The 132,553-nt window shown below is 39.4% G+C and overlaps 3 protein-coding genes, 3 long non-coding RNA genes and 2 pseudogenes across 11 annotated transcripts; 6 read left to right on the top strand and 2 right to left on the bottom strand.

Annotated features, from left to right (window-relative positions):
* The first annotated feature begins 2,886 nt into the window (after positions 1-2,886).
* On the top strand, positions 2,887-4,567 carry LOC109205035 (trichohyalin-like). Its single transcript, XM_019367458.2, has one exon. The coding sequence runs from the start codon at positions 2,945-2,947 to the stop codon at positions 4,262-4,264; it is 1,320 nt and encodes a 439-aa protein (XP_019223003.1). The 5' UTR covers positions 2,887-2,944; the 3' UTR covers positions 4,265-4,567.
* Positions 4,568-7,849: 3,282 nt separating this feature from the next.
* On the bottom strand, positions 7,850-9,012 carry LOC109205042 (uncharacterized). The gene is made up of 3 exons (XR_002064507.2): positions 8,956-9,012; positions 7,967-8,056; positions 7,850-7,878 (listed from the first exon to the last, which is right to left on the bottom strand). It is a non-coding gene; the product is annotated as an uncharacterized LOC109205042 (long non-coding RNA).
* Positions 9,013-22,453: 13,441 nt separating this feature from the next.
* On the top strand, positions 22,454-38,439 carry LOC102078021 (interferon-induced very large GTPase 1). Its single transcript, XR_002064478.2, has 7 exons — positions 22,454-22,557; positions 23,935-24,059; positions 24,269-24,859; positions 28,288-28,325; positions 28,938-29,046; positions 32,653-32,711; positions 32,803-38,439. It is a non-coding gene; the product is annotated as an interferon-induced very large GTPase 1 (long non-coding RNA).
* Positions 38,440-41,693: 3,254 nt separating this feature from the next.
* Positions 41,694-44,959, top strand: LOC112841875 (interferon-induced very large GTPase 1-like; annotated as a pseudogene).
* A 2,392-nt stretch (positions 44,960-47,351) lies between these two features.
* LOC102079368 (interferon-induced very large GTPase 1) lies at positions 47,352-62,696 on the top strand. Of its 4 annotated transcripts, XM_025897155.1 has the most exons (8): positions 47,367-47,689; positions 48,223-48,306; positions 49,057-49,161; positions 49,368-49,961; positions 52,568-52,605; positions 53,218-53,326; positions 56,915-56,973; positions 57,065-62,696. In XM_025897155.1, the coding sequence occupies exons 3-8, from the start codon at positions 49,065-49,067 to the stop codon at positions 61,943-61,945; spliced, it is 5,778 nt and encodes a 1,925-aa protein (XP_025752940.1). In that variant the 5' UTR covers positions 47,367-47,689; positions 48,223-48,306; positions 49,057-49,064; the 3' UTR covers positions 61,946-62,696. The 4 variants fall into 4 exon arrangements, with proteins under 4 accessions (XP_019222947.1, XP_025752940.1, XP_019222937.1 ...); XM_019367402.2 differs by lacking the exon at positions 48,223-48,306 and having other exon boundaries at positions 47,352-47,430; XM_019367392.2 differs by having other exon boundaries at positions 47,367-48,306.
* Positions 62,697-64,644: 1,948 nt separating this feature from the next.
* Positions 64,645-65,568, top strand: LOC109203104 (interferon-induced very large GTPase 1-like; annotated as a pseudogene).
* Positions 65,569-68,163: 2,595 nt separating this feature from the next.
* LOC112841877 (uncharacterized) lies at positions 68,164-70,614 on the bottom strand. Of its 2 annotated transcripts, none has more exons than XR_003213301.1 (3): positions 70,556-70,614; positions 70,361-70,432; positions 68,164-68,524 (listed from the first exon to the last, which is right to left on the bottom strand). It is a non-coding gene; the product is annotated as an uncharacterized LOC112841877 (long non-coding RNA). The 2 variants fall into 2 exon arrangements; XR_003213302.1 differs by having other exon boundaries at positions 70,307-70,432; positions 70,556-70,598.
* A 13,893-nt stretch (positions 70,615-84,507) lies between these two features.
* Positions 84,508-129,778, top strand: LOC106099041 (interferon-induced very large GTPase 1). Of its 2 annotated transcripts, XM_019367385.2 has the most exons (20): positions 84,508-84,662; positions 96,269-96,361; positions 96,500-96,531; positions 96,923-97,028; positions 97,301-97,888; positions 110,421-110,455; positions 110,636-110,744; positions 112,067-112,101; positions 112,282-112,390; positions 113,719-113,753; positions 113,934-114,042; positions 115,342-115,376; positions 115,557-115,665; positions 116,984-117,018; positions 117,199-117,307; positions 118,581-118,615; positions 118,796-118,904; positions 124,528-124,559; positions 124,693-128,824; positions 129,041-129,776. In XM_019367385.2, the coding sequence occupies exons 2-20, from the start codon at positions 96,298-96,300 to the stop codon at positions 129,439-129,441; spliced, it is 6,219 nt and encodes a 2,072-aa protein (XP_019222930.1). In that variant the 5' UTR covers positions 84,508-84,662; positions 96,269-96,297; the 3' UTR covers positions 129,442-129,776. The 2 variants fall into 2 exon arrangements, with proteins under 2 accessions (XP_019222930.1, XP_019222923.1); XM_019367378.2 differs by having other exon boundaries at positions 124,693-129,778.
* The last annotated feature ends 2,775 nt before the right edge of the window (positions 129,779-132,553 follow it).

Genomic DNA, 132,553 nt, shown 5'->3' with positions numbered 1-132,553 from the left:
TCAACTAAATGAAAAAACAATTTGTGGTAACCTGAATATGATTAAAAATAATTAACAACAATTTTTGTAATGATGTTAAAATGAGCCCAACTTTTATTTTCAAACACAACAAAGTACAACAGCCAACATACTGGACACTGTTCTGCTGAACAACAAACAATTATATTGCCATCACTGTTATAATCTTACAATGAAACAAAGTCTCAGATGTAATTATTCTGAAAATAAGTTTAGGTCTACCACAGTTTGTTTTGTACTTACATTACTTATATAATCAAAATAAAATATTTATTGTTCTGTCACAAGTGCAGTCTCCAATTTAAACAACACATTTGTTTTCCATTCCAACACATGAGCTGGAATGTTGTATTATTTTAAGAATGGCTCGTTTCCAGTCCAGGCATTACTGCCTGAATGACTGTCATGGATCGAGGTGATCCAAATGTAGGTGCAGAAGAAAGTCTTTAACTTCCCTTAAGTACAGTGGCAGTGGATGTGGGTTGGAGATGCAATGAGCTTGAACCTGCAGGCGACCATCTTCACTGACGGAGGACTCATCTCTCCTGTTGTCCTGCAAGCAAACAATCATATTTTTTGGAACATGAACTTAATTGCTTTCTTAAAACATTTTTTTCTGCATTTGGTATAGAACAGACTCCAATTTAGACAATCTCAGGCTCCCTCCCCACCGGAGAGGTGACATTCAATGTCCCAAATTGTCAGTCTGGATAGCGTGACCACCACCCAACACACAATAATGTCATGAAAGCATCATGACTAAAGGGCTATGCAAACATGGCCAATAACTTTCATTCTAATGATGTGCAAAAGGATTTTGGGCACAAAACAGATTTTGCTGTTAGAAAACTTGCAGACTTCACTATATACAGTGTAGACCCTCTAAACTAAGTTTGGGGGATGTGATCTTTCAAGAAATGCAGACCAAACTGTTGTTGTTTGTTTACTTACACAGCATGTCTTGTAGAATTAACTGTGGTCACCAGCAACAGCATAGTGCAGTCATATCTCAAGTCTAATAACAGAAGACAGGAAAAGATCAGTAAAGAAACAACTTCCCCAAACCAAAGCACAAATAAAACAATAAGTAAAACAGGCTGATCTAAAGTATGATTAAAGTTCAGCCTGATTAATATAAATGTCACTGACAGTTGCTAATATATTGGAAAACCAAAACACTTACCACTGAGTTGATGTCTTTCTGTCCAACAGCAGGAGTGCTGGTCCCGAGCCTCAAAGACAGTAAGAAGCCAGCAGAGGGAGAAAAAACAGAACATTTTTCAGAAACTGATTTGATCCTTAATGGCTGTGCAATCATTGTAACATAGAGTTTGCTTATGTTGTTAAATAAAGGCTAGATTTGACATTAATAGATGCCACAGATGTTCTAAAGCTGCCACAAAGCATGAAAGAAAATAGACGTCTCCGAAAACGTCGGAGCATTTTTGCAAATATGTGATGTCTTGATAAATCGAGCAGATATTTGAGCATTACATAGCTGCATGTCGCCTGAAAATATCTTAAAAGTATATTTTGTGACCCAGAAAAAGTAATAAGTTTTTCAGCGGCGCTCCTCCGCCATTGCCGCGCTTACAAGTACGCACAGGCTCCGACAACCGCAGCGACAAATGCGATCCTCCTTTTCCCCAGACTACCCTTTCTGGGTCACAAAATAACCTTTTAAGATATTTTCAGGAGACAATGTAGCTATGTAATGCTCAAATATCTACTTAATTTATCAAAATATCACATATTTGCAAAAGTGCTTCCACATTTTCGGAGAGCTCTGTTATCCACCCCCACATCCCACACCTACCTACCCCACCCTAACGGCTGCACCTCCCGAAGAATTTTGTCTGGGCTCTTATCTCACTTATTTATTTCAAACAATCAACAGAAAATTTCACCACATAGTTTTATGTAAGGTTTTTAAGGCTGTGGTGTTAATTTTTAAGTATGAGCCCAGCGGCAGCAGCAATGCTAGGCTAACACTAACTAGCTAGCAAGATTTTAAACCTGGTGCTAAACTAAGAGAAGCCACAAAATCACTTTGAATAAGAGTAAACATTTACTCACCAAGTCAGTGTATCAGGTAAAAATCCAAGCAATGACAACAATAATATCTTGAGCTGACGCTTCTCCAGGTTTGCTCAACATATTCCATAAAAAATGCACCGTGAACATGCGGACTGATCCAGAGGGAGGAGGACGGTAGTGACGCGGCATTTTCAAAACACATCTTTCATCCTTCCGCACTGAGAAGCAAAACTTCCAGCTTACTTAGTTTTTCTAAGTTCTATCGATTTAATTTAACCTGATTCAGTCCACCCAATGCTTTTACTCACTGTATGCGCAAACTGTCTAGTTATGATACCCAGTAACACTTCAACGAGTTACCAATACAACTCAGACACAATGAATTTGTCTTGAAAGGTGCTATATAAATAAAACTGTACTTTTATTTACTTTCTTTACTCACTTTTTATGTTATTGCAATAATACTTTTTACACTTTTTTTTTTTAACACAAAAGAATTATCCTCATTCAAAAGTCATGCAAGAACCTCACTGGCTTAGGAATGTTGATGTTATTTAAAAAATTCATACAAAAACATGACCTCATTCAAAAATGTCATGTGACAACCTCATTGGCTTATGGAATTCTGATGTCACGGGCTTCTAAAGCTTTGATCCTTTGAAGCTTTGATCCTCATGAATCCTTAAATAGGGGTGAGGATGTACAACTTTTAGTCCGTTATTTGCAGCACTTATGTTAGCAGCGCTCAAACGTTCACCAGTAAAGCATTTCGAAACATTTGGATCCTTTCGTAGTCACGGTATACAGACTCCAACATGTCTCAGAAAAGCAAGAAAGACAAGAAGCTGACCCCAGCTCTATTCCATGGTATGAGTCCCTAGACCCTTATATGAGCTCTCTTCCTTGGGATGAACAGGTAGAATTAGAGGAAAAGCGATTGGAAGAAATGGAGAATGAAAATCTTATGAACAGAGAAAAGATTAAGATCCTGACAGAAGAAAATGAGAGAAAGAGCGCTGAATTAGAAAAATTATCCTACCAGCTTCAGGAAAGGAAAAGTATTATTGAGGAGAAACAATGGGCTCTCCAAGATAAGAAGAATCACAAGCTCCAAGAAAAGCTTGATGGAGCTCTGGAAAAAATTCAAGATCTGCTCCAAAAGGAGAAAAAAGAGAGCATTAAAGGGGATAAAATGCTCAAGAAGAATCAGGAGCTCCAAGAAAAGCTTGATGGAGCTCTGGAAAAAATTCAAGATCTGCTCCAAAAGGAGAAAAAAGAGAGCATAAAACAGGAAAACATGGTCAAGAAGAATCAGGAGCTCCAAGAGAAGCTTGACGAAGCTCTGGAAAAACTGGAAGAAATCCACCAAGAAGAGAAGCAACAGTCCACACAGCAGAGAGACCTGCAGAGCAAACTCCAAGCCATGGAGGAAAAATACAAAGCGCTGCAGGTGAAACGTGATAAAACTCTGCACAAAAGTCAACAGTTGCTTCAAGACAAGAAGCAAATGGAAATGAAACAGAAAGAAATGGACTCCAAGCTTGACGAGATGGAGGAAAAACACAGATTGCTCCAAATCAAGCTTGAGAAAACAGTGCACAAAAACAAAGAGTTCATTCAAGAGAGAGAGCAACAAGAAATGCTCGAGAAAGAAACAGACTCCAAGCTTGAAGTCTTGGAGGAAAAACTGAAAATGCTGCAAATAACTCATGAGGAAACACTGCTCAAAAATAAAGAGATGCTTCATGAGAAAGACCAACAGAAAATACAAAAGGAAGAAATGGATTGCAAGCTGAGGAACATCGAGAAGCAAAATGAAGGCTTGCAAGTAATGCTTGAAGAAGCTCTGGAGAGAAATAAGGAGATCCTCCAAGACAAGAAACAAGAGCCCGTAGAGCAGAGAGACCTGCAGAGCAAACTCCAAGCCATGGAGGAAAAATACAAAGCTCTGCAGGTGAAGCATGACAAAACTCTGCGCAAAAGTCAACAGTTGCTTCAAGACAAGAAGCAAATGGAAATGAAACAGAAGAAATGGACTCCAAGCTTGACGAGATGGAGGAAAAACACAGATTGCTTCAAGTCAGGCTCGATAAAAAAGTGCACAGAAATAAAGAGTTCGTTCAAGAGAGAGAGCAACAAGGAATGCTCGAGAAAGAAACGGACCGCAAGTTTGAAGTCTTGGAGGAAAAATGCAAAATGCTCCAAATAACTCTTGAGGAAACACTGCTCAAAAATAAAGAGTTGCTTCACGAGAAAGACCAACAGAAAATACAAAAGGAAGAAATGGATTGCAAGCTGAGGAACATCGAGAAACAAAATGAAGGCTTGCAAGTAATACTCGATGAAGCTCTGGAGAAAATAAAGAGATCCTCCAAGACAAGAAACAAGAGCCCGTAGAGCAGAGAGACCTGCAGAGCAAACTCCAAGCCATGGAGGAAAAATACAAAGCTCTGCAGGTGAAGCATGACAAAACTCTGCACAAAAGTCAACAGTTGCTTCAAGACAAGAAGCAAATGGAATGAAACAGAAGAAATGGACTCCAAGCTTGACGAGATGGAGGAAAAACACAGATTGCTTCAAGTCAGGCTTGATAAAAAAGTGCACAGAAATAAAGAGTTCGTTCAAGAGAGAGAGCAACAAGGAATGCTCGAGAAAGAAACGGACCGCAAGTTTGAAGTCTTGGAGGAAAAATGCAAAATGCTCCAAATAACTCTTGAGGAAACACTGCTCAAAAATAAAGAGTTGCTTCACGAGAAAGACCAACAGAAAATACAAAAGGAAGAAATGGATTGCAAGCTGAGGAACATCGAGAAGCAAAATGAAGGCTTGCAAGTAATGCTTGAAGAAGCTCTGGAGAGAAATAAGGAGATCCTCCAAGACAAGAAACAAGAGCCCGTAGAGCAGAGAGACCTGCAGAGCAAACTCCAAGCCATGGAGGAAAAATACAAAGCTCTGCAGGTGAAGCATGACAAAACTCTGCGCAAAAGTCAACAGTTGCTTCAAGACAAGAAGCAAATGGAGATGAAACAGAAAGAAATGGACTCCAAGCTTGACGAGATGGAGGAAAAACACAGATTGCTTCAAGTCAGGCTTGATAAAAAAGTGCACAGAAATAAAGAGTTCGTTCAAGAGAGAGAGCAACAAGGAATGCTCGAGAAAGAAACGGACCGCAAATTTGAAGTCTTGGAGGAAAAATGCAAAATGCTCCAAATAACTCTTGAGGAAACACTGCTCAAAAATAAAGAGTTGCTTCACGAGAAAGACCAACAGAAAATACAAAAGGAAGAAATGGATTGCAAGCTGAGGAACATCGAGAAACAAAATGAAGGCTTGCAAGTAATACTCGATGAAGCTCTGGAGAAAAATAAAGAGATCCTCCAAGACAAGAAACAAGAGCCCGTAGAGCAGAGAGACCTGCAGAGCAAACTCCAAGCCATGGAGGAAAAATACAAAGCTCTGCAGGTGAAGCATGACAAAACTCTGCACAAAAGTCAACAGTTGCTTCAAGACAAGAAGCAAATGGAAATGAAACAGAAGGAAATGGACTCCAAGCTTGACGAGATGGAGGAAAAACACAGATTGCTCCAAATCAGGCTTGATAAAAAAGTGCACGGAAATAAAGAGGTGCTTCAAGAAAAAGACCAACAGAAAATACAACAGGAAGAAGAAAAACTTAATCTCCAGAAGAAAAATCAAGCACTCCAAGAATTGTATAACGAAACGAAGTACAAAACAACTGTACTGGAAGGAGAAAAGAAACAACTGGAAAAACAATGCTCAGCGATGCAGAGTAGCATCAATGAGATGCTGAGAAAAAATAGCGAACTTGAGGAACTTTCTAAGATCTTGAAGTACAAAAACACTGAAATCCAGGTGCAAAAGCAAGAACAACAGAAAACACATAAAGACCTGCAGTGTAGACTTCAAGAAATCCAGAAGAGAAACCAGCAGCTGGAAGACATGCACACAGATGTGCACAAGGCAAAGGGAATAGAGGAGGCAACAGTTAAAGAACTGAAAGACAAGCTTAAAGAAAAACAAGAACAATTAGAAGACATGGTGAAAAGATGCAGCAAACTTGAGAAAGAAAACACAGAAACAATGGATGAGCTGAAAACCCTCATCATTGAGAAGAAAGTGCTCGTGGAAGAGTATCTGAAAAAGAAGAAAAAACGCTTCCACTGGTTCTGGAGGAGGAACACTGCTGCTTCTCACCTGATGTAACCTCGTCTTCCTCCACCTCTATTCCATCTTCATTTCCCCCCTTCCCCTTCCCTCCCTCCTTTTCACCCTCACCCCCGACCAGTCCCGGCAGTTGACTGCCCCTCCTGAGCCTGGTTCTGCCATAGGTTTCTCCTTCACTTTAAAAGGAGTTTTTCCTATCCACTGTCGCCTGGTGCTTGCTCAGAGGGATTGTTGGGGTTTTCTCTCCTCTCTCTCTTTCATTCTTTCTATCCCCCTTTTCCCCCTTCCCCTTCCCTCCCTCCTTTTCTTTTTTCACCCTCACCCCCCGACCAGTCCCGGCAGTTGACTGCCCCCTCCTGAGCCTGGTTCTGCCATAGGTTTCTCCTTCACTTTAAAAGGAGTTTTTCCTATCCACTGTCGCCTGGTGCTTGCTCAGAGGGATTGTTGGGGTTTTCTCTTCTCTCTCTCTTTCATTCTTTCTATCCCCCTTTTCCCCCCTTCTACCTTTTCCTTTACCCAATAAACACAATTGGTCACATTTTACATATGTTTGAAAAATGTCTTCATTCAACAATAATTCATCTTAGGTATAAAAACAAGAAATAGGTAATAGGTCATGTGTGTTGTGTGTGTGCATAATATACATACTTGTTTCCCAGAAAGAATTAATACTAGATGGATAGAGACAGGTTTTAAAGACTAGAAATGAAAACATGTGAGTCCTGTCTTTAAATAAAAATATATAATTCCCTATATTCCTATCTATTCCAAACAACGGTAGTAAGTAACAAAGTTTCAAATTTGTCTTTCACTTTGACTTTCACTAATGAAGAAATTATTTCTATGATCTTACTCCATGGCCAGGTTCATACATGTGAAAGTCTCCATCCTGTGTCCTTCACTTATCTTTATCCAAGGTGTGAACTGTTCACAAATGTAGGACTCTTAATTTACTAACCATGAACAAGAGGTCAGAGGTCAAATGTGGCACGATACCTTAAATCTTTCTATGATACTTTCTGTATGTGGACCGGAAATGGGCAACACCGCATAGTCTGATTTCAAGTAGATAAAGTAAAGAACATTGCAAAAAGGTCATTAGATTACTGTTACTTTCCCGTAAGCAGGCTACATTACTGCGTTACTAATCCTCGTCATTTCTTCGTGAGAGTGTCTCATGACAATGACGTACGAGCATGCGACGTCCGTGGCAGCAACAGACGTGTGTAGATCAACAAAGGATAATATGGAGTGCAGGAGAGAGTACGACCATGCAGGGTTTAAAGCTTACTTTGAGTTGATTCCGTAAAAAGAGACAAAAACATTGAAAACATACAGTAGTGAAGTTCTTAGCTCCCTGTTTTAGTTTTGTTGTCGTCCTCCCCGGTGTTCCTCTGACTCTCTTGGTATTTGATGCATGAATGCTTCCTCGGCTCAGCTCCCGTCCCCACACCCTGCCGACACTTTTTAAATACTTCCATCACACCAACAGGCACTTTAGAATCACCAATTGACAAGCATGTCTGTGGACAGGCTCAAACCGGAGAGGTGATCAATGGACCACAGCGCTGCACACCCCTGGCAACTTTGGGGGTAAAGCCACTGGTTGTGGTGGTTGCCAGGTGAAATCAGGGTCTGCTGCACCAAAACATAATTGTGATTGCTTTGGTTGCAGTCAGATTGCCATAGTCATCTGCAGTTTGCATGTTGGATGCCAATTACTCACAAAGCGGTGGGAAAAGTTGGGTTTGGTTTAGTTTCGCTCGCCCGGCTCGCTGTCCTGGTCGCTGGCTGACAGCTGCAGCGTGGTCAACTTCTGAAAAATTACATTTCTTATGTTGCAAGTCTCAAATCTTGATTGCCTGGATCCATTTAGTGTTTTATCATATGTGCTTTAAGCAGTAAATCTCAGGTAAAATGAACTGTTCTATCTGCCGGGAAGGACACAAACACAGACCCAAGATAAACAAAGACTGGATACAGTCTTTATATTATCTGCATGTCGTTTGAAATCTACAAGACATGCTGACTCCATGTCTGTGTAGGTTCCTAGTCAATCAGGTCATGGTTGTCTTAAGAGAGGCAGCTGGACTCCTTTAAAACATTTCACTTCTCATCCAAGAGGTTTGTACAGCTTGAAAAACAAAAAGGTGGAGAGTCCAGCTATTTAAACCCTAGTGAAGGTTGTTCTCTATGGAGGTGGTAGCTGACCTACCTACTATTAATCATGAGCTAAGGTTTGAAAAACCACATGTGTCATTACCAACAGGGGTTCCAAGTAAAACCACTGGCATCATGGGAGAGTGTCTGCGTCTAAATTTCACTCTTTCATGGATGCCAGCATATGCTTGTCAAATAAAGCCTGATTTTAGTTTAGTTTTCCTTCTATAAATAGAGATATTTCTAAACTGGAAATGTTCAAACTTCAAACTGGCGCAGAAAAACAATTCAAAGGGTATCCGGTCGTAAGTGATGAGGTGACGAATCCTACTTCCGGGCCTAAAGTAGTCTGCGTGTAATATGGCTTTTGTGTTGTTTACATGTTTAATGTTTTGGATTTTCTTCTATTTAATCTCAAAAAGCTCCTAAAACAGTCAGTGATCACTGTTGACCTCCCTCGGCTTTTATTACCGCTAATCATTTATTTAAGCTCAGTTTTAAAACCTTACGATATAACTACAGCACAGCCCATGCAGCAGTATATGAATGACTAACCGCGTATTGTGGATGGATTATCTCAGTTGTTCTCCTGGCTGAAGTTTGGTCCGTTTATAGCATCCTGCCATGCGATTACATTTGTTCCTGACCACTGAGAACCCTCATGTTAACTTGTATCGAGTGGAAAAAAGTTAGCTTGTTTATATTATGCTAACATAGCTGTGTTGCTAGCGGTCACGTAGCACATCATTATATACCAGCTAGCCAAACTTCAGTAACCCTACAAACGTCACTGCTGTTTAGTTTTCTGTCTTCATTTATGTTGGAAGTGATAGCAGAGCTGTACGTTTTAATTTGTTTCCGAAACCCCGCAGTCAGGACATGCTATACTGTATTTAGATGGAAGCTAGCGAGCTAACTTGCTGCTAACTTCTAACTCCGTTAAATCCCATAAATTCCGTTTTCATGGATGCCTGGATGTTAAACTCAATTGTTACACCTGGTAGAGCAGAACGCTGATCATTTATTAAAGATGAAAGACTTTAGACAGTTTTTCAACTCTCAGTAATGCAATAGTGATTGTTGGATATATGCACCTGCAGCGGAGTTTAGGCCCAGACACGGCTAGTGACGTCAGACTTAACGACCGGATTAAGTGTCTGATGGTTCAAATTACCTTGAAGGATGATCATTGCAGTATAGTGCAAAATGAAACACTGCATGTACATATTATACTAGAGAGTACCTGTGTGTAGTATGAATAACATAACCACCGCACCAGAGGTGTAAGCACCTTTTGCAAGGCACTCAAGGAAACCAATGAACAGCCTCAAAATAAATGAACAGGTGGAGATGCAGACTGTATTTGCCAGGGCCGTGCAGAGACGTTTATAGGGGCGGGTGCTCAAAGCTAAAAAGGGGCAAATTGAACCAGGCTGAATAACAACAACACACATTCATCAAGAATCTAATATGGGATCACATCATACTATATCACTGTTGTGAGGCAAAGCAAACATAGCCTATGTTTTACCTGATGGGTACAATGTTGCTGTTGAGGGGTTGCTGCTGCTCCTGCTGCTGATAGTGCTGGAGGGCAGCGCTGTGTTGATCTGAGACTGTAGACATTAAAAAGTCCATAGGAGAGATGGTAGCTGATTAAATAAGTGTCATTAGATAATAACAAAATGCAAAGATTGGTGACAGCGCTTGGAACCATAAGGCAACAAAAAACTGAGAAATAAACTAGACTCTGCCTGTGAATCACTCTTTGCCTCTCTTCCTCCTTCCATCCCCTCATCTCATCTATCACTCTCCACTTGCTGTCCATCTGAGAACAAGGCACAACTTGCTATTGCAATAAACTATTATTTAATTATCTACACTTAACAACTCTTACACTTAATCTATAATAAAATGATGACAGAAAAATGTTATAGAAGCAAAACATTTCAGTTGTGCTTATTATTATTTTTATACTGGAATACCTCTCCAACAACTGGTACATGTGTTAATGTTACCTGTGCTCTTTGTAATCCAGCTGCTGAGGGATCCACTGCCTTTAGTAGCCTCACACAGCTCCTACTGTTTCCTCCTCATGTCCTTACCAGCCATGTCTGGACAATGTTATATTATGAGTAATAATTTAAAAATCCATATACATAAAACACACACAGTGACATTTTAGACCTTCTTCAGAATACTGTATATACTGTGGGCACAAGTTTCCATCATGGTGCTGATCCAGAATCCTTCCCTTATTATTTATTACTAGAGCTACAATAATAAAGCAATGAGGGGAAAAAAGTAATAAATTTGAAATAATGTATTTACGATGATTCCCATTGTTTCACTATCCACTCTGTGCAGGCAGAAAGCTTATTACATTTTTAAACTGTAGAGATACAATACTTTTGCTGCTGTAAAATCAGCATTTTGTCTTATTTAAAATATAAATCTAATATAATCTGTTTCTTAATGTATGTTCTTTAAAATACAGTGTGTTTTTTAAATATTATAATTATAATAATCCATTATTATGTGGACATGCACATTAGATCGTTTTAAGTGAAATATAAGCCCTCCAGAAAGGCAGGAAAAGCCCTGTAACTTACTTTAAAACTAAATATGTTCCCTAAAACGGTGGACAGAGCTACAGACCCATGACAGCCTTACCCAGTGAGCCAGCAGCTATGACCAGCACTACTTGTGCAGTAAAGGACAGGTAATGTTTGTCGCGCTGTTGCACACACAGCACGCTCATTTGTTTCAGTTCGTCAGTTGCCACAAGACAGCTTACCAACGTGTACGTAATAAGCTAATACTCCTGTGTGCTTTAGACTACAGTGTGCGCTGTACACCTGCTTACTGGTTTTGTCGCATCAGTCTGTGTGTCTGAGGTAATTTGTGTTTCTCCTACAGCTCCGGACCGCAAAAAATGCACGTGTTCTTTGTGAGCTCGTTCCCGGCTCGTAACCAGTGCATTCTGCCGTCAAGGGCGATCATTGGTTAATGGTGATCATGTGACTGATGCAAGCCAGATCCTTTTATTTAGCAAAACTGTGATTAATAGTTAAATATTATTGTTGAGGGGCACAGACAGGACTCCGCACGCACACACACATTAAAAAAAAAATAATTAAAATTTTTAAAAAAATTGCCTCAACAAAAGGGCACTTGGGCACCCATCAGGAAAGGGGCGGGTGCTCAAGCCCCTTCCGCCCCCCCTCTGCACGTGCCTGAGTGTAGATGTTGGATATGAACTGACTTTTATACAGACACACTGTTGGGTATTTCCATATTTCAGTAAACTGGGTATAGAAACACACTCAGAGTGTGTGCTGGTCATGTGTCCTGTGTGGTATGGCTGCATCCATGGGCTCAGAATAAGATAGGAGATAGGCATGAACTCGTCCATCACCAATAGAGAAACTCAGTAACATTGTTTACTTTGTGTATAATTCCTATTAATCTTGATGAGCTTTTATAAACCTTTCTGTCTTTTTTGCCCTTCTGTCTCCATGTTTGTCCTTATCCTCTTGTTTCTTTGTAGGGTGATCAGTACAGACATCTGTTTTCTCTGTGACGGTCTAAATGTTTGTGAGGAGCTAGGCTTCTGTGCTTAGGTTCCTGAAAGAAGTGGAAGAAAATACATTCATGATGTGTTGTTTTGTTTTTATTTTAGAATTTAACATTCATTGACAGAGTTGATATGAATTGTAGAACACCCTGCATTGCTCATAATGCACTTCACATTGCATCACACTCTTCTTCTTCTACAGAGCAATGTTCATAATGCACAATACGAGGTGCCACATAGTTAAGCAGCATTTAAAGTCTGATTCATTATTTTAGAATGTGATTAATGGTTTAAAATGACACAGATGAATGAGAATAGGCAGAAGACCAACAGCTCACAGCTCCTCTCAGCAACCACTGACCCACTGTAACCAGGAGAGGGCAGCAGTGCCAAGGAAGAACAGGACAGTAATGACAAAAGACTGAGATGAGAGATGACAGTGATGAAGGAACAACAAGTTGTGTTGCAAAGAGAATATCTTCATTTCTAAGTGTGACAGAGTCATTTATTGGGACACTAATCTGTAGGAATTATACACACAGATGTCTGTCTACACCTCTGTAGCTTTCTTCTTCTTTTATTTTAAATTATTTCCATAAGTTCTGTTTTTGTAATTGTCTATGTTTAAGGTCAGTATATAGGAAATAATTGAAATTTGATTTGATAATCGATATTTGTTTATTCTCCCCCCCCCCCCACACACATATATATATAGATATAGATATATATACATATATATGTATATATATATATATACAGGGGCGATTCTAGGATCAGAGCTTTGGGGGTGCTGAGCACCCAGAGAGCTGCCCATCCAGGCAAGGTAAACTTTACTTGTCACGATGAGACTTCTTCCCTGTCTCTGTCAGTCCCTGCATCCTTAAATGTCTCCAGTTGTCCCGAGTTCCCTCTGACTGTCTCCTTGGTGCATTTAAACCCCTGTTCCTCCCTGTCCTCATCGTCTGTTGTTTTCATCTCCATTATCAGTCATCATAATTTTACCATCTCTGTGCAAGTCTGCAAATTTCTTTATTAAATCATAAGATTCTTAAATTCATCAAGTCTCTCTGTGCCTGGGTCCTCGTCACAAAACATGACATCACTGTTTTGTACATTTTAACACAATTTAATCCCCACATTTGTGAAAGAAAAGCAAAACACTTTTTTGAAAAGATTTTAACAAAACCATCAAATCTGATAAAGGTTATTTAAATGCTGCTAAAGTCGACTACTGCTAAAGAAGAATGGATTGGAATTTGAAAAAAAACAAACATATCCTAACCTTAATTACTGCGGAAGAATAATGAATGATGCTCATAGTCAGTAAAAAGTAAACTGAGTGCATTTTTTGGACAGAGATTCACTTTTAAAGTGTATGTATAATACAGATAAATAAAAAATACACTCCAAAAATAGAAGAGTCCTTGAAATGTACAAAATATTATTAAAAAATTTGAAAAATTGAGACACCTTGGCCTATGGTACAATGTATACAATGTATGAAAAGATCTTTAGCGCAGATACTACTACGGCCCTGCAGATTTTTTCTTTTCTTTTAACCTATGTGCCTCACCTTGAGGTTGGCAAATCTGTCTATCACATTTTGGTGGTCAAGTCTCTCAAGCATCTCTTTCTCAACTGACATCACAGCCAGGTGCTGGAGTCTGCTTTGACCCATGGTCCTTCTCAGCCAGGTATGGAGCTGATGAAAGACACTAAAAGACCTTTCACAGCTACAGCTGCTAACTGGGTTTGGTAGGGCAACCTGAATAACAGTTTTCAGTGTGGGGAAGATCTGATTATCCAGAAGATTGTACAATGTTAACATATCTGGAATGGCACCAGCCTCACTCTTGAACTTCAAAACGTTTTTGGCAACCGTGACTTCCTCTGACTGAAGTTCAATATGGTAATGCAGTGCCAGGGCTGACAACCCAGTTTGTTTTGCAGATTCTGTATAGCAGCTTTAATATAGGGAGAACACAACTTCCAGATTGTATGAGTAAAATTAGTTGGGGGTTTTTCTTTGCCAGTTTAACAGTTTCTGTTTTGCCTGTCACTGTTCCCTGTCTGTTTCCTTACCTGATTCTTCCTGACCTTGTACTTTCTCCTCATGTTCCCCTCTTTCCTCTCTCCCTCTTTGGACTGACAATCATACACAAATAGATTGGATTCAATTAGATTTAAAAAAATACTATTAAGATCACTAACAAAAGTCCTCTCTCAGTGTACTTTCAACCAAAAGGCAAATAACCAAACCACATGTACATCTAATAAAGGATATAAATACTGAAACACTGATCCAACATTATCCTTTATTGATGCATCATTTGATCTTACACTTTTACCTGAATGTGGCTCCTGTTTTTGAAAAAACTTCCTCATATCCATTATGAACCTGGCTGTCTCTCTGTACACAAACACACACACACACACACACACACACACACACAACAGGAGTTATAAGGTTAATGGGCATCCAGTCAGTTAGCTAGTTAGTACCTTGGGTTTAATATCGGCACATATGACAAAATAACCAGTTTCTCTCATTTACATTTCAAACAGGACAGTGGTAACAACAGCAGGCTACGGACAATGTTAAGTTTCAGATTTTAAATAGGCTGTATACATTTCAATGGGAGCAACAGGACGGTCAAATGTCGCTGATTTTACTACAGAGTAGGACGGATTGTAGGGTAGCAAACATAGTTGGGAAACACGTTTTCAACACTGCAGGTTACCTGGTGTAATGTTTTTCAGCTAAAAAGAATCATGGCCTGACTCCTACCTAACTATATAAAGAGTAACTGAAGGTTAAATGCAGCTAATATGTCCTGTTTTAAGGCAGGCGCTTCCACGTCCGCTCCGCTGCGTCTCAGCCACCATCGCTCTGGCAGCAACGGCGCTAGAGCCAGAGTGGGGGAAAGACGAACTGGAACAAACCATTTTCGGAGGGGGGAGGGGTTATCTATACTTTTGTTGTTAAAATGTTCCATCTTAATTACGTACTGTATGCTTTTTATATTTTTAGTAGTGTGTCCCACAAACAGCAAATATTGTCAAAAAAAGTAAGAAATCTTTGGGGGTGCTTTGATTCATTTTGGGGGTGCTGAAGCACCCCCAAAAATGGGCTAAAATCGCCCCTGTATATATATATATCTATATACGTATATATCTATATACATCTATATACATCTATATATCTATATATCTATATATCTCATATTGTGCTTTTATTGTGAAACGTTTGTGGAAAATAAACGGCGGAGCGCCATAATGGTTTTACTGTCGTTGTTGCACAAACCGACGCATAAAACAGTCTCTTGTCCATCCAGAGTGTGATTATTTAGATATAAGAAAAAGAGAGAACACTAAGAAGAAGAAATTAAGATAGCCATTACATTAAGTAAAACCATCCTGCTCCAGAGCGAGATGATTGCATCACCACGAGGCCATACAAAGTTGGATACCACAAGTCAGTTAAGTGTACAGAGCTGTGTGCATGAAGAATCTAAGAAGAAAAAAAAATAAGCTTCCATGGATAACGTTGGACTATGATATGCTGCCAAGCTACAAAATTGAACATGCTAAAATTGAACAATAACGACACTAAACTTCTCACAAATAAGACAACAAATAAGACAGAGTGTTTTGGTCTTAAGAAAGATGAGATGAACAACTTTAATAATTGACCAATGCGTTTTGGCTTGTGGCTTGATGAAGGGTCAATTATTAAAGTTGTTCATCTTCCCTTAAGTGTTGCTGGAGTTCCTACATTGTGAATTCTTTCATCCTCTCCATGCACCTTGGAAGTAGGTGAAGTTGTGCCAGAAATTTTTTGCTGCGATTTATCTTAAGAAAGATGACACTACGAAAGCCTCAGCTTTGTGTCACAGACCATTTGTTTCATGAACACTTGTTGGATAAGAAGTTGTGTAAAAGGAGAAAAGTTGGCAGATGAAGACCCGCAAGATCCCAGGTCCGGGGCACAGAGCTGCAGTAGCGTGACTGGCCACAAGAGGGCACAAAAGTATACCCAAAGAGGTTTGGAAGAACAGCTTAGCAGGCACATAAACACAAGAAGGTCCAAGCTGTCACAGTTAACTTCGAAAATGAATAAAATTAGCGGACCAATGAAAGAGAATGAAAGTCTTGAGAATAAAAGTCTACTGATGAACATTTACATAACTTTTCAAAGCTACATGAAGATTCTTACAAGCAAATGTTGATGTACTGTTACTGTTGCCAGAAAATGAAAGAGCCAAAGGTACACGGTGAACATGGTGGGCAGTCAAAGGAAAATTGGTCATGATGTAAAACAAGATGATAACATACACCAAACTGATGCCAGTGTTATTCCAATGAATCTATGTGAAGTCATGTTGAAACAAAATGACATCAGTGAGATGTTAGTCAAACAACATAGACTGTTACATTTGCCCCAAAGAGACATTCCCATCTTTAGTGGTGATCCACTTGAGTTCATTCCATTTATAAGAGCCTCTGACCACACAATTCATGACAAGACTGACAGTGACAGGTTATATTACCTTGAACAGTTCACCAGAGGTGAACTGAGAGATTTGGTAAGAAGTTGTCAGCACATGAATCCTCAACAAGGCTACAGTGAGGCAAGGAAGTTGCTGTTTTGTCATTATAGTAATGAACTGAGAATTGCAACTGTCTATATGAACAGAGCATTCAAGTGGCCACAAATCAAAACAGATGATGCAAAGGCTCTTCATAGCTATTCACTGTTTCTCACCAGTTGTAATAATGCAATGCAAGAAAACAAAATTCATGCTTCGCACAATGGGGCAGGAAAAGTTGGTGACAAGCTACCACCTATCAGGATTAGAAGTGTGTGGTGTGAATGAGAACACCTATAAAGATCTTCCTGACATTTACACTCATGTAGACATTCCAGTGTCTAGCGAGAACATCCCTAGACAGGATAACTTAAAAAGGTAGCCACATCTTCAGCAAATCAAGTTCCCACATTTAGATGCAGACATCAGACTTTTGATAGGGTGTGATGTGCACAAGGCTATGGAATCATGGGAGTTTATTCATAGTGAAGATAATGGTCCATATGCTATTCAAACAGTCCTGGGTTGGGTTATCAATGGCCTTCTCAAGAGAGATTCTTGCTCTACTCCTTCTGACAGAGAGCTGAGTGTTTCAGTAAATTGCATCTCTGTCACTAATGTCGAGAAGAAGAAGAATACAAAATGATGGTGCACTTGTTTGGGGCTACAACCTCCCCAAGCTGTGCAAACTCTGCACTGAAGAAAGCAGGAGAAGACGTTCAAGAAAAAAGGCCACTAGCAGCAGTTAACGCTGTTCTGAACAACTTTTATGTAGATAATTGTCTTCTCCCACTTTCAGATGGAACAGAGACATGTACTATGGTTATGGACCTGAGGGCATTGTGTGAGAGTGGAGGATTGCACTTAACAAAGTGAATGAGCAACAGCAGAGGTGTTCTTGCTTCCATTCCTGAAAAGGAAAGAGCAAAAGAGATTAAAGATCTGGATTTGAGACATGATGCACTACCTGATGAAAGAGTCGTAGGAGTGAACTGGTGCACAGAGACAGATGTATTTAAGATCAGGATAAATGAAAAACTTATGGCAAAGACAAAGCAAGGCATCCTCTCATTTGTAAGTCCAATATATGACCCATTGGGGTTTCTATCTCCCATCATTCTGCCAGCAAAAATCATCCTGCGAGAGCTTTGTGGCAGGAATATCTCTTGGGATAAGGAAATCCCCGCTGAACTTGCTCAAATGTCACAATTTGGCATTTAGAGCTTTCAAAACTTCATGGGTTTACCATCAACAGGTCTTTAAAACATGCTGAATTTGGAGCGGTCATATCTGCACAATTGCACCACTTCGCTGATGCCAGTGAGAGGGGCTATGGAGTCGTTACTTACCTCCGTATCACAAACCAGAAAAGAAAAACTCACTGCTCATTCATCATTGGCAAGTCCAGATTGTCTCCTCTGAAGCAAAAAACAATTCCACATCTCGATCTGACAGCAGTTGCAGTTGCTATAAAAATGGACAGGCTCATGAGAAAGGAGCTGCAAATGCCACAAGAAGATTCTGTGTTTTGGTCTGACAGTACAACTGTTTTAAAGTACATTTCCAGTGAGAACATCATGTTTAAGATATTTGTAGCAAATAGAGTGTCACCTATTAGAGACAACACAAAACCAAGTCAGTGGATGTATGTAAACTCTGAATTAAACCCTACTGACCACACTTCAAGAGGAATGAACACAAACACATTTATGATGTTTCCAAACTGGATTGCTGGGCCAGAGTTTTTGACAATAGACAAAAAAACTGGCCAATCCCACCGGACATTAAAGAAATACAAAAAAAGATTTTGAAGTCAAGGAGGTAATGCATGTGGATGTTACAGAAGTACATGAAAATCCACTAAACAAGCTGATCTCTCACTATTCAGTTTGACACCATCTAAAGAAGGCAGTTTAATGGATAGTCATGTTTAAGCTGCTGCTTCGCAGGCTAAGCGCACATTGGAAGCTTCTCATGTCACAAGTAAGTGGCTGTAAAAGCAGCAAAAGGAAAGCCGAAAAGGTTGCCGATCAAATGCAACAGTTCAAACCATGTATTAAGGGATCTTCACTCATTACTGCAGATGCTGCAATAGGAGAAACTGAGATTGCTACGTTTTGTCAACATCAAAGCTTCGCAGATGAACTTGCAAGTCTTCATAAAGGCGACAAGCTTAAAAAGGAGCAGTCACATTGCAAAGCTGGATCCTTTTGTCCAGGATGGAATTTTAAGGGTTGGCAATAGTTTGCATGAGTTAGCACTACCAGCTGATGTTAAGCATCCAGTGATCCTTCCTAAATCATCATGTTTCTACTTTGATTCTGAGACACATTCACCAAGAAACAGGTCATGGAGGAAGGAATTACACATTATCCAGGCTGAGAGAAAGGTTCTGGATTCCACAGGCAGATTCAGCAATAAGAAAGATCCTGTCAAAGTGTGTAACATGTAGAAGGACATCTGCAAAACCTGGTGAACAAAGAATGGCAAACTTGCCACAGGATCGCCTGATGCCTGACAAACCTCCATTCACAAATGTGGGCATAGACTATTTTGGACCTTTTGAAGTCAAATAAGGGTGTAACAGAGTTAAGCGATATGATGTATTGTTTATATGTCTTACTGTTAGAGCAATACACATAGAAGTTGCCCACTCACTTGAGACTGATTCCTGCATAAATGCATTCAGGAGGTTTATTGCAAGACGAGGTCAGGTGTCTGTCATGAGATCAGACAATGGCACTAACCTTGTGGGTGCACAAAAGGATGCGTGAAGCAATCAAGGGATGGAATCACTCCAAAATCTCAGAAATGCTCATGCAAAAAGGCATCATTTGGATATTTAACCCTCCAGCAGGATCACATTTTGGAGGAATCTGAGAGAGGCAAATACGCTCAGGAGAATTAACCAGATTCTAAAGCAGCAACCTTTGGATGATGAACGCTTGCTGACATTGCTATGTGAAGTTGAGGCAATTGTCAATGGCAGGCCAATAACAAGTGTCTAATGACCCCAGTGATTTAGAGGCACTTACACCCAATCATCTACTTCTTTTTAAAGGGCAGCCAGTACCACCACCTGGATTGTTCCAAAGAGAAGACTTGCATGCCAAAAAAGGTGCAGTACCCATCTGATATTTTTTGGAAACATTGGACTAAAGAGTATTTGCCACTTTTACAAGAAAGACAGAAGTGGTTAGTGACTAGGAGAAATCTGAGACCAGGAGAGGTTGTTCTCATACTTGATGACAGTGCACCAAGAAGTTCCTGGATAATGGGAAAGGTTGAGAGAACAGTTCCTGACTCACATGGACTAATTGTTATGCCTCAGCAGTAACAATTAGGGGCCGGAATGTAAGGGCCATTTATAGTTATTTCATGTGTTATTTTGAAAAGCCTCAAAAGGATATTGTGCCTTTATTGTGAAAAGTTTGTGGAAAATAAACAAGCAGATGGCAGAGTGACAATGGTTTTACCGTCGTTGTTGCACAAACTGACGCGCAAAACAGACTCGTCCATCCAGAGTGTGATTATTATTTTAGATCTAAGTAAAGGAGAGAATGTAACAGACCCAAAAAAAGATTTTAGGTCTGACCAACCGTCTCAGCCGTGGGCAAAAAGATGACAGTCAATAAAATTCTAAAAGATAATTTATTGACAAATAATCAAAAGATAAAACAGTCCAGTGTCCCATTTACGAATCAAGTAAAAACACACAGTCCCAAGGCCAGAGCCAACTATGCCACACTGCCAGTTGCACTCCACGTGTTGACTTCAACAGGGTTAGCAGTTGTCCTCTGAGACCCACCACCCTGCAAGTAGATAGCCAGTAGTCACTCCAGCCTCTGCAACCTTTAGGCTGTGGCATATAACAGGCCCTGGCCTGCACAGAGAGACAAAATGACACATTCACTATAGAATTCATAGCGCAAAACCCATCCATCCCAAACATATCCGATTTCATCACATTACATACCTGCACAGAGAGACAAAATGACACAGCAGTGTTTGTAGTGTGGGCTATAAGTAGACCAGTGTATCAGTGCAATCAATTACACCTGCCTCTAATTAGTCCAACCCCATTCCAGCCATTGGCTTACCAAAAATGTGACACACACACACAACCACTCCCAACCCAGTGCAACTTCACACAATAATATGGAGCCGAATTAACACAGGCACATTAGTCTACCATGTTACAGAGAACACTAAGAAGAAGAAATTAAGATAGCCATTACACCCCGAATTCCTTGTGTTATGTTTGGTGACCCTGGTTTCTATGTTTGCGTATTTCCTGTGTTACTTTGACAGTCCTGTGTTAGTGCATTCTGTTTTTCTTCCTCCCTGTGTCTTGTGTGCGATTAGTTCCAGCTGTGTTCCCTCCTGTTCCTCATTCCCTCATTACCCTCTTGTGTATTTAGCCTTGTCTGTGGTTGGTTTGTCTGAGTTTCCTACCTCTGTTTTATTAGGTTCCAAGTTTCATGCAGTGTTTTGTTTATTTGTTTTATTTTTGTTTTTCCAGTATAGATTTTGTTTGTTCTATTCTAGTTGTTCTTTGCTTTTTGTTTGGGCCTTTTTTTCAGCCAAATAAAAGGCTCGCTTTTTGTTAACATCCATCTCAGCTCCATGTCTGCTTTTGGGTCCGCGTTCACCTCACTCCCTGTCATCTGCCTCTGCAGACGTGACACTTATTGCACATATGTTCAACGTTAAAACAATGGCTGATCTCTCTGTGAAAGATTTGTCTCCAAAAGTGAGATTGACTAATTACTCAGGTAAAAGTAGAGCCCATACTGCACCTTTTTAACACTTAATTACAGTGAATACAATTGTGGCCAGAAGTACTGGCAGTGGCACCACTGTTAAAACAATTTTTAAGATGTATTTGCTGATAAAAGGTTTTGAAACTTATGAATTTCCCATGTTTGTTTGTCAGAACTTCATGAATAAGTTCCCGTAACTTAAGTGAGCTTTACTTTGTAAATGAGTTTGAATATTTTTTTAAGTTTTAGGAACTAATTAGATTTTACAGTGTAGAAAGGTGTAAAGAAAACAACAACTAAAAAATAAACTTTGTGTGACCAAAAACCTTTGTCCACAGCTGTACAGATTTGTTGGAAACAGCTGTTCAATCCATCCTAGGCTGTGTATGAATGAGTAAGGTGAAACTTAAGTCACATGGTTTCTGGGAAATCATGTGGTGTAGCCATTCTACTTTGACTTTCATTTTTATATCACTAATTTGAAACTAATGTTTGATCCTGATAAATTTTATATGACATCTCAGTTATTGGGAGCAGATGGGAGGAGTTTGGGAAGAGCAGAGCAACAAAACTTCTTTGTTGCAAAGTCTGTGTGTTTGTAGTGATGTGGAAGGAGTGTTCTCACACCGGCCTGATTGAAGTACCCAACTTTCACTCAGAAGCAGTTACTGTTTGTGTTGGAGCTAAAACACTTTAAGAATAATATTGGACTAAATTTAGTTTACACTGGATTTTTGACTGCAGGCAATCTGAATGTGATAGCATTTCATGTAGAAATAAGTTCAGGCTTTGAAATACTGCTATTAAATGGTGCAATAAGCAATATTTTTTAATGTAAACACAATGTAGATGAAAATTAGTTCCATGATTTTTGTCGACACATATTCCTCTCCAAACTCATTATTACTGGTTCAGCACTTCATCAGAAAACCAAGCAGAGTTCATGATCCATATAAAGGGGAAATATCTTTTAAATTAATTCTTTAGTGATCATGACAATTTTTTCCTATTAACTGACAACTGGGAGTGATGGAGGACATCACTCATTTGCAACTTGCTTATGCAGAGATCTAAAGCTCCTTATGGTATTATATGACATCCATTTCTTGAGAGCAGCTGGGAGGAGTTTATGAGGGGCAGACCTATCATTAAATATTACTGATCTCTATATAAAGATCAGTGTCTTGTAGGATTCATAAGAAGGCATCTGGATCTACACAAAACAGAGGTGAGTTGATCATTATTTAATATTTCTCTTGTAGAATAGCTCTTTATTGTCACTGTTATAAAAACAATGAAACACAGTTATGTCTGCGTCTGTGTGTAAAGACCTGGTCAAATCTGTGCAGGCATGAGTATTAAAGGAAAAACGTAACTTTTGACCCCTACAGTGAGGGTCTGGGTGCTTGGTTTGGCTCCATTTACACTTTTAGAGGGAACCATCATTTTAAACCAGTTGTAAGTTTTTTTTGTTTTTTTCTGATCGATCACCTCTTCAAGCTAAATTTAACATTTACCTTGAAGAGGTTAAAAATTATGTAAGAAATAAGCTATAGTCTTTACAGCCCTGAGAACTCAGTACATTTAAGCACCAATGAGAAATGCTGAATGAACATTTTAGACGTTGATCTCTAGCTTCAGTGTCAAGGAGCACTGAAGTTGTTATGCCAGCACATAGTGTTGCAGTATTTAGCTAGGACACATCCTGTTGGTTTTTCCTTATCCGTATGTTTGTTCTACCATTACACACCCATACCCATTAAATGTTTGTTTGCTTTTAGTTTAACCACTAAATGACAATGAGGAGTAATGAGGAATAGTTTACAGTAGATGAATTATGAAAATACCAACTATATTTACCACAATACAACACAAATATACTGGACAATTTAAATGCATTAAAAATTATATTTTTAAAGTTTCAAAATTAAAAGTACTCATTCAACAGAAACAAACACCATTTTTATTCTGGATTATCATGGGAGATGTTTAATGTTGAGCTCAGCTGAAATAGTTTTTGTTAATCCAACTCATTAAATGTCAGCCTCATAAAACAGCCACTACAAACATATGATTTTATAGAATATGATGAACAGGAAACATTTTTCTAATCTTCTGTTGTCCAGTTTTGGTGTCACCTGCAGCCTCAGTTTCCTGTTCTTAGCTGAAAGGAGTGGCACCTGGTGCGGTCTTCTGCTGCTGTAAGCCCATCTGCTTCACAGTTGGAAGTGTTGTGCATTCAGAGATGTTTTTCTGCATATCTTTGTAACGAATGGTTGAGTTAAATAGTTTGAGTTGAGCCTTCCTATCAGCTTGAAGCAGTCTACCCATTTTCCTCTGACATCAGCAATCAGAATATCCCAGTAGATCATGCCGCATTCGAAATCAAATAAATTACTTTTCTTATCAATTCTGATGCTCATTTTGAACTTCAGCCGGTCACCCTGACCATGTCAACATGTTTGGCTAAATGTTTTGAGTGGTGTCACATGATTGACTGACCAAATATTTGAATTAACGAGCAGCTGAACGTGTGCACCTGATAAAAAGTCCTATATTTTTGTACTTTCATCTTTGATAACCTGAATGCATATGTGATACACAGACCTGCAGTAAAATGAGAAGCTGATGAGATGGAGGATCACGATATTGCAGCAGCAGAGCAGAACAATGACAGCACAGGAGGAGAGTCTGAAAACACGTCTGAAACTCCTCCCATCAATGAGAGAAGTAATGTGATCATATTATACTGTTATAGTCAGGCCTGTTTAGAGTATGCATCTAATTTGAGTTTAAACACAGTGAAGCATTTACCTCTTTAATTAATTAAATTTAATTTCTTCTTATATTTAGTTACTGTTCAGTAAAATCACAAAGTAATTGTTCACATTGTGGTTTTAGTGATGTCTGTATTGTAACATGTTGTTCTTTTTCTTCAGTGGCTCCTGATCTCACACTTGTACTGATTGGTGACCCAGCTTCCACTGAGATCGGACCAAAGAACATTTTACTTGACCATGACGAGCAAACAAATGTGGAACAGTTTTCATCCAATCTGTATAATCTGTGTGGTCGACACATCTGTGTCATTAACATGCTGGGTCTACAAACAAAGGAAATCCCTTTAAATCAGGGAGTTCATGCCTTTGTCTTACTATTACCCAACACTCTGCATAGCAGCCAGTACAGCTCAGGAGTGGAGTGGTTAGAGAGAACTTTTGGCAGAGGAGCACTTTCTTATTTAATCACAGTGGTGACTCATGAAACAGGTGAAACATGTGAAAGTGCATTAAAAGAGCTGAAAACTAACACAGAGTTCAATCAAACAAGGTACCACACATGTAACAGAAGTATGATGGATGAAAACGAGGTATTAGATTTGTTAGAAAAAATAAACATCATGGTCTCTGAAAATGATCCACAAAGCTACACTGGACTGTGTGCCGAAAACAGAGAACAGGAAGGACACCTGGAGGACAAATCCCACGAAGAAGAAAGGAAAGACTCAGAGTTAAAGACAAATAAAACAGGTACCTCTCTGTCTGTGTTTTAGGAATTTTTCTAACACTGTTGCAATTCTTAAAACAAACTCTCACAGTCAGCATGTTATGACCCCTTTTGCTAGGGGACAGGGAGGAGTAACATACATAAGCCCTCACACAGGAAACTAAATGAAAAAAAGGGGTTTTATTGCAGAAATTCAAACAGAAAACTGACAGGGCCGCGTTTTGCAGGCCACTGGGAAAATATTCAGTACACCATTGATTAATTCAATTCAATTCTATTTTATTTATGTAGCGCCAAATCACAACAAAAGTCGCCTCAAGGCGCTTTATATTGTACAGTAGATAGCACAATAATAAATACAGAGAAAAACCCAACAATCATATGACCCCCTATGAGCAAGCACTTTGGTGACAGTGGGAAGGAAAAACTCCCTTTTAACAGGAAGAAACCTCCGGGAGAACCAGGCTCAGGGAGGGGCGGGGCCATCTGCTGCGACCGGTTGGGGTGAAAGAAGGAAAACAGGATAAAGACATGCTGTGGAAGAGAGACAGAGATTAATAACAGATATGATTCGATGCAGAGAGGTCTATTAACACATACTGAGTGAGAAAGGTGACTGGAAAGGAAAAACTCAATGCATCATGGGAATCCCCGGCAGCCTACGTCTATTGCAGCATAACTAAGGGAGGATTCAGGGTCACCTGATCCAGCCCTAACTATATGCTTTAGCAAAAAGGAAAGTTTTAAGCCTAATCTTGAAAGTGTCTGTCTCCCGAATCCAAACTGGAAGCTGGTTCCACAGAAGAGGGGCCTGAAAACTGAAGGCTCTCCCTCCCATTCTACTTTTAAATACTCTAGGGACAGCAAGTAGGCCTGCAGAGCGAGAGCGAAGTGCACTAATAGGGTGATATGGTACTACAAGGTCATTAAGATAAGATGGGGCCTGATTATTTAAGACCTTGTATGTGAGGAGCAGGATTTTGAATTCAATTCTGGATTTAACAGGAAGCCAATGAAGGGAAGCCAAAACAGGAGAAATATGCTCTCTCTTTCTAGTCCCTGTCAGTACTCTTGCTGCACCATTTTGGATTAGTACACAAGAGAGTGAAAAACTAAAGCTAGCCTCACGGGCAACAACACCAACAACCACCTACTCAAGCTAAGTTCAACCATAACCCGGGGTTAACAAAGTTCAACACCATGAACAGAGTTGGGCGAGCAAAGTTCAAAGACGGAGGCAAGAAGGGCAAACTGCATGTTCAGTCCTAAGCAGCAGCCACTGAGTGAAGGATATATAGCCTTTTGTAGCCACAGATGAGTACAATCAACCACTCATTGCTTCCTGGAGCACCACAGTATCCCAGGCAGCCAATTGTCTGTGAGGGTTGACATACTGCAATCTGCATTCAGGAGGGCACGAGTCTCCAGCTAGCCAATCGTCAGCGAGTCCTGGCACTCTTGGATTTGCTTGAAGAGAAAGGCGGTCTCACTCCCTCCGAGGCCCAGCGCCATAACACCCCTCCCCTTAAATTACAAAACTAGGTTTTGTATACACAATCTTCACAGTTCACAGCAAAAAATAAAACAAGTCATACTCATCACCTGGACAGGCCAATAAATTTTCAGTACCCTTTTTATGCTGAATCTCTAAGTTGTATTCTTGTAATAGGGCCCATCGCACAAGGCGTGGATTGTGGTTAAACATTTGAGCAAGGAATACAAGAGGGTTGCGATCAGTGTTAATGTGTCGTCTGTGTTAATGCATTACGTGCTAACTGGTTGCCCAGAGCTCTGTTGAACATGGCCCTGTTGGTTTTCTGTTTGAAGTTTGCAATAAAATCTTTATTTTATTTAGTGTCTCATGTGAGGTCTTGTGTATGTTACTCCCCCCTGTCCCCTAGCAGAGGGGGTCGTAACATAAGTACACATAAGTACACATAAGTACAATGGACGAAACTGTGAATCTTAATTTTATTAGATATAATTAATGTAGTGACAATATTTATTTATGAGCAGTAATGTTAGAATTAGCTCCTCTAATGTCTGATTATTGTTGAACTCTGTGCTTTGGCAAAATCTGATTTATTTAATGAATCTGGGTTTTTTTTCTGTCTAGATCAGTGGCTCTCAAATTTTTCACAATGAGTACCACCTCATAAAATATATGGCTCTTAAAGTACTACCCTTATGACCGACATTAAATTACAGTAGTATAGGCCTATTTAACACCATATACAGTTTGCACGAGACAATTTTATTTCTTATATGAATGTTAGTTATTTTAACTGTCATAAACAGGATGTGAAAAGTGATAATAATAATAACTGTACAGCATTAAAACATTCACAGAAGGTGGGATATCCAATCTTTAAGTGATGACGTATGAACCCTGCTTCCGGATCCAAACTACTCTGTGTTTATGAAGGCTGTTGTGTTTTTAACATGTTTTAATGCTTTGTATCTTGTTCTGTTTAATCTGAACAAGCCCCTAAAAAAGGCAGTGATCACTGTCGGCCTCTCTCAGTTTTTATTACCATTATTTATTTTAAAGCTCAGTTTTTAAAACCTTACAATGTAACTACAGCCCAGCCCATGCAGCAATAAATGAATGACTAACCTTGTATTGTGGATGGATTATCTCAGTTGTTCTCCTGACTGAAGTTTGGTCCAATTACAGCATCCTGCCATGTGATTGTATTTGTCCCTAACCACTGGAAACTCTTGCGTTAACTTTTTATTGTTAACTTTTTATTGTTTAGTTTTCTGTCTTCATTTATGTTGTACGTTTTCATTTTTCAGAAATCCCTCAATCAGAACACAGTATATTATTTAATCTTAATTTTTTGGGGGAGACTTCCCGCGTACCACTAGAGGGAGCCCACGTACCATCATTGGTACACGTACCACAGTTTGAAAACCACAGATCTAGATAATATTAAAAGCAGAGTTCTGTTGGTTTAAGTAGGATCAGTTGTTCCAGCTCCTATGCAGATTTGAATTATTTGTTTCTAAGGCTATCTGACCGCAGTTGCACTTTTACATTATTCAACTATAACTGAGCAAAAGTCATATGTTAGCTAAACATAAAGTCCTCTGTATGATGATCTTCAAACATACTTCTTTTGCTCCATGGATGTGTCTTCCCTTCCCTGTTTTTTTCTTTCTTGCCTGCTTTCTCTAACTTTGATACCATCTCTGTCCCTCAGTTATTCTGTGGTACAGCTCAGATGGAGGCCAGGATTCATTCAGAGGAGAGCCACAAAATACTCCATTATATAAACCTCAAATAAATTGTATTATAGCTGACCTTTATACTGTGCAGAAGAACACAGAATATCATTATGTTGACTCATTAGTGTGTTGAAGTTATCACACTAGGTTCATTTCTAGTTACCAAAACAGAAACTGGTTCCCTTGATCCTGCATTGTAAAACAGATATTTTCTTTGCAGAAGAAGAAGATGAGGAGGAGGATACAAATGAAATCAAGGTAAATGTAATTTTTTTGTTTTAAAAAATGTTCATCATTGCACACCAACATTTACTTTCTAAAATGAATATCAGATATATGAAAGAGACACTGGAATTGTGTATTAACTGGTCATAAGATGTGAGCCTGTGAGAAATGTGTGAAAAAAGACATTAACAGCTGGGTCATCTGTATTTGGACTACTACGATGAACATCACGGTCTTTCATTATCTCAGCCCAGACAGTCACAAGTTGACTGCTAGACTGTAAGAGATATTTAAAAGGTTGAGCTGAGCATTTTGGCCATTTCATGAGTGAGGGGAGACCCTGAGTCTAAGTAAGGACACTTTTATAAAACAAGGTAGCCACAAGCTAAAACATATCTTGCTTAATCATTTTTTTACTTTATGTGGGACAAAGACTTGAAATGAACCATAAACACAAACCAACAACATTTACTGTGAACATAAACTGAGTGAACGGCAGAGTCATTTCACCTTCTGATTGACATTTGGAGAAGGGAAGTGGAAAAATGTTTTAAGTCTTTGCTATCTTACAGTTTAGTCCGTTTCATCTTTAGTCTACATCAGTGGTTCTCAGCTAACAAACAAATGACAGTATTTGTTTCTCAGAATGAAGAAGGCACTGATGTCAAACAATCAGAGAGTACTGATGACAGCACAGCATTAAGAGAAGAACCCGAAATCAAGTCTCCAGCGTGGTCCCCAAACAAACAGAAAGGTAACGTGTTCATTTTGTGTTCATTTACACAGTAACTTATATAGTGACAGTTTCAGAATTCATAAATTAAAGTGTGATGTTTGTATGTTGTGACCCTGGAGCAGAAGAGACTGATGCTGATGAAGCGATCATTAGTAAAAGCAACAAATATATGTTTAGAAACTCTGAAGAGGGTGATACAGAAAATTACACTAGTGTGATATGTCAGACTGTTTCACCTAACACCACAGAGCATGAGCTATACTTCATACGCCTCTGTTTCTAATGCTTTTCTGCAAAATCTGGATCACTACAAATGTACACTCTTGTTGAAGTGTGCATGTTTAAATTACCACCAAACTTTGGCTATAACTGTAATATAATACATTTGCAGTTAAATAGCACCTTTCCAGTCTTACTGACATGCAGATGTATTTTTATATTCATAAACTGATGATCTTAAAGTGAGTGTTGCTAAAACAATCGAAAGGTACAATCCCATTCTACAAAAGCAGGCACACTGTGGGAAATGGAATTAAAAACAGAACGCAATGATTTTTAAATCTTAGACAATCATATTTTATTCACAATAAAACAAAGATGTTGTATCACATGTTTAAACTGAGAAAATGTACTTTTAAAATATAATTTTCAGATTACAAATAAGATCATCATTATTATTCAGAAAGTGGGGACAATGTGTTCCTTTAACAATAGTCTATAAAAGTCCAGGATCTGATCTGCTGGACTTTTGGGAAAGTAATGTCATCCAGTTCTTGTCCGGCATATGATTCTATCTGCTTTTCCACTTTGGCTTCATTTTAAATTAACTTTGGCTCAGCAAAGACTGTTTGTGCATTGTGTTCACATAGATTTAGAAAAAGCAGCTGGAGTGCCAGAAAAATACCATAAAACAGAAATTTACCATCATGTAAAAATGCAAAGCATCACGAATTGCAAAAAATACTTAAATATCAAATATATCAAATACACTGACAATATAAATGCAAAATACAATATTTAAGCACAATTTACTAACATGTACTGATAAGTACACAAGTGCCACCCGCGACCCTTTGCCGCATGTCTCCCCCTCCGCTTTATTATAAGTCTTCACAAAACTTGAAATTGTTTGCAGCTTCTATTACTTCTATAAAAATTGAACGTGCTCTATTCCAAATAGCTTTTAATGAGCCATACAAATAAAACAGAATAAAAATCAAAAACATCTAGCAATTAAACTAAACTTAGAGTTACACTGATTATGGCAAATCCCCCTGCTGCTGCAGACATCTAAAGATCTTTGGACACTTTAAACAGCAGAGTTATGCTTCCATCCAAGTCCAGATGACAGCAGGTACAGTTCATGTCTTTTGTGAAACACAATGAAACACTTGCCCACCCTCGGCTGTTTGAAATGTGCTAAATAAATAAATTTGACCTTGACCTTGACCCTCAAGGAAAAGTCACCAAGACCATTATGGTCTTCTTATCCCTGCTGATTGGAATTTTCCAGAGAATATCAGAAAAGGCATGTTTGCCAATGGCATCCATTGTCTTCAGATTAGAGCAAGTTCAGACAAATTTTGTTATAAGGGTAAGATTGACTGTCCGCCACCTGCTAGAAGTGTTGTTCTACCCTTTTTCATCTTTTGCTTGAATTTACTTAACAGGATCAACAGTCAATAGTAATTCTTAATTAAACACGGATTCCACTATAAAGCATCTTCCTCACATACTATCAATAAAAGTAGCAAAATAGTTGGAATTTGCAAAGAGCATGCTAATGGTGGGAGTCTGCATTTTATTCCTGCACCAATGTGTATGACCGAAGTGATTAGATTTGACTGATAACTCAAAATTTTTACATTTTTAATATCTAAAAATCATTAATCTATGTATTTGTGGCCTGCAGAGAGGTGGCTCATCTTAAACTCAAGACAAACACTGTAGTCTGGAATCCCCAATTCAAGTGCTGTTACAACCAGCTTTATTGACTATACAAAAAAAAGTAAATAATTATCAAATAAGCATCCTCCAGGAATTAAGTTAGAAAACAAGGGGACAGAGCACAATGTAAAGTACTATTAAATCACTATTCACCCTATCTCAGTGATCACACTCCAAAACCACAACACAGTGCTTCAGAAGCTCTGTGTCAAGGCTTGGTTTGTCTGGCTATGGTCATGTGATCAAAGTGAATTGTTTGCTGGATTTTTGGTGTATTTTGGTGTTTTACAAGTACAGGTAGGGTACACAATGACAAGGAAAGTTTATTCCTTAAAATTATTTATTAATAGAGTCCTGCTGAAATCTGTCAGCACGACTCTTTGGACTTGTAACTTGTTCTGTAATTTTACAGATTTATTTCTTACAATACAGGTAAAAAAGACTGTAGTTTTTTTTGCTTTTTTTTTTTTAACTGCACCTGTAAAAAATGAAATTTCTATAGTAGAAAGAGAGAAACTGAAACTTTTCGTTATGTGTGGCTTACTTTTTGTAGTATGAATAGCCATGAGGGAGATTTTTGTCAGTAGGCTAAAAGCTATAAAATTGAAAATACAGGTCCAAAATTTATGCTTGTGCTTGTTTGTGGTGAGCAGCAGATCAAAAAAAGTCAAGAATTATAAATGGCTTCATGCACACATTCAGGCCTGTGAGACTCATTTAGACACTCTAGATGCAGACATTTCTGCATCTCTGCCATCCAATGACATTTTGTATGTAGTTTATTTTATATGATTTTCAAGAGTGAACTATAAATTTAGTCTTTTACAAGGAAACAATTTTTTATTCAGCGTTTTCATAAAAGCTTGATTTCTATGCATTTACTACTACTAGGGAGAACACACATGAAGTTTAAAGCCTGGACAAGTTTGAAATCTTTTGTCCTCCACAGTGGAAAATGGCTTAAAAAAATTGAGCAGGTTGGAAATATTTATATGCGTTTGTATATTAGAGTTATAAGAACTTCTTGTGCTGTGTGGGTGGTTGAAGTTGTTATGTGTCAGGTTTCGGCATTGTGCAGGCAGGAGTTGGACCCAAAATGCAGGCTCTCAGACATGAGGGGTGAACTCAAAATTACAGCTTTATTTAAGAATAAACTAAACTCACAGGAACACAAGGAACTAGACTCAAGGGAGTAACTAAAGACCAACAATGAGAACATAATTCACAATACAAAGTGACAAAAAACACAGGAAACTAAAAAAAAAAAAAGTCAAGAACCCAGGTCCCTGACATTATGAGCCTGTCCTTTAACTACTGATCAAAAGCTTTGAAAATGAGCATAGCCAAGATTTTTCCACTCACAAAGGGGTTTTAAAAAAAAAGAGAAAGAAATAATAAAAAAAAGAAAACCTGGTTTATATATTAACAGGAATAAGTAAAAATTGGTTAACGAAAGCATTTTTCAAGTGTTCCTTTATTTAAAAATGGTCACCACAGCTGGGTTTTGGGTCTCCTAGTCTCAAACCACAGATCTTTTGTGTTTTTAGTGAATGTGTTAACCACTGCAATGTGGAGTCAAAACAAAAAGAAAAACAAAGTTTGACAGGTTGTGCAGCAAAAACTGTATTGCTTCTATCACACATTGATTTGGCCTTTTGGTTCTATTTTAAACTCCAGGAACCTCTGATGCGGACTTGAACGTAAATAAGAAAAACACCAGTGGAAACATGCACAAGGTAAGAAAAATATTATCAAATAATTAATTTACTTTACCACACTGTAAAACTATAAATTCGTTACATAAATTTAATTTCTTATTTGCTGCAGTCAAGGAATGACTCTGAAGTTAACAAGAAGGAGTCATGTGAAAAGGAAACTGAAAAACTGTTTGACAGACTTCACATTCAAGAAAATCTTCAAAGGAAGTTTGTACCAGGAGATTTTCTTCAGATACATCCACCTGTGAAACAGCACCATGTCACATCTGAGAGAGATCTAACATATACTTTTCTTCACAGGCTGATGATGTTAGATTACAGGGCCAGATATGTTCGTGTGAAATCAGAGAGTCCTGAGGGGACACATCCAAAGTCTGTTCAAGTGATTGATATCACTAAGAAAGATTTCATTAATTTGGATGCTTTATTAAGCATGAGTGCAGACACGCTTCAGTCAGAACAGACTCATTTGCATCCAATGGATATTCAGATGGCAGTATTTCACTGCTCAGACAGCTTCCTTAAACAGATGATGATTACAAAGCTCTCTCAGTGTCAGTATGCCTTACCTTTGCTTGTTCCTGACCCAGTCACTATGGAGATCGAGTGTCCTCTGTGGACTTTCAGACAAATAACAAAAACCTGGAAGGTAACTGAAATCAAAGATGGCTCAAACATCGTCACTATGAAGAGTGTTCCGGTGTACAAAGCTCAGACACCCCTGGTGTCATTTTTCCGCCTGGGTTCTCTGTCAGTGTCTAAATCTCAGCTGATGAACACTTTGATCAACGACCGTCACAGCACCTTCTTCCACAGAAACTGTCCAGGAAGCACCAAGTCTCGATATCTGATGGATGGTGTGGCAGAGATCGCCTGGTACTGTCCTGCTGGAAAACCCAATGATGCCTTCAATGACTGCATTGCCTTTTGTAATCTTCATGGTGATGCTCTGTCGACTGAAAGACAGCGCAACATACTGATTGAAAAATCTTTAGTCACAGTTGTTCTTGTTCCATCTTTGCAAAAAGATGAAAGCTTCTCAATTATAACAGCTCTTTTTGAGTCTCAAAACCATTTCATTTTTCTCACTGTTGATGACGACCGTGATCTTTTTAAGACAACAACTGGACAATACATCATGGGTCTCAAAGGCAAAAGCCAGTCAGATATATCTGAAGAACTGAAAGAAATCATTCGAGAGGTTTTGTCATCTGTAGATGGTTCAAACTTGAAATCATCTTTCCAGCTTGAAACCATGGCTGAGCTCTCTGAAATCAGAGTGGATGAAAGTGACCCAGCCTGTCAAAGAGGGAAATCTGCTGCTATGATCATAGTGGATATTCTTTCAAAGGATAACATGAATGTTTCAAAGCTTAAAGATGAATTCCTTCCTTATCGAGGTGATCTGTGGCATCAGTGGAGCAAAATACACAAAGAACTGTATCATCTCAGAGGAGACATCGAAAAGGAGAAATGTAAAAAGGAACAAGAACTGATGAACATACGTCAGAAACAATGTGCTGCTTCATTCAGTAAACTCATGGAGTTGTTCATTGTAAGTCTCTCATGTTTTTCACCAACAGACAAACAGTATTTCCTGAAATGGATTCAAATCTTAATGGATGATCTCTCCACAGATGATGTTTCCTCAGTTCTCCAAAGCTATGATGAAAAGTGGTCTGAGGTATTGGCTTTGAAGAACAAACACAACAAATCACATCTGTTAGTAAAGAAACAAACTGAGCTTGAAGACATTTCTAGGAAACTGCAGTCTGCAACTTTTGGTTTGGAGCACATCTTCAGAGAAATGGGACAGATCTATGAAGCTCATAGAGCAATAGAAGGAGAGAGCAGACACACTGACTGGTCTAAATACCCTGAGCTGGCTGCACAGCTGATGATATCAGGACACCCGATGGAGCTGATGGATGGTGATGCAGGTCACGTGCCTTTAACATGGATCTCCAGCCTTTTAGAGGAAGTCATCAAGAAACTGGGGGACCAGAGAGTTTTTGTGTTGTCAGTTTTGGGCATACAAAGCAGTGGAAAATCAACAATGCTGAACACCATGTTTGGGTTGCAGTTTGCAGTGAGTGCAGGCAGGTGCACCAAAGGTGCTTTCATGCAGCTGGTCAAAGTATCAGAGGAGATGAAGAAAGACTTGAAGTTTGACTATCTTCTAGTGGTGGACACTGAAGGACTGCGTGCTCTCGAGCTGGAAGGTAACACCACTTATCACCATGACAACGAACTGGCAACATTTGTTGTTGGTCTGGGAAACCTGACACTGATCAACATCTTTGGAGAGAATCCATCTGAGATGCAGGACATCCTGCAGATTGTTGTTCAGGCTTTCATGAGGATGAAGAAAGTTAAACTTTCTCCCAGTTGTGTGTTTGTTCATCAGAATGTTACAGATGTTGCAGCAGTAGAGAAAAATATGGAAGGAAAGAGACGCCTGCAAGAAAAACTGGACCAGATGGCCAAACTAGCAGCTGAAGAGGAGGTCTGCAGTGCAGAGTGCTTCAGTGATGTCATTAAGTTTGATGTCCGAAAAGATGTGAAATACTGTGCCCAGCTGTGGGAGGGCAGTCCACCCATGGCTCCTCCTAATCCAGGTTACAGTGAGAGCATCCAAGAAGTGAAGAACATCATCCTCTCTAAAGCTTCAAAGTCTGATGGGATCACTCTCTCACAGTTCAAAACCAAAATTCAGGACCTGTGGCGTGCCCTCCTCAATGAAAACTTTGTTTTCAGTTTTAAAAACACACTTGAAATTGCAGCATACAGAAAATTGGAGATCCAATATGGAAACTGGACCTGGGACCTCAGGAGCAACATGTTGACCATTGAAAATCAGCTTTATAACAGAATTGAAAATGGAAATCTTGACAAGGTGAAAGTGAGTAACCTTACAAAAAAAACAAGCAAGACATATGAAGAAATAAAAACAGCAATGAAAAAGTATTTTGAGGAAAACAGAGAAAAAGAATTTTTGGCTCAGTGGAGAGGCCGATTTGAAACCAAAATCAAAGAGTTTCATGATGAACAGGTGAGCACAGTGAAAAGAAAACTGGATGAAGTTATTCAACAAAAGAAGGCTCGTAAAAAGCTGGATGATAAGAAGAAAGAGTTTGAGGACAAGCTGCTACAGAAGAGCAAAGAGCTCGCTCAGCAGCTGAAGGATAAGGCCAAAGATGAAGAAGAGCTTAAAAACGAGTTCAACCGTGTTTGGAGTGACTGGGTCACTGAAATGACAGCAGATATAAAACCTGTTGAAGACATCGACCTGACAGAAGATCAGTTTAAAATCCTTCAAGAACTTGGTTCTGAACATATTCTTATAAATGAATCCAAAACAAGTGGCAGTTACAAGAAAATATCCAGTGTTGGTGATTATTCAGATTATGTCATCCTTCAAAAAAAAAATGACACAAGTGAAAGTGAACCAACTCAAGATATTGTGCCGGATGACAGTCACACAAGTAAACTCGGCACATATGTTACAAAACCTGTCTCAAACTTTTGGAAGTATACCAAAACAGTTTTTGGATACAAATCAAACACAAAACAAATACAAGATAAATCACAGAGTGCTTTACCATTTCATGAACAGCAGCAGATCAGACTGCTCATTGACAAAGCTGTAAAACTGTCCCTTAATTCAATCAGAAGCAAACCTGTGGCTACAAGAGGCTACACATCAGCTTACTTGCAGGAAGCGGCAAAAATAGTAAAAGAAAAAGTGGAGAAATTTCAGTCACAGAGTAAACGTACTTTGAAGAAGGACTTTACAGTCGATCTCTTACTGTATGTTTTCTATAAAGCAGAGGTTTTGCTTCTAGACTCCCATGAGAAATTCAAAATGAAGCATGATGCACTCACTTATTTACAAAGCAAGAAAACACAGTATTACAATGTTTTTAGAAGCTTTTGCAAAGGAAACTTATCTGCTGTTGTGCTCGCAGAACTGATCTGTGAAAAGCTGAAAGCTTCCACTGTTGAGGCTGTCTGTAACAAGACTGCCATTGGTCTGGCTGGAGAGATGAGGTGTAATTTCCCAGCATTCAATGGGAACAGGCTGAACTTGGAGAAACATGTGCTGAAGTCACTCGCTGAGAATGAAAACTTTGATGATTTCATCACCTATATCAGAAAGCCAAGGAAACAAACAAAAGCTTTTATAAAAGCAGAAGTACAGAAATACATTTTCACAGATTGCAGACATGAAACTGTGAATATACTCAAAAAAAATGTTCATGACATTAACATGATGGTGAGTCAAGCTTTATCTACAGCAACACAGAAAGTGCAAACTCAGAGAGGAGACATAAACATGTGGCTGAAGGAATTTTCTAGTTTGCTAAAAGATGAGTTAACTTTTGATACAATTTCTTCTCAAAACTTCAGTGACATCAATAATTTAGATTTCTTTATGGAAGCAATAAAGAAAGAATTTACATGCATAATTCATGAGATAAGCAGCCTCTCATTGGAAAAACTGAAGGAATCCAGGCTGAAGCCTGATGAAATCCTCATTGATCAGCTGTGTAATTGTTGCTGGGTGACATGTCCCTTCTGTGCAGCTGTTTGTACTAACACCATTGGGGATCACAGTGATGCTGACCACAGTGTCCCTTTTCATCGACCCTCTGGAATCAAAGGATGGCACTATAGAGGCACAGTTGAATTCAGCATCAATTTCTGCACAACAAACGTTGCAAGTGATAGCAGTTTTTACCCTCGTCATGATTCAGAGGAAACTGTTCCCTATAAACTGTACAGAACTGCTGGTCCAAAGTATGCTGACTGGAAAATCACCTATGATGAGTCTAAACTGGTGTACTGGAAATGGTTTGTGTGTCGATTTCAAAAGAAACTGGAAGAGCACTACAATTATAAATTCCAGGGCAGAGGAGAGATTCCCAGTGAGTGGAAAACAATCTCTAAATGCAAAGCCATTAGAAGTCTGGACGAAATGTGCGAATGAGTCAAAGAAACAACGTTCTTCGGTTTACATATCTTACATAATGACAGAAAGAAAGATTTAGAGATTCAAGTAAAATAGCAGAATCTTTTTAGAAATGACAGGATTATTGCAACATAGTTGCACATAATTCTAACAATTAAAGAGAATCACAGCATGTGAGATTAGACTCTTACTATGTAATAATGATTGAACAATTAAAAGTAACTCTTATTGAAATGTAGCTTTTGTAATAAAACCTTTTTGTGTGTATTTTGCGCTTACATTGAACAAATACATTCATTTTACTTTATCTTTTTTTTTGCTGAAAGTTGTCGTAGATAAAGTTAAATTAGAATTATTTAATCAACTGTGTCCAGTAATATAATCTGAATCATCTGAATTTGTCTCATGTGTTAATATTCTGTATATTTTGTAATTTTATTTTATTGTCTTCTGTTGAACAACTTCCAGTTTATCACCTTTGTATATTAATCAAGTTTTCTAATTACAGTTTAAAGGAAATGAGAGAGATGACACATGAATATCCACTGACAGATTTAGGTCTCATGAGATTTGTTTACTTGGTTACAATAAATTTAGAAAAATTTAGAAATTTAGATTTTTTGTTTTGAACATTGTCTAACTTTTGTTTTCATGATGATATCTTTTTAGACCATTTATTTAGTATCAAAATAAAAAAAAATATTTGAGATGAAGATTGCTGTTATCAGTGTGCAAATGTATTTTTATAAAATAAATATATGGTGACTACTATAACCTCAGTTCTTTGAAAAGCATAACTATTGGAAGTCCCCTTTGGCATAAAAGACAGATCAGTCACTCCAGTCTGCAGCTTTACTTCCTCAGCGCTCCTGCTCAGGCCAGGTACCAGTTACAGCTTTCCTTTCAAAAACCATTTCTAATAATAACTGTACCCAAGAGGACACCAACAATGAACACTTTGGGGTCTCTCCAGTGACAGAAAGCCAGCAGTTAAAGAATGTTGCAGCAGCAGAGAATGGAGAACACCATCTTTGTCCAAAAACCTTTTATGTTTTTATTTTTAGCAGTCTCTTTTTTCTCTGCAAAATGATTACCAAGTTAGCCTTTTCTGTTGATACAACATACCTCCTTTGGTTGGAATCGGTGCTTAAACAATAGCAAACACAAACTTTGTACTAAAACCTCTCATGTTTATCTGGAGGGTTTTTTGTAAAAAGAGAACAATGTTAGCCTTTTCTGCAGCTATAGGCATATATGGTATCATTCTATCAAATAAGAACACAGCCGCATGTGACTACGAGGGTGTTTGCTTGTTCACCTTATGTGCATTCATTTAATTACGTGGTTAGCCTACTCAACGTAAATTACACAGAAACAACATTAAGCTACTCGCCCAGAGAAGAACGGCTCCTGCTGCCATCATCATCCGTCATCATTTCTGCTACACTGGCAGGGCTAGGGGCCAGGACTCTACTCTTCGGGTTCTTGGGGGATGTTGCTAACTCCGGGTCTTGCAGCAAACTATCAAATACGGTGCATTTCTCGGCTTTTGAAAAGCAGAGAAGGTTTTTTTAAAAGCTTTCAGTGATACTGTGCAAAGGAGGTATCACCTTACAGTTTTTCTCAGTTGCTTTGGTGCATTTCTCACAACAGAATTGATCTCTGCACCACTACTAAGGCTTTTCTCAAAACAATTAGTGCAAACTGCAAAACATGGTGGATAACTTGCAAAAGTGAGTCACTTCATCAAAAAGAAAAGTCAGTTGTTCAAAAGCAAGTCAGTTGCCCAAAATAAGTAGTCAATGCTTCAAAAGCAAGTCCCTTAATCAAAACAGATAATATATTCATCAAAAGCAAGTACTTATATCAATCAAAGTGTCTGGGCTGTCACAATTACAAGTCAGTACACCAGCACCTTTGGTCACAAAATCAAATGGTTTGAACATGTTCTCATTGTGACGGATTTCTTTGTAGGTGCTTCCCAATGACATGTCAAGTCTGAAAACCATAAATTGTAAAGGAAACTCAAGACACTTCATATGCACTCTTGATAATATTCAATTGAAACTGTGCACAGCATTGTGCAACTGGGGAAATACAGTAAATCAAACATTTTACAGCAAACATAAACTCACTTAGACAGTAAACCTTACTGCAGTAGTTATGAAACAAAAGAAAACCCTGAAAAACAGACACTGCTGCATATCAATCATTGATATCTAGACGCTCCCGTCTGTCTGCCCACATATTTGCATCAACATCACAGCGAATGTCAGCTCTATCGTTGCATCCGGGAAAGTATCTTCTGGAGTGTCGAATCCACCCTCTGCAGGACTCTGCTGTGATGTCATCACAAGCTTTTGTAGATTCAGTATGCAACTCATCCCAATCCTGTCTGTTGGTTTACATTATATATATACTTGTACAGTAGGGGATACTGTAACGCGATTCACCTATGACTGGGTAGAAGAGGCTTTTCATTGGTTGCAAGTAAGAGTAACACACACCAATTTTCATTAGTGTGAGATAAGGTTCACCTGAGAAAAGTAATTTATGGAGATTTTCATGGAAACTCCTTAAAAATAGGGTTTTCAAAATGGGTGTACAAATTGTTTGACAAGATGTTCAACAATTTTGAGTGCACTGACACAAGCAATGAAATGAAGACTATTAGTTGTATGGACAATGACTATTCAGCCGGTACAAGTATAAATAATTGTGACATTCATGATGAAAGCAAGGAGATAGTGACCATTCTTTAGATATTTGTACTTACTCAACTGCTTCATGTCCAAAGGCATTTGACTTTGGACGAAATGAACATGAAACTGCCACAAGGTTGTGCCAAAACGACTACATGTTGTGGAGGTTGAACTAACTGTTGTGCAAAGTGTAATTCTGTTGTGAGAAATGCACCAAAGCAACTGAGAAAAACTGTAAAGCACCTGTTGCAGGCTGCTGAGTTTTCATCTTTTGCTGTGAAGTACAGCCAGACTTTTGACCGCTTCGCCTTGGGAATTTTTATCCCTGGAAAGGTAAAATGATTGGCTAGAATCCAAAGTGTATGACATCTCAAGAAAACATGCACCGAAATAAAGCACCGAAATGTGCGCTGCATTTTGGTCTGGTTACTACCGTTTATATCGGCACCCATCCCTACCTATGATTGTCTGTGCTGTGATCTATCAGCCACCCGAATACAATAAGTCTTTTATTTCTGAATGATGGCCAAACTAGCAGCTGAAGAGGAGGTTTGCAGTGCAGAGTGCTTCAGTAATGTCATTGAGTTTGATGTCCAAAAAGATGTGAAATACTGTGCCCAGCTGTGGGAGGGCAGTCCACCCATGGCTCCTCCTAATCCAGGTTACAGTGAGAGCATCCAAGAAGTGAAGAACACCATCCTCTCTAAAGCTTCAAAGTCTGCTGGGATCACTCTCACACAATTCAAATACAAAATTCAGGACCTGTGGAGTGCCCTCCTCAATGAAAACTTTGTTTTCAGTTTTAAAAACACACTTGAAATTGCAGCGTACAGAAAACTGGAGGCCCAATATGGAAACTGGACCTGGGCCCTGAGGAGCAACATGTTGACCATTGAAAATCAGCGTTATAACAGAATTGAAAATGGAAATCTTGACAAGGTGGAGCTGAGTTATCTTAATAAAGAATCAAACAAAACATATGAAACTATAGCAAAAGAAATGACAACATACTTTGAAGATAAAAGAGAGAAAGAAATCTTGGCTCAGTGGAGAGGCCGATTTGAAACCAAAATCAAAGAGTTTCACGATGATCAGGTGAGCACGGTGAAAAGAAAACTGGATAAAGTTATTCAACAAAAGGAGGTCCGTGAAAAGCTGGATGATAAGAAGAAGGAGTTTGAGGACAAGTTGCTACAGAAGAGCAAAGAGCTCGCTCAGCAGCTGAAGGATAAGGTCAAAGATGAAGAAGAGCTTCAAAGTGACTTGGTCACTGAATTGACAACCTGTTGAAGACATCAACCTGAAAGAAGATCAGTTTATTATTCTTAAAGAAATTGGTTTTGAAGAGACTCTCATAATTGAACGCAAACAAAATGGCAGATACAACGACATGTCAACGCTTGGTGATTATTCAGATTATGCCATCCTTTAAAGAAGTGGAGAAATTTCCGTCAGAGAGTAAATGTACTTTGAAGAAGGACTTTACAGTTGATCTCTTACTGCATTGTTTACTACAAAGCAGAGGTTTTGCTTCTAGACTCCCAGAAGACATTCAAAATGAAGCATCATCCACTAATTTATTTAAAAAGCAAGAGAACACAGTATTACAGTGTTTTTAGAAGCTTTTGTAAAGTAAGCTTACCTGTTGTTGTGCTCGCAGAACTGATCTGTGAAAAGCTGAAAGCTTCCACTGTTGAGGCTGTCTGTAACAAGACTGCCATTGGTCTGGCTGGAGAGATGAGGTGTAATTTCCCAGCATTCAATGGGAACAGGCTGAACTTGGAGAAACATGTGCTGAAGTCACTCGGTGAGAAAGAAGACTTTGATGATTTCATCACCTATATCAGAAATCCAAGGAGACAAAAGCTTTTATAAAAGCAGAAGTAGAGAAATACGTCTCCACAGATCACAAAGATGAAACTGTGAAGGAAGTCCAAAATCAGAGAGGAGACATAAACATGTGGCTGAAGGAATTTTCTAGTTTGCTAAAAGATGAGCTAACATTTGAGACTTTTTCTCGTCAAAATTTTAGTGACATAAATTATTTTGAGTTTCTGAAGGACGAGATGATAAAAAACTATCATTGATCAGATGAGCAGCCTCTCATTGGAAAAACCTAAGGAATCCAGTCTGAAGCCTGATGAAATCCTCATTGATCATCTGTGTAATTGTTGCTTGCTCCACTGCAAGTTGCATCCAGCCATTAGCTATGGCCGTTGAAAGTTTGCTGGTTGAGGAATTGTCCAGACATCTCCTTTGAAAGCTTCCCAGCATGGTCTGCCATTGGCGAGTGGGAGGAGGCCTCTCTGTATAAGCTGTGTGATTGGCTAGCAAGTGGTGTTTGAGACTGGACGTGCTAAAGTGGTAACTCAGTTCACTTCGACAGTAAATACAAATCATTTTGGTCTTGAGAGGGCATCTGGCAGAGATGTAAAATTCTTCTTCTACTTCTTCATTGTCCCATAATGCACGACGTTAGGTGCCACATAGAAAGAATGATTCATTATTTTAGAATGTAGTTAATGGTTGAAATATTCCTTTCTTTACCGTTTTTGACATTGTCAATTAATAAACAGTTCCAGGTTTAACTTAATATTTGCTCATTTCTTAATTTTAGACTAGTCTGTTGGTCTATTTTATTTTTTAGTCAACTAAGAATTTCATTCCATTCACAGCCCAGCACCAAAAAGCACTGGGTTGCTGATAGTGTCTTGTTTCGGTCTTGTTTTTAAGGGTGGACTCCATTCATTTTCTTTTGGTACATCTATTAGCTACAGGATTAGGAACCCACAATCTATGTGGGTTATATGTGTGAGCAACAAGGTTTTTTCAACAAAACATTACACCGTAAAGAGATGATCAGTGTTTTTCACTTTGCTTTTAGGTAGCTTAAATGTTGCGGTTGATCACTGTATGTTTAAATATGGAAGTTTGCTGTCTTTGGGACAATCTTTTCCATGCTCTGTTTGTATATCTAATATTTAATTTCAAAATAAAAAGGATAAAGATAAATCTTTAGTCAGAAGATCCCAAATCAAGAGGGTCTAGAGAAGCCAACAGCTCATAGCTCCTCTCAGAAACCACTGACCCACTGCAACCAGTAGAGGGCAGCAATATCAAGGAAGTACAGAACAGTAATGGCAAAAGACTCACAGATGATGATGATGATGATGAAGAATCAAAGAATTCTTTCCTGTTTTGTGTATTTAAGTGATTTTCTTTTGTTTTTAAGCATTTTGTTGCCAAGCATCTCAAAGATCACTCTTGCCATGGTTTGATCATTTGGTTGGTTTCGGTGATGGTCGCAGGGATTTTCTGTAATGCTGTGTTCAGATCTTATAGTAGACTTTCAGATGGCACTTCACATAATCTTGGTAATCAGCCACAGAGGGTCCAGGTTTATTGATGAATCAATATAAATCAATAGAAGAATTTCATAATAATGTTTCTGAATATAAAATTATAAAGGTTTTAGAGAAATCTGGAGAAATCTTTGTATGCATGGGACAAAGACAAAAATAAAATTTGGATGCATGTGATTTTCAGGCCCTTCAGGATGCACTTTATTAGAAACAAGCATATTTCTGTCATGAAAATCACTACATGGCCTCAGGCTCAGATTGGATGTACCACATACTTTGTACACAGCTTCGTTTGACATCAGAGTTCATCATACGCAGACGTCCCACCCCCAGAATACTAGTGTGCTGCGAACACCTATGCCTGCTGTCAGCTGTATGTAACTTTACAGAAGTAAAGATTTAACCTCAGTGTTGACTCTGTACGATGAATCCTTTCAAATGTTCTTGGTGGTTGATTAAAAACAGAGAGAGAGAAAATGCAGTTTTACTGATACTCAACACAATTGCCAGGAAAAAAGGGGAAAACAAGGCTTTTTTTTCTGATGGCAGCATTTTTTAAGACATATTGCTGCCATCATACTTAAAATGACCTTTTTTTCTTAAAATGTTACATTTCCCAGGTTAAAACATTTCATAGGTTTTCTATATTTTATTGTTAATAAGATATTTAGTTGAATTCTGTTTTTATTTACATCTTACACAGTGTGTCAACTTTTTTAAGAATTGGAGTTGATGATCTCCACTCTATAATGAATGAATAAAAACCCTTTCACCACTGTTTCATAGGGTTTTCAAACATGTTTTTAACCCCGTTAACCAGAGTATACAAACCTAAATATTAATACCTTTTTATATTCTGTCCAGAGTAAAGCCTCATATTCTATAAAATCACATGTTTGTAGTTGCTGTCTTGTGACACCAACACTAGATGAGCTCAGGAAAAAAGGACTACAACTAGCAAAGTAAGTTCGATAAGATAGTAGTAAAATTTAAAAAAAAATAGTTTGAAACTTAAATATTCCTCTTTGTTTTTCGACAGCAACACACTTTCTGGACCATTTGTCTTTATGCATTTACTCCACTGGGACTGACTTGCAACTGAGAAAGAAAGCAAATAATAAACAAGAGATGGCAGCAAACATACGCACAGACGTTTCATAAATAAAATGAGATGTGCATCTAACTACAAATGAGAAAAGTGGTTGAAAATAACTTTATTTATGTAAATAAGATTACTCAACACAAAGTTTAAAAAATAGTAGTGCAAAAATATAGTTTTTGATTCTCTTAGATCATTTTTTCAATTTTAGTTTTCTTTATTGACGACCTTGTTGTTTGACTATTTTGGATCAAAATGGTACTTAATCTATGTCTGATTGGACCTGATCTCAGAGCAGTGAAAGCAGAGCCAAGGCAGAGCTAATCTAGATCAGTGGTTGCCCATCTGTCTCTCATCAACAGAAACATATACTATATACACTTACCAGCCATTTTGTTAGGTACACCTTATTAGTACTGGGTTAAATTTTTCCTTCAGAATTGTTTTAGTTCTTCATGGCATAGATTCATTAAGGTGCTAGAAACAGTCCTCTGAGATTTTGGTCATACTGACATAACAGCATCACACAGTTGCTGAAGATTTGTCATCTGTGACGTGAATCTCTTGTTCCACCACATCCTTGAGATCTGAGATCTGTCGCTTCATACTGGAAAGGGCAAAATAATCCCAGGTGGGGGTTTTTCATCTTCCTCGGCAGCAGCAGTAAGCTTGTTGTCCTTGGGCCACATAGTATACATTAGGCTGGGTCTTTAGATTAAAAAAAAGAAGATAGAAAAGAAAAACAAATTAAGCAAAAAGAAATTTTAAAAAGGCCAAACATTGATATTAACCTAGAATTTAACAGTCGGTGCATCCCCAGTTTTATCACTGAAGTGTCCAAGTTATTTACAAAGTTCATGCAGTTCATGCATTGTCTAAAGTAGAACATTATTCTCATGAACAGTGTGAGATCTTTAAAATGCTGTATACAGAATTACCATCAAAGTAACGTCCATATGTGTTACTTATGTATTATTTTTTAATGTGTGGAAAAAAAGTGATGGTCTCCTCTGTTACTTTTTACATTTCAGGTGATGTTAAACAGTTACCACCGAGCCGTCCCATCTCATGTTTCCTCAGCAGTCCGAATGCAGCTGCCTATAGTAGATTTTGTTATGTTTTGTTATATGCAGAGAACTGATTCAAGTGTTGCCCTATGTCAAGCTCACAAAGGCTATAGAGCAGGGTCTCAAATTCAAATGAGCTGGGGGCCACTGCTGGCACTGCTGGCACATTGGAGCGCCACTATAGTATTTGAGTAAAAACAAACAAACAAACAAAACACAAACAAAAATATTTCCAAAAATGTAGTGTTTCTAAAACCACTCTGACATAGTGTTTGCCGACAGAGCAACGTTGCTGAATAAGCTTTTATTTTTTCAGGACATTTTTCACAACATGCAATCCTTCAGAAACAGTGGACTAGTCACCGATTATTTTTGCGATTAGTCGACTAATCAGATTATGCATCCATTGGATGTAAAACATACAGCTTATTGCACCAGCATGCATCTGCTCTTATATAACTAGAACGAGATTCCCGAATTTCAGTGCCCCTCCCGAAAATCTCCCGGAGCCACCATTCTCCCGAATTTTTCCCGATTTCGACCCGGACAACAAAATTGCTAAACAATCCCTAACTGGGCTGCCGCCATTTCCAGCTGGACAATAGTAACGGTGACATTTAACTTATTTTGTCCGATAAATAAACACTGTAAAATTCAAGTTTTTTGTATGTATATGTTTATATTCCTGCGTTTTTCAGGAGCTTACAAAGCTTTAAACAACACGCCGACTATTAAATTAGTCGTTGACGATTTTGATAGTCAACATAATCGTGACTAGTCGACTAATCATGGCAGCCCTACTCTGGATAACTGTTTATGTCATGTAATTGGATTGCACTCTGTCAGGCCTCTACCCTAAGACCTGACCAACTTGGGTGTCCCACCTGAAGGCTAAGCTTCTGCTGGTCTAGCTTTTATGGTCACGAAGGCACAAACCCCCGACCACACTAAGGTGGCAATCCCTCAGAGGGAAAACAGAAAAGCAAAAAAACAAAAAATAAAATAAAATATTGCTCATCAGATTCTAACAACTAAAAAAAAGACATTTACCTTAATTGGATAGCCTATATCAAATATATTTAAAACCAACAATAGCACTTCACACTTTGCCAGTATTAACAAAAATAAAAAGGGTAGGCCCAGTTATAAAAAAGAGAAAGAATTCACAAAGTCTTGAAAAATAAAAGTGAAAAATAGAAATAAAGACTAAAATAAAATATCCATCCAGATCTTTACAACCAACAACATAAAATCTATCTTGGATTGGACTGGATGGCCTAATTCAAATAAATTTGCAAAATGAAGTAAGAATAAAATAAGACCTCTCAATATAGCCAATACTTACAAAAGTAAAAAGGGTTGGCATAGTAATAAAAAAACACAAGACAAAAACACCTTTATTTATTATAAATAAATACCTGTTTATCGCGGTTTCATGGAAACTCAAATTAACAGACAGACTTAAACGCACCTCAATGCCTGCCGTAGCCAAACCGGAGGAAGTACGTTCTTCGCGGCTACACTTCATCTCAGAGGTAGGTTAATAAATTGGATTTAACTTAACCACAATACTTTGACATGGGTTCCTTATAGACTTGAGTCCAACTTGAAGGTGGTGGCAAGATGTGTCGTATGGATGTTCAGCTGGGGGGAGGGGGAGTTCTCTGCAGAGTGCTGTGTGGGCATGCGCACAAACAGTGGTAAAGCACGAACAAGAAGTGAAACTTATCATCTCGTTTGTGCCTTTTCGAGCGGATTTTTCAGCTACTGTAGTGAATCTTGTCCAACAAAAAGGTTTGCAAGCTGTAGTTCAGAATGGTGGTATTTGAAAGTACCCACAGGATGCAAGGCAGTTAAATTTTATTTTCCTGTTTATTGTCCTAAAATATTTGTAGTATGACATTTTAATGTATTTGATAAAGCTTGTTTGCTTTAGAAATTATAATATTACTGTAAAAATACTATTAAAAAAAGTATAGCTTCACTGGGTTTTTACAGTTTTGCCCTGTAGAAAATACAGTATTCTTCTGTTAAACAAAAATGACATTAAAAACTGTAAAATAAATTACAGTATGGTGGCGGTAAATTGTCAGTGTTCGGTCCATACTGGGCAGTGTCTTCACAGGAAAATGAAACTTTTTCTAAGTCACATGGTTTCTGAGAAATAATGTGGTGTAGCCGTTCAATTTTGGCTTGTCCTTTTGATATTACCCAACTGAAACTCATGTACACTCCTCTAATATGACATGCCATTTCTTGAGAGCAGCTGGGAGGAGTTTGTTAGGGCCAGACCTATCATTAAATAGTACTGATGTCTCTATATAAAGAACAGTATCTGGTAGGATTCATAAGAAGGCAGCAGCATCTACTCAAAGCAGACAGAAATATTGAAAAAAACACAACAAGCAAAGGTGAGTTGATTATTAATTTCTGAAGTGTGTGTGTGTGTGTGTGTGTGTGTGTGTGTGTGTGTCTGCAAATACCTGGTAAATTCTGTGCCTGTGTGAGTATGATGGGTAGCAAATTAAAGGAAAAACTTAACAGCTGATCCCTAAAGTGAAGGTCTGGGTCTGGGTTACCTTGTCAAGGGAAATTTAAAATTTACCATAAAGAGGATGAAAATGATGTTTCAGCACTAATGATAAATGTTGAATGAATATATTAGATGTTAATCTGCACCTTCAAGGACAAGGAGCACTGAAGTTGTTATACCAGCACATAGTGTTGCAGTACTTAGCTAGGACAGAAACCTGTTGGTTTTTTCTTGTCTGTAATTTTGCTGTACCGTTACACACCCATACTCGCTTCATTTGTTTTCAGCGAGGGTTCATCAGCACTTTCTCTGCAAGAAAGATATATTCCAGTTAATAATTATACTGTTGTTCACCCTGCAACAATATCACTTTCAGGTACTTGTTGCACCAGGTACAATATGCTATTTTATAACTTTATAAGTTGCAGATTTGTACTCTTAGGTTCCATTTCTGGAACAGAATCAAAACAGAGTCTTAGGAGTCCAATGTTTGTCAAGTTTGTTGAGCCTGTGTCACAAGCAGCCTCAGTTTCCTGTTCTTAGTGATTTTTATGCTGCACACAGAGGGGAAATAAATAGCTCTGTCTTTTTGTACTTTCATCTCTGAATACATATGTGAAATGAGAAGCTGATGAGATGGACGATCAAGATAACACAGCGGCAGAACAAAACAAGGACAGCACAGGAGGAGAATCTGAAAACACGTCTGAAACACCTCCCATCAATGAGAGAAGTAATGTGATCATATTTACTGTTATAATCAGACCTACTTAGAGTATGCATCTAATTTGAGTTTAAACATAGTGAAAAATTATTGGACTAGTTAAATGTAACTTTAATTTCTTTGTATATTTAGTTACTGTTCAGTAAAATCATACTCAGACTGTGATTTTAATGGTTTCTGTATTGTAACATGTTCATGTTGTTCTTTTTCTTCAGTGGCTCCTGATCTCACACTTGTACTAATTGGTGACCCAGCTTCCACTGACATCGGACTAAAGAACATTTTCCTTGACCATGAAGTGCAAACAAATGTGGAACAGTTTTCCTCCAATCTGTATAATCTGTGTGGTCGACACGTCTGTGTCATTAACATGCTGGGTCTACAAACAAAGGAAATCCCTTTAAATCAGGGAGTTCATGCCTTTGTCTTACTATTACCCAACACTCTGCATAGCAATCATTACAGCTCAGGAGTGCAGTGGTTAGAGAACATTTTTGGCAGAGGAGCACTTTCTTATTTACTCACAGTGGTGACTCATGAACCAGGTGAAACATGTGAAAGTGCATTAAAAGAGCTGAAAACTAACACAGATTTCAATGAAAAAAGGTTCCACACATGTAACAGAAGTATGATGGATGAAAAAGAGGTAGCAAATTTGTTAGAAAGAATAAACATCATGGTCTCTGAAAATGATCCACAAAGCTACACTGGACTGGTGTGTGCTGAAAACAGAGAACAAGAAGGACACCTGGAGGACAAATCCCACGAAGAAGAAAGGAAAGACTCAGAGTTAAAGACAAATAAAACAGGTACCTCTCTGTCTGTGTTTTAGGCATTTTTCCAACAATGTTGCAATTCTTAAAACAAACTCTCAGAGTCAGCATGTTACGACCCCTCTGCTAGGGGACAGGGAGGAGTAACATAGATAAGCCCTCACACAGGAAACTAAATGAAAAAAAGGGGTTTTATTGCAGAAATTCAAACAGAAAACTGACAGGGCTGCATTTTGCAGGCCACTGGGAAAATAATCAGTACACCATTGATTAGTACACAAGAGAGTGAAAAACTAAAGCTAGCCTCACAGGCAACAACACCAACAACCACCTACTGAAGCTAAGTTCAACCATAACCCGGGGTTAACAAAGTTCAACACCATGAACAGAGTTGGGCGAGCAAAGTTCAAAGACGGAGGCAAGAAGGGCAAACTGCATGTTCAGTCCTAAGCAGCAGCCACTGAGTGAAGGATATATAGCCTTTTGTAGCCACAGATGAGTACAATCAACCACTCATTGCTTCCTGGAGCACCACAGTATCCCAGGCAGCCAATTGTCTGTGAGGGTTGACATACTGCAATCTGCATTCAGGAGGGCACGAGTCTCCAGCTAGCCAATCGTCAGCGAGTCCTGGCACTCTTGGATTTGCTTGAAGAGAAAGGCGGTCTCACTCCCTCCGAGGCCCAGCGCCATAACACCCCTCCCCTTAAATTACAAAACTAGGTTTTGTGTACACAATCTTCACAGTTCACAGCAAAAAATAAAACAAGTCATACTCACCACCTGGACAGGCCAATAAATTTTCAGTACCCTTTTTATGCTGAATCTCTAAGTTGTATTCTTGTAATAGGGCCCATCGCACAAGGCGTGGATTGTGGTTAAACATTTGAGCAAGGAATACAAGAGGGTTGCGATCAGTGTTAATGTGTCGTCTGTGTTAATGCATTACGTGCTAACTGGTTGCTCAGAGCTCTGTTGAACATGGCCCTGTTGGTTTTCTGTTTGAAGTTTGCAATAAAATCTTTATTTTATTTAGTGTCTCATGTGAGGTCTTGTGTATGTTACTCCCCCCCGTCCCCTAGCAGAGGGGGTCGTAACAGAAGTACACATAAGTACAATGGACGAAACTGTGAATCTTAATTTTATTAGATATAATTAATGTAGTGACATTATTTATTTATGAGCAGTAATGTTAGAATTAGCTCCTCTAATGTCTGATTATTGTTGAACTCTGTGCTTTGGCAAAATCTGATTTATTTAATGAATCTGGGGGTTTTTTCTGTCTAGATCAGTGGCTCTCAAATTTTTCACAATGAGTACCACCTCATAAAATATATGGCTCTTAAAGTACTACCCTTATGACCGACATTAAATTACAGTAGTATAGGCCTATTTAACACCATATACAGTTTGCACGAGACAATTTTATTTCTTATATGAATGTTAGTTATTTTAACTGTCATAAACAGGATGTTACAAGTGATAATAATAATAACTGTACAGCATTAAAACATTCACAGCAGGTGGGATATCCAATCTTTAAGTGATGACGTATGAACCCTGCTTCCGGATCCAAACTACTCTGTGTTTATGAAGGCTGTTGTGTTTTTAACATGTTTTAATGCTTTGTATCTTGTTCTATTTAATCTGAACAAGCCCCTAAAAAAAGGCAGTGATCACTGTCGGCCTCTCTCAGTTTTTATTACCATTATTTATTTTAAAGCTCAGTTTTTAAAACCTTACAATGTAACTACAGCCCAGCCCATGCAGCAATAAACGAATGACTAACCTTGTATTGTGGATGGATTATCTCAGTTGTTCTCCTGACTGAAGTTTGGTCCAATTACAGCATCCTGCCATGTGATTGTATTTGTCCCTAACCACTGGAAACTCTTGCGTTAACTTTTTATTGTTAACTTTTTATTGTTTAGTTTTTATTGTTTAGTTTTCTGTCTTCATTTATGTTGTACGTTTTCATTTTTCAGAAATCCATCAATCAGAACACGGTATATTATTTAATCTTAATTTTTGGGGGGAAGACTTCCCGCGTACCACTAGGGGGAGCCCACGTACCATCATTGGTACACGTACCACAGTTTGAAAACCACAGGTCTAGATAATATTAAAAGCAGAGTTCTGTTGGTTTAAGTAGGATCAGTTGTTCCAGCTCCTATGCACATTTGAATTATTTGTTTCTAAGGCTATCTGACCGCAGTTGCACTTTTACATTATTCAACTATAACTGAGCAAAAGTCATATGTTAGCTAAACATAAAGTCCTCTGTATGATGATCTTCAAACATACTTCTTTTGCTCCATGGATGTGTCTTCCCTTCCCTGTTTTTTTTCTTTCTTGCCTGCTTTCTCTAACTTTGATACCATCTCTGTCCCTCAGTTATTCTGTGGTACAGCTCAGATGGAGGCCAGGATTCATTCAGAGGAGAGCCACAAAATACTCCATTATATAAACCTCAAATAAATTGTATTATAGCTGACCTTTATACTGTGCAGAAGAACACAGAACATCATTATGTTGATTCATTAGTGTGTTGAAGTTATCACACTAGGTTCATTTCTAGTTACCAAAACAGAAACTGGTTCCCTTGATCCTGCATTGTCAAACAGATATTTTCTTTGCTGCAGAAGAAGAAGATGAGGAGGAGGATACAAATGAAATCAAGGTAAATGTAATTTTTTTGTTTTAAAAAATGTTCATCATTGCACACCAACATTTACTTTCTAAAATGAATATCAGATATATGAAAGAGACACTGGAATTGTGTATTAACTGGTCATAAGATGTGAGCCTGTGAGAAATGTGTGAAAAAAGACATTAACAGCTGGGTCATCTGTATTTCGACTACTACGATGAACATCACGGTCTTTCATTATCTCAGCCCAGGCAGTCACAAGTTGGCTGCTAGACTGTAAGAGATATTTAAAAGGTTGAGCTGAGCATTTTGGCCATTTCATGAGTGAGGGGAGACCCTGAGTCTAAGTAAGGACACTTTTGTAAAACAAGGTAGCCACAAGCTAAAACATATCTTGCTTAATCATTTTTTTACTTTATGTGGGACAAAGACTTGAAATGAACCATAAACACAAACCAACAACATTTACTGTGAACATAAACTGAGTGAACGGCAGAGTCATTTCACCTTCTGATTGACATTTGGAGAAGGGAAGTGGAAAAATGTTTTAAGTCTTTGCTATCTTACAGTTTAGCCCGTTTCATCTTTAGTCTACATCAGTGGTTCTCAGCTAACAAACAAATGACAGTATTTGTTTCTCAGAATGAAGAAGGCACTGATGTCAAACAATCAGAGAGTAGTGATGACAGCACAGCATTAAGAGAAGAACCTGAAATCAAGTCTCCAGCGTGGTCCCCAAACAAACAGAAAGGTAACGTGTTCATTTACACAGTAATTTATATAGTGACAGTTTCAGAATTCATAAATTAAAGTGTGATGTTTGTATGTTGTGACCCTGGAGCAGAAGAGACTGATGTTGATGAAGCGATCATTAGTAAAAGCAACAAATATATGTTTAGAAACTCTGAAGAGGGTGATACAGAAAATTACACTAGTGTGATATGTCAGACTGTTTCACCTAACACCATAGAGCATGAGCTATACTTCATACGCCTCTGTTTCTAATGCTTTTCTGCAAAATCTGGATCACTACAAATGTACACTCTTGTTGAAGTGTGCATGTTTAAATTACCACCAAACTTTGGCTATAACTGTAATATAATACATTTGCAGTTAAATAGCACCTTTCCAGTCTTACTGACATGCAGATGTATTTTTATATTCATAAACTGATGATCTTAAAGTGAGTGTTGCTAAAACAATCGAAAGGTACAATCCCATTCTACAAAAGCAGGGACACTGTGGGAAATGGAATTAAAAACAGAACGCAATGATTTTTAAATCTTAGACAATCATATTTTATTCACAATAAAACAAAGATGATGTATCACATGTTTAAACTGAGAAAATGTACTTTTAAAATATAATTTTCAGATTACAAATAAGATCATCATTATTATTCAAAAAGTGGGGACAATGTGTTCCTTTAACAATAGTCTATAAAAGTCCAGGATCTGATCTGCTGGACTTTTGGGAAAGTAATATCATCCAATTCTTGTCCGGCTTATGATTCTATCTGCTTTTCCACTTTGGCTTCATTTTAAATTAACTTTGGCTCAGCAAAGACTGTTTGTGCATTGTGTTCACATAGATTTAGAAAAAGCAGCTGGAGTGCCAGAAAAATACCATAAAACAGAAATTTACCATCATGTAAAAATGCAAAGCATCACGAATTGCAAAAAATACTTAAATATCAAATATATCAAATATACTGACAATATAAATGCAAAATACAATATTTAAGCACAATTTACTAACATGTACTGATAAGTACACAAATGCCACCCGCGACCCTTTGCCGCATGTCTCCCCCTCCGCTTTATTATCAGTCTTCACAAAACTTGAAATTGTTTGCAACTTCTATTACTTCTATAAAAATTGAACGTGCTCTATTCCAAATAGCTTTTAATGAGCCATACAAATGAAACAGAATAAAAATCAAAAACATCTAGCAATTAAACTAAACTTAGAGTTACACTGATTATGGCAAATCCCCCTGCTGCTGCAGACATCTAAAGATCTTTGGACACTTTAAACAGCAGAGTTATGCTTCCATCCAAGTCCAGATGACAGCAGGTACAGTTCATGTCTTTTGTGAAACGCAATGAAACACTTGCCCACCCTCGGCTGTTTGAAATGTGCTAAATAAATAAATTTGACCTTGACCTTGACCCTCAAGGAAAAGTCACCAAGACCATTATGGTCTTCTTATCCCTGCTGATTGGAATTTTCCAGAGAATATCAGAAATGGCATGTTTGCCAATGGCATCCATTGTCTTCAGATTAGAGCAAGTTCAGACAAATTTTGTTATAAGGGTAAGATTGACTGTCCGCCACCTGCTAGAAGTGTTGTTCTACCCTTTTTCATCTTTTGCTTGAATTTACTTAACAGGATCAACAGTCAATAGTCATTCTTAATTAAACACGGATTCCACTATAATGCGCCTTCTTCACATACTATCAATAAAAGTAGCAAAATAGTTGGAATTTGCAAAGAGCATGCTAATGGTGGGAGTCTGCATTTTATTCCTGCACCAATGTGTATGACCGAAGTGATTAGATTTGACTGATAACTCAAAATTTTTACATTTTTAATATCTAAAAATCATTAATCTATGTATTTGTGGCCTGCAGAGAGGTGGCTCATCTTAAAATCAAGACAAACACTGTAGTCTGGAATCCCCAATTCAAGTGCTGTTATAACTAGCTTTATTGACTATACAAAAAAAAGTAAATAATTATCAAATAAGCATCCTCCAGGAATTAAGTTAGAAAACAAGGGGACAGAGCACAATGTAAAGTACTATTAAATCACTATTCACCCTATCTCAGTGATCACACTCCAAAACCACAACACAGTGCTTCAGAAGCTCTGTGTCAAGGCTTGGTTTGTCTGGCTATGGTCATGTGATCAAAGTGAATTGTTTGCTGGATTTTTGGTGTATTTTGGTGTTTTACAAGTAAAGGTAGGGTATACAATGACAAGGAAAGTTTATTCCTTAAAATTATTTATTAATAGAGTCCTGCTGAAATCTGTCAGCACGACTCTTTGGATTTGTAACTTGTTCTGTAATTTTACAGATTTATTTCTTACAATACAGGTAAAAAAGACTGTAGTTTTTTTGCTTTTGTTTTTTAACTGCACCTGTAAAAAATGAAATTTCTATAGTAGAAAGAGAGAAACTGAAACTTTTGTTATGTGTGGCTTACTTTTTGTAGTATGAATAGCCATGAGGGAGATTTTTGTCAGTAGGAAAAGCTATAAAATTGAAAATACAGGTCCAAAATTTATGCTTGTGCTTGTTTGTGGTGAGCAGCAGATCAAAAAAAGTCAAGAATTATAAATGGCTTCATGCACACATTCAGGCCTGTGAGACTCATTTAGACACTCTAGATGCAGACATTTCTGCATCTCTGCCATCCAATGACATTTTGTATGTAGTTTATTTTATATGATTTTCAAGTGTGAACTGTAAATTTAGTCTTTTACAAGGAAACAATTTTTTATTCAGCGTTTTCATAAAAACTTGATTTCTATGCATTTACTACTACTAGGGAGAACACACATGAAGTTTAAGGCCTGGACAAGTTTGAAATCTTTTGTCCTCCACAGTGGAAAATGGCTTAAAAATATTGAGCAGGTTGGAAATATTTATATGCGTTTGTATATTAGAGTTATAAGAACTTCTTGTGCTGTGTGGGTGGTTGAAGTTGTTATGTGTCAGGTTTCGGCATTGTGCAGGCAGGAGTTGGACCCAAAATGCAGGCTCTCAGACATGAGGGGTGAACTCAAAATTACAGCTTTATTTAAGAATAAACTAAACTTACAGGAACACAAGGAACTAGACTCAAGGGAGTAACTAAAGACCAACAATGAGAACATAATTCACAATACAAAGTGACAAAAAACACAGGAAACTAAAAAAAAAAAAAAAGTCAAGAACCCAGGTCCTGACATTATGAGCCTGTCCTTTAACTACTGATCAAAAGCTTTGAAAATGAGCATAGCCAAGATTTTTCCACTCACAAAGGGGTTTAAAAAAAAAAAGAAAGAAAGAAAAAAAAAGAAAACCTGGTTTATATATTAACAGGAATAAGTAAAAATTGGTTAATGAAAGCATTTTTCAAGTGTTCCTTTATTTAAAAATGGTCACCACAGCTGGGTTTTGGGTCTCCTAGTCTCAAACCACAGATCTTTTGTGTTTTTAGTGAATGTGTTAACCACTGCAGTGTGGAGTCAAAACAAAAAGAAAAAAAAAGTTTGACAGGTTGTGCAGCAAAAACTGTATTGCTTCTATCACACATTGATTTGGCCTTTTGGTTCTATTTTAAACTCCAGGAACCTCTGATGCGGACTTGAACGTAAATAAGAAAAACATCAGTGGAAACATGCACAAGGTAAGAAAAATATTATCAAATAATTAATTTACTTTACCACACTGTAAAACTATAAATTCGTTACATAAATTTAATTTCTTATTTGCTGCAGTCAAGGAATGACTCTGAAGTTAACAAGATGGAGTCATGTGAAAAGGAAACTGAAAAACTGTTTGACAGACTTCACATTCAAGAAAATCTTCAAAGGAAGTTTGTACCAGGAGATTTTCTTCAGATACGTCCACCTGTGAAACAGCACCATGTCACATCTGAGAAAGATCTAGCTCATATTTTTCTTCACAGGTTGATGATGTTAGATTACAGGGCCAGATATGTTCGTGTGAAATCGGACAGTCCTGAGGGGACACATCCAAAGTCTGTTCGAGTGATTGATATCACTAAGAAAGATTTCATTAATTTGGATGCTTTATTAAGCATGAGTGCAGACACGCATCAGTCAGAACAGACTCATTTGCATCCAATGGATATTCAGATGGCAGTATTTCACTGCTCAGACAGCTTCCTTAAACAGATGATGATTACAAAGCTCTCTCAGTGTCAGTATGCCTTACCTTTGCTTGTTCCTGACCCAGTCACAATGGAGATCGAGTGTCCTCTGTGGACTTTCAGACAAATAACAAAAACCTGGAAGGTAACTGAAATCAAAGATGGCTTAAACATCGTCACTATGAACAGTGTTCCGGTGTATAAAGCTCAGACACCCTTGGTGTCATTTTTCCGCCTGGGTTCTCTGTCAGTGTCTAAATCTCAGCTGATCAACAGTTTGATCAACGACCGTCACAGCACCTTCTTCCACAGAAACTGTCCAGGAAGCACCAAGTCTCGTTTCCTTATGAATGGTGTGGCAGAGATCGCCTGGTACTGTCCTGCTGGAAAACCCAATGATGCCTTCAATGACTGCATTGCCTTTTGTAATCTTCATGGTGATGCTCTGTCGACTGAAAGACAGCGCGACATACTAATTGAAAAATCTTTAGTCACAGTTGTTCTTGTTCCATCTTTGCAAAAAGATGAAAGCTTCTCAATTATAACAGCTCTTTTTGAGTCTCAAAACCATTTCATTTTTCTCACTGTTGATGACGACCGTGATCTTTTTAAGACAACAACTGGACAATACATCATGGGTCTCAAAGGCAAAAGCCAGTCAGATATATCTGAAGAACTGAAAGCAATCATTCGAGAGGTTTTGTCATCTCTAGATGGTTCAAACTTGAAATCATCTTTCCAGCTTGAAACCATGGCTGAGCTCTCTGAAATCAGAGTGGATGAAAGTGACCCAGCCTGTCAAAGAGGGAAATCTGCTGCTATGATCATAGTGGATATTCTTTCAAAGGATAACATGAATGTTTCAAAGCTTAAAGATGAATTCCTTCCTTATCAAGGTGATCTGTGGCATCGGTGGAGCAAAATACATAAAGAACTGTATAATCTCAGAGGAGACATCGAAAAGGAGAAATGTAAAAAGGAACAAGAACTGATGAGCATACGTCAGAAACAATGTGCTGCTTCATTCAGTAAACTCATGGAGTTGTTCATTGTAAGTCTCTCATGTTTTTCACCAACAGACAAACAGTATTTCCTGAAATGGATTCAAATCTTAATGGATGATCTCTCCACAGATGATGTTTCCTCAGTTCTCCAAAGCTATGATGAAAAGTGGTCTGAGGTATTGGCTTTGAAGAACAAACACAACAAATCACATCTGTTAGTAAAGAAACAAACTGAGCTTGAAGAAATTTCCAGAAAACTGCAGTCTGCAACTTTTGGTTTGGAGCACATCTTCAGAGAAATGGGACAGATCTATGAAGCTCATAGAGCAATAGAAGGAGAGAACAGACACACTGACTGGTCTAAATACCCTGAGCTGGCTGCACAGCTGATGATATCAGGACACCCGATGGAGCTGATGGATGGTGATGCAGGTCACGTGCCTTTAACATGGGTCTCCAGTCTTTTAGAGGAAGTCATCAAGAAACTGGGGGACCCGAGAGTTTTTGTGTTGTCAGTTTTGGGCATACAAAGCAGTGGAAAATCAACAATGCTGAACACCATGTTTGGGTTGCAGTTTGCAGTGAGTGCAGGCAGGTGCACCAAAGGTGCCTTCATGCAGCTGGTCAAAGTATCAGAGGAGATGAAGAAAGACTTGAAGTTTGACTATCTTCTAGTGGTGGACACTGAAGGACTGCGTGCTCTTGAGCTGGAAGGTAACACCACTCATCACCATGACAACGAACTGGCAACATTTGTTGTTGGTCTGGGAAACCTGACACTGATTAACATCTTTGGAGAGAATCCATCTGAGATGCAGGACATCCTGCAGATTGTTGTTCAGGCTTTCATGAGGATGAAGAAAGTTAAACTTTCTCCCAGTTGTGTGTTTGTTCATCAGAATGTTACAGATGTTGCAGCAGTAGAGAAAAACATGGATGGAAAGAGACGCCTGCAGGAAAAACTGGACCAGATGGCCAAACTAGCAGCTGAAGAGGAGGTTTGCAGTGCAGAGTGCTTCAGTGATGTCATTGAGTTTGATGTCCGAAAAGATGTGAAATACTGTGCTCAGCTATGGGAGGGCAGTCCACCCATGGCTCCTCCTAATCCAGGTTACAGTGAGAGCATCCAAGAAGTGAAGAACATCATCCTCTCTAAAGCTTCAACGTCTCCTGGGGTCACTCTCTCACAGTTCAAAACCAAAATTCAGGACCTGTGGAGTGCCCTCCTCAATGAAAACTTTGTTTTCAGTTTTAAAAACACACTTGAAATTGCAGCATACAGAAAATTGGAGATCCAATATGGAAACTGGACCTGGGACCTCAGGAGCAACATGTTGACCATTGAAAATCAGCTTTATAACAGAATTGAAAATGGAAATCTTAACACAGTGGCGCTGACCTATCTCAAAGAAAATACAAGCAAGACTTATGAAAAAATAAAAACAGCAATGAAAAAGTATTTTGAGGAAAACAGAGAAAAAGAATTTTTGGCTCAGTGGAGAGGCCGATTTGAAACCAAAATCAGAGAGTTTCACGATGAACAGGTGAGCACGGTGAAAAGAAAACTGGATGAAGTTATTCAACAAAAGAACGCTCGTAAAAAGCTTGATGATAAGAAGAAAGAGTTTGAGGACAAGCTGCTACAGAAGAGCAAAGAGCTCGCTCAGCAGCTGAAGGATAAGGCAAAAGATGAAGAAGAGCTTAAAAACGAGTTCAACTGTGTTTGGAGTGACTTGGTCACTGAAATAACAGCAGATATAAAACCTGTTGAAGACATCGACCTGACAGAAGATCAGTTTAAAATCCTTCAAGAACTTGGTTCTGAACATATTCTTATAAATGAATCCAAAACAAGTGGCAGTTACAAGAAAATATCCAGTGTTGGTGATTATTCAGATTATGTCATCCTTCAAAAAAAAAAGGACACAAGTGAAAGTGAACCAACTCAAGATATTGTGCCGGATGACAGTCACACAAGTAAACTCGGCACATATGTTAAAAAACCTGTCTCAAACTTTTGGAAGTATACCAAAACATTTTTTGGATACAATTCAAACACAAAACAAATACAAGATAAATCACAGAGTGCTTTACCATTTCATGAACAGCAGCAGATCAGACTGCTCATTGACAAAGCTGTAAAACTGTCCCTTAATTCAATCAGAAGCAAACCTGTGGCTACAAGAGGCTACACATCAGCTTACTTGCAGGAAGCGGCAAAAATAGTAAAAGAAAAAGTGGAGAAATTTCAGTCAGAGAGTAAATATACTTTGAAGAAGGACTTTACAGTCGATCTCTTACTGTATGTTTTCTATAAAGCAGAGGATTTGCTTCTAGACTCCCATGAGAAATTCAAAATGAAGCATGATGCACTCACTTATTTACAAAGCAAGAAAACACAGTATTACAATGTTTTTAGAAGCTTTTGCAAAGGAAACTTATCTGCTGTTGTGCTCACAGAACTGATCTGTGAAAAGCTGAAAGCTTCCACTGTTGAGGCTGTCTGTAACAAGACTGCCATTGGTCTGGCTGGAGAGATGAGGTGTAATTTCCCAGCATTCAATGGGAACAGGCTGAACTTGGAGAAACATGTGCTGAAGGCACTCGCTGAGAAAGAAGACTTTGATGATTTCATCACCTACATCAGAAATCCAAGGAAACAAACAAAAGCTTTTATAAAAGCAGAAGTAGAGAAATACATTTTCACAGATTGCACACATGAAACTGTGAATATACTCAAAAAAAATGTTCATGACATTAACATGATGGTGAGTCAAGCTTTATCTACTGCAACACAGAAAGTCCAAACTCAGAGAGGAGACATAAACATGTGGCTGAAGGAATTTTCTAGTTTGCTAAAAGATGAGTTAACTTTTGATACAATTTCTTCTCAAAACTTCAGTGACATCAATAATTTAGATTTCTTTATGGAAGCAATAAAGAAAGAATTTACATGCATAATTCATGAGATAAGCAGCCTCTCATTGGAAAAACTGAAGGAATCCAGGCTGAAGCCTGATGAAATCCTCATTGATCAGCTGTGTAATTGTTGCTGGGTGACATGTCCCTTCTGTGCAGCTGTTTGTACTAACACCATTGGGGATCACAGTGATGCTGACCACAGCGTCCCTTTTCATCGACCTGAAGGAATCAAAGGATGGCACTATAGTGGCACAGTTGAATTCAGCATCAATTTCTGCACAACAAACGTTGCAAGTGATAGCAGTTTTTACCCTCGTCATGATTCAGAGGAAACTGTTCCCTATAAACTGTACAGAACTGCTGGTCCAGAGTATGCTGACTGGAGAATCACCTATGATGAGTCTAAACTGGTGTACTGGAAATGGTTTGTGTGTCGATTTCAAAAGAAACTGGAAGAGCACTACAATTATAAATTCCAGGGCAGTGGAGAGATTCCCAGTGAGTGGAAAACAATCTCTAAATGCAAAGCCATTAGAAGTCTGGACGAGATGTGCGAATGAGTCAAAGAAACAACGTTCTTCGGTTTATATATCTTACATAATGACAGAAAGAAAGATTTAGAGATTCAAGTAAAATAGCAGAATGTTTTTAGAAATGACAGGATTATTGCAACATAGTTATACATAATTCTAACAATTAAAGAGAATCACAGCATGTGAGATTAGACTCTTACTATGTAATAATGATTGAACATTTAAAAGTAACTCTTATTGAAATGTAGCTTTTGTAATAAAACCTTTTTGTGTGTATTTTGCGCTTACATTGAACAAATACATTCATTTTACTTTATCTTTCTTTTGCTGAAAGTTGTTGTAGATAAAGTTAAATTAGAATTATTTAATCAACTGTGTCCAGTAATATAATCTGAATCATCTGAATTTGTCTCATGTGTTAATATTCGGTATATTTTGTAATTTTATTTTATTGTCTTCTGTTGAACAACTTCCAGTTTATCACCTTTGTATATTAATCAAGTTTTCTAATTACAGTTTAGAGGAAATGAGAGAGATGACACATGAATATCCACTGACAGATTTAGGGCTCATGAGATTTGTTTACTTGGTTACAATAAATTTAGAAAAATTTGGAAATTTAGAATTTTTGTTTTGAACATTGTCTAACTTTTGTTTTCATGATGATATCTTTTTAGACCATTTATTTAGTATCAAAATAAAAAAAATATTTGAGATGAAGATTGCTGTTATCAGTGTGCAAATGTATTTTTATAAAATAAATATATGGTGACTACTATAACCTCAGTTCTTTGAAAAGCATAACTATTGGAAGTCCCCTTTGGCGTAAAAGACAGATCAGTCACTCCAGTCTGCAGCTTTACTTCCTCAGCGCTCCTGCTCAGGCCAGGGCCAGGTATCAGTTACAGCTTTCCTTTCAAAAACCATTTCTAATAATAACTGTACCCAAGAGGACACCAACAATGAACACTTTGGGGTCTCTCCAGTGACAGAAAGCCAGCAGTTAAAGAATGTTGCAGCAGCAGAGAATGGAGAACACCATCTTTGTCCAAAAACCTTTTATGTTTTTATTTTTAGCAGTCTCTTTTTTTTCTGCAAAATGATAACCAAGTTAGCCTTTTCTGTTGATACAACATACCTCCTTTGGTTGGAATCGGTGCTCAAACAATGGAAAACACAAACTTTGTCCTAAAACCTCTCATGTTTATCTGGGTTTTTTTTTTGTAAAAGGATAACAATGTTAGCCTTTTCTGCAGCTATAGGCATATATGGTATCATTCTATCAAATAAGAACACAGCCGCATGTGACTACGAGGGTGTTTGCTTGTTCACCTTATGTGCATTAATTTAATTACGTGGTTAGCCTACTCAACGTAAATTACACAGAAACAACATTAAGCTACTCGCCCAGAGAAGAACGGCTCCTCCATCCGTCATCATTTCTGCTACACTGGCAGGGCTAGGGGCCAGGACTCTACTCTTCGGGTTCTTGGGGGATGTTGCTAAATCCGGGTCTTGCAGCAAACTATCAAATACGGTGCATTTCTCGGCTTTTAAAAAGCAGAGAAGGCTTTTTTAAAAGCCTTCAGTGATACTGTGCAAAGGAGGTGTTACCTCCTTTGCACAGTATCACCTTAAAGCACCTGTTGCAGGCTGCTGAGTTTTCATCTTTTGCTGTGAAGTACAGCCAGACTTTTGACCGCTTCGCCTTGGGAATTTTTATCCCTGGAAAGGTAAAATTGGCTAGAATCCAAAGTGTATGACATCTCAAGAAAACATGCACCGAAATAAAGCACCGAAATGTGCGCTGCATTTCAGTCTGGTTACTACCGTTTATGTCAGAACCGGTGCTATTATGGCACCGGATATCGGCACCCATCCCTACCTATGATTGTCTGTGCTGTGATCTATCGGCCACCCGAATACAATAAGTCTTTTATTTCTGAATGATGGCCAAACTAGCAGCTGAAGAGGAGTTTTGCGATGCAGAGTGCTTCAGTGATGTCATTGAGTTTGATGTCCAAAAAGATGTGAAATACTGTGCCCAGCTATGGGAGGGCAGTCCACCCATGGCTCCTCCTAATCCAGGTTACAGTGAGAGCATCCAAGAAGTGAAGAACATCATCCTCTCTAAAGCTTCAAAGTCTGCTGGGATCACTCTCACACAATTCAAATACAAAATTCAGGACCTGTGGAGTGCCCTCCTCAATGAAAACTTTGTTTTCAGTTTTAAAAACACACTTGAAATTGCAGTGTACAGAAAACTGGAGGCCCAATACGAAAACTGGACCTGGGACCTCAGGAGCAACATGTTGACCATTGAAAATCAGCTTTATAACAGAATTGAAAATGGAAATCTTGACAAGGTGGAGCTGAGTTATCTTAATAAAAAAAAATCAAACAAAACATATGAAACTATAGCAAAAGAAATGACAACATACTTTGAAGATAAAAGAGAGAAAGAAATCTTGGCTCAGTGGAGAGGCCGATTTGAAACCAAAATCAAAGAGTTTCATGATGAACAGGTGAGCACGGTGAAAAGAAAACTGGATGAAGTTATTCAACAAAAGGAGGTCCGTAAAAAGCTGGATGATAAGAAGAAGGAGTTTGAGGACAAGCTGCTACAGAAGAGCAAAGAGCTCGCTCAGCAGCTGAAGGATAAGGCCAAAGATGAAGAAGAGCTTCAAAAACAGTTCAACTGTGTTTGGAGTGACTTGACAACCTGTTGAAGACATCAACCTGAAAGAAGATCAGTTTATTATTCTTAAAGAAATTGGTTTTGAAGAGACTCTCATAATTGAACGCAAACAAAATGGCAGATACAACGACATGTCAATGCTTGGTGATTATTCAGATTATGCCATCCTTTAAAGAAGTGGAGAAATTTCCGTCAGAGAGTAAATGTACTTTGAAGAAGGACTTTACAGTCGATCTCTTACTGCATTGTTTACTACAAAGCATAGGTTTTGCTTCTAGACTCCCAGAAGACATTCAAAATGAAGCATGATCCACTAATTTATTTAAAAAGCAAGAAAACACAGTATTACAGTGTTTTTAGAAGCTTTTGTAAAGTAAACTTACCTGTTGTTGTGCTCGCAGAACTGATCTGTGAAAAGCTGAAAGCTTCCACTGTTGAGGCTGTCTGTAACAAGACTGCCATTGGTCTGGCTGGAGAGATGAGGTGTAATTTCCCAGCATTCAATGGGAACAGGCTGAACTTGGAGAAACATGTGCTGAAGTCACTCGGTGAGAAAGAAGACTTTGATGATTTCATCACCTATATCAGAAATCCAAGGAGACAAAAGCTTTAGAGGTAGAAAAATACGTCTCCACAGATCACAAAGATGAAACTGTGAAGGAAGTCCAAAATCAGAGAGGAGACATAAACATGTGGCTGAAGGAATTTTCTAGTTTGCTAAAAGATGAGCTAACATTTTAGATTATTTCTTCTCAAAATTTCAGTGACATAAATGATTTTGAGTTTCTGAAGGACGAGATGATAAAAATCTATCATTGATCAGATGAGCAGCATCTCATTGGAAAAACTTAAGGAATCCAGTCTGAAGCCTGATGAAATCCTCATTGATCATCTGTGTAATTGTTGCTTGCTCCACTGCAAGTTGCATCCAGCCATTAGCTATGGCCGTTGAAAGTTTGCTGGTTGAGGAATTATCCAGACATCTCCTTTGAAAGCTTCCCAGCATGGTCTGCCATTGGCGAGTCGGAGGAGGCCTCTCTGTATAAGCTGTGTGATTGGCTACCAAGTGGTGTTTGAGACTGGACGTGCTAAAGTGGTACTCAGTTCACTTCGACAGTAAATACAAATCATTTTGGTCTTGTCAAGAGGGCATCTGGCAGAGATGTAAAATTCTTCTTCTACTTCTTCATTGTCCCATAATGCACAACATTAGGTGTCACATAGTTAACAGCACTGAAAGAATGATTCATTATTTTAGAATGTAGTTAATGGTTTAAATATTCCTTTCTTTACCGTTTTTGACAATGTCAATTAATAAACAGTTCCAGGTTTAACTTAACATTTGCTCATTTCTTAATTTTAGACTAGTCTGTTGGTCTATTTTATTTTTTAGTCAACTAAGAATTTCATTCCATTCACAGCCCAGCACCAAAAAGCACTGGGTTGCTGATAGTGTCTTGTTTCGGTCTTGTTTTTAAGGGTGGACTCCATTCATTTTCTTTTGGTACATCTATTAGCTACAGGATTAGGAACCCACAATCTATGTGGGTTATATGTGTGAGCAACAAGGTTTTTTCAACAAAACATTACACTGTAAAGAGATGATCAGTGTTTTTCACTTGGCTTTTAGGTAGCTTAAATGTTGTGGTTGATCACTGTATGTTTAAATATGGAAGTTTGCTGTCTTTGGGACAATCTTTTCCATGTTCTGTTTGTATATCTAATATTTAATTTCAAAATAAAAAAAATAAAGATAAATCTTTAGTCAGAAGATCCCAAATCAGGAGAATCTAGAGAAGCCAACAGCTCATAGCTCCTCTCAGAAACCACTGACCCACTGCAACCAGTAGAGGGCAGCAATATCAAGGAAGTACAGAACAGTAATGGCAAAAGACTCACAGATGATGATGATGATAAAGAATCAAAGAATTCTTTCCTGTTTTGTGTATTTAAGTGATTTTCTTTTGTTTTTAAGCATTTTGTTGCCAAGCATCTCAAAGATCACTCTTGCCATGGTTTGATCATTTGGTTGGTTTCGGTGATGGTCGCAGGGATTTTCTGTAATGCTGTGTTCAGATCTTATAGTAGACTTCCAGATGGCACTTCACATAATCTTGGTAATCAGCCACAGAGGGTCCAAGTTTATTGATAAATCAATATAAATCAATAGAAGAATTTCGTAATAATGTTTCTGAATATAAAATTATAAAGGTTTTAGAGAAATCTGGAGAAATCTTTGTATGCATGGGACAAAGACAAAAATAAATATTGGATGCATGTGATTTTCAGGCCCTTCAGGATGCACTTTATTAGAAACAAGCATAATTCTGTCATGAAAATCACTACATGACCTCAGGCTCAGATTGGATGTACCAGATACTTTGTACACAGCTTTGTTTGACATCAGAGTTCATCATACGCAGACGTGCCACCCCCAGAATACTAGTGTGCTGCGAACACCTATGCCTGCTGTCAGCTGTATGTAACTTTACAGAAGTAAAGATTTAACCTCAGTGTTGACTCTGTACGATGCATCCTTTCAAATGTTCTTGGTGGTTGATTAAAAACAGAGAGAGAGAAAATGCAGTTTTACTGATACTCAACACAATTGCCAGGAAAAAAGGGGAAAACAAGGCTTTTTTTCTGATGGCAGCATTTTTTAAGACATATTGCTGCCATCATACTTAAAATGACCTTTTTTTCTTAAAATGTTACATTTCCCAGGTTAAACATTTCATAGGTTTTCTATATTTTATTGTTAATAAGATATTTAGTTGAATTCTGTTTTTATTTACATCTTACACAGTGTGTCAACTTTTTCAAGAATTGGAGTTGATGATCTCCACTCTATAATGAATGAATAAAAACCCTTTCACCACTGTTTCATAGGGTTTTCAAACATGTTTTTAACCCCGTTAACCAGAGTATACAAACCTAAATATTAATACGTTTTTATATTCTGTCCAGAGTAAAGCCTCATATTCTATAAAATCACATGTTTGTAGTTGCTGTCTTGTGACACCAACATTAGATGAGCTCAGGAAAAAAGGACTACAACTAGCAAAGTAAGTTCGATAAGATAGTAGTAAAATAAAAAAAATAGTTTGAAACTTAAATATTCCTCTTTGTTTTTCGACAGCAACAAACTTTCTGGACCATTTGTCTTTATGCATTTACTCCACTGGGACTGACTTGCAACTGAGAAAGAAAGCAAATAATAAACAAGAGATGGCAGCAAACATACGCACAGACGTTTCATAAATAAAATGAGATGTGCATCTAACTACAAATGAGAAAAGTGGTTGAAAATAACTTTATTTATGTAAATAAGATTACTCAACACAAAGTTTAAAAAATAGTAGTGCAAAAATATAGTTTTTGATTGTCTTAGATCATTTTTTCAATTTTAGTTTTCTTTGATGACGACCTTGTTGTTTGACTATTTTGGATCAAAATGGTACTTAATCTATGTCTGATTGGACCTGATCTCAGAGCAGTGAAAGCAGAGCCAAGGCAGAGCTAATCTAGATCAGTGGTTGCCCATCTGTCTCTCATCAACAGAAACATATACTATATACACTTACCAGCCATTTTGTTAGGTACACCTTATTAGTACTGGGTTAAATTTTTCCTTCAGAATTGTTTTAGTTCTTCATGGCATAGATTCATTAAGGTGCTAGAAACAGTCCTCTGAGATTTTGGTCATACTGACATAACAGCATCACACAGTTGCTGAAGATTTGTCATCTGTGACGTGAATCTCTTGTTCCACCACATCCCTGAGATCTGAGATCTGTCGCTTCATACTGGAAAGGGCAAAATAATCCCAGGTGGGGGTTTTTTCATCTTCCTCGGCAGCAGCAGTAAGCTTGTTGTCCTTGGGCCACATAGTATACATTAGGCTGGGTCTTTAGATTAAAAAAGAAGAAGATAGAAAAGAAAAACAAATTAAGCAAAAAGAAATTTTAAAAAGGCCAAACATTGATATTAACCTAGAATTTAACAGTCGGTGCATCCCCAGTTTTATCACTGAAGTGTCCAAGTTGTTTACAAAGTTCATGCAGTTCATGCATTGTCTAAAGTAGAACATTATTCTCATGAACAGTGTGAGATCTTTAAAATGCTGTATACAGAATTACCATCAAAGTAACGTCCATATGTGTTACTTATGTATTATTTTTTAATCTGTGGGAAAAAAGAGATGGTCTCCTCTGTTACTTTTTACATTTCAGTTGATGTTAAACAGTTACCACCGAGCCGTCCCATCTCATGTTTCCTCAGCAGTCCGAATGCAGCTGCCTATAGTAGATTTTGTTATGTTTTGTTATATGCAGAGAACTGATTCAAGTGTTGCCCTATGTCAAGCTCACAGAGGCTATAGAGCAGGGTCTCAAATTCAAATGAGCTGGGGGCCACTGCTGGCACTGTCATCTCATTGGAGCTCCACTATAGTATTTGAGTAAAAACAAACAAACAAACAAAACACAAACAAAAATATTTCCAAAAATGTAGTGTTTCTAAAACCACTCTGACATAGTGTTTGCCGACAGAGCAACGTTGTTGAATAAGCTTTTATTTTTTCAGGACATTTTTCACAACATGCAATCCTTCAGAAACAGTGGACTAGTCACCGATTATTTTTGCGATTAGTCGACTAATCAGATTATGCATCCATTGGATGTAAAACATACAGCTTATTGCACCAGCATGCATCTGCTCTTATATAACTAGAACGAGATTCCCGAATTTCAGTGCCCCTCCCCATAATCTCCCGGAGCCACCATTCTCCCGAATTTCTCCCGATTTCGACCCGGACAACAAAATTGCTAAACAATCCTTAACTGGGCTGCCGCCATTTCCAGCTGGACAATAGTAACGGTGACATTTAACTTATTTTGTCCGATAAATAAACACTGTAAAATTCAAGTTTTTTGTATGTATATGTTTATATTCCTGCGTTTTTCAGGAGCTTACAAAGCTTTAAACAACACGCCGACTATTAGTCGTTGACGATTTTGATAGTCAACATAATCGTGACTAGTCGACTAATCGTGGCAGCACTACTCTGGATAACTGTTTATGTCATGTAATTGGATTGCACTCTGTCAAGCCTCTACCCTAAGACCTGACCAACTTGGGTGTCCCACCTGAAGGCTAAGCTTCTGCTGGTCTAGCTTTTATGGTCACGAAGGCACAAACCCCCGACCACACTAAGGTGGCAATCCCTCACAGGGAAAACAGAAAAGCAAAAAAACAAAAAATAAAATAAAATATTGCTCATCAGATTCTAACAACTAAAAAAAAAGACATTTACCTTAATTGGATAGCCTATATCGAATATATTTAAAACCAACAATAGCACTTCACACTTTGCCAGTATTAACAAAAATAAAAAGGGTAGGCCCAGTTACAAAAAAGAGAAAGAATTCACAAAGTCTTGAAAAATAAAAGTGAAAAATAGAAATAAAGACTAAAATAAAATATCCATCCAGATCTTTACAACCAACAACATAAAATCTATCTTGGATTGGACTGGATGGCCTAATTCAAATAAATTTGCAAAATGAAGTAAGAATAAAATAAGACCTCTCAATATAGCCAATACTTACAAAACTAAAAAGGGTTGGCATAGTAATAAAAAAACACAAGACAAAAACACCTTTATTTATTATAAATAAATAAATAAATACCTGTTTATCGCAGTTTCATGGAAACTCAAATTAACAGACAGACATTAAACGCACCTCAATGCCTGCCGTAGCCAAACCGGAGAAACAGGGCCGTGCAGAGACATTTATAGGGGCGGGTGCTCAAAGCTAAAAAGGGGCACATTGAACCAGGCTGAATAACAACAACACACATTCATCAAGAATCTAATATGGGATCACATCATACTATATCACTGTTGTGAGGCAAAGCAAACATAGCCTATGTTTTACCTGATGGGTACAATGTTGCTGTTGAGGGGTTGCTGCTGCTCCTGCTGCTGATAGTGCTGGAGGGCAGCGCTGTGTTGATCTGAGACTGTAGACATTAAAAAGTCCATAGGAGAGATGGTAGCTGATTAAACAAGTGTCATGAGATAATAACAAAATGCAAAGATTGGTGACAGCGCTTGGAACCATAAGACAACAAAAAACTGAGAAATAAACTAGACTCTGCCTGTGAATCACTCTTTGCCTCTCTTCCTCCTTCCATCCCCTCATCTCATCTATCACTCTCCACTTGCTGTCCATCTGAGAACAAGGCACAACTTGCTATTGCAATAAACTATTATTTAATTATCCACACTTAACAACTCTTACACTTAATCTATAATAAAATGATGACAGAAAAATGTTATAGAAGCAAAACATTTCAGTTGTGCTTATTATTATTTTTATACTGGAATACCTCTCCAACAACTGGTACATGTGTTAATATTACCTGTGCTCTTTGTAATCCAGCTGCTGAGGGATCCACTGCCTTTAGTAGCCTCACACAGCTCCTACTATTTCCTCCTCATGTCCTTACCAGCCATGTCTGGACAATGTTATATTATGAGTAATAATTTAAAAATCCATATACATAAAACACACACATGGATGCACACACAGTGACATTTTAGACCTTCTTCAGAATACTGTATATAGAATAGAATAGAATAGAATAGAATAGAATAGAATAGAATAGAATGCCTTTATTGTCACTATACAGTTGTATAATGAGATACAGAGCATCTCCTACTCAGTGTAAACATGCTGGGGGGGGGGTTCAGTTCTGCAGTGCTATGTACATATGGACAGTATTAACATAGGGGGAAAAGATATATATATATATAAAATGTACAATATACAAGCCGTATTTTTAAGAAAGGAAAAAAAAAGTAATATGTAATAAATAGTGTTATGTATATACAGTTGAGTTATTGCACATAGAATTGGTATAAATAGTGTTATGTATATACAGTTGAGTTATTGCACATAGAATTGGTATAAATAGTGTTATGTATATACAGTTGAGTTATTGCACATAGAATTGGTATTGCACAGTGGTGGTCCATAGAGGAAGTGGGAAGTGGGGGGCTGTGTTATCGGTGCATGTGTGAGTTCAGGGTGGTTATCGCTTTGGGGAAGAAACTGTTCTTGAGTCTGTGGGTTTTTGTGCTGATGCACCTGTAGCGCTTCCCTGAGGGAAGCAGGCTGAACATGTTGAAGCCAGGGTGGGAGCTGTCCTTGATAATGTTTGCTGCTCTGCTGAGGCAGCGGGAGGAATAAATGTCCATCAGGGAGGGGAGAGGGCAGCCGATGATCTTTTGTGCTGTCTTGACCACACTCTGAAGCCTCACTCTATCCACCTTGGTGCAGCTGCCGTACCATACCGTGATGCAGTAGGTTAGCAGGCTCTCAATGGACGAGCAGTAGAAGGTCAGCAGCAGGTTGGAGTTCAGCTTGTACTCCCTGAGGACTCTCAGGAAGTGCAGCCGCTGTTGGGCCTTCTTGACGACCGCTGAGATGTTTTCTGTCCAGGAGATGTCAGCAGAGATGAGGACACCAAGGAACCGGAAGGTGTGGACCCTCTCCACACACTCCCCGTTGATGTAGAGGGGGGCCAAGTCAGTGCTGTGTCTCCTGAAGTCAACAATGAGCTCTTTGGTTTTCTTAGTGTTCAGTGCCAGGTTGTTTTCTGAACACCAGGCTGCCAGCTTCAGGACTTCCTCTCTCTACTCTGCCTCGTCTCCCTTTGAGATGAGTCCGACTACCGTGGTGTCATCAGCAAACTTGATGATGAGAGTGTTGTTGTGGGTCGAACTGCAGTCGTGGGTGTAGAGAGAATACAGGAGGGGGCTCAGCACACAGCCCTGTGGGGAGCCGGTGCTCAGTGTGCGAGTGGAGGAGAGATGAGGGCCGAGTCTTACAGTCTGGGGCCGGTTTGTGAGAAAGTCTTTTATCCAGGCACATGTGAGAGGAGGGAGGCCAAGAGTGACCAGTTTGGTGATGAGGATGTCCGGGATGATTGTATTAAAGGCTGAGCTGTAGTCCACGAAGAGCATTCGGACGTAGCTCTGCCGCTGTTCTAGGTGACTCAGCACAGCATGGAGGGCTGTGGCGATGGCGTCTTCTGTGGATCTGTTTGCGCGGTATGCAAACTGGTGGGGGTCGAATTCTGGGGGGAGGTAATCCTTGATGTGCTGAAGGACTAGTCTCTCAAAGCATTTCATGATTACCGGTGTGAGGGCCACAGGGCAGTAATCATTCAGGCTGGAGATGGGAGACTTCTTCGGCACTGGGATGATTGTGGCTGATTTTAGACAGGATGGGATGGCTGCCTGATCCAGTGAGAGGTTAAAGAGTCTGGTGAAGATGAGGGTGAGCTGGTGTGCGCATGCTCTTAGTACCTTGCCAGGTACTCCGTCTGGACCGGCCGCCTTCCTGGGGTTCACTGCTAGGAGCGCACGTCTGACATCGTGCTCCGTTACAGTGAGTGGAGCGGTGCAGGAACCAGGTGAGGATGAGGATGGGAGCAGGGCTGAGGCAGATGAGTGCTGCTGTTGTGGTGTTTCAAAGCGGGCGAAGAAGCTGTTTATTTCCTCTGCCAGCTGCACACTCGGGTTTTCTGTTCTTGCAGTGCTGCCTCTGTGGTTGATGATGTCTTGCATTCCCTGCCACACCTCCCGTGTGTTGTTGCTGGACAGGTGGGACTCGATGTTCCTTTTGTGGTCTGACTTGGCATTTTTAATCCCCCTTTTCAGGTCAGCTCGAGCAGCCCTGTACAGAGCTCTGTCACCTGACCTGAAGGCGGCATCACGGGCTTTGAAGAGTGAGCGGACCTCGCTGGTCATCCAGGGTTTTTGGTTTGGGAAAACCCGAATGCTTTTGTCTACTGTCACATTTGCAGTACAGAACTTGATGTAGTCCAGTACTGATCCTGTGAAAGTTTCTAGGTCCTGGTGTTCAAATATGTCCCAGTCTGTCTCTGTGAAGCAGTCCTGTAGTTTGGAGACAGCATTTTCAGGCCAGGTTGTAACAGTCTATACTCTGGGCACAAGAGTATAGACTCTGGGCACAAGTTTTCATCATGGTGCTGATCCAGAATCCTTCCCTTATTATTTATTACTAGAGTTACAATAATAAAGCAATGAGGGAAAAAAAGTAATAAATTTGAAATAATGTATTTATGATGATTCCCATTGTTTCACTATCCACTCTGTGCAGGCAGAAAGCTTATTACATTTTTAAACTGCAGAGATACAATAATTTTGCTGCTGTAAAATCAGCATTTTCTCTTATTTAAAATATAAATCTAATATAATCTGTCTTAATGTATATTCTTTAAAATACAGTGTGTTTTTTAAATATTATAATTATAATAATCCATTATTATGTGGACATGCATATTAGATCGTTTTAAGTGAAATATAAGCCCTCCAGAAAGACAGGAAAAGCCCTGTAACTTACTTTAAAACTAAATATGTTCCCTAAAATGGTGGACAGAGCTACAGACCCATGACAGCCTTACCCAGTGAGCCAGCAGCTATGACCAGCACTACTTGTGCAGTAAAGGACAGGTAATGTTTGTCGCGCTGTTGCACACACAGCACGCTCATTTGTTTCAGTTCGTCAGTTGCCACAAGACAGCTTACCAACGTGTACGTAACAAGCTAATACTCCTGTGTGCTGTAGACTACAGTGTGCGCTGTACACCTGCTTACTGGTTTTGTCGCATCAGTCTGTGTGTCTGAGGTAATTTGTGTTTCTCCTACAGCTCCGGACTGCAAAAAATGCGCGTGCTCTTTGTGAGCTCGTTCCCGGCTCGTAACCAGCGCGTTCTGCCGTCAAGGGCGATCATTGGTTAATGGTGATCATGTGACTGATGCAAGCCAGATCCTTTTATTTAGCAAAAATGTGATTAATAGTTAAATATTATTGTTGAGGGGCACAGACAGGACTCCACATGCACACACACATTTAAAAAAAAAAATTAAAAAAAAAAAATTGCCTCAACAAAAGGGCACTTTGGGCACCCATCAGGAAAGGGGCGGGTGCTCAAGCCCCTTCCGCCCCCCCCCTCTGCACGTGCCTGATATTTGCAGATTACAGCTCCACCACAAATCAAACTTCCATATTACAACGAGACTGCTCAGCAAGGAAAAATAGTCAATCTCAGTAAGACTGAATGAAGACAGACTAAAAATTAATTGCATCTGCTCACACATTACTCAGCTGTAAGGTTTTCTAAGTACTCAGATGTAACACTGTGGAGGAAAACCCAAAGAAATGGCAAACAGAAGTTCATTCTAATAAATTGGAAATGTGGGTCAAGTCTGTCAAATGGAGAAAGAAACTTGTCACAGTGAAGACAAAAAAAGAATGTATAAAAGTCAAAACATTTTAATTAAATCATTAATAAAACAGATAAAAATATTAAGAAGACTCCGTGTAATAAACATCTTCAGGTATGCTGGGTTGTCCTTCTTGCTACCTCACGTGAGCAGACAATGCAAACCAGCTTTCTCGAGCTCTCTCCTTGTCCATCTATTGACAATGGAGAAAGTTTTTTTCAAATCCAAGCAATGACATGTAAATAATGCACAGTGTGTGTGTGTGTGTGTGTGTGTGTGTTTTTAAAGAACTGGTAAAATCTGTCTTCAGTATTAAAGGAAAAATGTAACTTTTGATGCCTAAAGTGAGGGTCTGGGTGCTTGACTTTATCATTTTAGAGGGAACCATCATTTTAAAGTAGTGTACGTTTTTTTTCTGATCAATCACCACTTCAAGGTGAATTTAACATTTACAACGAAGAGGGTGAAAATAATGTAAGACGACAGTGCCACTGCTGGCACTGACATCTCATGTGAGGCCCACTTTAGTGTTTAAGTAGTACAAGAAACAAACAAACAAGAAAACATCCACAAATATTTCTGAAAATGTATTTTTTTTTTTTAAATTTCAAATATTGTATAGCAAGAAAAAACTGCAAATGTGAACACATTTTTTTCTCACTCTTAACTAACTGAAGCCTGTCATTGACTACCAAAAAAATCAAATTGGTACTCTCTTTATGGCCAGACACGTGCCAGCACTTTTCATTTTGCTTCTATTTAACAAAATAAAAATGCAGACATAAGCGTACACATTAGTTTTTGACTGCTAGTGAAAATTGTTTTCTTTACAAATAACTCTCTCACTGAGCTAACACAGCCAATCCCTCGACACGTTTGTGCTCTCTGCTCATATTGCCTTTGTATTAAATAATTTTTCTGCTTTTTAAAGAACTTATTTTAACATTGCACTGAACAATAAAAAAAATCCTCCCTAACAAAGAAAAGTAACTTCAAGGGCCAAAGTGCATTATATTTCTTCACGTCAATATACGGGCTGCAAATAGGGGTGATGTGGGCCGGAAGCGGCCCCCAGACCGTGAGTTTGAGACCCCTGTATTAGACAGTGATCTTGAGCTTCACTAACAAGGAGCACTAAAGTTGTTATGCCAGCACATAGTTTTGCAGCACTTTACTAGGACACATCCTGTTGGCTTTTCCTTGTCTGTATTTTACAGTTACACATACTCAGGAGATCCAGTGAGATTAATTCTAGGTAATAATTATACTGTAGTTCACCCTGCAGCAATATCACTTTCAGTTACCTGGTACACCAGGTACAATAAAATATGCTATTTTATAACTAAATCACAGATTTGTACTCTTATGTGGCCTTCCCAAGTTTTACAGCTTCATTAGCAATGTCTCACTATCATGACAATCCTTTAACCACTAAATGACAATGAAGAGTGATGAGGAATTGTTTACGTGTTTTATGAAAGTACCTACAATACTATATTATACTACAAATAAACTGCACAATTTTTAAAATGTATTAAAAAAATCCAATTTAAATTTTCAAAATTAAAAGTATTCATTCAAGTGAAAAATCCCCCGCCAATGTTATTCTGCATTATCATGGGCTCAGCTGAAATACTTACTATGTTTTTGTAAATCCAGCTCATTAAATGTGGGCCTCACAGACAGCAACTAAAAACATATTATTTTATAGAATATGAAGAACAGGCAACAATTTTCCAATCTTCTGTTGTTGAATTTTGGTGAGCCTGTGTCACCTGCAGCCTCAGTTTCCAGTCCTTAGCTGAAACGAGTAGGACCTGGTGCGGTCTTCTCCTGCCTTAGCCCATCTGCTACACAGTTGGAAGTGTTGTGCATTCAGAGATGTTCTTCTGCATAACTTCATTGTAACGAATGGTTGTTGAGTTAAACTGTTTGAGTTGAGCCTTCCTATCAGCTTGAGGCAGTCTGCCTGTTCTCCTCTGACTTTTGACATCAGTAATTATCACCCACCCACAAAGCTGGACTGCCCCGTGGGTCGATGGTGATTTTTCGTTTTTATGGGCCAATGTTTTTTTCTCTCTCTCTCTCTCTGTTTTTTTTTTGTAACGGTATAAACAATTAAAGGTGGTGGATTGGCCAATTGGTCATGATCGACTCTGGGCTGGACCAATTATAGCCAAGGAGGAGGTCGGATGCACCCTCCCCCTTGCTTGGGTAACGGCTCTGAAAGCAATCTTATTACAGAGAAACGGAAGAAAATAGCATTGAGGTAAAAAAAGGAACACGATTTGTCGCGCTAGAATGAAAAAAGACACAAAGTTATTCTGTCTTTACGCTGTTATCTGGCTCTTCTTCTCTCCCCCTCCCTCTCTTGTTGCTACTTCAACCATGAAACTAAACAATGATCAGCTGATCGGCTTTGTGTCGCAAGTCCCATCTCTCTTGTTTGTTTATCACCCACTTTGCACCAGAAAGAGGAAATCAGCGGATGCTGCGCTAAACAACAGCAGCAGGTTTAAGCTTGATAAGCTTGTTTTATAATTTCTTTAATGTTACTTTCTAGTAATATTAAAGCTGATGTTTGTTGGAGCCACAGCTGTAAAAGCTGCTGGTCATGATATCGTTTGGATAGGAGAGGAGATAATTTATCCAAAACCTCAGTGATATAAAAATGAAACGGGATCTCAGGGGCGATTCTAGGATCAGAGCTTTGGGGGTGCTGAGGACCCAGAGAGCTGCCCAGCCAGGCAAAATAAACTTTACACATCACGATGAGACTTCTTCCCCGTCTCTGTCAGTCCCTGCCTCCTTAAATGTCTCCAGCTGTCCCGAGTTCTCTATGACTGTCTCCTTGGTGCATTTAAACCCCTGTTCCTCCCTGTCCTCGTCGTCTGTTGTCTTCGTCTCCATTATCAATCATCATAATTTTACCATCTCTGTACAAGTCTGCAAATTTCTTTATTAAATCATAAGATTCTTAAATTCATCAAGTCTCTCTGTGCCTGTTCCTCGTCACAAAACATGACATCACTGTTTTGTACATTTTAACACAATTTAATCCCCACATTTGTGAAAGAAAAACAAAACACTTTTTTGAAAAGTCTGTAACAAAATCATCAAATCTGATAAAGGTTATTTAAATGCTGCAAAAGAAGAATGGATTGGAATATAAACAAATACATATCCTAACCTTAATTACTGGGGGAGAATAATGAATGATGCTCATAGTGAGTAAAAAGTAAACTGAGTGCATTTTTTGGACAGAGATTCACTTTTAATGTGTATGTAAAATATAATACAGATACATAAAAAATACTCCCAAAACAGAATAAGTTATTACGAATAAATTATTACAAAATATTAATAAAAAAAATATTAAAATGGAGGCAACTTTGCCTGTGGTAGAATGTATACAATGTATGAAAAAATCTTTACTGCAGATACTAATTTTACTAATTTAATAATACTAATTTTGTGTTGTAAGATTTATGAGTTTCATGCTTTCATAGTGGTACTTGGGAGAGCTTGACATTTTATCAGGTGGTACACACTGTAAAAAGTTTGACAAACACTGATAAGTGTATGTGTGCTTTTGGAAAACATTTAAAGCTGCTGTACAGAATCTTTGAAACAAGCCAGCTTAAAACACTTTTAGAATATAAACAGAGCACTCTGCTTCTCTTTACAGCTCCTCACTCCACCAGGGCACCGTTTGGCACTTTCTGATTCAGTGCGCAAATGTGGTGCACGTACTGCAGTCATACAGACAACGGGACGGTCCAAAAGTTGGCCTACCTATTACTGGCTGAGGTTTTAGTAGAGTTGTGGCTGAACCACATAAAAATATATCATTAATTTTAATCTCCCCAAGCAATGATAATGTTATGTTGGAATGTTGTTAAAGAGGGTCAAAAATGTTTCAACCCAGTTTGTTTTGCAGATTCTGTATAGCAGCTTTAATATAGGGAGAACGTAACTTCCTGATTGTGTGAGTAAAATCAGGTTTTTTCTCTTTGTCAGTTTAACAGTTTCTGTTTTGCCTGTCACTGTTCCCTGTCTGTTTTCTTACCTGGTTCTTCCTGACCTTGTACTTTCTCCTCACGTTCCCCTCTTTCCTCTCTCCTTCTTTGGACTGACAATCATACACAAATAGATTGTATTCAATTAGATGAAAAAATTACATTAATATGAAAAAAATACTATTAAGATCACTAATGAAAAGTCCTCTCTCAGTGTACTTTCAACCAAAAGGCAAATAACCAAACCACATGAACATCTAATAAAAGATATAAATATTGAAACACTGATCCAACATTATCCTTTATTGACGGATCATTTGATCTTACACTTTTACCTGAATGTTGCATCTTTTTTTGAAAAAAAAAACTTCCTTATATCCATTATGAACCTGGCTGTCTCTCTCTACACAAACACACACACACACACACACACACCACACAACAGGAGTTATAAGGTTAATGGGCATTCAGTCAGTTAGCTAGTTAGTATCCATTTACAAAAACAGGACAGTGGTAACAACAGCAGGCTACAGACAATTTTAAGTTTTAGATTTTAAATAGGCTATATACATTTCAATGGGAGCAACAGGACGGTCAAATGTCGCTGATTTTACTACAGAGTAGGACGGATTGTAGGGTAGCAAACATCGTCGGAAAACAAGTTTTCAACACTGCAGGTTACCTGGGTGTAAGGTTTTTCAGCTAAAAAGAAACATGGTCTGACTCCTACCTAACTATATAAAGAGTAACTGAAGGTTAAATGCAGCTAATATGTCCTGTTTTCAGCCAGTCACTTACACCTCCGCTCCGCTGCGTCTCAGAGTAGGGGAGAGGCGAGCTGGAACAAACCATTTTGGGAGGGGGGGTGGTTATCTATACTTTTGTTGTTGAAATGTTACGTCTCAACCAAGTACTGTATGCTTTTTATATTTTTAGCAGTGTGTCACAAAAACAGCAAATATTGTCAAGAAAGTAAGAAATCTTTGGGGGTGCTTTGATTCATTTTGGGGGTGCTGAAGTCTTCTCTCTCTTAATTTCAGGTTTTCACCATGTGTTGTAGATAGTTCAGGAGGTTAACTCGACCAAGCAGTCTACTTTCGGGTACTGTTTAGAATACCAGAATAGGGAGGATGGTGTAGGTTTAAGTTTATTAGACTGATACATATATACCAACAAGACAGTGTACATCACTGTGACAACAGCGTTTGTTTTCATTCAAGCTCATTTTGCACGTGACTGTAAGACACAGAGACACACACCACACAATGACTCTATTACTACATGTTGGAGGTGTGGAAAAGAGGGACATTTTGTACATGACAGTAAGAAACAAAGAAGCAGTTCAGACTAGGAAGAACATAATAATCCCTCATCAAGTAACAAAAAAAAAAAAAAAAAAAAAAAAAATCAAGAGGCCCTGACTCTCTGAACACAATATTCTCTTTATAACTCAGCAGTATGAAATGTCATGAAATAGTCTAACTCATTCACAGTAAATCAGCAGTATAGGATAATGCCAACCTATCTAATAAATCTAATGATTTTCACATTCTTTTGACTCGGAAGCATGATGCAAACTAAAACTACATACTGATTACACAAGAAGTATGATGTGGCCTACAGCGGTGTCATGATTCACTCATTTTGATTATAGATATAATGTAATATATAACAGCATAATAATCTCAAAACTGCTACAAGCATATTTGCCTTTCTGAACACACTATACATGCGCCTATATCTCTCATTGGTGTTAAAACAGGAAAAACTTAACAGAGTTTTGTTATCAAATGCTGAATTTATCCACTGCTGACATTTAACTCTCCAGCAGGACAATAGGTGAAACCTTTGTGAAAACAGAGAAGAAAAAATAAATACAGAGAGAGTCTGGTATGACCAAGCAGTAATCAGACAATAAATTTAGTTGGTAATATAATAAATTATGAGATGCTTTCTGTCTGATTGATGCAACACAAGTAATTTATCATGTGAAGGAAATTCTCTTTGTGATAATATTTTGAACGTGTATTTCTGTTGACCTATCAACTTAGCGCATTATGAGCAGATATGCAAATTAGTTGATTGATACTAGATTTGAAAAAATGACTGGATTATAAAATAAGTGAATAAGATGTAACAGAGGGTTGAAATTAGTTTCTTATTTCTAGTGTGTGGAGAAAGGTTTTATCATGGCACACATCTGTTTACATGGGAGGAAACTCTTTATGTGATACAACATTTAGCAATATGCAAATGTGCTACACATCAGAAAGATAAATCAGAAATAACTAAAGGCAATAACTTTGCAAATCAAGCAGCTAAGTTAGCCACACAACAGACCGTAGACACATTAATGTCTACATCCTCTATGCAAATACCACTTGACGTACTTAAAGATGAACAAAGAGCAGCGCCAACCACAGAACAGAAGAAATGGTTAAAGTGTGGAGCACAACTAGAAAATGATCTGACTTGTGAAGGAAAACTAATACTTCCTAAATCCCTAGACAGAACAGCAGCATTAGTGACCCATGTGTCATCGGGAGGGATGATACAGTGATTTTATACATACTTTTATACTCTAAATTTTGAAACTTCAGCATAGGAATTTGTGAGGACATGCATGATCTGTCAGAAACACAATTCACATGGCAATCTGAGGACAAAAAGAGGACATTTCCCCACACCACCTCATCCGTTTCACACCATTCACATGGACTTTATTGAATTAAGTGAAAGTCAAGGCTCAAAATACGCTCTAGTGATTATAGACATATTCTCAAAATGGCCAGAGATTTATCCAGTGAAAAAAGCAGATGCAATCTCAGTTGCAAAAAGAGAACCTTTAGACAAATGTGTCAGAGAAACAACTCTGGCAGAATGGATGGCAAAACTACTAGAAAATAAGGATATTGTTTTGAACAATAAACTGCCGTATGACTCTTCTCCAGTCTCTTGCAGGTTGAAACCAGGCGATTGGGTCTTAATACGTGTGCTCCAGAGGAGAAATTGGAGTTCGCCTCGCTGGGAGGGCCCATACCAAGTGTTATTGACCACACCCACAGCCTGTAAAATTGCAGAGAGACCCTCCTGGATACATCAGAACCACTGCAAAAAGGTTGAGGTCCCGGGAAGCCCCGACACCAAGGAGGAAGCACATTAGGGAGGCCTCACCTACACTTGGTTGCTTCGGGGGTGAGGGGGGGCAGTGCTGATTGGGCCCCCGTCGGGTAAGCCCGCACTCTAATCTCCATCCGATCAACTTTAGGGCAGCCAGGTGCAGGTGTGCAATCATGGGAAAGGGAACCCTCCTGGTTACCTTGACTACAAAGCTCACCCTTACAGGATCACAGCTGATGCCAACAACAGCTGAGCCACCAGGCAGACAGAGAAGATAGACGTATGACAACCTCCACCTAATGGACATGACACAAAACTACATCCATCCTTGGATGAAAAATGCCTGATACAGATAGGTGTTTAACAAAACCACAGAGAAAGACTGTTAAGTCTGCTCTTAACACACCCAACCATATATAGGGAAATGCACTGGAACATGTGCTCCTATATTCCTGTCAGACCACACTTTCAGGATGACCGCAGTAAACACCACTTCTACAGCACAGAAGATCTACGTTCCCTAAACTTCAACCACATGACCCGATATGGAGAAGCAACGTACCGGAGGAATTCAAACTGTGGACTACCGGACAGAAAGTACTCTACACATTGTTCCCCTGGGTGGGAATCGGAAAAAACATGCTGAGGATCGAAACTCTGGACTACCGCTTTGGACTCTTCTTGAACGCTTCGTGCAAGATCAACGAACAGCAGAATCAGGAAATCAATACATCATGGATCGCAGTGATGCAACATCGAGTAGCTTTGGACATGATACTAGCAGAGAAAGGGGGACTTTGCGTCCTCTTCAACAACACCTGCTGCACTTACATACCAGACAATGTACACTCATCAAACATGACTGATGCCCTGAACGCTTTGAGACAGATCCAGCAGGCCCAAAATCAGGACTATGTGAGTAATGCAAGTGACTGGTTTTCTTGGTTTTACACTGGCTCCTGGCTACAGGTGCTAAAAAGACTGCTCATCGGAGTTGGAGTATTTTTACTTTTATTTTGTGTTTTTATAACATGTATCTTGCCATGTCTAGAACTCATGATTAACTGCATAATCGTTTCCACTGTAGCTGCATGCATAGCCGTGACAAATGATGATGATGATGATGATGACCCCGACCTGTTGGAATGTGAAGACTTTGTGTGATTAATGATGATGTGACAGAAAATGTACCACAAGATGTTACATACTGATATCTCACTTAAAGGTTATACTGACAACAGGAGGGAATGTCAATAGAAAATTGTATTTTTTAGTCAGTATAAGCTTTTAATGATATAAGTTCATTTGTGATAGAATGCTGCATGATGATCTTTTTCCTTGCTTAGAACTGATTGTTCTTTTTGTTTTATCAGAACTGATTGTTCTTTATTTAACGTGTCTTGATATTGTTAAGGGTCCGAAATTGAGGACGAGAGTAAAACAATGATGGTCCAGAAGAGGTCGGTCAAACAATTGATTTTAATGAATACACGCAGCGTGGGGAGACGTACACTGGAACACATCAGTTGTAAATCCCCAACCAAAAATACACTACAGATTGTTTTTATAACATCAGGGTATTATGACGCCCCCTCTTGCGTTTACAAGCACATAATTTGCATCTTAAGAACATTATTTGCCTCTTCTACAGATAATGATCAATTTTAAGAGACAAATGCAGACACAGGAGTTCCCCTTTCTGGCATCCTTTTCCAAATATGGTGATGAGGTCCCCATGGACTTGTCCTCCTTCTGTCACCTGTTACTAGGCAAACTCAAATGCAACAAGAAGCTGAATACATTCAGGCCTTTGCTCAGCTACTATTTTACTGTAACAATATACTCAGCATATAAGCTTTTAAGATTATAGATTTAACTCAACGATTTAAAGTGGTTATAACTGCACCTGTAATAAACATGTTAATATGTGATTATGATAGCCCCTGTAATACAAATTATAACATAATGCCAACAACTTCAATAAATACTTGGATAAAATGATAATTAATGCAATGATAAAGATGATGGTTATGTAAAATAATCCCTGTAATTCTACAATATTTGTATCTGAATCTTTCCACAGTGATAGTAAGAAGTTGAACAAGCAGTTCTGACCTCGCACAGACACACACACACATACACAATCACATACGCACATGCTCATGTTACTGAACAAATGTTTTTGTTTCTCTTGTATAAATAAAGAACGCAGACGGTGACAGGGTGCGAGTCCATGAGTGTCTCCTGCGAGTACGAGCGCTCTGTGACCGTCCTCGCGAGTAAAAATAACTGCAGTGTTTGTGTTTTCTAACTCAGGTGTCTCGGCTGAATAGCTGCAGGGTGATTTAGGGGCCTCATGGAAAATTCCACCCACACACGCAGACCAGTTATACTTTCACTTTTCCTTTTGACATCACTGGCTTGAAAGTCATGCAATGATTCAAAGCTTCTTTTGCCTCTCACCAAAGCAGACAAGTTTATTAGGAGCAGACTCAGCATAAAGTTTCTCTCTATAAAAAACAACATCTGTTAGGGTTCATAAAAAGGAAGCTGTGTTGACAAAAACCAGATCGAAAAAAAGCAAAGGTGAGTTGATTAGTTTTGCTTATAAAGATTACTAACGAAAAAAATGTTCTGGTAATATATAGCACCATACGGAGAATGAGGGCCACATTAAGAAAAAAAATTATTGTTGATCATTTTGAGAATACAGTCGAAATTTTGGGATTAAAGTAAAAATTCTATTTTAACAAAAAAAGTCAAATTGTGGAGATTACAATTGTTGTTGTGAGTTAGAGAAACAAATTGATCAGCCGTTTTATCGTGTTTTATCTTGTGAAACAGCATGTCCGAGGGTGTAACCACTGATATCTTTACATCTATCCACTGATAGCATTTTCATTTTGTACAATTATGGCTAATTCTTCCAAGTTTATTTTGTTGTTCCTTCTGACCATCTTTTTAGCGTCTTTCACCTCACTGTGTTTATGTGCTAAAAGAGAAATAATTTCCGATGATTTTACTTACTCATCTACGCAGGGCATTTTGTAGAGAGTATAACCAGCTTGGCAGTTTGTCTTGAAACAACGATTGTTGTCATTTGGACTTTTTTCGCAAAATAATATTTCAATTTTGTGGCGGGAGTTGACGCACCTGAGCGGCATCCGCAATTAGCAAGTTCGGCCGAATGGCTCCCCGGCCTCAGTCGGACGATGGGTGGCGGGGTGTTGTCTGCGGTGCTGCTACAAGGAAGGCGGACGCACTTGAGCGGCATCCGCAATCACGCCTCGCCGGCTTAAAGTCTGTGCTTTGACTGTTGTGGTTGTTGTTGTTGGAGTGTTTGGCAGAGCTGAAAAGCTGCAGCCGTGCGAGTAGCTGCAGCAACCATGAGTGTCAATAAAGATTATGCTGAAAAGCATGGAAATATGGTCGGGTCTGCCGTGGTTCTGTTACAAACTTTAATCTCAAAATTTCTACTTTATTCTCAAAAAGATCAATAATATTTTTTCTTAAAACTCTTTTTCTTAATACGACATAGATTTCTAACATGTGATGCAAAATCTTACAGTTAATGCAGCGTTGTAGGAGACAAATGCCCAATCCATTCTAGGCAGTTTCTGAGTGATGTTACTAGTAAGCTCAAACTCATCTCTTTCTTCTAAGTCACATGATGTGTTGGAAATCGTGAGATGCAACCGTTTTGCTTTCACTTTTGCTTTTGACATCACTGCCTTGAAACTCATGCAAAGATCGAAAGCTTCATTTGCCTCTTAGCAGAGGAGTTTGTTAGGAGCAGACTTGGCATAAATTGTCACTCTTAACAAAAAAAAAAAAAGAAAAGTTAAAATTCTATTTTGAGAAAAAGTCAAAATGTAGAGATTAAAATTGTTGTGAGTTAGAGGAACAAATCAGCCATTTCATCTTGTCTTGTGAAACAACATACATGAGGGTGTAACCATTGATATCTTTGCATCTATCCACTGACAGCATTTTGATTTGGTACAAATCTGGCCAACTCTTGCAAGGTTGTTTTGTCTTTCCTTCTGACCAGATGCAACTTTCTTTCTTTCTTTTTAGCATCCTTATATGTATCACTACACTGTGATTATGTGTTAAAAGAGAAATAATTTCTGATGATTTCACTTACTCATCTACGCAGGGCATTTGAGGGTAAAGCTGCCGTGACAGTTTTTCTTCATCTAGCTTCAATTTTACAAATTGAAAATTTGTAAAATTTCTGCAATGTGTGTTTGTGTGTGAGAGTTGTAAATGTGGCAGCACGAGGTGGAAATAAAGTAATTACTCTTCACAGTTTTAAAAAGACAACGCCACCCTGGGAATTTCACCCAGAGAATACTGGAGGTAACACTAATCACTACAAAGGCAGTTAGGTTTGTTATACTCAAGACAGAGACGAGGTTCAATGATAAAATAAATTGACAATTTATTAATTATTATTTAAAACACCATATAAAAGCACAATCATAAATATTCATGTACAAATATGCTTAAAAAGGTATTCAGAGCTGAGGCTTACCAGTGGAGGGGCAGGGATGCCACACACAAACTAAAAAAAAAAGAAAACACACCAAGACACAAGTGCAGCACACTATCACACACTCACACTAATAAACTAAACAAGGCAGGTGTGTACACGCAAAGGATCCCACCACCAAGGCACCCTAGTCTCCTCCACGTCGGCGCTCCGCATCTGAATAAAAGAAACAAAGAAAATTTTAATATATCACAACAAACTAATGTGTAGCGCTGGGGGATAACCCAACTGCAGGACCACACTGGTGATCTACAGCTAGAAAAAGGGCCTCCCACCAGTGGCGTAACAAAAATCCAAACTACAAATCAAACAACAGGAAAACAACATACAATCTGGATAAAACTCTAAAATCTGGAGCAAACGGAATCGCGGTATTGCTCCAACTTGCCGTCTGCACGGCTACAAGTTAATTATCCAGTCAGTCAATCAGTATGCGCGCCAGCCGACCCGCGTGGCATGCATATGGCCGTTGTTCACGCCGACGTCCACTTTAAAGGCTGGCAGCAGCAAAGAAACTTCGCAGCCGGAACAGACAGTAAAAATAAAGTAAAACAAAGCAAAGCATCACAGCAAAGCAAAGCAAAGCAGCAGCACTTCAGTTCACGTAGCTTGGCGCAAAACTCAGGCCCACACTTCCTGCAAAGCATAATAAATAATTACTATAAAAGAACAACAGAAAGCAGAGAGCGTAACAGAAGTTGATTACATACCAAGTAAGCCGTGTCATAAAACGTAAGCAGAATGGCTCAGAGGCGGCTTCTACAGCTACGACCTACAAACAATAGCTGTTTACCATCAAGCAAAGTAATATATACACTACAATGAGTAAACACCTACCAGCTGCGATGGAGGCTTCAGAAAAGTAACCCGCAACTAAGCTCAGCAACACCAACAGGAAGTCAGGTGACCAAAAAGGAGGTCACAGGTAAGCGATCCAGGGACACTCAAATGGCCACTATTTATACTAGCGCCCCCTAATGCGCCAGGCTGAAAGTGGGTTGGACCGAGGGATAACATTCATCCTGCCACAATCTACCCCTCCTTTTTGCATCGTCGCCCCGACGATGGATTACAAAGACACCCAGGTTAATCCCAAGGCCTAAAAAAAATGCAGAGACAGTATGTATTCTAAGCTCAGAAATAGAGTTTGCAGCCCCTTGTGCCACCTCCCCTGTTGGTCTTGGGAGATGATGGATGTTTGAATGCTGGCTGGCCGTGGACCGTGCGGTTCTTCGCACAACAATATTTCTTGTATCAGAGCTCGTAGTGGGAACAGGAAGAGAGCTAGATGGAACTGGTGCTGCACTCGGAGTAACTGTACAAGTGGCTGGAACATCGGAAGTTCGATCTTCTGGCGGGAGCAACAACTCAGAGCTACTTGGAATCACTGCCACTGGGCTGTAAGATGGTGAAACATTTACTTGAGGAGCTCCTATGCTCAGGAATAGCAGGTCACTGTCACTTGATAAGTCATGTTCTGGCTCTGCGGATGATATTTCTGGTCCATGTGGGCTACCGCACGGAGCAGGCCCTTCTGATGGTGGAGGTGCCATTACCACAGCCTTCAGCAAGGTACGATGAACATGCTTCACACTGCTAGGATCATCTGCAGGTGCAATGGTATATACTGCCCCACCTCCTTTAGGTGCCTTCAGGATTCTATATACCGCTGGTTTCCATCGATCTTGGATTTTACATCTCCCTCTTCCACTCAAATCGCGCAGGAACACCAACTGCCCGTCGTTCAATGGCGCCTCTTTCACATTTTTATCATGGTGCCTCTTTCTGCGGTCGGCAGCCAATTGCAGTCGTTCCTTGGCTCCTTCATGTACAACCTGTAGCCGGGCTTGATGCTCCTGAATCCACTCGTGCACATCTCCATTGATGGGGTCCGGTACTCTGCCCAACAGAAAGTCCACTGGCAACCTGGGTTCTTGCCCAAACATCAATAAGAATGGAGTTTCCCCAGTAGCCTGATGGGGAGTGGTGTTATAACAGTAGAGTAACTGGGGCAAACATACATTCCAGTCTCTTTTTCTGGATACTGGCAGGGTCCGCAACAAATTGTGCAAAGTCCTATTAAAACGTTCGCACTGACCATTTCCAGCCGGATGATAAGGAGTAGTATGGGACTTCTCAATACCATAAAACTTGCAGAGCTGCTGGATCAGGGAGCTTTCAAAGTTACGACCCTGATCGGAATGAATACGGGCAGGCACACCAAACTTCGAAAACCACTCAGTTACAAGAACCTGGGCCACTGTAGCAGCACATTGGTCACGAGTGGGGACAGCCAATGTATACTTGCTGAAAACATCAGTCATTACCAAGACGTTCTCCAGCCCATTCCGGGAGGGTTCGAGCAGAGTGTAATCAATGGCCAAGATTTCATTTGGTCGAGAGGCCAACAAATGTCCCATGAAACTTTGAGCTGCTGGTCGGGTGTCTTTTGCAACTTGGCAACGTTCACATCTCTGACACCAGCGAGCTACCTCAGCAGACATACCTGGCCAGTAGCACCGTGAGCGGAGAAGCGCTAGGGTCCTTTCCACACCTTGATGGCCGTGGTCCTGATGAACATGAGTCAACACCTGCTCAATTAGTGCACTAGGCAGCAAAAGCTGAAGTACCACCTCGGCACCATCAGGGCGATGAACCTGACGGTACAGAAGTCCATCCCTTTCAATCAGACGATCCCATTGTCGTAGCAGCACCAAAGCAGGTGGGGCAAGCTGCTGCCGCTCCTCAAAGCTGGGTCGCTGCTTCCGTCTCCAGAACACCAGGATCTCCTTTATCACTGGGTCGACCTGTTGGAGGGTATGAAGATCAGGAGTAGTGAGATGGGGCAAAACTGTAATGGCAGCTTGGGATACCTCAGCTGGTCCCAGCCGCAAGGCTTGTTGAAGAGGTTCAGGCAAGGCTGTACCAGGAACCATGGCTTTAATTTCCTCAGGATCGGATGGATGCTGGCGAGATAAAGCGTCTGCATTCTTATTACTTCTTCCTGACCTGTACTTTAAGTCGAAGTCAAACGAAGCGAGCTGAGCTGCCCAGCGCTGTTCAGTAGCCCCAAGTTTAGCAGAAGACAAGTGACTAAGAGGATTGTTGTCGGTGTAAACAATACACTTGTGGCCCAACAAGTACTCTCTAAACTTCTCAGTCATGGCCCACTTAAGTGCCAAAAACTCCAGCTTCATTGAGCTATAATTTAGCATATTGCGCTCAGTAGGCCTCAAACCCCGACTGGCATAGGCTATTGGCCTCACCTTACCTCCCTGCTCCTGGGAGAGCACTGCCCCTAGGCCGCCATGGCTGGCATCCACTTCTAAAATAAAAGGCAAAGAGAAATCTGCATAAGCAAGCACTGGTGCTGTTGTCAGTTTAGTCTTTAATGCCTCAAAACTTTGAGCACACTCTGAAGTCCAGTTCTCCGCTACACCATGCTCTGACCTCTTCTTTGATTTTCTGCCTCCCCACTCTGCCACCAGTCTATGCAGAGGTGCCGCCAACTTAGCAAAACCCTCTACGAAACGGCGATAATAGCTGGCAAACCCAAGAAAGGAGCGTAGTTCCGAAACAGTCTTAGGAGGCTGCCAGTTAGCCACCACTTCCACCTTGCTAGGGTCGGTGGAGACGCCCTGATCGGAGATGACGTGGCCCAAGTAGCGAACCTCCCGCTGGAAAAAGGCACATTTGGCAAGCTTTGCTTTCAAGCCCTCCTGCTGAAGCCGACCTAGCACCACATCCAGCCGCTCAAGATGTTGCTGTACTGTTGATGAGAAGATTACAATGTCATCAAGATAGAGAAGCAGAGACTGGCACTGTTGATCACCGAAAAGGCGTTGCATTAGTCTCTGGAAGGTGCTAGGGGCATTACAGAGCCCAAATGGCATTCGGTTCCACTCAAATAAGCCGAAAGGAGTACAGAAGGCAGTCTTGGGCTTATCCTCTTCCGTAACTGGGACCTGATTGTAGCCACTTGCTAAATCCATGGTGGAAAACCAACGGGCACCAGTCAGCGCATCTAGGGATTCTTCAATGCGCGGCAGGGGGAATGCATCTTTCCTTGTCTTGTTGTTCAATTGCCGATAATCAACACACATGCGGGGGCTGCCATCCTTTTTCTTAACGAGCACGATGGGAGAAGCATAGGGGCTGCTACTCTCTCTAATCACCTTGGCCCCTAGTAACTGATTAATATGCTCTTTCACAACCTCATACTCTGAAGGGGGGATGCGCCTATAACGCTGCCGCACGGGGATATCATCTAAGAGCGGAATGTCATGGGAGATCAAGTTAGTGCAACCCAAATCAGTGTCATGAGCAGAAAAGACAGAGCTGTATTTGTTAAGGAGAGACCTCACCTGTCCCTGTTCCTCTGCTGACAGTTTAGACAAATCAATTCCTTCCATCTGATCCTGCACAGTAGGAGTGGCAGTGTGAGATGCCATTGTGGCTATGTTAGGGGGTATTTCTGTCACACCAGCAGGCAAACTGACCACATGAACATCTTCCAGGGTCCCTATAACGGTCCTGGGATGAAGCAAGACTGCCGTGGTCCCTACATTAACAACTGGTATGTATGCAGTACCTCTAACCACTCGAACCAATGCAGGGGACGCTAAAAGTCCAGCAGGCAAGTTAACATCATTAGGTTCAAATAACACAGTGGCACCTGAATATTGCTCAGAACAGGTGGCGGCCACTATTTTCATTACACCACCCGGAATGCAACATGCTCGCTTACCTCTCACTCTCACATGGCCAGACAAATCCAGTGGGGCTCTTATACTAACATCATGGCACTTTTGCAGCGCATGCACAAGGGGTTTAGGGGCCTCTGTGACAGAGCCCAAACTAAACAATGCTTCACCATGTTGCCCAAAAAGCTCGTGGTAACACTTCTGAATGACATTCATCCCCAATACACCCGGAACCGTGGAAGGTCCTGCACCTGGAGGATCTTTAACGATCAACACGCCACACTGTGGAAGAAACTTATCACAGAGCTCTACACTTAGCTCGATATAGCCAAGGTAGGGAATGGACAAACCATTAGCCGCTTTAAGCTGCAACCAATGACAAGCTTGGAGACGCTCTTGACCCCAGGACTCAAAATGCTGGCGGAAAAAGCTTTCAGTAATGGTAGAGACCATGGACCCCGTATCAACCAAACAAGGTACCTTTATACCGCCCATGTCCACATCTATATGCGGACAGGATGAAATTAATTTGGAGACTGCCTCTGGACCATTAGAAACAACCCTTGAGCCAATAGACACCCCACCCGAACTGTGGCTCGGCAATACGGAGGGTGCTAGTTTTCCGAAGCCGTATTTAAAGGAGAGTGCCTGCGATTATGCAGAGGAGCCTGCGAAGGAGGCCGGGAACGAGGAACACGTTCCCCATCACACTCCCGAGCAAAATGTCCAGGTTGCTGACAACGTCGGCATATAATGGAATCGCTCCGTCCTGAGCGAGACATTCGATGGGGGCCCTGCAATTGAGCAATGCTCTGAATGAGCTGATTAAGTTGCTCCTGCTGGCGCTTTAACAATTCCTTCATCTCAGACAAATGGGTGGGCTGGGCTATTCCTGAAGGACCGCTATGGACCCCATACTGAATCCCATAGACAGAAGGAACAGAACTGCTTCTATGTCTAACGCCACTAGGCAACCCTTCACGTTCCCACCTAATAGCTTCCCCTCTAATCTCCAGCAATGTCAGTGTTGGCTGCCTCCTTACTAGCTGCTTTAACTCCCGCCGCAAGGTACTGTCTAAGACCTGTTCAACAAATTGATCTCTTAATAAAACATCAGCATTGGGCATGCCATTGGGGGCACTCAATTTAACTTTCTCCATAAGACCCAGGAGAGCGAGGGAAAACTCTTGCAGTGTCTCACTTTCCTGCTGTTTTCTAGAGAAGAAAGCTTCCTGCAATGCTACATAGGAGTCTGAACAGCCATAAAGTTCTTGCAATATAGTGATTATCTTAGCGGGATCCGACCTCTCTGCACTAGGGCGATATTTGATCTCCTCACGTGCTTCCCCTTCCAGGTGGTCAAACAGGAAAAATGCTTTATCAGCCAAAGACAAATGACGTGCTCTAGCACAAGCTTCTATTTCCTCCAACCATTCATTCAACCCTATACCTGATTTTCCTCTAAACATAGGGCATTTTCTGTCACGGGGCACAAAAACTAGTCTCTCTGCTACAGAGACACCAGCAGTTGGGGGGTTAACAGATGATGCAGTCAAAGTAGAAGGTGTAGCACTAGTACCTGACCCAACAGCCCTCTCCTGACGCAGCCTCTCATTGTCTGCTTTCAGCTGCGCGATCAAGTCCCTGAGTTCCTGTAACTCTTCCTCCATCTCTGTAACACAGCTGTGGAATCCCACACCAAAGTAGCTGCTGCTTTGCTTTTATCCTGTACAAAATAAAATGTAAAAAACAGTTTACGTTACACCAGATAATAAAAAAAAAAATTAAAAAGGAACACACGTCTCTGTTTTTAAAGAGTATATCCTGTCGACAAACGCCAAGTTTGTGGCAGCACGAGGTGGAAATAAAGTAATTACTCTTCACAGTTTTAAAAAGACAACGCCACCCTGGGAATTTCACCCAGAGAATACTGGAGGTAACACTAATCACTACAAAGGCAGTTAGGTTTGTTATACTCAAGACAGAGACGAGGTTCAATGATAAAATAAATTGACAATTTATTAATTATTATTTAAAACACCATATAAAAGCACAATCATAAATATTCATGTACAAATATGCTTAAAAAGGTATTCAGAGCTGAGGCTTACCAGTGGAGGGGCAGGGATGCCACACACAAACTAAAAAAAAAGAAAACACACCAAGACACAAGTGCAGCACACTATCACACACTCACACTAATAAACTAAACAAGGCAGGTGTGTACACGCAAAGGATCCCACCACCAAGGCACCCTAGTCTCCTCCACGTCGGCGCTCCGCATCTGAATAAAAGAAAATTTTAATATATCACAACAAACTAATGTGTAGCGCTGGGGGATAACCCAACTGCAGGACCACACTGGTGATCTACAGCTAGAAAAAGGGCCTCCCACCAGTGGCGTAACAAAAATCCAAACTACAAATCAAACAACAGGAAAACAACATACAATCTGGATAAAACTCTAAAATCTGGAGCAAACGGAATCGCGGTATTGCTCCAACTTGCCGTCTGCACGGCTACAAGTTAATTATCCAGTCAGTCAATCAGTATGCGCGCCAGCCGACCCGCGTGGCATGCATATGGCCGTTGTTCACGCCGACGTCCACTTTAAAGGCTGGCAGCAGCAAAGAAACTTCGCAGCCGGAACAGACAGTAAAAATAAAGTAAAACAAAGCAAAGCATCACAGCAAAGCAAAGCAAAGCAGCAGCACTTCAGTTCACGTAGCTTGGCGCAAAACTCAGGCCCACACTTCCTGCAAAGCATAATAAATAATTACTATAAAAGAACAACAGAAAGCAGAGAGCGTAACAGAAGTTGATTACATACCAAGTAAGCCGTGTCATAAAACGTAAGCAGAATGGCTCAGAGGAGGCTTCTACAGCTACGACCTACAAACAATAGCTGTTTACCATCAAGCAAAGTAATATATACACTACAATGAGTAAACACCTACCAGCTGCGATGGAGGCTTCAGAAAAGTAACCCGCAACTAAGCTCAGCAACACCAACAGGAAGTCAGGTGACCAAAAAGGAGGTCACAGGTAAGCGATCCAGGGACACTCAAATGGCCACTATTTATACTAGCGCCCCCTAATGCGCCAGGCTGAAAGTGGGTTGGACCGAGGGATAACATTCATCCTGCCACATAAAGAAGGATTACAAATTAAAAGAAAACCGGAACTTTTGACTTCTAAAGTGAGGGGGTCTGGTGGTGCTATGGATGTTGTCAAGTAGTCTCTGAGTGCTTGGCTTGGGTCCATTTGTTCTCTTACAGGGAGGGGTCATTTTTAAAGTATAGTATAAAGTTTTTCAGAATGATCATCTTTTTACCCTCAACAACATTTAACATTTAGCATGAAGATGATTGTCATTTATGCTTAGAAACATATAATCAGTAATGCTTAGAGATGTATAATTGATTGCATATTGATAGAATGTCTCATCCTTAGTAGTCTGCAAAGACTCTGTGTGCGTTCCAGAGTGCTCTGGCATACACGCATATCTTAAGGTCATGCGAGAGGTCGTACCTTCTTTCTGATTTATAGTATAGGAGGACACCTACTCTGTATCTGTTTAAGTATAAGTGCCTTTTGTTTAGGTGGTCCGCTGGGCTCCTAGCACCAGCTTTGGGGAGTCGTTTGCAGGGTCAGATTTTTACCCACATACACACACACACATCCATGTACACACGTACACACACACACACACACACACTCACACATACCCATAGAGTGACTGGGGTTCGAGCGGCAGGAACAGCTCTCGTCTCGGTCACCTCCCTCGTGCACAAGATCACACAAAGAGCTCTGGTGACTTGCGTCTTGCTTTTGCTAGTTGCAGTAAATTGCCTCGGCTGTTCCAGCAATAGGTTTGTGCCTAGACAGACCTATCAATCTCCAGCTTTACTGCCAAGGAGCACTGAAACTGCACTGCCTCGACATTCTGTTGCAGCACTTTACTGAGACACATCATGGTGGTTCCTTTAACTTGACACATGTTTGTATGTTTGCTGTACTGTTATACACCCAGATGTAATAAATTTTCAGTGAAATGAAATCTATTCTGGTTGTTAATTATACCATGGTTCACTGTGCAGTCAACTGTCTATCAGTTTTCTCACCTTGGTACAGCTGCTGTGGAAAATAAAATATGCCATTTTATTACTAGTGTCTTGTTATATCAGTGGCTGGAGCTTGTCACAAGCTACTTTTTCTGGTTGTTTGTGTGATGTCTGTGTAATGTCGTCTCAAGTTCGGGTTGGGATCGGATCAGTTTTGTAGCAACAGCCCCTTTTATTCAGCATCTGCATTTATGACAAAGGGCAACAAAGTAGAATGATTAATTCTTGTGGACAACAAGCATGAGCCCTTTACTTGAATCCTCCATTACTCTGAGAATTACCCACAATTCTTTTCTCTTACTGTATACATTTACATTCTTTTGAATACATTGGCAGTGTGATTGTATTGTGGTTAAAGTTTATGCCAACAAAGAAAAGAACCTTAACAGAACTAATCTGCATCTCAAATTTTCAGTATGAATCTTATTTTTTTAAGAAAATGGAAAAATAATTTACATTTCAAAATGATACAAAAAGGCATTTTAAAGGAAAAAGAATTGGGTGAACAACTTAAAGCTGTTCTGCACCAATGGAGGTTGATCAAACCTACAAAGTTGGTGCTACAAATTCCTACAGGCGTCCAAACATTTCTTGATTACTTACCACCACTCCCTCCACAAACAGAGGTGGTTTTAAAAGTCACACTGTGATGAGCATTTTTAAAAAAGGCATTTAACATTGCAAGAGAGACAGGCCATCACAATTAAGTGTAGGTCCATCCTGCAGAGAAATTGTAAAGAAAGTCAATGTGTCAGTGGGTAGTTTCCTTCATTCCACAAGGGAAAAATAAATACTATCTCTGATACACAGACCTACAGTGAAGATGAGAAGCTGATGACATGGAGGATCATGATAATGCAGCAGGAGCAGGAGGAAGAGAAGAAATCAAATCATTGAAAAAAGGTCAGCTGAAACCAAAAACGTAAATATTTATGATTTAAATATGGTTAGCACACCAAGCATTGTTTGTATACTGATCTGGTACATTTGTTTGTTTTTTTGTGTGTATTTGTTGTTTTTTTCTTTTCTTTTCTTTTTTAGATGAGCTGGCGGTAGATGAAACTACAGCAATGGTAAATACAATTGTGAAATGTATTTGGTTTCTACCAGTTCTTTATTTATTTATTTTTTAAAGAAAACAATGTGAGCATCTCTGTAAGAGAAACCTTTCTTAAAACTAAGAATTTTTTGATGTTCACTGTCTATACAAAGAGCACTTTATTTGTTTGACTTCCTGTTTGATAGAGAATTAAATAAAACTTGACAAAGCTTGAGAAAATATATGCAAAATCCTATAGCACAACTCTATATGTTGCTGATTTTTTACTTATTTTTTTAGATGCATGTTTGTTCCTTTGTTTGAGGGTGAGGGCTGGGGGCCAACAATTCTCAGTAAAGATTGCTGATTTCAGTGAGTCTAAACTGGAGAGCTGTATGTTATATAAAAATCACTTGTTTTCTTAGTCTGGTCCAGTAAATAAATCTGGCGAAACTCAACCTTCAGAGAATATCAATGAAAGAGGAGGAGAGTCTGAAAACGCATCTGAACCATCTGACACCATTGACAGAGGTAATAAGAAAATGGAAAAACTTAACATTTTAGAATGTGTGTGTTTTAAGTTTAACCTGTGTGAAAAATCATTAAATTACTAGAAAACACCAGTTTGCAGAAGATGGTGAGAAGCTGAAAATCTTTAAGAATTTCTACAGGCATAAACTAAAAACATAAAAATTACTTTAATTTCTTCTTACATCTAATTACTGTCAAGAAAAACAATTATTCAGACTGTGGTTTCAATGATGTCTGTATTGTAACATGCTAATATTGTTCTTTTTCTTCAGTGGCTCCTGATGTCACACTTGTACTAATTGGTGATCCAGCTTCCATTGAGATCGGACCAAAGAACATTTTACTTGACCATGACGAGCAAACAAATGTGGAACAGTTTTCACCAAACCTCTATAATCTGTGTGGTCGACACGTTTGTGTCATTAACATGCTCGGTCTACAAACAAAGGAAATCCCTTTAAATCAGGGAGTTCATGCCTTTGTCTTACTATTACCCAACACTCTGCATAGCAGCCAGTACAGCTCAGGAGTGCAGTGGTTGGAGAAAGCTTTTGGCAGAGGAGCACTTTCTTATTTAATCACAGTGGTGACTCATGAAACAGGTGAAACATGTGAAAGTGCATTAAAAGAGCTGAAAACTAACACAGATTTCAATGAAAAAAGGTTCCACACATGTAACAGAAGTATGATGGATGAAATAGAAGTAGCAAATTTGTTAGAAAAAATAAACGTCATGGTCTCTGAAAATGATCCACAAAGCTGCAGTGGACTGGTGTGTGCTGAAAATAGAGAGGAGGAAGGACACCTGGAGCACAAATCCCATGAAGAAGAAAGGAAAGACTTAAAGACAAATGAAAGAGGTATTTGTCTGTCTATCTGTCTGTCTGTCTGTCAGGAATTTTTCAAACACTGCTGCAGTTCTTAAAATGAATTCACATGGCCAGCACAAAAATGAACTAAACTGAATCTGAATTTTATTATTTATAATAAATTGTGATGTTTTACCATACCAGCTTTATTTATAAAGCACTTTAAAACAATCCAGAGTTTATCTCCAAAAGTTGAATCTGTTCATCTGGATGTAACGTTTGGTGGGAGAAACGTTTCGTCACTCATCCAAGTGACTTCTTCAGTCTCAGCTGACTGCAGGTTTCCCCAAACCTTATAAACAGTACATTTGCATAATGACTGAAACCAGCCCACTGAAGGAACAATGGGCTGTGAGGTCAGTTCCTTAATCATAATTATGCAAATTCCCATGACCATTGATCAACAATCACTGACCAAAACCCACTGATCAAAGACCACTGATCAATGGCCATGAGTACCATTCACAGAGAGTTGGGGAATGGCTGCAATCACAGCATTGTAAGATGGCGAAAGATGTACCCTTAGGCCCCCTCCTCGATTCAGAGATGGTCTTTCCCTTTTCACGTAAATGGCCTCCTTGACTCCGCGCTCAAACCAGCGTTCTTCCCTGTCCAGGATGTGTACATCCTCATCGTTGAAAGAGTGTCCACTGGCCTGTAGGTGTAAATAGACTGCAGAGTCCTGGCCTGACGAGGTAGCTCTTCTGTGTTGTGCCATCCGCTTCGCTAGAGGTTGTTTGGTTTCCCCGATGTATAAATCCTGGCAATCCTCCTGACACTTAACAGCGTACACTATGTTACTCTGTTTGTGTCGGGGGACCTGATCCTTGGGGTGGACCAGTTTTTGGCGCAGCGTGTTTTGGGGTTTAAAAGCCACAGAGACGCGGTGTTTAGAAAAAATGCGTCTCAACTGTTCCGATACTCCTGACACATATGGGATCACTACAGGTTTTCGCTTGGGCAGCGATTGTCCTTCTCTCCTGGATCGGTTGGAGCTTTCTTTAGGTGTCTTTCCAGCTTTGACAAAAGTCCAGCTGGGATAACCACATTTACTCAGGGCCTTCTTGGGCTGGTTTCAGTCATTATGCAAATGTACTGTTTATAAGGTTTGGGGAAACCTGCAGTCAGCTGAGACTGAAGAAGTCACTTGGATGAGTGACGAAACGTTTCTCCCACCAAACGCTACGTCCAGATGAACAGATTCAACTTTTGGAGATTTACTTTCCTGGATGATTGAGAATGCATCAAGACGTTTTAAATCCAGAGTTTACAGTGCTGTACATATACAAATAGCATAAACAGAAAATAAACTCAGGCATTATTATTGTTGAAGCCATGAAAAATTTAACTGTCTTTGTCGGCAAAATCTGATTCATGTGATGGATCTGTGCTACAGTGCTATTTTTATTCTTGTCCAAACAATATTAAAAGCAGAGGTGTAGATTCAAATTGATTTTAATTTCAATAATGCAATATTAGGTCCTGAATCTATTTTTAAATATAAATGTATTTTGCCAGAATCTCATGTTAAAGGTCACAAAATTTCAGCAACCGCCAAACAGCTAAAACAGGAAATGAAAGCAGGTAAACGGATTAGGCAAAAAGATGTAAACACAAAGCACGGACCACTGTACTCATACATGCCATTGGGGCTGAAAGCCGACATCTCACAGATTCTAAAGCTGCAGGTCACTTTCTGACCAAAATTCACTGAACCAGCAGCAAAAGAAGATAAAAAAAAAAAAAAAGCATTGATCTGAACTCCCTCTCATTTTTGCATTTATTTCCTGCACAGCTCTCTCTTAATACTTACAGACCATTTCCCATAAAACATCTCTATTTTCTGCATTATTTGCTTGCTTATTATGTAATTATATGTGACTCCCAGATAATTACAATCACCCTATATTTGTAATACAGAATTTCCCAATTTGAAACACAATAACACAATATCTTTCTATCATCTAAAGCCTCCTGAAGCGCTGTTTCTAATTCTGACAATACTCAAGTATCATCTCCACACAGAAGGACAAAGTCTTAGACAGATCTTAACATCATAACTCATTTCCATTCTAAGTTTCTCAGCCAGAAATGAGAGCCCATTATAATGTCTGTTTATTGTAAAATTAAAATAATTTTAGAAGATTGCAAAGAGCAGGGGTCAAATTTTCACCCTGTTGAACCCCTATATTACAATCAAACAATTTAGAATAGTGATTTTGGGCCACCACTCGTGACTTAGCATTTTGATATAAATTATAAACAACTATATAAATTCTCCCATTTGTATCTGGAGCAATTGACATTTGCCATAATATACTTCTTTCAGTGAAAGCAAAAGCTTTTTTGCAATATGTAAAAGCACAATAAAATCATAAGCACCTCCTTTATTATTCTTTAAATGTTTTATCTGAACTTGGACCTCTTCTTCAGTGAAAAAGTCATTATTAAAATTCATTACTGAACATATATGGCCCATAAAATATATTCCAAAAAAAATAATATAAATTTTCATCACTGTTATGCTGATGACACCCAGCTCTACATTTCTTCTAAACCCAATTCACCCATCATTCAATCATGCAAAAGATGATTAAAAGATGTTGTTTAAAGTTGAAAGAATAGGTAACAGGTTTGGAGTTTATGTTATTCGCCGTTTATATTCCCTGTGAAGGATCAGTCGATATGATAAATGTGTTTTTGAAGAAATGATAGCCTGAATATTTATACAGCCTATGTTTAATGTACCCCTTTGTCTTATTGATGACTTATTGGATTATTTCTTTGAAATTTATACTGTAATTCATAGGTTAGGATTTCCCTTACCTGAATGAAGTTCAAGTAATTCTAAATCTGAATATGTCATATCATCAATTTGTATATATCATCAATTGTATCTAATTAATTTAATGCATCCCTAATTAACTTCTGATCTAGACAATCAAAAGAAATTTGGAAAATCTTTTGTCTAGTCTGGCCCTCATTATTCTTTACATTTATTGTTTTCCTTACTGGTACTACATTCTTAAGCTCAACACAGATGCGACAATGCTTATCAGATAAGATTTTATCCAAAATATCACCTTCAAAATCTACCACATTAGACAAAATGAGCATGACATAACTGCATAATCAATAATACTGCTATCATTAGATTTTTATTTAAGATAAGAGGCCAGCAGCTTTTTCTGTTTGTGCATGTGCATTGTGCGATCAGTTATGATCAGCGCTTTGTATGAGCTAACATTAGCAAGTAAACGGGTTTCATTGATTTGTCAACATAACAGATGAGATTCTTCTTGCTAACCAACCTGGACAACATGTAGAAATTAGAGAAGATGGGTGGGAAAATTAATTAGTAACTCCTTTAGTACACGAGGATGTAAGGGGCTAGGCAATGAAGAGAAAATAGTTCTGGGACCAAAGTAGGCTTTGGGGCAAAACTGAGGAGCTGGACCTGGAAGCAAGAGTGAAGCTGTTGAGGGTGCTGGCTCAGTGGCCATCACTGAAAAAGGACCAACTCTGAGGGCTGGCTGGTTTTCTTTGCCGTCTTGTCCCAGGAAGCCAACAATGGAAATAGGCCAACGATGATGGAGAACATTCATTGGAGTCTTGCATCGATGGAGACGATGAGCTACCTCGAGTGGTATAGTTGGAAGTTGACATCCGCAACAGAGACCCTCAGTCTCTGACTCAGGCTCAGTGGACAATGGTGGCAATGGACCCATAGTCTCTGGCGAAGACCACAGGCTCTGGACCCTTGGGCTCTGGCAGAGGTGGAGAGAAACCCTCAAGCTTGGGTTCAGGCAGTGTGGGGCTGTCAGGCACAGAAATTATTGTTGGCAAAAAGTAAAGCTCACCTGGGAGGAGGAACTGGTGCAGGGACAGGCTAGGGGCTGGCCGCCACAGGGATGGGTGGCCTTAGGTGGAGCAAAACTTTAAGCAGTTTAAAATCGAGTAAGCTGATAAACACAAGCACTATCCAAAAAAGGATAGTCTCTGAGCTTGAAGTACTATTGGCAGTTCTTGAGTGAGACACACCATTAACATGTACAGTATAAACTCGGCCACCAACAACATTTCAAAGCACCTCGCCATTCTAGCTCCCTTTGTGGGAAACAAACTGCATGACATCAAAAACTTCACTGACTTCATCAACAAGATCTAAAAACTTACACTGGATATTGATATGCTTTTATATCTTTTTTTATACCATTTTTAGTGTTTCGTTTGATATGCTTTTATTCCCATGTAAAGCACTTTGAAATAACTTCCTGTTTTAAAAAGCGCTATATAAATAAATTTTACTTACTTGCTTAGACCTCTGCCTTAACACCACATATTTTAAACACAACGAAGGTTTGTACAGACAAAAATATATTGTCACCCATTTTGGCCAACCTTTACATGGAGAAGGTCCAAAGTACAGCCCTTGGCTCTTTTAAAGGGACAGCACCTAGCCACTTGTAAAGATATGTGGATGACACCTAGCTCAAAATCAAAACCCAAGAAGTAGAAACCTTCACTGTTCACATCAACTCAGTGGATAGAAACAAAGTTCACCAGGGAAGATACAAAGGCTAATAGTTTGCTATTTGTGGACCATGCTGTGCACATTGAGAAGAATGGAAACCTCAACATTGGAGTTTACCAGAAGCCCCCCACACTCTTTCACTCCCTCCAACCTCTGGATTACAAACTTGGAGTAATATGGATCCTGCCACACTACGCAGAAAACATGACCTTTACGGCATAAGGGAAAGAAACGGAACACATTTGTAAAGAAAACTCTTAAAACGTGGCTGTCATAATTGGGCTTTCATCAAATTGGCATAGATGCACAATAAACAAGGTCAGACACCAACTAGGGAGAAATGGAATGACATCCCTTATGTAGCAGTTTTACCAGAGAAACTTAGGAAAGTCTTCTCCAAGCACGACATCCCAGTGTACTTCAGACCCAGCCACAAACTCACACAAAAACTGGTTTATCCTTAGTAAAAAATCCCAGACACAAGAAACGTTTTGTCACTCATCCACCAAGTGACTTCTTCAGTCTCATCTGACTGCAGGTTTCTCCAACCTTATAAACAGTACATTTGCAAAATGACTGAAACTAGCACCACTGGCGAATAATGGGCTGTGGGGTCAGTTCCTTGATCATTAATGTGCAAATTGTCATGATCATTGATCAATGACCATTGATCAATGGCCATGAGTATCATTCCCAGAGAGTTGGGGAGTGGTTGCAATCATGTCGTTGTAAGATGGTAAAAGATTGTAAGATGGTGAAGGGGCCTTCATCAAATCAAGAAGGCCCTGAGTAAATGTGGTTATCCCAGCTGGACATTTGTCAAAGCTGGAAAGGCACCTAAAGAAAGCTCCAGCCGATGCAGGAAAGAAGGACAACTGCTCCCTAAGCAAAAGTCCTTAGTGATCCCTTATGTGTCAGGAGTATCGGAACAGTTGAGACACATTTTTTCTAAACACCACGTCTCTATGGCTTTCAAAACTCATAACCCTTGTTGGGTTGCAAATTTTGAAGCCAATATGATAACCTTATCCTACCAACACTGTGGAGGACCAGCTGTTTTGCAGTGTTAGTCAGTGACTGTGACTGGCTGCTCCCGTATGGGATTAGAACGACGCCACCTTATCCCATAGTCCAGCCAATGATGCGATTCACATTCGTATATACGCTGCTAATCAACGTCGTTGACAGGCTATGACAGCGTCCTTATGTGCCGACACCGGTGCTTTAGCTAGCAAAGCGGCGTGGCTGATGTGGAGAGATGCTACCTTAATGACAACGTGTACAACCATTGGAGATGTGAGCAGGACAGACGGAACAATTGACGGAAGAAGTGTGGACTTTATACCAGTTTTTAAATTGTGTTGATAGGCCACGTAAAACCAGAGTTATGATAAAAATATATGCAATGTTTGGTTTTCTTCCTGAATACTATCGTTGTTTATATTTACTGCGGGAAGAAACGGTAAAAACTGCGTTTTATAGGAAAACGTTCGAAAGCGCTCTCCGCCTGTGAGCAAAGACAAAGCCAAAAAAACTCCACCCTTTCCTATTGGTAGAAAAAATGTAGCATGTCGACCAATCAAAAAAATGATATGGCAACATTTAGTTGTTTAGGAAGGGGGAAGTTTTAGGAGTGACGGCGGTGTTTTGAGATGTGAGAGATTTGAGACGTTTAGCGCAAATCTTGTGTAGTTAGTGTGTAGTGTAGTCAATAGTTTTGTTGTGTGTGTCAGAACAATGAGGCGACTACTGAATGTTACAGGTGTTACAGGAGTGATACATCTCCTGTTGTCAGGCCTGCAGGTATCAGGCTGTTGTTCTCCTTTATCTCATAGTGGACAGAAATTATTTTTTGGAGTGGCACAAATAATTTGTGTTGCATCAAATTTGATGCAGAATAGCTGATTGTTCTGTAAATAGTTTTAAATTTATTTTTTTTAATGCCTTGGCTGCATTTTTAGGTAGACAGCTGCAAAACCTTTGTTGTTTGCAAAACTCAGTTACTTTTTTGAAGAAGTAACTATATAATTAATTGCCCAACATTGGTCATTATATACTGTATTTTGCAGACAGAGTTACAGGACTCTCTCCCAGACCACAGACTCATACTCATAATACAAGTTAGAGCTTTATAAAAAAAAAAAAAAAAAAAAAAAAGGAAAAAAAGTTGTGTTTTTACAATTGGAGTTCAAGTTATTTTTACTTCCAATAGTGTTAACAAACTACACAGGTCATGAACAATTTTTTTTTTTTTTAATTTTCATTGTAAGTGGGCTAAAGCAATTAATTAGAAGTAGTCTAACATAAATGTAAATGCTGTAATGTGATTATTTGAATAAACCATGTAACTTGGATGGATTAGATACTGACGTGACCACAGTGCACACGTCTACTGTTGCTCACAGTGGTCCAAGGGATCGCTCAGGGAGTTTGTGTGTTCGCTCAGACACATAAAAAATTAGAGGGAACATTGCTCTTAATGATTCTCTGGAAAAGAGTAGAATTCTTAGAACAGAGTTTATTAATCATTGTCATATGAACAGCAGAACAGTATATTGCAGCAGAAATAACACATAGCAAGCAAAACAGACGAAAAGCGAAGCAACCCTGGGGTGTAAAGCCTTAAAGCAGCGGTCCACAGCCCCAGGGCAGTCGTTTGGTACCGTGCTGTGATAGTTGAGGCTCGGGTGTGAAAATTATGGTTCTCAGGGTATTTATCGGTTTTAGCGTTATTTTTTAATCGTTTTTATCGTTAACTCGGTTTCCCTGGGTCTTTTCCCTTGTGTTATGAATAAATCTTCTTTCTTTGGTACTGGTACTGGTTTTACTTTGTTGTATTTATCCTTGACACCTTAAAGGCCGGTTTGTGAAAATATTTTTGGACATAAGCCGGTTCCTGGCGCAAAAAAGGTTGGGGACCACTGCCTTAAAGCACAAACAGAAGACACATACAAAAGTCAGAGAGGAAAGAAGCAGCAGAAAAAAACTACCCAATGCATATTGGACTCATGTTATATAGGGACAGTGATCCCCTCCTCCTGTCGCCCTCTCATCCATCATTGCATTTGGGTCCCTTTGACAGTTTCACGGCCAAAGTGAGTCTGAAAGACCACAGAAAGGCAGTTAATCAGTTAATCCATTCAACAATTTTGTTGGGTGGGCATGCCAGACATAAACTGCTATCTATGCTGAGTAAGGGTTTACTTCTTTACCTTCTGGTGTTTGAGGCGAGAACCAGAATCCCAGGTACATGCCCTGCAAAGGCCAGGTTTATTTGCTTATAGAGATATTGAAAGAGCTGTACACTTCAGCTTTACAGTCATTTAAAGAGCTGTGTGCTTAAACATTACAGCCGTTTAAGGGGCCTTATGTGCAGCCGCAGAACGGGCCGCATGCCTTTGCTTTACAGCTATCCAAACAGCTACATGCTTCTGCTGCACAGTTAAATGCAGCTGCATGCCGAGAAGGGGTCTTATGCGCATACTTTAGCAGTGCCAAGTTTAATTAACCCTTTGTTGGACTAGTCACAGTTGGCCAACACTATCAAAGGTTTCTTACTAATCCTCATTGTTACATTTTTAAACAGTATTTAATCAACATGTGGCACTTGTTGGATGAACACAAATCTTTCATTAATACAATGGTAGATATATTTAACCTAAATATATCATGTGATTTGAACATGCAAATTAAATGCTTAGCACAGTGACTCCACTATATAAACACTCCATTTTGAGTGTGAGTAGTATATATGAGTATATATGATTACACACAATTTATGAGAGTAACTATGATTACATGTCTGGTGTTAACAGGTATATATGTCATAATAAAATCCACAACACACGCTGCACCAAAAATTCGTCCACCCCAAAGATTGGGTGCCCTGACACAAATAGAGTAATGTACTGTATGCTGTTAAGGGCCAGGAGGATTGCCATGATTCATACCTCGGGGAAACTAAACAACTTCTGTCGAAGCGGATGGCACAAGACAAAAGCGCTAACTCATCAGGCCAGGACTCTGCAGTCTGTTTACACCTACAGGCCAGTGGACACCCTTTCAATAATGAGGATGTACACATCCTGGACAGGGAGGAACGATGATTTGAGCGGGGAGCCTAGGAGGCCATTTACGTGAAAAGGGAAAGACCATCTCTGAATCGAGCAGGCGGCCTAAGGGTACATCTTTCGCCATGTTACAATGCTGTGATTGCAGCCATTTCCCAATAGTCAGTGGCCATGAATGGTGATAATGGGCTTTGATCAATGGGCTTTGATCAATGGTCATGACAGTTTGAATATTAATGATCAAGGAACTGACCCCACATTGTTCCTTCAGTGGGCTGGTTTCAGTCATCGTGCAAATGTACTGTTTATAAGGTTGGAGAAACCTGCAGTCAGCTGCAACTGAAGAAGTCACTTGGATGAGCGATGAAACATTTCTCCCACTGAAAACGCTACGTCCAGATGAACAGAATCAACCTTTTGGGATTTTCCTATCTGAATGATTGAGCATGCATCAAAACATGGCACAACATAGAAGAGCCTTCTCGACAGAAAAAGACTTCCTGCTCAAACCAGCATTCCTCAAACCATTTCTTCAAACCATACTTTATTTGCTTTTGCTATTACATTTCTTCAAAATTCTGGTCCCTAAAAATGTGTATTCTCTTTTGTCAGTAGAGACTGATGCATGCATGTTTGAACTACAACCAAATTTTGGCTAGTGCTTTAAGATAATGTGCTTGCATTTTTCTAGTCTGATTATTCCATACCTTGAAGCACTTTCTGTACCGTACATATACAGCCAAAAAAGTGCAGCTCACAGTCAGGCTTATAGCCAACTTTTACCCAGTTGCAAGCCACTGGCAGTCACCCCTCTTTCTGCTGGAGTGTATCTAGTTTCTGCTATAAACACACCCCTTTCACTCAAATTCAGAATGTCACCAAGAGATGGCACTTTCACAAAAAAAACCAAACAAAAAAAAACAAACAAAAAAAGCAAAAAAGAAAAGAAAAAAAAACAAAACAAAAAGAGATGGCACTTTCTTCACAAAAATTTCGACAGTAAATATTTACTCATTCATCCATTTTAATCTGAACTAATAAAAATGCAATTTTTAACAAAAAATTAATAACGATGAAATGTATTCTTACATGCAAACCTCCTTAAAAATCCAAACCCAGATATGGATGCTATGTCTGGTACAACTTAATTTTTCATTTAGCCTATTGTCTGTTTGATTAATTATGAGCATGGCCTACATTTTTTTAGGTTACATTTTTTTTCCCCTTATTTAAAGATCTTTAACTTTTAAATTGTTTGAAAGCCTTGAGTTACCTATCATTTTCTATATAATTTGTATTAGAGAGGCCAGACTTTCACCTATTGTTTTTTAATAAGTTTTTTTTTGTTTTGTTTTGTTTTTTAAAGTTAATGTCCAGGCTTTATGAAGGTGTTTTAGAGTTGTTCTTTAGATACTTAATGCTTTATACATTATTCTCATTCTCCCTCTCCAGGATTTGTGTATCCTCAATATTGAAAGAGTGTCCTCTGGCCTGTAGGTGTAAATAGACTGCGGAGTCCTGGCCTGACAAGTTAGCTCTTCATATATGCCATATGCTTAGCCAGAAGTTGCTTGGTTTCCCTGATGTATAAATCATGGTATCCCTCCTGGCACTTAACAGAAACATGAGAAATTCTTAATTTTGTGTGCATTTGCTTTTTCAGTAGCAAGGTCAATCTTATTGAAGCATGTATGTTTTAATTCCCAGCAACCTTTGGTTAGTGCTTTAATGCAATATACTTCCACACTTCTACTGTCACTGACTGCTTAAAGTGTTTTGCAACTCCAAGTTACATGTTAACCGTACATTCATACTGTGAGGGCTAACATAGTGGACAGTGGTTGGATTTAGGTGCAGGACTCGGAAGATCAGTTTAGTGCCTTTATTTACAGTGAAACAGTTGGGAAGATTATTGAAAATGTCACCGTGAGCTCTGCGGCTGGCAGTGGCTGGACCCAAGTGCAGGACTCCGAGACAAAACATTAACTTAAACGGCAGCTTTATTTGCTGGCAAGACAAACTTGGCAATACATAAAACAAAAACTCTAACTAGACTGGAGATGCATGGCATGACCTAACCTGATGATAGAAGACGAGGAATACACACACAACAAACATGGAATAGGCAACAACTGGCAGGGGAAAAAACACAGGGCTTAAATACATACTGAGGTGATTAGGGAATGTGAAACAGGAGGAGAGCACAGCTGGGAGTCATCTGACATGACAAGACAAAGGGGAGGTAAAACTCAACACATTGGCATAGTACACAGACTTTCAAAGTAAAACAGGAAACATAACAGACGCGGACTTGACTAGGGGATACAGTTGAAAGAGAAAAAAGGGAAATACTGGCAGAAACGACTGTACATTAAACAGAAGTAAAACAGAACCATAACCAAAGAACTAGAACACAAGAAATGCTAAGGAACTGAGGAGCCAGCAGTACTGGAGACAGAAATCAAAACCAAGAGAATCAAAACACATCATGAAATCAAGGATAACTAATACAAACAGAAAAACACTGAGTCCAAAGACTCAGGACCGTGACAGAAAATAAGAAACCTTTTTCTTTGTTGTTTTGTACACTAATCACATCATAAGAAAATAAACTGCTGATAACACCATTACTTGTCTTGTTGCTGAAATTTCTTGGGAGTGGTTTACTGGGGAGTTGCACTGGAATTTTGGGTCCTGGTTACACCTAATACTGGCTAATTACAGTAATGTCTGGTGTTTGTGTTAGACTGTAATCCTACAGCAGGATACCTCAATGCCAGTACCTCAGAATCTTTTGATGATATTATGCACTGTAGGTGCATAGTATCGCATTCAAAGGTTTTGAAAAGTTATTATGAGAAATATGTTTCTGAAATTGTTCCGGGTCTGAAATTGTTCCGGGTTGTAACAATCTACAAAACACAATGCAGCAAGGGAAATAGTGCTCCAGGGAGGAAGGTCATTCACATATCCACAGCAGAGCAAAACACTGAGAAGTAAGGCGGCCTTCTTCCACTCGTCCCCCTCCCTATTCCTCAGCAGGTGATAGGCATTGCCAAGATTCATTTTGCTGAAAATAGGTGGTACCTGTATGAGAGTAGAAGGTTTAGACAAACTACATAATCTGCTGGAGGAGGGGGGGCACTGGGAAGGTTAAAGGCACAATCGTATGGTCTGTGAGGGGGGAGAGAGAGCTAGGTCCTCATGGAAAGCCTCAGCTAGATCATGATAGACAGGAGAAACAGAAGAAAGATCAGGTGGATCTGGAGATATGGGAAGATCAGAGGTGAGAGGTGGGGTTGCTGATCTGAAACGGTGTTGGTGACAATGTGGACTCCAACACCAAATGCGGTATTCCCCCTCCAATTAATGCAGGGATTATGAGATCCTAACCAGGATGACCTAGGACCAGAGGAGTCAGTGGAGCTTCACAGAGAGAGATGAGAGGAGAGAGAGAGGGAGAAACAAGGGAGCGTGACAGAAAGAAAACACATCTGCAGCAGACAGGGAGCCAGGGAGAACTGAGGGACTGTGACACTTTCTTCTGTATACATCCTGTAAATGGGCAGTTTAGAAACAGTTTAACTAACATTCATGTCTTTGCCTGTGGGAGACTGTTCATTTTACATAAGAAAATCAATGTAAACGTCAGTTTCACTTCCTGTGGTACAAATGTGTTTGAGCCTGAATCTGTTTTAAAAGTTCATTTTAAAACTAAAAGTGACATTAATAACACTGTCTTGGAAGTAAACTCATACAAATTCAGCCATTCTCTGTCCTGTGTGAGGCTTCTGTGATGTTTGCTTTGTCCACTTTTAGTTACTGAAACAGTATCAAAGCCTTTAACACTGAAAATGCACAGATGAATATTGGATGGTTTCCTTTATCCTGCATTGTAAAATAATTATTTTCTTTGCAGAAGAAGATAAGGAGGAGGCTTCAAGTGAAACAAAGGTAATTGTGATGTATTTCTTGTAAAGATGTTTATCCTTCATTGCACATTAACAGCTTGGATAAGGGAAGTGGAAAACAGTTCTGTTTATGAATTTGCCTAGTTACAGTTTTGTCCTTTTCATCTTGATTTTACATCAGTGGTCTTAGCACACAAACAAATTCAAGTATTTGTTTTCTCAGGATGATACAGGCACTGATGTTCAACAGCCAGAGAATATGGATGGCAGCACAACATCAGGAGGAAAATCTGAAGCCAAGCCCCCAGGGTCATCCCCAAATCAAGAAAGAGGTAAAGTGTTAATGACGCTTCATTTTCCCAGTAAATTATATACTGACAGAAAAATATCCAAGATTCAATTCTATTTATGGTTTTACACCATGTGATAAAATGAAGAAAAAAAAGAGTCTAATTAAAGTAACGTCTGGTGTTTGTGTCAGACTGTAATCCTACAGCAGGATACCTCAATGCCAATACCTCAGAATCTTTTGATGATATTATGCACTGTAGGTGCATAGTATCGCATTCAAAGGTTTTGAAAAGTTATTATGAGAAATATGTTTCTGAAATTGTTCCGGGTCTGAAATTGTTCCGGGTTGTAACAATCTACAAAACACAATGCAACAAGGGAAATAGTGCTCCAGGGAAGAAGGTCATTCACATATCCACAGCAGAGCAAAACACCGAGAAGTAAGGCGGCCTTCTTCCACTCGTCCCCCTCCCTATTCCTCAGCAGGTGATAGGCATTGCCAAGATTCATTTTGCTGAAAATAGGTGGTACCTGTATGAGAGTAGAAGGTTTAGACAAACTACATAATCTGCTGGAGGAGGGGGGGCACTGGGAAGGTTAAAGGCACAATCGTATGGTCTGTGAGGGGGGAGAGAGAGCTAGGTCCTCATGGAAAGCCTCAGCTAGATCATGATAGACAGGAGAAACAGAAGAAAGACCAGGTGGATCTGGAGATATGGGAAGATCAGAGGTGAGAGGTGGGGTTGCTGATCTGAAACGGTGTTGGTGACAATGTGGACTCCAACACCAAATGCGGTATTCCCCCTCCAATTAATGCAGGGATTATGAGATCCTAACCAGGATGACCTAGGACCAGAGGAGTCAGTGGAGCTTCACAGAGAGAGATGAGAGGAGAGAGAGAGAGAGAAACAAGGGAGCGTGACAGAAAGAAAACACATCTGCAGCAGACAGGGAGCCAGGGAGGACTGAGGGACTGTGACACTTTCTTCTGTATACATCCTGTAAATGGGCAGTTTAGAAACAGTTTAACTAACATTCATGTCTTTGCCTGTGGGAGACTGTTCATTTTACATAAGAAAATCAATGTAAACGTCAGTTTCACTTCCTGTGGTACAAATGTGTTTGAGCCTGAATCTGTTTTAAAAGTTCATTTTAAAACTAAAAGTGACATTAATAACACTGTCTTGGAAGTAAACTCATACAAATTCAGCCATTCTCTGTCCTGTGTGAGGCTTCTGTGATGTTTGCTTTGTCCACTTTTAGTTACTGAAACAGTATCAAAGCCTTTAACACTGAAAATGCACAGATGAATATTGGATGGTTTCCTTTATCCTGCATTGTAAAATAATTATTTTCTTTGCAGAAGAAGATAAGGAGGAGGCTTCAAGTGAAACAAAGGTAATTGTGATGTATTTCTTGTAAAGATGTTTATCCTTCATTGCACATTAACAGCTTGGATAAGGGAAGTGGAAAACAGTTCTGTTTATGAATTTGCTTTGTTACAGTTTTGTCCTTTTCATCTTGATTTTACATCAGTGGTCTTAGCACACAAACAAATTCAAGTATTTGTTTTCTCAGGATGATACAGGCACTGATGTTCAACAGCCAGAGAATATGGATGGCAGCACAACATCAGGAGGAAAATCTGAAGCCAAGCCCCCAGGGTCATCCCCAAATCAAGAAAGAGGTAAAGTGTTAATGACGCTTCATTTTCCCAGTAAATTATATACTGACAGAAAAATATCCAAGATTCAATTCTATTTATGGTTTTACACCATGTGATAAAATGAAGAAAAAAAAGAGTCTAATTAAAGTAACGTCTGGTGTTTGTGTCAGACTGTAATCCTACAGCAGGATACCTCAATGCCAATACCTCAGAATCTTTTGATGATATTATGCACTGTAGGTGCATAGTATCGCATTCAAAGGTTTTGAAAAGTTATTATGAGAAATATGTTTCTGAAATTGTTCCGGGTCTGAAATTGTTCCGGGTTGTAACAATCTACAAAACACAATGCAACAAGGGAAATAGTGCTCCAGGGAAGAAGGTCATTCACATATCCACAGCAGAGCAAAACACCGAGAAGTAAGGCGGCCTTCTTCCACTCGTCCCCCTCCCTATTCCTCAGCAGGTGATAGGCATTGCCAAGATTCATTTTGCTGAAAATAGGTGGTACCTGTATGAGAGTAGAAGGTTTAGACAAACTACATAATCTGCTGGAGGAGGGGGGGGGGCACTGGGAAGGTTAAAGGCACAATCGTATGGTCTGTGAGGGGGGAGAGAGAGCTAGGTCCTCATGGAAAGCCTCAGCTAGATCATGATAGACAGGAGAAACAGAAGAAAGACCAGGTGGATCTGGAGATATGGGAAGATCAGAGGTGAGAGGTGGGGTTGCTGATCTGAAACGGTGTTGGTGACAATGTGGACTCCAACATCAAATGCGGTATTCCCCCTCCAATTAATGCAGGGATTATGAGATCCTAACCAGGATGACCTAGGACCAGAGGAGTCAGTGGAGCTTCACAGAGAGAGATGAGAGGAGAGAGAGAGAGAGAAACAAGGGAGCGTGACAGAAAGAAAACACATCTGCAGCAGACAGGGAGCCAGGGAGGACTGAGGGACTGTGACGCTTTCTTCTGTATACATCCTGTAAATGGGCAGTTTAGAAACAGTTTAACTAACATTCATGTCTTTGCCTGTGGGAGACTGTTCATTTTACAATAAGAAAATCAATGTAAACGTCAGTTTCACTTCCTGTGGTACAAATGTGTTTGAGCCTGAATCTGTTTTAAAAGTTCATTTTAAAACTAAAAGTGACAATAATAAGGCACTGTCTTGGAAGTAAACTCATACAAATTCAGCCATTCTCTGTCCTGTGTGAGGCTTCTGTGATGTTTGTTTTGTCCACTTTTAGTTACTGAAACAGTATCAAAGCCTTTAACACTGAAAATGCACAGATGAATATTGGATGGTTTCCTTTATCCTGCATTGTAAAATAATTATTTTCTTTGCAGAAGAAGATAAGGAGGAGGCTTCAAGTGAAACAAAGGTAATTGTGATGTATTTCTTGTAAAGATGTTTATCCTTCATTGCACATTAACAGCTTGGATAAGGGAAGTGGAAAACAGTTCTGTTTATGAATTTGCTTTGTTACAGTTTTGTCCTTTTCATCTTGATTTTACATCAGTGGTCTTAGCACACAAACAAATTCAAGTATTTGTTTTCTCAGGATGATACAGGCACTGATGTTCAACAGCCAGAGAATATGGATGGCAGCACAACATCAGGAGGAAAATCTGAAGCCAAGCCCCCAGGGTCATCCCCAAATCAAGAAAGAGGTAAAGTGTTAATGACGCTTCATTTTCCCAGTAAATTATATACTGACAGAAAAATATCCAAGATTCAATTCTATTTATGGTTTTACACCATGTGATAAAATGAAGAAAATGACTAATTACAGTAATGTCTGGTGTTTGTGTCAGACTGTAATCCTACAGCAGGATACCTCAATGCCAATACCTCAGAATCTTTTGATGATATTATGCACTGTAGGTGCATAGTATCGCATTCAAAGGTTTTGAAAAGTTATTATGAGAAATATGTTTCTGAAATTGTTCCGGGTCTGAAATTGTTCCGGGTTGTAACAATCTACAAAACACAATGCAGCAAGGGAAATAGTGCTCCAGGGAGGAAGGTCATTCACATATCCACAGCAGAGCAAAACACTGAGAAGTAAGGCGGCCTTCTTCCACTCGTCCCCCTCCCTATTCCTCAGCAGGTGATAGGCATTGCCAAGATTCATTTTGCTGAAAATAGGTGGTACCTGTATGAGAGTAGAAGGTTTAGACAAACTGGGGGGGCACTGGGAAGGTTAAAGGCACAATCGTATGGTCTGTGAGGGGGGATAGAGAGCTAGGTCCTCATGGAAAGCCTCAGCTAGATCATGATAGACAGGAGAAACAGAAGAAAGATCAGGTGGATCTGGAGATATGGGAAGATCGGAGGTGAGAGGTGGGGTTGCTGATCTGAAACGGTGTTGGTGACAATGTGGACTCCAACACCAAATGCGGTATTCCCCCTCCAATTAATGCAGGGATTATGAGATCCTAACCAGGATGACCTAGGACCAGAGGAGTCAGTGGAGCTTCACAGAGAGAGATGAGAGGAGAGAGAGAGAGAGAAACAAGGGAGCGTGACAGAAAGAAAACACATCTGCAGCAGACAGGGAGCCAGGGAGGACTGAGGGACTGTGACACTTTCTTCTGTATACATCCTGTAAATGGGCAGTTTAGAAACAGTTTAACTAACATTCATGTCTTTGCCTGTGGGAGACTGTTCATTTTACATAAGAAAATCAATGTAAACGTCAGTTTCACTTCCTGTGGTACAAATGTGTTTGAGCCTGAATCTGTTTTAAAAGTTCATTTTAAAACTAAAAGTGACATTAATAACACTGTCTTGGAAGTAAACTCATACAAATTCAGCCATTCTCTGTCCTGTGTGAGGCTTCTGTGATGTTTGCTTTGTCCACTTTTAGTTACTGAAACAGTATCAAAGCCTTTAACACTGAAAATGCACAGATGAATATTGGATGGTTTCCTTTATCCTGCATTGTAAAATAATTATTTTCTTTGCAGAAGAAGATAAGGAGGAGGCTTCAAGTGAAACAAAGGTAATTGTGATGTATTTCTTGTAAAGATGTTTATCCTTCATTGCACATTAACAGCTTGGATAAGGGAAGTGGAAAACAGTTCTGTTTATGAATTTGCCTAGTTACAGTTTTGTCCTTTTCATCTTGATTTTACATCAGTGGTCTTAGCACACAAACAAATTCAAGTATTTGTTTTCTCAGGATGATACAGGCACTGATGTTCAACAGCCAGAGAATATGGATGGCAGCACAACATCAGGAGGAAAATCTGAAGCCAAGCCCCCAGGGTCATCCCCAAATCAAGAAAGAGGTAAAGTGTTAATGACGCTTCATTTTCCCAGTAAATTATATACTGACAGAAAAATATCCAAGATTCAATTCTATTTATGGTTTTACACCATGTGATAAAATGAAGAAAATGACTAATTACAGTAATGTCTGGTGTTTGTGTCAGACTGTAATCCTACAGCAGGATACCTCAATGCCAATACCTCAGAATCTTTTGATGATATTATGCACTGTAGGTGCATAGTATCGCATTCAAAGGTTTTGAAAAGTTATTATGAGAAATATGTTTCTGAAATTGTTCCGGGTCTGAAATTGTTCCGGGTTGTAACAATCTACAAAACACAATGCAACAAGGGAAATAGTGCTCCAGGGAAGAAGGTCATTCACATATCCACAGCAGAGCAAAACACCGAGAAGTAAGGCGGCCTTCTTCCACTCGTCCCCCTCCCTATTCCTCAGCAGGTGATAGGCATTGCCAAGATTCATTTTGCTGAAAATAGGTGGTACCTGTATGAGAGTAGAAGGTTTAGACAAACTACATAATCTGCTGGAGGAGGGGGGGGGCACTGGGAAGGTTAAAGGCACAATCGTATGGTCTGTGAGGGGGAGAGAGAGCTAGGTCCTCATGGAAAGCCTCAGCTAGATCATGATAGACAGGAGAAACAGAAGAAAGACCAGGTGGATCTGGAGATATGGGAAGATCAGAGGTGAGAGGTGGGGTTGCTGATCTGAAACGGTGTTGGTGACAATGTGGACTCCAACACCAAATGCGGTATTCCCCCTCCAATTAATGCAGGGATTATGAGATCCTAACCAGGATGACCTAGGACCAGAGGAGTCAGTGGAGCTTCACAGAGAGAGATGAGAGGAGAGAGAGAGAGAGAAACAAGGGAGCGTGACAGAAAGAAAACACATCTGCAGCAGACAGGGAGCCAGGGAGGACTGAGGGACTGTGACACTTTCTTCTGTATACATCCTGTAAATGGGCAGTTTAGAAACAGTTTAACTAACATTCATGTCTTTGCCTGTGGGAGACTGTTCATTTTACATAAGAAAATCAATGTAAACGTCAGTTTCACTTCCTGTGGTACAAATGTGTTTGAGCCTGAATCTGTTTTAAAAGTTCATTTTAAAACTAAAAGTGACATTAATAACACTGTCTTGGAAGTAAACTCATACAAATTCAGCCATTCTCTGTCCTGTGTGAGGCTTCTGTGATGTTTGCTTTGTCCACTTTTAGTTACTGAAACAGTATCAAAGCCTTTAACACTGAAAATGCACAGATGAATATTGGATGGTTTCCTTTATCCTGCATTGTAAAATAATTATTTTCTTTGCAGAAGAAGATAAGGAGGAGGCTTCAAGTGAAACAAAGGTAATTGTGATGTATTTCTTGTAAAGATGTTTATCCTTCATTGCACATTAACAGCTTGGATAAGGGAAGTGGAAAACAGTTCTGTTTATGAATTTGCTTTGTTACAGTTTTGTCCTTTTCATCTTGATTTTACATCAGTGGTCTTAGGACACAAACAAATTCAAGTATTTGTTTTCTCAGGATGATACAGGCACTGATGTTCAACAGCCAGAGAATATGGATGGCAGCACAACATCAGGAGGAAAATCTGAAGCCAAGCCCCCAGGGTCATCCCCAAATCAAGAAAGAGGTAAAGTGTTAATGACGCTTCATTTTCCCAGTAAATTATATACTGACAGAAAAATATCCAAGATTCAATTCTATTTATGGTTTTACACCATGTGATAAAATGAAGAAAATGACTAATTACAGTAATGTCTGGTGTTTGTGTCAGACTGTAATCCTACAGCAGGATACCTCAATGCCAATACCTCAGAATCTTTTGATGATATTATGCACTGTAGGTGCATAGTATCGCATTCAAAGGTTTTGAAAAGTTATTATGAGAAATATGTTTCTGAAATTGTTCCGGGTCTGAAATTGTTCCGGGTTGTAACAATCTACAAAACACAATGCAGCAAGGGAAATAGTGCTCCAGGGAAGAAGGTCATTCACATATCCACAGCAGAGCAAAACACTGAGAAGTAAGGCGGCCTTCTTCCACTCGTCCCCCTCCCTATTCCTCAGCAGGTGATAGGCATTGCCAAGATTCATTTTGCTGAAAATAGGTGGTACCTGTATGAGAGTAGAAGGTTTAGACAAACTACATAATCTGCTGGAGGAGGGGGGGCACTGGGAAGGTTAAAGGCACAATCGTATGGTCTGTGAGGGGGGATAGAGAGCTAGGTCCTCATGGAAAGCCTCAGCTAGATCATGATAGACAGGAGAAACAGAAGAAAGATCAGGTGGATCTGGAGATATGGGAGGATCGGAGGTGAGAGGTGGGGTTGCTGATCTGAAACGGTGTTGGTGACAATGTGGACTCCAACACCAAATGCGGTATTCCCCCTCCAATTAATGCAGGGATTATGAGGTCCTAACCAGGATGACCTAGGACCAGAGGAGTCAGTGGAGCTTCACAGAGAGAGATGAGAGGAGAGAGAGAGAAAGAAACAAGGGAGCGTGACAGAAAGAAAACACATCTGCAGCAGACAGGGAGCCAGGGAGGACTGAGGGACTGTGACACTTTCTTCTGTATACATCCTGTAAATGGGCAGTTTAGAAATAGTTTAACTAACATTCATGTCTTTACCTGTGGGAAAGATTTTCTTATTTTACAATAAGAGAATATTTTATTTTAAAAGTTCATTTTAAAACTAAAAGTGAGAATAATAAGGCACTGTCTTGGAAGTAAACTCATAAAAATGCAGCCATTCTCTGTCCTGTGTGAGGCTTCTGTGATGTTTGTTTTGTCCACTTTTAGTTACTGAAACAGTATCAAAGCCTTTAACACAGAAAATGCACAGATGAATATTGGATGGTTTCCTTTATCCTGCATTGTAAAATAATTATTTTCTTTGCAGAAGAAGATAAGGAGGAGGCTTCAAGTGAAACAAAGGTAATTGTGATGTATTTCTTGTAAAGATGTTTATCCTTCATTGCACATTAACAGCTTGGATAAGGGAAGTGGAAAACAGTTCTGTTTAAGAATTTGCTTTGTTACAGTTTTGTCCTTTTCATCTTGATTTTACATCAGTGGTCTTAGGACACAAACAAATACAAGTATTTGTTTTCTCAGGATGATACAGGCACTGATGTTAAACAGCCAGAGAATATGGATGGCAGCACAACATCAGGAGGAAAATCTGAAGCCAAGCCCCCAGGGTCATCCCCAAATCAAGAAAAAGGTAAAATGTTAATCACGCTTCATTTTCCCAGTAAATTATATACTGACAGAAAAATATCCCAGTTTCAATTCTATTTATGGTTTTACACCATGTGATAAAATGAAGAAAAAAAAAAAGACTAATTACAGTAACGTCTGGTGTTTGTGTTAGACTGTAATCCTACAGCAGGATACCTCAATGCCAATACCTCAGAATCTTTTGATGATATTATGCACTGTAGGTGCCATGGTCCTGGGTCATTTGACCCAGCGTTTTATGTTAATTATTATTGTGATTTTGTGTTCTAGTTCATTCTGATTATGTGTTCGGGTTTAGACTTTTTAGTTCTTAGGGTTTTGGTTCTGTGTTCCCTCTGTTTAGTGTCTGCCCATGTGTTCCCTTTGTTCTCTTTCTGTACCGTGTTTCTGAGTCCAGTCTGTGCATTTTCTGTTTTACTTTGAAGGTCTGTGTCTTATGTCAGTGTGTTAAGTTTTGTGCTCTCCCTGTCTCGTCTGTGTAATCAGTGTCCGCCGTGTCTCCCAGCTGTTTCCTCCAGTCCTGTTCACCTCTTGTACTTAGTGTCTGCGTCTTCCCCTGCTCATCGTCGCGTCGTCCCTCATTCTTCTTTCTATGTTTCGTCTGCCCGCTTGCCTTCCTGTTTAGTTTAGTTGCATCCCACTTTAGCCAGTTTTCTGTTTTGCCTGCCATCCAACTATAAAGTTTTTCTAAGTGTACTTTTCCCTTCGTGAGTCCTGCTCTTGGGTCCAACATTCCTATCTGCCGTCACACAGTCATGACACTAGGTGTATAGTATCAAATTGAAAGATTTTGAAATGTTATTATGAGAAATATATTTCTGAAATTATTCCGGGTCTGAAATTGTTCCGGGTCATAACAATCTACAAAAGACAATGCAACAAGGGAAATAGTGCTCCAGGGAGGATAGTAATCCACATATCCATAGCAGAGCAAAACACAGAAGCAAGGCGGCCTTCTTCCACTCGTTTCCCTCCTCAGCAGGTGATAGGCATTGCCAAGATTCATTTTGCTGAAAATGGGTGGTACCTGTATGAACTCAAAAGAAGAGGACAGTAAGGGCAGAGCGTAGAAGGTTTAGACAACTCACAATAGAATTACGAGATCCTAATCAGGGATGACCTAGGACCAGAGGAGTCAGTGGAGCTTTGAACACACAGAAACAGATTTCTTCACAGAGAGATGCTGCAGCAGACAGGGAGCCAGGGAGGACTGAGGGACCATGACACTTACTTCTGTATACATCCTGTAAATGGGCAGTTTAGAAATAGTTTAACTAACATTCATGTCTTTACCTGTGGGAAAGATTTTCTTATTTTACAATAAGAGAATATTTTACAATAAGAAAATCAATGTAAAATTCAGTCACTTCCTGTGGTGTAAATGTGTTTGAGCATAAATTTTGAAAAATATATTTCTAATGTTGTTCCATAATTCATAGACATTGTTTCTGGCAGATTAATTGACCTGCTTGTCTTAAATTTTGCCACCAGCTGTTTCTTTTTAAGACCACTTGCTTTTTTAAAGGGTTTTATTGCCCCCGCCTGTTAACAGTTTTAGAAAAGGGTAGCATTGATACTTCACAACAAAATGTTTCTATGCAGACCTGCATTTCAGATTAACTGTTGATAAAGTGTATAGAAATAAGCACTGTATAAACTTGTAAAAATAGGAAAATGTGTAAAGCAGTGGTTCTCAAACTTTTCATGAGTACCACCTCATAAAATATATGGCTCTTGAAGTACCACCCTTATGACAGACATTAAAGTACAGTAGTATAGGCCTATCTAACAACTGTGCTGCATTAAAACATTCACAGTAGGTAGGTGCGGTGGGGCATGGTGTGTGGTGCCGTGCGGACGCACCTGCACGGCATCCACAATCACGCCCGCCGTGTTAAAATACGGAGACTCAGGGGTTGGTTGTTGTTATGGTGGTGTGACAAAGGTGAATAAAGATGGCTCAAAACGCAGATCTATGGTCCCGTCATGCCTTAATTCCACCACACTGGTGCCGAAACCAAGGGCGCGGCACTGCGGGCCTACGACTGAGTCAGAGGGAGGAGCTGGCCCAGAGGGTGGCCGAAATGGCAGCCACCCAATAAGAGCAGGCAGCGGAGGTGCGCTGCCAGCAGGAAGAGCTGCGGGTCGAGACCGAGCACCACCTGGGGAGAATGGCGGAGCTGGTGACAATGCTCCAGGCCTGGACAACCCCGCCACCCCCACTGGAGTATCCTGACGTTGGGGAAGTGGTGGAGGAGCTGCGGGAGGCACCTCGGCATCCAAGGTGGGGGACAAGGCGCACGGGGGTCTGCGCCTGACGGGGAGGGGGAGCAAACGGGTGAAGGGCTGCTCCAGCCGGGAGCGGTGGAGGAGCCGCTCCAGCTGGTGGCAATGGACGAGGCCCGCGGGGGTCCACACCAAATGGAGGAAGAAGAGCCGCTCCGGGAAGGGCTGTTCCAGCCGGGAGCGGTGCAGGAGCCGCTCCAGCCAGAGGTGGATGAGGGGTGAGAGGGACTGTGCCTGCTGGAGGTGCCATGCGGGAAGCCGCTCCAGCTGGGAGCCGGGAACAGTGGCCTGGGAGTCAAGGAGGCCATTTACATGAAAAGGGAAAGACCATCTCTGAATCGAGGAGGGGGCCTAAGGGTACATCTTTCCCCATCTTACAATGCTGTGATTGCAGCCATTCCCCAACTCTCTGTGAATGGTACTCATGGCCATTAATCAGTGGTCTTTGATCAGTGGGTTTTGGTCAGTGGTTGTTGATCAATGGTCATGAGATTTGAATAATTATGATTAAGGAACTGACCTCCCAGCCTATTGTTCCTTCAGTGGGCTGGTTTCAGTCATTATGCAAATGTACTGTTTATAAGATTGGGGAAACCTGCAGTCAGCTGAGACTGAAGAAGTCACTTGGATGAGTGACGAAACGTTTCTCCCACAAAACGCTACGTCCAGATGAACAGAATCAACTTTTGGAGATCTCCGTACTTATGTACGTATTTAAGTACTGTTTAGTGATGATCAAATTGAGATTTTGTCAAACACTCAAGCATTTGTGCTGGAATTGTTTTGTGATTTTGAAACCATCTGAAACCCATCTTTACAGTGATGCCTGCTGGCCAATTTGGCCATCGCTACATCTTGATAATGCTTTTCTGTGAAACAATGACACAGATTGTCCCTGCACAGTTCCAAATAAAGCTACTGATTATACCAGGCTGTAAATAATTGTTATCAACACAAATGGAGAAATCCCTGTACAAACAAGGCAAGAGAAATGTGTTTTGTTGACTTTTAAATTTTCTGTGAGTTCCTGTCATCAGGTTTGTTCAATACACTGTCAATCAAAGCTTGAAGCTGCCATAGCATTACAATTTATTTTTAAGTTGTTTAAAAATTATATATTTAAATGAAAATATATTAAATGCATTTTCTGTCTTTATAACAAAGGAACATTCATTATTATATATTGATGAATGTTAATTGCTAATTCTGACCAATCGCAATATTCCATTTCACTCACGTTGATCAGTACATTTTTAAATCATCCTCTGCTAAGCCACCTTTGAACCATGATGAAACTTTCCTTAACTTTATTTGCAACCTATAGCTACTGTGGACTGTGTTTTGTAACATATTGTTCGAGTCTGTAGTTTTGGTTTCAGTGAACCTGTGGCCTCCTGTTGTTTATGAGATATTCACACCAGAAGCATCAGTGGGAATATAAAAGGGGAAGGGGAAAAAAATCATTTCTCATGAAAATTGTTAAGAAAAAGATTCTTTTAATTATTGGATGTGTTTTTCTAGCTTTTAATTTTACAGTATAAATATTTTCCTTGTGGTATCACAGTATGTGAGTAACAGGTTTTATTGAGGATGAAGTAACTTCATGCTGCATATGACATTTTCTGTTGAAAGTAAAAAATAACTGGAGAACAGATGGAGTCGGAGCTGAAAAATCTAGCCCGATTTTTTTTCTCCTTAAAAGCAGAAGTGGTTTTTATTGAGATATTTTGATGAGTTTACAACACAATGTGCTGCTTTTTTCGCTGATAGGAGTGAATAGAGCTCACCCACCAGTCTGTCTTTCTCACTTTCTGTCATCTGCTGCCAGTAATCATTCGAATAGCCCATATATGTATTTGATTATACTTTTGATTCCAGTGTTTAAATGCTTGGATGGATTATATTGGTCTTCACAATCCACAGCAAAAAAATAATGAAAAATGGGGTATTGTTATCTTTTACATATGCATGTGCAATAAGTAAAAGCGGTAGCATCAAAAACAGTAATTTAGTAATTACGACTGGCTCTGGTTCCTAACAAAATGTTAATCCTGGTGGCTCCCACTGCCTAGAAGTAGCAGGTATGTACCTGTTGAAACTGTAGTGAAGTACACCAAGACCTTGCAGGCCCTGCTGGTTCAGAGACTTATTACCCGTGAAGAAAGCAAGACAAACAGCTTAACCGGTTTTTAACTTGCAAGGTTAAACGCGCAAGGAAAGCTGATCAGATCAGGGTCTTGGAGCTGAATGCTCCTCACCTGATCCCAGACAACTCCGACTCCCAGTGTCCCCTTGCCACCTTTTATTCAGTGATAAACAGTTTCACAAACACCCATTGTAACCCCCCCCCACCCTGTGGTGCGTCAGAAAACTAAGGCACTGTGTGTGTGTGTGTGTGTGTGTGTGTGACTTCCTGCTGATCACAAAGGGTCATCTCCCCTCACCCTGTGTTACGTTCCCCTAAAAGTGTCCAGAGCTCACCTTTCTCTGCCCTTAAATACCTTTTAATTGTTGATGTGAGTCAGCTGTACAAAAGAAAAAGGTGGCACCTAAGGCAAGGCAAGAGAGATGGTAGGACACGCCCACACAGGCAACTTCAGGAGGCGGCCCTCCTAGGGCCGTAACACCCTGTATATATGGCTTAACCCCTTTAACGGTCCATCATACACAAGCATAGGTGAGGCCATAAAGGGCAGAAAGTTTACTAAATAAGAAAACAGAACCTTCACATAGAATGTGCCTGCTGTTAAACACTATAACCAATTGCCTCCCCCACCATCCTACATGTGGGGGAGGAGAACAGAAGAATATCTAAACATGCAGTTTAAGGCAAGGTTTAAAAGTTTAAGTACAATAATGACAACATTATCAGAATCAACCTAAAAGTCATGCTTACGTGACCTAGGTGTTTGGAACTGCAATTTGAAGCATTGTTTCAAAACAGCTAAATTTCAGAATCTTGACAAAGTGTCATAAGGTCTGCATCGAGTTTCTATTCCCTACCTTTCTTCAGTTAATTGTCGTGTCCTAGTCATACGTCTCCTCATGTTGTGTGCTCTCCAGTCTATCCATCCTGCATATGGGTCTTCTCTGCCAGCCAGATTTTTACACTGGGTGTCCTTCCTGACACAACCCTATCTGGGTTTTGCATCTCCTCCCAGTCTCAAACCAGGGATCTTGTGTCTTAAGTGAATATCTTAATCACTACACTTTGGAGTTAAAGAAAAAAAAAAGGCTGAACTGTTTAGCAACAAAAGCTAGAGAACTGTATTGGATCAACCACATATTGATTTAGCTTTACTTTCTACTTTAAACTGCAGAAATCTCAGAGATGGACATCAGTGGAGACAAGGTAAAAAAACAAAAAGTCACAATTTATTTAAAAAGATATTAAAGACAATTTCCTTTACTATACTGTTTAAGAGTAGATGTTTTGTTTTGTTTTTTTTACATTGAATACATGTTTACTTGCTTATTTACTGCAGTCATGGAAGGGTTCTGAAGACAGCAGCAAGACAACATCACACCAAGAAACAGAGCCGTTTCACAGACTTCATCTTAAAGACAAACTTAAACAGAAGTTGTCACCAGCAGATCTTCTTCAAATACGTTCACCTTTGAAACAGCACCATGTGACATGTGAGAAAGATCTACCCCACATTTTTCTATACAGGCTGATGATGTTAGATTACAGGGCCAGATATATTCCTGTCAGATCAGACAGTCCTGAGGGGATCAATCCAAAGCCTGTTCAAGACAATAAGATCACTGAGAATGATTTCAATGATTTGGATGCTTTATTAAGCATGAGTGCAGACACAGAGCTCACAGAACAGGCACACGTGCATCCAATGGATGTTCAGATGGCAGTATTTCACTGCTCAGACAGCTTCCTTAAACAGATGATGAGTACAAAGCTCTCTCAGTGTCAGTATGCCTTACCTTTGCTTGTTCCTGACCCAGTCACTATGGAGATCGAGTGTCCTCTGTGGACATTTAGAGAAATAACAAAAACCTGGAAGGTGACTGAAATCAAAGACGGCTCAAACATTGTGACTATGAAGAGTGTTTCAGTCTGCAAAGCTCAGACACCCTTGGTGTCATTTTTCCGCCTGGGTTCTCTGTCAGTGTCTAAATCTCAGCTGATGAACACTTTGATCAACGACCGTCACAGCACCTTCTTCCACAGGAACTGTCCAGGAAGCACCAAGTCTCGATATCTGATGGATGGTGTGGCAGAGATCGCCTGGTACTGTCCTGCTGGAAAACCCAGTGATGTCTTCAATGACTGCATTGCCTTTTGTAATCTTCATGGTGATGCTCTGTTGATTGAAAAACAGCGCGACATACTGATTGAAAAATCTTCAGTAAATATTTTTTTTGTTGCCTCTCTTCAAAAAAATGAGAAAAGCAAGGCATTTATATCAACTCTTTTTCAGTCTCAGAAGCCTCTCATTTGTCTCTGTGTTGATGACAGCTGTAATATTAAAACAAAAAATGGAAAATACATATTTGGTCTCAAAGACAGAAGCCAGTCAGATGTATCTGAAGAACTGAAACAGATCATAAGAGAAGTCTTATCTGTAGATGGTTCCAGCTTGAAACCATCTTTCAAGCTTGAAGCCATGCCTAAGCTCTCTGGAATCAAATATGACAGTGACCCAGCCTGTCAAAGTGGGAAACTTGTTGCTATGAAAATAATGGATCTTCTTTCAAAGGATAACATGGATGTTTCAAAGATCAAAGATGAATTCCTTCCTTATCGAGGTGATCTGTGGCATCAGTGGAGCAAAATACACAAAGAACTGTATCATCTCAGAGGAGACATTGAAAAGGAGAAAAGTAAAAAGCAACAAGAACTGATGAACATACGTCAGAAACAATGTGCTGCTTCCTGCAGTAAACTGATGAAGTTCTTTATTGAAAGCCTCAAATCATTGCCACCAGCAGACAAAGAACATTTTCTAAAATGGATTCAAATCTTAATGGATGATCTCGCCACAGATGATCTTTCTGTCATTCTCAAAAGCTATGATGAAAAGTGGTCTGAGGTCTTGGCTTTGAAGAACAAATCTGACAAATTGGAAGAGTTGGCCTTGACAGACAAGCAGAAAAAATCAGACTTGTTAATGAAAAAACAAACGGAGCTTGAAGAAATATCCAAAAAACTGCAGTCTGCAACATTTGGTTTGGAGCACATCTTCAGAGAAATGGGACAGATCTATGAAGCTCATAGAGCAATAGGAGAGAGCAGACACACTGACTGGTCTAAATACCCTGAGCTGGCTGCACAGCTGATGATATCAGGACACCCGATGGAGCTGATGGATGGTGATGCAGGTCACGTGCCTTTAACATGGATCTCCAGCCTTTTAGAGGAAGTCATCAAGAAACTGGGGGACAAGAGAGTTTTTGTGTTGTCAGTTTTGGGCATACAAAGCAGTGGAAAATCAACAATGCTGAACACCATGTTTGGGTTGCAGTTTGCAGTGAGTGCAGGCAGGTGCACCAAAGGTGTCTTCATGCAGCTGCTCAAAGTATCAGAGGAGATGAAGAAAGACTTGAAGTTTGACTATCTTCTAGTGGTGGACACTGAAGGACTGCGTGCTCTTGAGCTGGAAGGTAACACCACTGGCCGCCATGACAACGAACTGGCAACATTTGTTGTTGGTCTGGGAAACCTGACACTGATCAACATCTTTGGAGAGAATCCATCTGAGATGCAGGACATCCTGCAGATTGTTGTTCAGGCTTTCATGAGGATGAAGAAAGTTAAACTTTCTCCCAGTTGTGTGTTTGTTCATCAGAATGTTACAGATGTTGCAGCAGCAGAGAAAAACATGGATGGAAAGAGACGCCTGCAAGAAAAACTGGACCAGATGGCCAAACTAGCAGCTGAAGAGGAGGATTGCAGTGCAGAGTGCTTCAGTGATGTCATTGAGTTTGATGTCCAAAAAGATGTGAAATACTGTGCCCAGCTATGGGAGGGCAGTCCACCCATGGCTCCTCCTAATCCAGGTTACAGTGAGAGCATCCAAGAAGTGAAGAACACCATCCTCTCTAAAGCTTCAAAGTCTGATGGGATCACTCTCACACAGTTCAAAACCAATATTCGTGACCTGTGGAGTGCCCTCCTCAATGAAAACTTTGTTTTCAGTTTTAAAAACACACTTGAAATTGCAGTGTACAGAAAACTGGAGGCCCAGTACGCAAACTGGACCTGGGCCCTGAGGAGCAACATGTTAACCATTGAAAACCAACTTTATAACAGAATTGAAAATGGAAATCTTGACAAGGTGGAGGTGAGCTGTCTTTTAAAAGAATCTAATGAAACATTTGAAACAATCAAAAAAGAAATGACAACATACTTTAATGATGACAAAGAGAAAGAAATGTTGGCTCAGTGGAGAGGCCGATTTGAAACCAGAATCGAAGAGTTTCATGATGAACAGGTGAGCACAGTGAAAAGAAAACTGGAAGAACTTATTCAACAGAAGAAGGCTCGTAAAAAGCTGGATGATAAGAAGAAAGAGTTTGAAGACAAGCTGCTACAGAAGAGCAAAGAGCTCGCTCAGCAGCTGAAGGATAAGGCCAAAGATGAAGAAGAACTTCAAAAACAGTTCAGCTCTGTTTGGAGTGTCTTGGCTACTGAATTAACAGCTGATATAAAGCCTATTGAAGAAATCAACCTGGAAGAAGATCAGTTTACTATCCTTCAAGAACTTGGTTTTGAAAAGAATTTCATAAATGAACGCAGACAAAATGGGAGATACAAGAATATATCAAGGCTTGGAGATTATTCAGATTATGTAAAACCAACAAAACTTCTGGGAGTAAATTGGGCAAAGAATACATTATATCAAAACGAACAACAGATCATATCACTCATTGAAAAAGCTGTAACTGAGTCATTTGATGCAATAAAGCACAAACCTGTGGCTAAAAGAGGCTACAAACTAGCTTATTTGCAAGAAGTAGTCAAACAGGTAAAACAAGAAGTGAAGAATTTTCTGAAAGAGGTGAATTGTGCTTTGAAGAAGGAGTTTACAGTTGATCTCATACTGTATGTGTTCTCAGAATCAGAGCGTTGGATTCTAGACTCCCAGAAGAAATTCAAAATGAACAATGATATAGTCGCTTATTTAGAAAGCAAGGAAACACAGTATTACAATGTTTTTAGAAGCTTTTGCGAAGGAAGTTCATCTGCTGTTGTGCTCGCAGAACTGATCTGTGAAAAGCTGAAAGCGTCCACTGTTGAGGCTGTCTGTAACAAGACTGCCATTGGTCTGGCTGGAAAGATGAGGTGTAATTTCCCAGCTTTCAATGGGAACAGGCTGAACCTGGAGAAACATGTGCTGAAGTCACTCGCTGAGAATGAAGACTTTGATGATTTCATCACCTACATCAGAAATCCACGGAGACAAATGGAAGCTTTTATAAAATTACAAGTAAATGAATTCATAGATCACAGAGATGACACTGTGAATATACTCAAGAAAAATGTTGAAGACTTAAACACACTTGTGAGTCAAGCTTTATTTACAGCAACACAGAAAGTCCAAACTCAGAGAGGGGACACAGACATGTGGCTGAATGAATTTTCTAGTTTGCTAAAAGGTGAGTTAACATTTGAGACCATTTCTTCTCAAAATTTTAGTGACATAAATGATTTTGAGTTTCTGAAGGACCAGATGATAAAAAGACTTGATTCCATCATTGATCAGATGAGGAGCCTCTCATTGGATAAACTAAAAGAATCCAGGCTGAAACCTGAAGAAATCCTCATTGATCAGCTGTGTAAGTGTTGCTGGGTAACGTGTCCATTCTGTGCAGCTGTTTGTACTAACACCATTGAAGATCACAGTCCTGATGACCACAGCGCCCTTTTTCATCGACCTGATGGAATCAAAGGATGGCACTACCGAGACACAGTGGAATTCAGCATCGATTTCTGTACAACAAATGTTGCAAGTGATCGCAGTTTTCACCCTCGTTATGATTCAGATAAAACCGTTCCCTATAAACAGTACTCAAAGGCTGGTCCAGAGTATGCTAACTGGAGAATCACTCCTGATGAGTCTAAGCTGGCGTACTGGAAGTGGTTTGTGTGTCGATTTCAAAATCAGCTGGAAGAGTACTACAAGTACAAATTCCAGGGAAGAGGAGAGATTCCCTGTGAGTGGAAAACAATCTCTCAAGATGAAGCCATTAAAAGTCTGGATGAAATATGTTAAAGAATAAAAGAAAACAGGACCCTGCTGAAAATGATTATACTTTTATAGTTTTTACATTATAAGGCTTATAAGGTATTATGATTAATGACTGATAAAACAGATTTTGTTCATTTATCTTTACATGTGAAAAGTGATTTCTTTTGACTGTGAAATGAGGAATGAGAAGGTGATAAGAGGTCAAAATAACATAATCCCATTTCATATTGGCAAAGTTTCCTTCATGTGTTTAATTTGTTGAAATGGCAGGTAAAGGTAGCTTGTCTTTGTGTAATAACGGCCTAACATTTGAGAAGAGATATTTTACTGTTATTTTATCACTGCATTAGAATCATATAATAAGCATTGCATTAAAGCATTTATTGAAGCTATTGACATTACATTAAAGTTTGGATGACAGTAATTGTTATAACCTCATGTTAATCTTCTATTTACAAGTGTTGGTATAATCATATAATCTTTTCATTGCAGGTGTAACCATGATCATCTTTATACATATTGCCGCTTGGTGCTTATTATGGAGTTGTGCTCAAGTCAGTAAGGGTTAAAAGCTACAGTCAGCGGGATGTCTGGCTGATCTATTGAGTGAAGTGGCTTAGAGCATAAAAGGCCGCACACGCTTACGAAACACTTATGGCATGTTATTCTTTATGATCTTTTATTCAGTTATATCTTTTGTTAAACTTTAAGTAGTGTGCATTGGCAATAATTACTCATTACTTCATTTACTCATCATCATTAATTGTGATTTCATTAAAGAATTTCTTTAGGCTGTCGGCCTTATGTTACAACTTCTATTACAGGTATTGTCATAATCCCATATTAACATTTTCTATTACAGGTGCAGTGATAATCATTTTGATATACATGCATTGTATTTTTGTGCTTGCCAATGAGGGGGCTCGGTCAACTAGTGGAGGGTCGGAAGCTTTGTCCGGTGCGAAGTTCGGACAATCTATTGTGTTAAGGATCTTGAGCTATGGAAGGAACACGCTTACAAAACATATACTATGTCAGTTATCATTATCCTTTATTCATTTAAATTCTTTTTATTAAGCTTTGAATAGTGGCATTTGATTAGAACATTTATTCAACATATTACATGTATGGTTTCAGTTAGGTTATTGCACACATGAAGAGTTGGCCTCTGTCCTTATAGACAGAGTGAAGGCTGAGGTCGAGGCACACAGGCGCACACACACAAGCAGTAGTTAAACTCATGAGTAGGTGAGAGTTCAAACATTTAAATAATAGTTTGCAAAGCCTTGTAGCTGTTTGATAGTGCTTGCAGGAGAGACTGTTTGTTCCAGGGGATAAGCAGAGTTAGAAGATTACTGGGAAGGATCTGGCCTCGGGAAGAAGAAAATGTTCTTTTAATGTGTTAAAAGTTGTCAACATTGATTGTATTGTACCTACTTTATGCATGAGGGGGCGTTCCAATACCCTGATTTTCATAAAAACTATTGTTGTGTGGTTTTCGGTGAGAGATCTTATGCTGTCTGCGTGCAGTGTTCATCTCCCACACGTGTGTTCATTAAAATCATCGTTTGACTTGACCCGGCCGGACCAGTGTTGTTATTTTGGTTTTCCTCCTGTATCCATCCCCAATATTTTGAACCCGTGACACATTCAATAGTAACTCTAATTGAATAATACAGGGAAAAGTATAACTGCATTCAAAAAACTTCTCATCTGACTTTTCATGTTGTTGATGTTTAAGGTCACCACAAGTAGAGTTATCCATTTTATTCTTTCCTTTTTCAGTAGCATGAAATATTAATATTACAAAAATGTAAACTAGCATATTTTCAATCATTTGAATTTGTTTCATAGATTCACAGTAACGTTTTGAATCATTCTATTTTCTCATGTTCGGATTATGACATCTTATCTCTTTTAAATATTAATCTTAATGTTGTCTATGCTAAATTTTTAAGACTAAGTAAATACTGGTTGAATTCTTTCATTTACAGAGTAATCCATTCACAAACTTAGAGCTCATTAGGTTTGTTTGAACATGTTATCCTCATATGATTTAAACCAGTTAATCACAGTAATGTAATGTTTGGTTAGACTTGTCCTTGGTTTTATTTGAACAATTCTGATATCGAGGCCATTTTATGATATAATCATTCAAAATGTTTATTTTATTTTTAATTATGTTGTTCAGTGACAAAAAAAATATCAGATAGACATTGTTAGTGGAAGATGCATCACAAAATAAACATTGTACATTAAAAAAAACAATTCTCTCTTTTTGATGCTATTATTTGTGTGTGTGTGTGTGTGTGTGTGTGTGTGTGTGTGTGTGTGTGTGTGTGTGTGACTAGGCCTAGGTCTGTGGCTTGTTGAGCTTTGGTGCCTGTGTGACATTGTCGTGCAGGGTGGAGGTTGCCTCTCCCTACCGCTCCCTGCTGGTTGTTGATCCCTTCTTTTTTTGTATGTATTTTCTTACAGGTGCATCAATTGATGACACATCGTATTTTTATTCTGTCCATTTATCTTTCCTCCTGTTTACTCCCCATTTTTCTTTTTTCTTTCTGACTCTATTGTTTTCTTTTCTCTTTGCTGCTTCTATCCCGTCCCACCTGTCATTTTTGTTATTACTATATAACACAAAAACTCATGTGAATTTTTTTTTAATTTTATGTAGAAAGATGGACAATACATATTAATGAACATTTTAACAAATGTAAACATGCCAGATTATAGCCCTTGGCTAGTTTCCATCTGCAGACCCTCTGGCAGGTTGTTGTTACACACAAATTAGTAAAAACATACAGAGACACTATTTACAGACCATTTATATAGAGACAAGGACAAAAACAGTGATTACATCATATTAGAACAAACAATAACAAGAATGGACAACAGAGGACAATATAGAAAACAATAATGGAAACACATCAATTACATTGCACAAACCCCAGTATTGCACATACCCTGACTGTCCTGTTATTGCACTGACCCATTACATTAATAATTGTTTCCCTTTTTGTAATGCACTGACTCTGTTTCACGTCCAGTATATAATCATGATTAATAAAACATGATCACATGTTTGTGTGTCCCTCAGCCACCCTTTTAAGTGACTCCCACAAATAGGTGTCATGGT

The sequence above is a fragment of the Oreochromis niloticus genome, linkage group LG2 (assembly GCF_001858045.2).
Source record: "Oreochromis niloticus isolate F11D_XX linkage group LG2, O_niloticus_UMD_NMBU, whole genome shotgun sequence".
Taxonomy (NCBI): domain Eukaryota; kingdom Metazoa; phylum Chordata; class Actinopteri; order Cichliformes; family Cichlidae; genus Oreochromis; species Oreochromis niloticus.
This window is presented reverse-complemented; position numbering and strand designations above follow the sequence as displayed.

Excerpts from the sequence above, each read along its gene's own strand:
- LOC109205035 (XM_019367458.2), top strand. The coding sequence starts at position 2,945 with ATGAGCTCTCTTCCTTGGGATGAACAGGTAGAATTAGAGGAAAAGCGA.
- LOC102079368 (XM_019367392.2), top strand. The coding sequence starts at position 48,207 with ATGTCTCTATATAAAGAACAGTATCTGGTAGGATTCATAAGAAGGCAG. Across the intron at positions 49,162-49,367 it reads ACCTCCCATCAATGAGAGAA|TGGCTCCTGATCTCACACTT; the intron begins GTAATGTGATCA and ends CTTTTTCTTCAG. Across the intron at positions 56,974-57,064 it reads TCAGTGGAAACATGCACAAG|TCAAGGAATGACTCTGAAGT; the intron begins GTAAGAAAAATA and ends TATTTGCTGCAG.
- LOC106099041 (XM_019367378.2), top strand. The coding sequence starts at position 96,298 with ATGGAGGATCATGATAATGCAGCAGGAGCAGGAGGAAGAGAAGAAATC. Across the intron at positions 113,754-113,933 it reads AGGCTTCAAGTGAAACAAAG|GATGATACAGGCACTGATGT; the intron begins GTAATTGTGATG and ends TTGTTTTCTCAG. Across the intron at positions 117,019-117,198 it reads AGGCTTCAAGTGAAACAAAG|GATGATACAGGCACTGATGT; the intron begins GTAATTGTGATG and ends TTGTTTTCTCAG.